The sequence below is a fragment of the Rattus norvegicus genome, chromosome 5 (assembly GCF_021556685.1).
Source record: "Rattus norvegicus strain SHRSP/BbbUtx chromosome 5, alternate assembly SHRSP_T2T, whole genome shotgun sequence".
NCBI lineage: Eukaryota > Metazoa > Chordata > Mammalia > Rodentia > Muridae > Rattus > Rattus norvegicus.
The window spans coordinates 26,940,377-27,052,904 of record NC_141538.1 but is presented as its reverse complement, the minus strand read 5'-3'; the positions used below and the strand labels follow the sequence as shown (position 1 = coordinate 27,052,904).

At 41.9% G+C, this 112,528-nt stretch overlaps 1 protein-coding gene and 1 long non-coding RNA gene across 2 annotated transcripts; one reads left to right on the top strand and one right to left on the bottom strand.

Annotated features, from left to right (window-relative positions):
* Window positions 1–9,836: 9,836 nt before the first annotated feature.
* On the bottom strand, window positions 9,837–73,855 carry Rab2a (RAB2A, member RAS oncogene family). The gene is made up of 8 exons (NM_031718.2): window positions 73,608–73,855; window positions 53,218–53,289; window positions 42,552–42,619; window positions 35,634–35,716; window positions 35,039–35,131; window positions 33,530–33,641; window positions 13,146–13,214; window positions 9,837–11,134 (listed from the first exon to the last, which is right to left on the bottom strand). Exons 1-8 carry the CDS (start codon window positions 73,651–73,653, stop codon window positions 11,039–11,041), a joined length of 639 nt encoding a protein of 212 aa, NP_113906.2. The 5' UTR covers window positions 73,654–73,855; the 3' UTR covers window positions 9,837–11,038.
* Window positions 73,856–84,292: 10,437 nt separating this feature from the next.
* On the top strand, window positions 84,293–104,228 carry LOC148005664 (uncharacterized). The gene is made up of 3 exons (XR_015620642.1): window positions 84,293–84,433; window positions 85,005–85,133; window positions 103,185–104,228. It is a non-coding gene; the product is annotated as an uncharacterized LOC148005664 (long non-coding RNA).
* The last annotated feature ends 8,300 nt before the right edge of the window (window positions 104,229–112,528 follow it).

Here is a 112,528-nt window from a genome sequence, read left to right as displayed (position 1 = left end):
GCCCATGTTGGCCAGAAGAAGCAGAGATCACTCCTCCGTCCTTGGGCATGCCCCTCCTCCTCCCATCATCCCTCAAACACTTCCTAATTTGTCCTTCACATCAGATTCCTCACGGTGGAGCCCTACACAGCTGGAGCACCTGATCTCTAGGAACCAGTGGGACTCAAGGAAATACAAATATACCCACTCCTCTGTGCAAAAAAAGGAGTAAGATATTCCAGTGTATTTTGAAAATTTCTCTGCCCAATCCAGGAATCCAGTTTTTTGCTTTGTTTTGTTTTTCCAGACAGGGTTTCTCTGGGTATCCCTGGCTGTCCTGGAACTCTGTAGACCACCAGGCTGCCCTCAAACTCACAGAGATCCACCTGCCTCTGCCTCCCAACTGGGGGAGGCAGCCATATATAAATTCTAATGAGTTCTCTTTACGGGAGGATAATATTTAGAAATTGGCATCCGGACAGGGATGTTACTGGGATGTTTCAGGGGCGTCTTGGTGGACAGAGATGGGAAATGCATATTATTTGCACTTTCGTGGTGTGTGCTCACTCGGTATAACAAAGCTGACGAGTTTGACTAGAAAACTGTGAGAGCCTTCTACCTTCTTCACACTGATACCGCAGGCTCAATTCTGCCCCCGAGTATTTCCCACTCTTCCTGAGAAATCACTCACTACCTGTAATGTTTAATTGATCAGCTATAGGATGATGTCATTATACAGGTGAAGACAGGTAGGACGAGGCCTGTCATTGGACGAAAAGGAAGGATGGGCGGGAGAAAAGTTTTAGTGGGGGAGGAGACTGGAGCAAGGGGAGAGAAGCAGCCCGGAGAACATGGAGGTGGATGTTAAGATTCCAGTCTGTGCATTTACAGGTTGTTATGAATGTTCTTAAGGGATGGGTGTGTACAGGGCTTTGTATGTCTAGGTGGGCAATTACATCTTATCAATTGGATCAGAGGTTACTGTGTTGTGTGTTCTTTCATGTGGCGATTTAAGTTCAAGAGAGTATGTGGTGGCTGGGGACACTGGGCCACCACGAAATTGGGGATGTGTATGTCTGGCATGGTGGCAACCTGCCTTGGGAACTAAGGGGTAGAGAGACTGTTGCCAGGCTCAGAGAGAAGCCATCGGTGTGGTATGGGATGGAGCAGAGCAGGTGAGAGGCTTTGCTGACTGAGATGAAGACGTCCTGGGGCACTGCGGTGCCAGATCTAGTGTGGGGTAAAAGAGTTTTTTTTAAAATGATTTTACAGTAACAGGTGTCGAACCAATGTGGTGGGCAAGAATCCACTAGTAACCCTAAAAGTTGAAAGTTTTATTTTCTAAGTAAGAGGGGGCCAGCGCCATGTTGAATCACATGATGGCCCAAGCTCCGGAACCTTAAACAAAGCAGCCGAGGCTTGCTTGGCTGTGGGTCCCCTGCTGTGTGATAAGTAGTGGCAGCTCAGAGAGTTAGAGATTAAAAATTGCTTTTTTAGAAAGTTGTTTAGAAAGTCTTTCAGGATACTTATATTCCTTCTAACATGGGCTCCACAGGAATTTTGGGTTAAAATCCTAATTAGACAAGCTGCTTCTTAATGGCAGGTATTATTAGAAGGTGATTAAGTTTGTTTTTAAGAAAGAGAGAGTACAGAGATTACCCAAATCACGTGGGGATTTTCACCCATGGTTCAGAATTTAGGGAAAATTAGTCACTGACTCCAAGTAGAGAATTGTGATATTTACAAGTTATTGAAGTTAAATAATAATCTGAGAGACACGCCTGGGAAGCCAGAGGAGACTACTCTCTGCCCACATTTCTGACTCTAGAGGAAAACGCCTAGCGCCATCTGGGCCCCCTGTGCACAGGGACCCAAGAGAAGATGGGGCAGGCCCTTCTGGTTGAAACACAAGGAGAGCTGAAACACAGCTCCCGAGGAGCAACTTCAGGCCCAAGACCAGAGGTAAGACCAACTTTTCTGCTTCAAGTGACCTGCCTGGTGGACTCAGGACACAGGCCCACAGGAACAGCTGAAGACCAGTAGACAGGAACGACTACACGCCTGAAAGCAGAACACTCTGTTCCCATAACTGGCTGAAAGAAAACAGGAAAACAGGTCTACAACACTCCTGACACACAGGCCTATAGGACAGTCTAGTCACTGTCAGAAATAGCAGAATAAGGTAACACCAGAGACAACCTGATGGCAAGAGGCAAGCGCAGGAACCCAAGCAACAGAAATCAAGACTACATGGTATCATCAGAGGCCAATTCTCCCACCAAAGCAAACACTGAATATCCAAACACACCAGAAAAGAAAGATCTAGATTTAAAATCATATTTGATCATGATGATGGAGGACTTCAAGAAAGACATAAAGAACTCCCTTAGAGAAACTCAGGAAAACATAAATAAACAAGTAGAAGTCTATAGAGAGGAATCACAAAAATCCCTGAAAGAATTCCAGGAAAACACAATCAAATAGGTGAAGGAATTAAAAATGGAAATAGAAGCAATAAAGAAAGCACAAAGGGAGACAACCCTGGATATAGAAAGCCAAAGGAAGAGACAAGGAGCCGTAGATACAAGCATCACCAACAGAATACAAGAGATAGAAGAGAGAATCTCAGGAGCAGAAGATTCCATAGAAATCATTGACACAACTGTCAAAGATAATGTAAAATGGAAAAAGCTACTGGTCCAAAACATACAGGATATCCAGGACTCAATGAGAAGATCAAACATAAGGATAATAGGTATAGAAGAGAGCTAAGACTCCCAACTTAAAGGGCCAAAAATATCTTCAACAAAATCATAGAAGAAAACTTCCCTAACCTAAAGAAAGAGATGCCCATAAACATACAAGAAGCCTACAGAACTCCAAATAGATTGGATCAGAAAAGAAACACCTCCCATCACATAATAGTCAAAACACCAAATGCACAAAACTAAGAAAGAATATTAAAAGCAGAAAGGGAAAAAGGTCAAGTAACATACAAAGGCAGACCTATCAGAATCACACCAGACTTCTCGCCAGAAACTATGAAGGCCAGAAGATCCTGGACTGATGTCATACAGACCCTAAGAGAACACAAATGCCAGCCCAGGTTACTGTATCCAGCAAAACTCTCAATTAACATAGATGGAGAAACCAAGATATTCCATGACAAAACCAAATTTACACAGTATCTTTCTACAAATCCAGCGCTACAAAGGATAACAAATGGTAAAGCCCAACACAAGGAGGCATGCTACACCCTAGAAAAAGCAAGAAACTAATCATTTTGCAACAAAACAAAGAGAAGACAAGCACACAAACATAATGTCACATCCAAATTGATCTCTCAACATCAATGGGCTTAATTCCCCAATAAAAAGACACAGATTAACAAACTGGATATGCAATGAGGACCCACCAGTGGAAGGGGAAGCCCTTGGTCCTGACAAGACTGAACCTCCAGTGAACAGGATTGTTGGGGGGAGGGCAGTAGTGGGAGGAGGATGGGGAGGGGAACATCCCCCTAGCCCCTCCCCCTCCCCTTTTGCCTGGAATGTTTGCCTGGAAACCGGGAAAGGTAATAACAATTGAAATGTAAATAAGAAATACCCAAGTTAATAAAGATGGAGAAAAAAAACTACCATGAAATTAATGATTAGTTACTGGATAAAGATAAATAAATCATCTTTTCACTGATACATATGATTATATGTATAAAAATCCTAACACCTGTCACAAAAGAATTTTATGGATGAATAGAAGACATAAAACTTAAAATGAGAATGAAGGATATCTGTTGGGACATCAATATTGGCAGATAATTCTTGTAACTGCCCTGTGTAAAAATGTTAGACCCACTCATGAGCTCATGAGCCCAGAACTTGGTCTTCACTCTCAATATCTATGCCTGCACTGAACCTTCACACTCCTGCTTGGAAGACAACTTTCATTTTTTAAATAAAGATTTGTTTTATTTAAAAAAAAATCTGAGGCTCTGGGTAGAGAGTTTAACAGATGGGATATTTTGGGCTAAAGTCCTGGTTTGATAAGTTGCTTTTTGATATTGGAATTGATAGAAGGTGCTTAGTTTGTTTTATGAATTACCTCACTAAAGGCCATATGGCTCGATGATGCTGGCTAGTGAGGGTTTGTGGTTATTTTTGGTATTTACCACAACAGGAAGCTCCGATTCCCTTAACCTGGGCTCCACAGGAATTTTGGGTTAATTTCCTGATATGACAGGTTAGAACAGCCTAACAGGCTCATGCACTACTGTTTACCTTACTTCCTTCTTTAAACTTGTTAAGTCTTCATAATGGGTGTGACTTTGAGTTTTATGGTTATATTCTTCCTCTGGGAAAGACTGCAAGGTACAAGCTTTTCTGGTTACAGACTGAGGAACACAGTGTTTTGTGAGAAAGGTTTTGTCTTTGTGTTTTTAAAAGGGTGATTAGGCTCTGGACACCTTCCAGAGTTATATTGATCAGATTTGATAGAGGGAGACGGCCTGAAAAACTAGACTCAAGAGAATCAAACAAAAAGACATCTCTATTCTAAACTTTGCCTTGAGAATTATATTTGCAGAGTGTGCCTACTTGGATTGCTGATCTCAAGGACTTTCAGCTGGGTCCAGTCAAGACAGGCACATTAAGCTACAACATGTGCTCCATTTTCCCTACTCCCTACCCCCAAGGGTATCCCAATGCCCACTACAGCTTGAAGAAGTTATGAAAGAGTCGTTGCCCCAATTCCCTGGACTGTTGGGTGGCCGAAAGTGGTTATTCTAAAGCTGTTCTTATGAGGAATTTAGAAATGGTCATAATTTAACATGGAGGAATTCGCTAGATTGAATTGTACAGCTATACTCTCATTTGGTAACTAAACTAAAATCTTACCTTTACTTTGGGATAGAATTTACTTGTTAAAAAATTTTAAAAGTACAAGATTTAGAGCCAGTCCTTCTATTGATGCCATGACAAACTTCTGAGTTGATTACACATGTGAGTTAAGGGCCAAATAGCAAATCCATGGCTCTAAGTTTGTTAGAGTGATTTCAAGATAATATTAAGATAGTTAACAGACAACAGTCCAGATTACCTTATATAGATAGATGGTTTTCAAAAATGTCAGAAATCCACAAAATGTGAGATTTAAAGTTATTTATCTTTGGTTGAGACATATCTGCTCCTAACAGTTCCCCTTTGGTGGATTTAATGAAGAATGTGAACATCTCTATGATCAGGTGAGGCAATACTTTGTGACTAGGCAGTCACTAGACAAAACTGCCTGTTTCATCTGCAGACTAATACTGTCCAAAAAGGGACACCTTATGCAAAATAGTTGATCGATAATCTCTACCGAGCCAGAATTATCAGCTCTTCAGTTTCTGCATTTCAAGAGTCTGCCGGTTGCTTTTGGACCAGGTTGAAGACTTGCACTCACATGTTGCTAACAGAGGACTGTGCTACTGGAGATTTATTTCTACAACCTCAGTTCTGGAAGCCATGTTAGGCTTCCTATGTGTATAGATATTTGGTCATTCTCAGATTTCTGATGGGGTTGAAGACTGATTATAGTCTCATAGCCTATCAGGCTGTTTAACTTTGAAAATACATATTTTATTAGATAGTTATCAGATAGTATACAAGCTAGCCAGAATATAACAGATTTTAAAGCCTTTCTTAAGCTGTAATGAATAACTAAATGTTCTGTTTAACTGATAGTGTTGGACTGGGTGTTAGGTGTATTTTATGCTTTTAATTACAAAATGATAATAGTTGTGCTCAGCTTATATTTGAGAGAAAAAATTTTTTAATTAGACAAAAAGGGCGAAATGTGGGATGATGTCATTATACAGGTGAGGCAGGTACAAGACAGAATGAGGCCTATCATTGGACGAGAAGGAAGGATGGGTGGGAGAAAAGCTTTAGAGAGGGGAGGAGACTGGAGTGAGGGGAGAGAAGCAGCTGAGAGAACATGGAGGCGGATGTTAAGATTCCTCTCTGCATCTTTACAGGTTATGTATATTCTTAACGGATGGATGTGTACAGGGCTTTGTATGTTTAGATGAGCAAATTATATTATCAGTTGGATCAGAGGGTATTGTGTTGTGTGTTCTTTCATGTGGTGATTTAAGTTCAAGAGTGTGTGGTGCTGGAGACCTGTATGTCTGGCACGGTGGCAACCTGCCTTGGGAACTAGATGGGTAGAGAGATTGTCGCCAGGCTCAGAAAGTAGCCATCGGCAGTGTGATATGGGATGGAGCAGAGCCGGTGAGAGGCTTTGCTGACTGAGATGATGATATCTATTGGATATCTTGAGGCACTGTGGTGCTGGATCTGGTGCGGGATAAAAGACAGCATTTTTTATAATTTTACAGTAACAACCAACTCTAGAATTGCCAGCCTACAACTCCTCTGTAAAGTGTTGTCACTGTTCTTAACCTTGTGTGCTAGTTTACTTTCCTACCCTTTCAGTGTGCTAATTCATGCTCCTTTGGACAGTAGCCAGGCTCATACACCTTTCACTTTGCATTCCTGGTGTTAACGTTGGTTTTAGTTATGTTTGGGGGTATCAGAAACATGACCACATTTGAAGTCTGCACTATAGAAAACTGTGAACTGAGATTAGTGCTATTTCCTCTCATCTCCTTTGCCCAGTTCCCAACTCTGACTCTGCACTCTACATGAATCCATCACGTAGGGAACCAGCCTCCGCTTTGTCGTGCTTTTTGCAGAGGAGTGGGTACATTTGTACTTCCTTGAATTGCCTTACTGTAAGGATGGTTCTCACTTTAACAGCGCACACCTGAAGTCACTCTGCTCCCTGGCGATCAGGTGCTCCAGTTGTGGGATGTACTGAGAGAATGCACCTTGCTCAGTTTCCCACTCTTCGAAGCTATTCCCAGTGCCTCAGGGTAGCCTTGTGCATGTGATCTTCTGTGTTGCTAGCACCGTTAAGGTGGGTCTCAGAAGAGATCTGGATTGTGAAGACGACAGCAGTAGACAGTAGCTTTATTACGATTCTCTCCAGAATGGCATAATTTGTTCAGTTTCATGGGAGAAATTGGTAACATGACTTGTCTTTAACATTTTAGGTAAAGGGGCTGGGGATTTAGCTCAGTGGTAGAGCGCTTGCTAGGCAAGCGCAAGGCCCTGGGTTCGGTCCCCAGCTCTGAAAAAAAGAAAAAAAAAAACCATTTTAGGTAAAAATTAAGGCTTAAAGTATATTCTTATTTGTGTGTGCATGTGTGTGCATACACAAATGTGGTGAGAGGGAAAGTTGTAGGAATTCTCTCCTTCGACCATGTGCCACCCGGGGAATGAACTTAAAGTAGCAGGCTTTGTGGTTGGTGCCTTTTTTTTCCTTTTTTCTTTTTCTTTCTTTTTTTTTTCCCGGAGCTGGGGACCGAACCTAGGGCCTTACCACTGAGCTATATCCCCAACCCCAGTGGTCGGTGCCTTTACAAGATGAACCATTTTACTGGTTCTTTTTATTTTAAATAATCATGTGTATACAAGGTATCCAATGTTAGTAGGGTAAAAATGTTGGGGAAGCAAATCAACATATCCATCAACTCATTTTATGCTTAAAAACATTTTCTCTTTTGGGTCCAGGGATGAAAGTCAGGCCTCTGAGCTCCAGCCCTAAGCTCCATTTTGGATTTAATTTTTTTTAAAGGAGTTATTAACGTGTACAGTGTCTCGCTTGCATGTGTGTTTGCAGGCCAGAGGAGGGTATCAGATCCCATTACTGATGGTTGGGAGTCACCATGTTGCTTCATGATGGACTCAGGCAGGACCGCTGGAAGAGCGCCAGTGCTCTTAACCTCGGAGCCACCTCTCCAGCCCTGTTGGCATGCATTTTATGTGCACCAACCTAACGGAGGTCTAGAGAGTATCAGACTCCCTGGGAATGAAGTTCCAGTGGTTGTTAGGGGCCATATAGGTGCTGGAAACTGAATCCAGGTCCTTTGCAGAGCAGTAAATGCTCTTAACTGGTGAGTCATCTCTCCCAACCTCGATGATCACTTTTTAAAAACTAGACTTAATTTCCTTTATGAATTATCTCCTCATTGCTCTCATTTTTCTATCACACTTTTGTTCTTTGCCCTTTTAATATTTAAGAGCAGTTCTCATGACTCCGAAGCTAATGAATACTAAAATGTAGCCGGCATTTCAAATAGTTTCCTATCACAACTTCAAACAAGTAATGTTATCTGCAGCACGGCAAGAGCAGGAGCCCTGCTGGGCTGGCTCTACTAATACCAAATCACATCTAAACTGTGGTCTGTGTGTCTGTCCCGTGTGGTACCGTTTACTCCATTACCTGTTTTAATTTTTAAAGGCTCGTGTGTGAGATGCCGGGGAGCGCTTGTAACCCACAGTCCGTGTGTGAGAGGAGACAGCTTTGGGGGAGGGTGTTCTTCCCTTCCCCTTGTCGAGGCAGCACCAGTGAGCTATCCATGCTAGACGGTCCGTACACTCCCCGGCAATTCTCGGGGACTGAACACAAGTGGTTCCATCTACCGTCTTGTGGACCCTGCTCTTGTGTCTACGGGTTGTTTTAGAATATCCTTAACGACAAACTGAGAACTCCAGGTGAGTGTGTTTACCCGGCTGTAATTCTAGCCAGGCAGGAGGCAGAGTACGAATTCACAGCCAGCCTGAGATATAGTGTAGTGTCTCAAGCAGAACAATGGAAACACTACAGATTCAGTCCAGTTCCGTGCACCACTTGGCTGTCTAAACAGCCAATCTACTGTCTGCTCCTCCTTCATCCGTTCGTCTTTTTTTATTTTTTTTTTATTTATTAACTTGAGTATTTCTTATATACATTTCGAGTGTTATTCCCTTTCCTGGTATCCGGGCAAACATCCCCCTCCCCCAACAAATGAAACTCATCCGTTCGTCTTAAAGTTAGAAGACAAATGGCAACAAGTCTTCATTGAACACTGCCATGTTAGACAGCTACATTTTGATCACTGGAGTTGGATTTGTTTCTATGACTGATTGTTATTCAAATATGACCACATATGCTACAAAAATTGATCCAAGATCAATAAAGCCAGCGTTACAGTCTGATTCAACAGGGTGCCGACACTATATTATCTGCAACAGGACAATAAACGAGCGCTTTCTGTTGAGCCACAGAGTGCTCCTTGGCTCCGAGTTCTGTAGGGAAAATGGCAGCGGATGTTGGCCGGCAGCCCACTGGTGCGCCTGCTGCCATGGCTGAGCCACTCTTAGGCTGTCTCTGGTGGGATTAGATTGCATGCCACACTGGTTCTTGTTCTTAGCCATCACTTCTCTTGTGTCTGATTCAGGAAAGTATTAGGGTTAGAGGAGAAGGGATGCAGAAAAGTATTTCAAGTTGTGATAGTTACCAAAGTTGTTACATATTTGAGGTCCCACTGTCTCCTGGACTACAGCAGAACCCAGGCTGTCTGGACGTTTGCTATACAACAGTAATGGGAAAACAGCACCGTCCATGGGCTGCCCACTTTGAAGGGGAAAGCGCTCAGAAAAAAAAAAAAAATGCTCAGAAAACTACATGTCCTTGCTCCCTTCTCTGTGCCACAAGCAGCCTTATGACAGCATTTGACGATTCCCTGCTACAGCACTGACTGAGCTGTGACAGCAGGCAGCGGGAGTGCAGGGTCTAAGTCAGCTCACATCCTCCTGGCACACACATCTTTTCTGCAAGGTGAACAGCAAGGAGGAGTCCACTGGTGAGTCCTTCCACACTTTCGCAAGGGAGCTCGGTAAGCACTCCGACACTTAGGACAGCACGCCGGAACACACGTAAAAGGGTTAATGTACTTACAAACGATATTTAAAATGTGCTCACCATGAAGAGGACACTTTTATACATAGGATTTTATTTTGCACTGCTGGAACAATTTCATTCTAGACCAAGGGAGAAAAAGAAAGGATAAAACCACCACAGTGAGTAAACAACTAAAACTTTTCTACTTTGAACAGGATTTTCCATCTGGTAGATTTATTTTCGTATCCCCCTCAAACAGACAGTAAGCTTACCATATTTTAAAGATTATAGATAGGTTGCCACTGAAAGAAAAAATTTTACACAGTCACTGTACATCAAGGTTGACAAACTGCCCTGCATGAAAATATACTTAGAAACTGTGTGAATAAAAGGGAACATTATTGTATCTAAGGGAAGGTTAAGTGGCATGGCGTGCCCTCTCCGTGGTCCTCGCTCTAGGGAGTTGCGTAGTGTTGGAGTTTGTGTCTGCCCTTCCCACTCATTACACCGTGTTTTACCCAACAGCACTCATTAAGGCAAACAAATCCTTTTATGAAGTGGTCTCAAGAAACTGTGGACAAAGAGCAAACTTTTGGCATTAACACAGGTTAACACACACAGCCTTAGTAGTACACAGGAAGCGCAGTTTCTTGGACTAGTGACAAGAAAAGATGAACATGCTCGTTAACGATGTCAAAAAGTTTAAAAGTCAGTGTCCAAGCAATTCCTAACAATGCTTCTGTAGCTTTAAGCTCCGAACAGTGGTAGAATTTATGCAAATGCATTAGAGTTCAAGCTTGGCAAATCACACCCAAGCAGGTTATTAAACTATATATACAGAAAGCAAATGATAAATACAGAATTCAAAGAGTTCTGCTTTTCCTTACATCCTTGAAAGTTGACAAACCTTTTGAGGACAGTCCTATAATATTAAACATTAGGTAACCACGGGTGTCGGGAGACCTAACTACACAAACTGATTTAAAATACTCACCATGACTTTGTAGTGTTTTAATACAATTCAGCTCGTAGTTAAGGGCACAAGACAACATTTAACAAAAATAATCACATCAATTGACCTAGAAATCAAATGCAAATAGATATGAATACAATCTCCAAAATCTGTCTTTTTAAGTGAACATTAACCATTTATTCAAAGTTATACAAGAATCTGAAGGATTAAAGTCTCCTGTGACACAAAGCCATTTCAATAGTTTCATGTCTCAGCTGAGCATGAGGAGAGAGGGTGACAGAGTGCGTGGCTCCACTGGGCAGCTAGCCGGCAACAGCAGACTCAGCAGCAGCCTCCCCCTGCCTGCTGCCCTCCTTGGTTGCCTCCGTGAGATGCATTGGTAGCAGCATGCTGAGGGCCAATTTTGATGCCGTTTGCCTGAAGGAGAAGACAGGACGGTAAACAGAAGTGGGCCTGAGCAGGCAGCAGACCAACTAGATTACTCTTTTTTACATTCATGTAATTCTTAGTGACTTAATTGTGCCAACCAACAGTAAAACATATTTTGAGTAGACTTTTGAAACGAGGTGGTTTCTTCTTTAAAAACAACACAGAGGGAATGTTTTGGAAAGAGTTTGCTAGGGAACTGGTCAGCAGAAATCAGATAATGCTGCTTGTCAGGGCTCCATAGTGAGGAGATTACTTGTAACAATTAGTACATGGAGCGATTATTAAAGAATAAAACTACCCAAAGCCTTCACTGCTCTAGCGGATGTAAAATCTTTCTTTTAGACAGCACTTCTGTTCCATGTTGAATCAGCTGTGCAGGCTGAGGGACATAAGTGTTCTGTGTCATCAATAATTTCTGTGATCCCCAAAGACGTGGCAGGTTGCCAAGAACCCACACACAGAGTGGTTCTTTCATTCGTCAAATTCACACTTGTGTCTTAACCCTCACTCCCTCAAGTGGATTTTACCTAAAAATACAACACTTTGAGAAAAGTAATACAGTAGCTCCAGAAATTAAGCTCTTAAGGAAACTTTGCGTCACAGTAAATCTCAGATTTATGGTGCTTGGCAGTTACTCTGTAGCAGTAGGAGCCTTGGGGCTTCTGGCAATAGCACACTATTGACAGTGGCTGATGTGGTTTCTTCTCGCTCTTTTGACTCCTCTTTAATAAAAAGCATGCCCTATGGCTCATTGGTTCTGCCCCCTCTGGGCTGGTAGCAACTTCTTGAGGAATCAAGGAGTCAGGCCTGGCATCAGGCCAAATAAACAGCACGGCCTGCTGGCTTCTGACAGCCATCAGAGCTGCAGAAGGCACGGCAAGGCAGTTAGCTACCGCACGAAACCAGCCAGAAACAGCACACGTGCCCTTTAACCAGAGGGCCAATTACTGTTCAATTTATAGGGTATTAGTCTCCGAATGGTGTCACCTTTAAATTAACTCAAGAAGTGTTGCCATGAAAGTCTAAAGGTAAGATTTAAAGCCACGCTATTCCAAATTTTAAAAATCGAGTGCTTTTTGGAAAGCGAAGGCAAACTGCTGACAGCCTCATGTTGGTACTAGCCAAGAGCATCTCTTAGATGTCTTTAATACAAAGTAACAGAAATGCTTATGTGAAAGTAAATAACATATTCTATTTACTTAAATATTTTGAAATAAGGATAAACACAGAGAGGGGAATTTAGGTCAAAATGACAACTAGCGGACATTTACTATCATCTAAAATGTCACACTTGGTCCTAATCGTGTAGACCAAGTTGGGCTCAAAATAACATTAGAGAAAGCTAGGCCAGCTGTTAGCTATATGTATTTATTTGGCCTTCTGAAAGCTGTGCTTTGCTCTAATGAGACATTTGTGAGTTGGGAATCGCCTTCTCTCTTATATATTTGGTTGTGAGCCTAGCCTTTAACGGCTGAGCCATCTCTCCAGCCCCCCCCCCTTTTTTTCTTTTTTTTCAGAGTGGGGGACCGAACCCAGGGCCTTTCGCTTGCTAGGCAAGCGCTCTACCACTGAGCTAAATCCCCAACCCTGGGAATTGCCTTCTCTCATAACAGAAGAGCGTGCACTGCAGAAGTCCATGGGCCATACATTTACACGCTAGGATATTAACCCCAAAGAATGAGTCCATGTGAAGAAATGCAGGTCTTCTTTGCAACTGAGGGAATTTATATTATTCTCATTGTTAGAGTGAATGCACAGGCCATTCATCCTAACCCCATTTCATAGTGATCCTCTACTGGAATCTGAGCAAACACCAAGCGACATAAGCACCTGCCATGGTGCCATGGACCAGGCTTTCAGACAGATGACTGTTAACTAATGTGGCAATGGATGATCAATTGAACCATGTTAGAAATAAATAACAAAATCATGACTCCAAATCCTAAGTAGATATCAATTCAAAATTAGTGCTTAGTGAACAATATTTGCATATACATACCTCATTATTAATGTCAAAGACCCCTTCTTGGATTTTTTCATAAATTTCTTTTGCTGTGTTAATAAATGCCTGAAATATAAAGTAGAAAAACTGGTTTGTATTATTCGAAATCACAACAGTAAAGGAATATCATATACAAGGTCTATGAGACTGGAGAGATGGCTCAACGGCTAAAAGAACTTACTGCTCTTCCAAAGGACTTGAGTTTGATTCCCACCACTTACACTGGTGGTTCACAACGACCTCAGCTAACCCTAAACCCCAGCTCTAGGGAATGTGATGCCTTCCTCTGGCCTCTGTGGGCACTACTGTCCCACCACGACGCTGATGAAGAGCTCTTGAGGGTTAGATAAGCTGACTCAGACTTAGGGTAAAAGTACTTGCCATAAAACCATGATCTTGGGGGTTGGGGATTTAGCTCAGTGGTAGAGCGCTTGCCTAGCAAGCGCAAGGCCCTGGGTTCGGTCCCCAGCTCCGAAAAAAAAAAAAAAAAAAGAAAAAAAAAACAAAAAAAAAAAACCCTTGATGATCTGAATTTGATCCCCCAAAAAAGAAGACCCCAGAAAGTACCCTCCATATATGTGCCACACGCTAATATAAAAAAATGTTCTTGACAATATCGGAACACTTGGTATATTGGAACACTTTTTGTATATCCTTATTAATGACAAAACCTTGATCATCTCAATAGATGCAGAAAAAGCATTTGATTAAATTCAACAGCCTTTCACCATGAAAACATCCAATGAAGTAGGAATACAATGGAATGCTCTTGAGTAATAAACTATCGAAAGCAGTGGTTCTCAACCTCCCCAATGCTGTAACGACCCTTAGTACAGCTCCTCAGGTTGTGACATTCCACTGCTACTTCAGAACTGCAATTTTGCTACTGTTATGAATCGTAATGTAAATCTCTTATATGCAGCTCTGATATGGGACTCACATAGGGGTTGAGACCCCAAGTAGAGAACTGCTGATCTAGGACAAGGCACACCTGATGACATCTTCATTGCTGGAGACCAAACACTGTCCCTCTAACCCGAGGAAGCAAGTGTGCACACCAAACTCCATTTGAATCATAAATACTGTTTACTCATAATGGCCAAAATACAAAACAACACGAAGGTTTACCCACTAGTGAGTGAAACTCTACGAGCTGCTGATGTAACAATCAGATATGTAAAGGACTGACTGGCAACTAGGATTTCTTTGTGTGGTCTTAAAATATTCTTGAATTATCAGACTGTGGTGATAGCTTTGCAATTCTGTAAGTAATTAAAAGTTAACTAAATGCACATTGGAAAGTGTGGACTTTGTGGAAAGTGAATGTTAACCCCAAAGCAATCATTGCCAAGGAGGGGAAGATGTTTTATAAGTGTGTGCAGGAGAACCCACATCAACTAGGTCCTTCACACACGCCGACATGTTTGCACCAGCTAATTTTAGAGGACAATGTTCCACATGAAACTGCTTTTGCCATATGTAGTCTAAAAGACAGAGTCAGAGTCAGGCCAGGAGATGGCTCAGGAGGTCAAAGTGTTTAATCATAAAATTCTAAAGACTCAAATTCAATCCTAGGAACACATTCCAAAAACCAGATATAGTGGCCCACATGCCAGCATTCCTACAGTAAGGCAGAAGGGAAAGGTACCAACTGGGATCTGTGTGCAGCACAGTGGCACAAAGTGGGACACACATATACATATTGCATGTGCGCTCTCTGTCTTACAATAAATCTTTATCAATGAGAATCAGGGTTTGGACAATAAAGGGACGGACACGGTTCATGTTGAAGAGTTTTGCCGTTTGCTTCACGGTGCACTACTGTACTGCAGAAAATTGGGATGAGTGCGAGAAACCACTCACCAAATTAAGCCTGTAAATTATTCACAAGTACCCCCTATGTTTATGTAGCCTTTTATGTGAATCTCATCAGTGCTACAGAGGGTGCACAAACTGACTGGGTCTAAACTATCAGATTTTGTTAACCAGTATGATGAGGAAAGGCATCTTCAAGTAATCTCTTAGGAAAATTCACAGGAGGTCTTCTGAACCACCGCCAGCACAGATCTAATGGAAATTAAAAAGTAAAGGATCACGGAGAGGTAGAAATCCTAGCACTCCTCTCTCAGACACTGGAAACATTTGACTGCTGACGTTCCTATCATAGCTTTTGCTTCCAATTAACAGGACTGTTACGTTTTCACCTTTAAAGGCCTTACAGCTCCCCAGAGTAATCAATCTACAGCAGCTCAATTACTGTACCAAGCACAGCCCAGTCAGCAAAGGAGACCTGAACGACTGAGCAGGAACACAGAGGTATGAATATGCATACAATCTAAGTGGCCGATCGAATCATCACAGAGGGTCATGAGAATCTGCTGCAAAATAATGAGAAGAATTAACCACTGATGACTCGTAAGGCACTTAGCATGCAAGCATGGTTTTCATGTGTGTCGGCATTAAAGTAAAGGGGAAATGAGTTTTCACCTAAGAACTGATTCAGTCTTCAAAACTGTGGTTATCCTATAGATAAGTAAAAGTTTAACTATTACTAATAACAAGTCGATTACAATAATGGCCTCTGAAACTTGGCTAACTGAATTAAAGACACAGACTTTGTGAGGCTGCAACTCTTCCTGTAGGAGCACCACGTGTGTGCTGACACAAGGCTGGAGTGACTGCGAGGTCCCATATGTAGGCACCATGTGTGACAGTGCTAACATTGCTAGACTTCACAGTAACAAATAGCTCTGACCCTAACCTAGCAACCCTAACACTTACACAAACTGTTGTTCTGCTAACTCGAGAAATCATTTAAAACCTGGCGTAAGAAAGCTATGCTATGTAAAAATTCCATTACTAATTTTATTCCCTAAACAGTATTTACTAATTTATTACACACTTTTAAAAGCATAGTTGTACCACATTCGAGAGGTATTTTATATCTGGAAGGTATGAAATTAATTTTCTTTGAACTGAACTATATAAACGGTTATAAATTTTTCATTGTAATTTGGTCTCTCAATGGAGTAGTTGTTGAATGATGCCACCTCTAACTGTAATTCTCTGATAAAACACTAAAGACATTGAATTTTTTCTCTTTCTGAGTACAATATAGAAAACACTACATAAATGCACTATTTAGATACTTCAAAATTAACATTTACTAGATATTATTAGTCAACTAATGACCGTTTTAATGATTCTTTAGAATGTGAAATCCAGCATGCCTAATGTAGACATCAGTATACCTATTTTAAACTGTAGAACTATTGGCTAGAATGGAAGATTTTCCAAATATAGTGAATATATAATCAACATTATTAAGGGTCAATGGTGGTCAAACTTCCAAGTTAGTACTGGGATCACACACGAATTCTCTCTTCTCAACATTTAAAAATTTCAGTCATGAGAAATATTCAAGGATATAATAATAAACTGGTTGGGATTAAAAACAATAATTTTAATGTGCATGGCTCAATGGTTAAGAGCACTTGGTACCCTTGCAGGGAACCCAGCTTTAATTCCCAGCACATACATGGAAGCTCAGAACTATCTATAATTCTTGATTTCAGGGGATCCAATCTCCTCTTCTGACCTCCACAGGTATCAGCAGCACACATGGTGAACTTACATACATTAATGTAAAATACTCCTACACATAAAATAAGAATATACAGGTCTTTAAAAAATGCTAACTTGACTCTTCATTTCTTACCAATCTTCACAGATATTTTTCAAGTGCTAGTTCATACTGTCAGTTGACAAGATTTAGGGATAACCCAGGAGGCAGGCCTCTGAGCATGCCAGTTAGGGCTCATCCCGATTGGGTTAGACTCTGGAACTGCCTGTGAGGACTGTGTAGGTTAACTGAGGCGGGGAAGTACCATTTTACGGACTATCGTTCTGAATGAAAAGAGAAAGGGGCATAACACATAGCCCTGGTCCGACTCTCCGAGTACCAGCACTGTTCTTTCAGCCTCCTCGTGAGCACAATGTGCCAGGTGCCTCAAGCCTCTGTCACCTAACATCCTCACTATACTGCATTCTTCAACTGTGAACCCAGAAGGTTCCAGGAGGAACCTTCCTCCTTTAAGTTGCTTTTGTTAGGTATTTATTTCCTAGCAGCATGTAAAGTAGCCAATGGTTTTCTTTTCTTTCTTTCTTTATTTTTTTTGAGACAGGGTCTCACTACACAAGCCCAGCAGGCTTCATTCATTCGCTTGCTTCAGCCCCCCTGGGATTACAAGCATATGCCATAGTATCTGGCTGAAATGTTGGTTTCAGTTTATGTAGATCTCTTTGAGGGAAGATTCTTTTAGGACTTTACTAAGAGGAAGGGAGCAAGCAACAAGGCAAAATTGATATTACCATTGGGCAAAACCTTCCTGAGAAACTGATGTCAAGCTGGTTCACCGTAAGTGCTGTAAATCAATGCCCAGGCAGACATGTCTATGAAGCAGAGATAGTTCCTCACAGCCACAGTGGGAATGCAGCTCCTGCGCACTGCTGTCTGAGCACTGTGATCCTGCATCCATCGACACTTGAGCACCAGCCTCCCTTTACCGTCTGTGCTTTGGTAGTTCCTATAGCCGGTCCTTTACATTCATTTTCTTCATAACTCATGAATTTTCTTGCCCTCTACTTCAGGCACTAGGTGCATGGCAACATTTCAAGGCCTGTACAGCCAGCCTAAGTTAAGAGCCCAGCGGATGCAGGGTTGTGGGTGCAGTGACTAGGAGAGAGCATGCCTAGCGTGTACACGGCCCTCGGTTTGACCCTCAGCACCATATAAAGCACATATGCCTGTAGTTCCAGCACATGGGTGGTAGAGGCAGGGGGATCAGGAGTTGAAGGCCATCTTTGGCCTCGTAGTGGGTTTGAGGGCACCCTGGACTACATGAGACCTACAGACAAAACCAACTAACTAACCAACTGCCGCTACAAATGGGGTGTGATTCAAGAGCACGCTCATTGCATCCTATTGCGTGGGGATCACTGACAAGGGGATCTAGTAAGTGCTGAGTACAGGCGTAACAAGAAGGCATAGTTTCCACTGTTGCTGAACTAACACCAGTTGGTTGGGAGAATCTAAGCACAAGAGCTCACATTTTAGGCCAGGACAGAGAACAAGGCTTTCTGCATTAGCTGACAGGAGATGAGTGCTGGGCGGCACTGGGTCCTAACATACAATACACATGGCGCTCTGCGTGTGCACTGGAGAGACGAGGGGCAGGGATGCCGCAGCTCACTTTTTATTATGGCTTTATAGCTTTGATGTGCAAACACTGACAGCTTCAGCAGACTGCTCTGATTTCCTTATGTAACATACTGCCACCTGGTGGCAAGACAGATATGACATCAAGTATCTTGAACAATTTCACTTAAATGTATTAACAAATGCTGGAGAACAAGGTGTTATGCAAGACAAACGGCTTTGTAGTGTTCTCTTTGAGCTGGAAAACATGACATAGGCAGAAGTCTTTAATTTTCTTCTCAAATGCTGAAAGCAACTACAGGTTGCAATAATGTACGAAGTGCTCACTATTGGTACATCACTACACTAAGTATTTATATAGCTTACCCTGTTTCCTCAAAGACATTCAAATTATATTTAGAAAATCAAAAATTTGTTTCTTTCAAGAAAGCTTATAGGTATGGGATGATGTTATGCCTCTGAAACTTGCACACCAGTTACAGGGGAATGAGGTTCTTCTGGTTCAAACTCCGCTCCATGCCTTACTAGTGTGTGGCCTGAGACGCAGTGCTCTCCACAGGAGAAAGGGCGCAGGCAGGTGCGTAAGTCAGCAAACCCTGCAGACACTGCAGAGTAATGATCATGGTCAATGCTCATCAGAAAATTAAAATATCCTGATTTAAAAAAACATGAAAAAGAGCATTAGCCCACAAGCTATGCAGAGTGACACTAAAGAGTAATATATACTGAGAAAACAAGTATACATCCATGGAAAGTCCTATGAAAACACTAAGCAACTCTAGTACTAGGGAGATTAATTCAACACCTCCTTCAGACTCTGTAACTTTATTTGGATGCTATACACTTTACTTTAGTGCAAGAGGCCTCAGATCACAGTAGCTTTCATACCCTATCTCAAGGCAGAGTGCTGGTGGGGCTACTCTTTGGGATGAGGTAAAGCGTAACGGAGGCTAGTCAATCTACCTTAGCTTCTTCAGCTTCCTATGTCACAAGGAGAGGCCCTGCTGCTTGTTATCTGTATCAATAGAAGGGCAGCATGAAATCATGTAAATTAAATGGAAGAAAATCAGGTTGTGCATGGAATGAAAGATACCATGTGGAACTCTAAAGCTGCATGAAAGTCTGCGCAGTCGGTGTTTAGATATATGCATGCTTATAAATAAATGTCCATTTCGGGTGAATGTGAGACACATGAATGCTACCTTGGTTAGCAAAGTAGATGCAACTTCCAAGAGTAACAAGTAGGACCATCTGGGCTGGAGAGATGGCTCAGTGGTTAAGAGCCTTGACTGCTCTTCCAGAGGTCCTGAGTTCAATTCCCAGCAACTACATGGTGGCTCACAACCATCTGTAATGGGATCCGATGCCCTCTTCTGGTGTGTCTGAAGACAGCTACAGTGTGTGTGTGTGTGTGTGTGTGTGTGTGTGTGTGTGTGTGTATAAAATAAATAATTCTTTGGATATAAAAAGTAGGACCATCTTTGGCGTTTCCAAGACTGGTGGCCAAACCAGAGGTAGTGAAGCTGAGTCAGCCCTCCTTGATCTGCAAGGAGAGTGGTGGTTATGACAGTAAGCTTCCCTCCAGGGATAGATGATGCTCCAATTGTTTGTGAAGCCATCTTCTTGGGCTTCAGCACAGATCCGTGTGTAGAGGACAAAAACACCTCTAGCTTACAGTCACATGCCAGTTCCCTAAAGTACTTTTTCACTCCCTACGGCCATCACCGAGAAGCACAGCCTCTGATAATTTAAGCAAGGGGCCTCGAAGTGGTCCTCTTCCTACTTAGCACCATCTTCTCAAATCATGTGCTCTCCATGGTCATAGAAATCTGTCTGTCCTGTCTTTTGGTAGCTTGGCAAGTTAGCACCATCAGTCTTAGGAGTCCCCCGCTGTATTTTCAGGTACTTGCTTGGCTCTTTGGTGCCTGAGCAGATGAGCCAAAGATATTTAATCTTGACTTGTCAATAGGTTGAAATATTTTAAGTAATTAATATATTTTTTGTCACTTAATTTTTTCTATTATACTGCATTTTAAAAGTATTTGAAATTTAAAACTTTTAAATTAATTTAGATGAATATGTAAATCCATAAAAATTTCATACACACCACATGTATGGGCATGCTTGTATGTAACACAGTGTAGTGTGGGTTAAGTATGTCAATCTCCTTCTCCTTTCTTGTTTGAGCTGGTTTTAAAACCAGCATATGATGTGATAGGCTTCATGAAATGAACTGTGGAAACAAGCCAGGGAGTTCAGACATCTCCTTGACATGTTAATTTAATTGCCTTTGAATATAGATCAGCAGTAGGATCAATTGCCAGATGATACAGGAGTTCTGCCAAGTTTTTTGAAGACCCCCACCCCCAATATTGTTTGTTCTACAATGGCTACAGTGTCCTACATTCTAACCTGCAGTGTGTGAGGACGCCTTTTCTCCACATATTTACTAGTATCTGCTGTAATATGGTTATATCTATGTTATGAAGATCGAAAGAGATTATGGTAAGTTTGAGAGAGCATTCCTTCGCAGAACTCTAAGGACTTTTGTGCCTTAAGAGTTTTTTCTCCTGGTTTCACACACATCCATAATCTTTTAAGCAAATGAATATAGGGAGAAAAAGAACTATCAAATAGTTCTAAGAAGAAAATTGGGTGGCATATGCTTTTAAATCCAGCACTCAGGAGGTAGAAGCAAGTAATTTCTGAATTCCAGGCCAGCCTGGGTTACAGAGTGAGTTCTAGGACAGCTAGGGTTACATAGAAATACCCTGTCTCAGAGGGAAAAAAAAGTGCTCTTAATCATCCAGCCATCACCTGGCCTCCAAAGACCTCTCAAGTTCTATCAGAGAAGCCCATGTTTACTGGTACACTATTTACAGTAGCCAGGGAATGGACTAGCCTTGGTGTCAATCAACAAAAGAATGAATCACACACACACACACACACACACACACACACACACACAAAAATACAGAATTTTATTCAGCTATTAAGAAAAATAAAATTATGACATCTGTAGGATATAGTTTCTAGATTCAGAAAGACAAATTTTGTGGGTATGTATTTAAATATGCATGGATATGTGGATATAGGTCATGAGGTCAGAAAGGAGACCGAGAGTAGAAAAGTGGTCTTAAGTATGGGGAAAGAGGTTAATAGAATACCTGTGGCACAGAAACCATGGAAAACCTAAAGCCAAATGCTGACTGTGTATGAACTGGCTGATAGTGTGGGGAGACACAGTAAGTATCACAGAGGGCACCCCAAAGAAGGCTGATTGTCTCTGAAGGGTATTTCCAATGAGAGGACACTTCTGTGGAGGAGAGGATACACTTCACAGCTGACTAATTCCTACTTTAATACAGAGAATACATTGTGGGTTGCTGGCAACCAAAGGGCTTTGGCTGTCAAATTATGGAATCCGATGCTCTGACTAGTGGGGTCCACTACACAGTTTTAAAGAAATTGGAGAGCAACAATCATTTTTCACTTTTTGGAAGCTCTCAAACAACAGTGGAAGAGTGAAAAATGAAGACAGGATGTCTTATTAGGAAGCAATTAGGGTCAATAAAGCAACAGGAAGGCAATACAGATTAATGGACGAGTGACTGAAGGGCTAAGCAGACACATAGGCTATTTATAGGAGTAGTCAAAACTATGCAAGAGACTGTTTATGGTAGGTGGAAACCCACTTGTTCGCTATGGCAATCATAACTAGGATGAACTTACCAATGGGGAAAGAATGCAGATGAGAAACTCAGTACAAACAAGGACTAGGAAACTCTCATTGGAAACTGGAAGAGAGCACACACTGAGAACTGGAGGGCAGGTTTTTATTCTGAAGACAGCTGAACCCTGATTATATAATTACATGCTCTTGCCAGGAGTGAATAAAGAAAGGGATGAGGATCACGAGAGGGTGGGAACCCTGTGCTTTGGAAGGGTGGGGGTGCTGTCGGCCTTTCCTGTGAGGTAGCCGAGTACAGCCTGCACTGCAGCAGGAGTCTGTGCAATGTGTGCACAGGATCACGGAGAGCACTCATCTGACAGCCCATTGGAAGAAAAGCCTTCTGCCACATGTCAGGTCAGAAAAAACCTGGAGATACTGGGTGGGCTGTGCTAACAGATGAGCAATTTCTCCAAAATACAGGGGTGGGGGTTGCTTAGAAAATTAGAAGTTAAATAAAACAGCAATTTACTCTGTGCCTAGACCAGCCTCAAACACACAGCAAGCCTCCTGCCCTCAGCCTACTGAGTGCTGACATCACAGGCAAAAGCCACCACACCAGCTTTTTCAGGAGATTTCTCTACAGTGGTTTCTCAAACATTAATATATTACTGTAATTTCTGGTTCTTGAAGAGGAAGCACATCTAATTTCTCCTATACTTGTTTGCCCTTGGAATCCCAAGCCAAACAATCACTATAGGCATTCTCAACTGTGTGGCAGTATAACAGAGAATAAGAACCTGCCCCGCCTTGGTCTGAGCCCTGTGAACAATGACTCTTACACATGAAAGCACTTAGGAGAACACTCTGGATCTGCCTGCAGTATTACTGTAAGCATGTACACTACTTGGGACTTATGTTTAAAAAGACTAGTGACATTTACCAAACTCATCAAAGGTGACTTATTAGGGGCAACAGAACAAGAATATTCTGGTCGAAACTGGTTGTCTTAGGTTTCTTCTGTTGTGATAAATGCCATGAACCTGGGAAAGAACAGGAATCATTTTTTCTCACACTTTCAGACATCAAGCAGCCCATCACTGGGAAGGAGTCAGGGCAGGAGAATCTGGAGCATAGGCCACAGAAGAGTGCTGCTTACTGGCTTTCTCCCCACAGATGACTCAGCTTGCTTGTTTCTGCAACTCAAGTCCACAAGCCCAGGGGCAGCATAGTCCCTTGTGGGCCTAAGGCCCACCTGCATCAATCAGTAAACAAGAATATAGACATGAAAATTTGCCTACCCGCAATCTGATAGATTTTCTCAACTGAGGTTCATTTTCTCAGATAACTTTAACTTGTGTCAAATTGACAGAAAACCAACCAGGACACCGGTCCTTAGATTACACTGCCATATAGGGAAATGAATATGGGTGTATTCCTTCAGTGTTCAGAGTCACCACCACAACCTGTATAGAATCTACTTAATAAAAGCAATGTACTCTCACTATAACCTGCTATATAGAAGTTATAATGTATCATTTGGAAATAAATCCAGAAAACTAGTAGCTTGCTAACAAATACATGTTTATAATAGAAAAGGCTTTCCATGTTTGTGTAATTAATGTTTATGTGTACAAATTATGTGTATGTTAATGTTAATATGTGATTTCTCTACTTGCCTTTTCATATCCATAGATATGTCTGAGAAATTCTTACCTTCATTAGTAATAACTAATTTAGGCAATGGGGTTTCACTTGGTTTCATATTCTTTATAAATTAACTTCAAGTATTTGAATTGTTTTGGCACTGTTTTAAATTTAAGATCCTAGTTCAAGAAAGATGGCCTTAATTCTGGCAAGAGCAAAATGGCTCATCAGAGGCTGTTACTAAAGAAAATACGTAAGAGTAGGGAGGTGCTGAGGAATGACGCTGACGGCTCCTGCACCGGAAAGGGTGAGTGCAGGAGGGCGGGGAACACCAGGGTGTCAGAATACTGAGGTTCCTCACTGTAGCATTTGTCAGAAGCAGCACTGAACACAAGGGATGCTGTCTTTACTTCTTCTTTCAGGCAACAGATGAAAGAGAGCATTTTTAATATCAAAATTATAGTACCACACCTCCTGTTCACTAAGAAGAGTTGCTGCTAATTCAGTTCTTGGAGTTTATGTTCTATTATTCTAACTCAGTAGTTGTCAACCAGGACTAATGACTCTATGGACCAGATTCCCTAATCCTGTTTTGTCCCTAAATACATCTTTTATGAATGAAATCATTAAGCTGACTAATAGTAAACAGTAAATGTACAGATTATATAAGCTTATTTCCAGCTAATCCTGAGACAACAGTGGTATGCTGTTTTAAATAGTCTACTCCCTTCGAGGGAGATATAACCCACATCTCTTGGTTCCTACTTTTATTACAAAAAACACATCTTTGTTAAAATATATAAAAGGAAACAACAGGCCTATTCTAAAGACCAACGGCATTCCACTGGGACTTAGCCAATGCAAAATCATGTAGCCTTAATTTTCTAAAAAGAACTCATAATTAGATGGTCCATTAATCAAAAAATAGGCACATTTATGAATCACTTATCTTTTATCACACATATCTTTAATATACACCATACATGTTAAGGGATGATTCATACGTGAGATATTTACTCATCTGGCTGTTTTTACAGCTGGGACTTTGAGCACAGGGTCTCACAAAGCTAGGACAATGTTCTAAGCACGAGACATACCCTGAGCTTGATGGTGTTACTCTTCCTGTAACACATGAGACTGCTTAGATGGCTGCAGTGGGAATCTACCAAACTGAGCCAATGGGTGAATGTGTTTGGCTTTAAACTGCCTTTTACTGAATGATACAAATAACTGTGCTTAAAAAATCTTATACGTATGGGGGTCGGGGACTGGAGAGATGGCTCAGCAGTTAAAAGCACTTGTTTTTATAGAGGACCTGGGTTTGGATCCAAGCACCCACAAGGCACCTCGAACCATCGAACTCCAGCACCAGGGACACATGTGGGAAATATACATATATGCAGGCAAAATATCACACATAAAAATGTAAAACTGACAATAAAAAAAGTCTGCCATGTAGACAATGAATAAACAGTTGGTTGTTTTACCTTCAAATTAGGTCTCTCTTAGCCATACATACTAGTCCTCTTTTTGTTTTTACGAATTAGTCGTCAAACTTCTTTAATTACTTTGGAGACAGTCTCTCTCTGTCTCTTTCTGTCTCTCTGTCTCTTTCTCTCTGTCTCTCTCCCTCCATAGACATATGTGTGTGTGTGTGTGTGTGTGTATACATATATAAAACAGAAGCCTGAATATTAACTCCATTATGTTTGATACATGGTAAACACAACAATTAAGAGACTGAACTACAGAAAAAGGTACTCTTTTTGCAGAAAGGATACATGAAAACTCTTTTTTTTTTTTTTTTTGGTTCTTTTTTTCGGAGCTGGGGACCGAACCCAGGGGCCTTGCGCTTCCTAGGCAAGCGCTCTACCACTGAGCTAAATCCCCAACTCCATGAAAACTCTTAAGTGTCACACTTAATATAATTTTATTAACTTAGTAATGTGAAAAATAAATTTAGTATTCAAGAATCAAAGTATAATTTAATCTTCAGAGTCTACTAATAAAACTTTATAAAGGATTAAATTTAAAGTTGTTAGTACTTTTTAAAAAGATTTATTTCTATTTTATGTGTTTGTGTGTTTTGCCTGGACGTACATACGTGTACCACATGTGTAGCTGCTCACTGAGGCCAGAATATGCCATCAGTTCCCCTATAACTGGATTGATAGAGGACTGTGAACCATCCTGGGTGTAGGAACTGAACCTGAGTCCTCTGGCAGTGCAGCAAGTGCTTTTAACTATTAAGTGACTTCTCCGGTCACAAAGTTATTTACTTATTTTTTTGAACAACCTTTTTATTTTGAAACAACTGTCATTTGGTATGCAATGTATGAAGTCATACAATCACCCAGTATGGCTTTTCTTTAGTTTTCCCAATGGCGACTTCCTAGAAAACTATAGTACACTGTTACAAAGTATCAAAAGTAAAGTAAAACAAAGATCATCACTGCAGCACACTGTGCGGGCTGAACAGGAGCAGTCCCTCAGGCTCACATATTTGAAGGCTTAGTCTCCAGGAGTGGAACTGTTTGGTAGGATTAGAAGGATTAGATGTGGCCTTCTTGGCGGAAGTGTATCACTGGGAGTTTGAGGTTTGGAAAGCCCACACCAGGCCTAGAGTCAGTGGCTCTCTTCCTGTAGCCTGTGGATCAGGCTTCTCAGGCAGTAGAACTCATGCACTCTCCAGCACCATGTCTACCTGCATGCTGCCGTGCTCCACCATGATGAGACAGACTGAGTCTCTGAAACCATAGCAAACTTCCAATCAACTCCTTTCTTCATGAGCTGCCTCGGTCATAGTATCTCTTCACAGCAATAGAACAGTGACTAAGATAGACTTTTAAGTGTTGTCTTTTTATAGTCTTAACACTTCCTCCCATGCGACACCTTCCTGGGCCCTGGCAGTGATTCATCTGTCCTGTGGACTCTGAGTTCATCACCTCAAGGAAAGGGGGCAGGAGGAAGCACACAGTGGACAGAGCGTGGTGTCTGACTAAGCTCAGTTACCTGGAGCTTCATCCACTATTGTCCATATAACAACATTTTATTTTTTAGTAAGGAAGCGTCCTTAGACTCAAAGGGTGCTAGGTTATTTCTAGCTTGAGACTATTATGAATAAAGGTGTTATGATTATCGGTCTACAGAGTGCTGTGCAGACACTTATTTCTCTTAAGTGCCCACAGGTATAATTGCTAGCTTCTGGTAGCTGCGTTTTAGTGTAGATTGCTGAGCTGTTTTCTAGAGAGGCTGTGTTACTCAGTCCTACCATCCATGTGTGAGTGATGACTCCCCACCAGCATGTGCTGCATGCTGGGCTTTTGTCTGGGCTACTTTGATAGGTATGCAGTGTTATTTCCTTGAGGCCTTATTTGTTTGAGACAAGGTCTCGCTGTGGAGCACGGGCAGGCCTGGAACTCACAATATAGACGAGTCTCGAGAAAGGACCTGCCTGCCTCTGCTTCCTGAGTGTGAGGATGAAGGTGAGCACCAGTACCACATGGCTGAGCTTTTGGTTTTAAGGTCTAGATTTTAGTCTTTTATTGGCCTGGCTTACAGAATGTTTTCTCTTGGTGTGTAGAGCTGTCTTTTATTTTTTTTTTTAAATCTACATAAGAATGCTTTACAGAGCACAAGTTCTGAAAGGTCAATTTATTAATTTTCCTTTTAAGAGTTATTCCTTCGGAGGCAAGTATGCCTATGCCCCTAGTGTCCTTTTTTTTAATCTGCTAAGAGATGAAACAGTTGAAGCTTTTATACTTGCTTTCACAGACCACTTGGAGTTGATTTTCTCATCTAACACGTGAGAATCCTGGGGTTTGCCTTCAGTTGCAGTAGCACTCTTTGTTATTAGGTGGTCTCATCGCTGACGTGCCCTGCGCCTTTGTTAAGTCAGCTGCAGCATCCGTGAACAGATTTCTATGCTACTCATTACTGCTCTCTCCAAATGCAGAGCTAGCCTGCAGGAGCTTAGTGGTCATGGCTATGTGAAACCTGAAGCCAAGTACGAGACACACCCTGTTTTTCCTTCCAGGTTGTTTTAGCTACTGCTGTCCTTCTGCATGTCTGTATGTATTTTATATTTTCTACATTTATTAAAAATGGAATTTGTTTTGATAGAAATACTGTTAAACCTTTGTGCTTTATGTCAATCTGTAAGTGTCATTGTTTTAGTCAGTGTCCTATCGAGAGACTAAGACAAGTCTGTCCTTTTTTCTTTTTGAGGCAGGATTTCTCTATGTAGCCATGTAGTACTAGTTGTCCTGGAACTTGCTCTGTAGACCAGGCTGGCCTTGAACTCCTCTGGGCCTAGTGTAGGCTTTTGAAATCTCAAAGCCCATCCCCCAGTGACAAGGCCATACCTACTCCAACAGGACCAGACCTCCTAATACCGCTCCCTATAAACCTATGGGAGCCATTTTCATTCAAACCACCATAGTCACCACTAAGAAGCTGAACACTTCACACAAGGAACACCCTGTTTCTCCATCTCCTTCTGCCTTTTCCTTCTTTCATTAGCTTTAGTAGTTTTCACTGTATGTTTTACATGTACACAAACTATGGCACATTTAAGTTTGTGTGTTTGGTAATTTACATGTATGGTTACATGTGAGTGTGGAAAGCAGAGGTCAACATTGGCTGTCACCCTTAGTTGCTTTCCCATCTCAGTTTTCAAGTCTTTGTTGAGATGAGGTCTCTATGTAGACCTGGTTGTCCTGGCCTTGCTGTGTAGACCAGACTGGCCTGAAACTGAGATCCTCCTGTCTCTACCTCTCAAGTGCTGAGACTAAAGGTGTCTGTCACCATGCCCAGCTCTACCTTAAATTTGAGACAGTATCTCTCAGTGAACCTGGTACTCACTGATACAACTAGACTGGGTGGCTCCTGGGACCTGATAGTTTTTTGCCTTCCCCAACTCCCAACACTGGGGAAAGCATTTGTGATGTGTCTGGCGTTTTCAGTGGGTGTAGTAATTCCAATGCAGGTTCTTTTGTTTGCAAATCAAGCACACTACACACTGAGCCATATCGCTAGCTCACTATACAGATTTTTAGATTTACATCTAAGTGTTTAATTTTTGTGATTATAGATGGTCTGAAATGTATTCATGTTTTCACTGTTAGAATTTAACAGAAATATAATTGAATTTTGTGTTCATCATGGGTCTAACAACCTTGCTGAAGTACGTTTAATGATTGTAGATGTTTACCTTGTAAATTCCTAGAGATTTTCCTACTAATGTAAAAAGTTTTAATTTTTCTGTCCTGAGCTGTACAGCTTTTTCTTTTTTACATTAGTGCTTTAGTGTGCACACTAGCTTATCATCTATCAACATATTCAATAATGCAATTATGACCAAACACATCTTTTCCTTGTTCCTGAACGAAGGGGCAAGGCATTCAGCTTTTCATTAACTTTAGTTGTAGGGTGTGTGTGTGTGTGTGTGTGTGTGTGTGTGTCCGCGCGCGTACACACATACATACTCTTTACCAAGGTGAGGAAGTTCTCTTCAATTTTATTTTCTGAGAATAAAATGAAAAAGAGCATAGGCAAGTAATGCATTTTTCAAATGCTTTCCATGCATCAACTGCAATGACCAGGTTATAGTGATTCAATTTTGGATACCGAGCAAGCACTGGTTACTTTGCAGAAATTCATTTGGTTGTGATGTATATATCTCATATTTATACGAGTATATGTATGCATACTGAAATTTTACTTGCTAGGATTTTGTTACCCAGATTGATTGTGATCCTCCTGCCTCACTCAGCCTCCCAAGTAGCTGGGATCACAGAAATGAACCACCATGCCCAGTGTTACTGCTTTCTTGTAATTTAAATATTTTTAGACTTATGATTTATAGATAGTTTCTTGTGTATCTCTATAACATCTTTCAAGTACAGCACAGGTACTATATTATACGTACATAAGTAACCACCATCTACTAGTGACCTTGTTTTACCAAACTGAGTGACATTTAGAGACTTTCCTTCCCATGACATTCCTGTGTAATCTTTGGTCCCTCTGACTACACAAGGTCACTTCAACCATCAGACACACTTTACAACATACTCAACAGAGCATCACATTCATCTTTATATTCATCATGATTTTCTTTCTTTTTTTTTAATCATTTTATTTCATATAGATATTCTTCTATGGTAGATCTGCAATTGATAAATTTATTTATCTGACAATGCTTTCATTCCTGAAAGACATTTGTTGTAGCTATAGGATTCTAGGTTAATAATTGTTTGCTTTGAACTCTTGAAAAATGTGTCATTTTCTTCTGGTTCCCATGGTTTCTTGTAAAAAATTCTTATGTGTTTTGCCTGTATGTATGTATGTGTACCACATGTGTGCAATCCTCATGGAGGCCAGATAAGGGCGTGGGAACCCCTGGAACTGGAGCTACAGATATTTGTGAGCTGCCACATAAATGTCAGGAACGGAACCTCAGCCCTCTGCAGGGGCAGCAAGTGCTTTTAGCCACACAGCCATTTCCATCCTGCCGGTCTGATGGTTTTTGATGAGAGAGCGGTCACCCGAATTGCTGTGTCCCAAACTCCAACCCAACTGGGCTTTAAGGTTTCTTTTTCTTTCACTTGCAGAAATTTGACCATATGCAGCTTTCTTTGCTATGGATTTATCTGGTATTATTCTGTTTGGACTGGTTTGACTTGTGTCTGTACCTACCTTTCCCCCATCCTTATAATCAGTCATTTTTCATTTGTTTGTTTTAAATATTTCACATAACTACCTTTGATATGATCCCACAAATCTGTTTGGTACTATTCATTCTTCCTCCCAGGCTATTTTTCCCTGCAGTTCAGAAGCTGCTTTAAAATTTACCTTTTGGGATGCTAGGGGTCAAATCCAGGGTTTAATGTATGCAAGGGAAATGCTATACCATAAGCCACACCCCTAGTCTATCACTGTACTTTAAACTGGGTAGTTTCTATTGTTTTAAAACCTAAAAAAACGGGCTGAAGAGCACTGACTGTTCTTTCAGAGGTCCTGAGTTCAAATTCCAGCAACCACATGGTGGCTCACAACTATCTGTAATGAGATCTGATGCCCTCTTCTGGTGTGTGTGAAGAGAGTGGCAGTGTACTTACGTATAAATAAATTAGTCTTAAAAAAAAAAAAGGAAAAAAAAAAAAAAGAAAACCCAAGAAAAGCCTATGTTCCATTATGTAGAGACGCGTTGCCTCCTTCTATGCATGCACATGTGCACACACTGTCTACAAAGGCCAGAGAGGGTAGCACATTTCCCGGAACGGTAGTTAAAAGGTTAGCTGTCTGTCATGTAGGGGCTGGGAATTGAATCCAGGTCTGCTGGAGGAGCAGCCAGTGCTTGTAAGGCCTGAGCTGTCTCCCCTGATCCAGCTTCTATCATACTATCGCACCATTTGCTATTTCTTTTCTCAGTCCTGCCTCTTTTGGATTTACTAATTTCAATTATTATAGTTTTAAGTTCTAAAAATTATTTTTATAATTTCTAGTAGTCATGCTTCAGGTTTATTTATATAAAAAGCACAGGATTACAAGTGTTCGCCAACAAACCCAGTCTATCCTACTTACTCAACGTGGATCTTCCTGGTGTAGGTATGCTGGGAATCTTCCACTTGGTGCTAGGGATTCTGAGGACTAAGTTCTAAGACTCTGGATTGCATTTAGGCCATTTCTCTACTGGTAAGTAACACTGGGAAATATAGTCTGGTAGTGGATATGGTTCATCTTTTTTCTGTAATGTCTGGTATAGTTTTAGATGGTTGTGGTCTGCTAGCTGGGTGCTGGGAACTGAACTCAGGATCTCTCAAAGAGCAGCCAGTGCTTTTAACCATTGAGCCATCTCTCTAGCCCTGTGTAGCCAGACTGGCTTGAATCTTACCAAGAGCTTCTGTCCCTCCCTTTCCCTTTTCTTTCTTGGTGGTACTGGGGATCTAGCCCAGGCCTTATGTAGGTCAGATAAGCCCTTTATCATACCCCAGCCTAGAACAGCAACTAAGGACTCTCCAGGGTCTGCTGCATCTAAGGGCCCCTCCCCCGACACTTTGGGCTTTTTCTTAGTTGTACATGACAGCAGGAAAAGTTAAGCTAGTCTATCCTCTCAGTAGCAAAAGTTAGCTACTAAGTTAGTATCAAACTCATGGCAATTCTATTTGAAGCAGCGTCCTGAGAGCTGGGATTGCAGTATCAATCCCTGCACCCCTCGATTCCACCTGTTTTTATGTTACAATCATCGTCGTTCATCTTACAATACTTCATCATGACATAGTTAGCTTTTGGGAGGCAAATTAGTTTTCACCATTGTGTAAAAGTGCTATTTTCTTTAAGGCAAATTCCTGCTCAGATGAAATTTAAACATAATTTTAGTCTATAAATCATAAATATAGATTTATAGTCCTGTTCATCTACTTCAGGGACACAGCATTCCTTCAAATACTCAAGCATAAGGACAACAGCAATTTACTGCTTACAAATAAACACTGTATTCGTTAAGACAAAAAGCATGCAAAGGCATTAGAGGCAGAATCAGAAGTTAAAGTGTTTCCATGAATCGATGCCCTGTGTCTGACCTCACAGTGTGATTCTTCATTAATCAGCTACGCCTTAGATGTCTTGAAACCCTTCCTCACCAAAGACTGGCCTTATGATTTCAAGTACACCTCCAATAGAGGAGAAGCTCTCTGAAACAGACAGTTTCTCCTTGAAGACAGACAAAAGTGTGGAAGAGGTTTCTCACTTGGTGTTCTGTGTGAAGAGAGATGTATGTTATCAAGCTGTAAGAAGCACTAGTTAGTGCCTGTAGGAAATGCATTTAGGATCATCACAGGGTTCCTCATCAAGTACAGATCAGCCTATCTCACTAAGGAAGACGTCTTCATTGAATAAACCAGCATCACAGAATCACTACAGTTCATTTTTGCATTCAAGGGTTGTGATGGTTTTATATATTCTTGGCCCAGGGAGTGGCACTATTAGGAGTGTCCTGATTGGATTAGGTGTGTCACTGTGGCCGTGGGCTTTAAGACCCTAGTCCTAGCTGCCTGGAAGTCAGTCAGTCTTCTCCTGTTTGCCTTGGGAACAAGCTGCAGAACTCCCAGCTCCTCCCTATACTCCCACCTTGATGATAATAATAATAATAATGGACTGAACCTCTGAACCTGTAAGCCAGCGCGCATTAAATGCTGTTCTTTATAAGAGCTGCCTTGATCATAGTGTTTGTTCACAGCAGTAAAACCCATACTAAGTAAGGGTTAATTAAAAAACTTAATATTTAATAATAAAATACTTTGTCTAAAGCACTATGCTAGCTGGTGCACAGGGCCTGTCCTCAACTATACTTAATAAGCTTTGCCAGCCACTATTTTCTAGGGCCCCGTTCAGTCATTTTTATAAGCTGTTCTCATCCATGACGAAGAAATTCAAATTCAGCATTATTTCAAGTAAACTTTCTTAGCCTCATTTCCTCTTTTGATAAAATACAAAAATAGAGTAATTCTAAAAACTTCTAGTGCAGTGCATCCAAATAATATAGCATAAAAATGTACTCAGAAAACTAACAGTTCAGGATGATTAGAGCAACAAAAATGAGATAATTTAATTTTCATTCATTAAAGACAGCAGGAGTCTCATGAAGTGACAACTGAACCCAGATATACTGACACATGCAGGCCACGGGCTTCAGAAGACCATGCAAGAAGTCAGATGGCAACTGTTCTATTTTAATATTCAACAACTACTACAACTTAATCTTACAAAACAAAGACCAGTGAATACAGTGTTAAGGTCTGTGGAACAGACTTACAAGCCAATGATGGGCCCTCGCTAACTTACCTCCTCTACATTAGAAGCAGTCTTGGCAGAAGTTTCCATGAAGATAAGTCCATGCTCTCGTGCAAAAGCTTCACCTTCTTCCTTTTTCACTTCTCTCCTAGATTCTAAGTCACTGAGCACAGAAGAGAAAGAGCTGTGTTAGTAACAACACAGTAGAGATAGGAGTCAGGCAGTGGGAAATGTGCCATGGAACTCAACATCATACAGACCGTTTTTATCAACAGTTTCATACATAATAATTAGCTCCATTATTCAGGGTGCTATGAAGGTCAAAATGTTTGAAATACATCGCCTACTTTCAAGTGACTAGAATTCCAGCAGAAAAATATTCCAACTCTGAGCTCCAGACTGTTAAGATGCTTATAGGAGTAGTGGGAAGACAGCTCGGTCTGGAACCCCATCTTCAAACATAGTGGGTTACCAAAGCAGAAAGTTCCTTGGCTAAAAATAATGGTTTAAAAGAGGAGGACTAGCCCATCTCCTCACCCACTGTCCACAGTGCCTGCGCTTCTGAAAAGGAGATAAATAATATCTGCTATCCAACTCCCCAAAGTTGTAGGAAACTGTAAAACCCAAGGTGTTAAAGAAACACAGATTAGATTATTTATCTTGGTTTAATCCTGTTTGTTTTTAAAGCCAAACCAATAGGAAATGGGTAGGGACAAACAGAAGTCTAAGCTACGAGCCTGGGTGGTCTCCTTGCAGTTTCTTTCATAGAGAACTGGATTAGTGCAGGACAGAGCAGGCAGTTCCTGGGAATCCACAGGTCAGGCCAGACAGGGAAGCAGATAGGCTAACAGCAGATCTTCACCTCTCCCTCAGCTCCTCTAAATCCAATCCCTGAGGCATATCCAGACCTCTGTAGCACATCACCTGCTGCAGCCTCTCCTCATTCTCTGACCCCTTCCCCAGAGGATCACACAGATCTTCCCCTCCAAACTGCCCTCTCTTCACTCATTGCTTTATGCCAGCCTCCAACTCCAGGAGGCACTCCTTGGGACCCCAAAGTCCATTCCAGCATGAGAAGCAGAGCTTCACCTCTCCCTCCATTCCTCAAAATCCAATCCACAGCTCCTTAGCAGTCTACCTGTTGTGGTGTCTCCTCACTCTCTGCTCCCATCCCCAAGGAACTAAGTAAACCCTGGCAGAACACCACGTTCCTCCCTTCTATGGACTCCCTCAGCCCTCCACTAGCCCATCCCCATTCCTAAGGGTCAGTTCCCAATACCTAGAAACACATTCTACCTGGAGCCTACAGTGCCATGCCTAAAAAAAGTCCTAAAATTTCCTACCAGGCACCATAAAGCTGCCACTCTTCTAAGAACCAGAGGGCAATAAAAACCAAGGAATAAACACTCAATAACAGTAAGATCTAAATGACATTCAGGATTTAAATAAAACTTTAAATTTAAGAAGCCAGGAATGTTCACACAGACGAATCTACAGGAAAAGTAGTCACAGAGACTAACCACACCGCTCACCATTAATGCAAGTGAAGCTCTCAGTTACCTTTTATTTCCAATAAGCATGATGACCATGTTGGAATTGGAATGCTGACGGGCGTCTTCTAACCAGGTTGTCAAGTGGTTGAACGTGTCTCTCCTAAACATGATGGTATGTGGTTACAGTTTCACCATCTCTCTGCATAGTACACAGTAAAGCAGTCTACACTCCCCAGCATTAGCCATGTTAGCCACAGCCACCCACACCATGAGAACCAGATTTAAAGCACAGTATTTGGGTTTAATGCTCACTGATTACATTTCAGTTAGAATAAGCACAACTGCTAGCAGAGTTTAGAAAATTTATATTATATATTATAATATAATATTACAATTGTAAATATACAATATTATATATTTAAAATATTATATTATACTTATTGTATTATATATAAAATATATAATATTGATCGATCTGGGGTGCTTATTTAAATAAGAAAGAATTGAGATGCAGACTTTGAGAATACATTTACATTTGACTCAAGACACAGTTTTAAGGGTGAGTAGCTAAAGTGTAAAGGTAATACAGTTTTATTATTGGTAGCCACACTTATTTAGAAATAGTCTCCTTGTAGTGAGCTGAAAAACTAGCATATACTTACCTTGTAATATCATACACTAGTAAAGCCCCCGCTGCACCTCTGTAATATGACCTTGTGATAGAACGAAAGGACTCCTGCCCTGCCTGTGAAGGAACAAAAGGTTGAAAAGTTTCCTTTAAAATGATATTCTTCTTACATTTCCATATTACGTGCTAACATATTACATATTAAATATAAAGGAAAGACAGTCATAAGCAGAGGGGAAACTTCACTGGTCTTAGGAGAAATCATACAACAGCACTATTGCTCCACTCACCAGGATGCACAGACGGCAATTCCCACTACCCTCCCTCTCCCAAACAAGACCCCTAACCCTTTTTGGCAATCCCTGACAACCCAATTTACTGAATGGCTTCACAATACATGAATCATTATTAGAGCACAGAATGGACTCCTAGCAACTAAGCCCTGAAGACAAATTTGAAAGGAAGCAAATAACCCAGAGCCTCACATTTGAATTCAATAACCCACTCCCTGGGGCAGCTGTTGACACTAGAATAAATAAAGCCCATTGTAAATAAATGATGAATGACATCTTTACGCCCACCATCTGCTGGTGGAAAGGTTGTCAGAAGGCCAAGGATGCAGATTTTATCAGTTATACCATAAACTGCAGTGGGCTCTCAACAGCCACAAGATGGAATTCTCTGAGCAATCATTTTATTATGAAAAACAGAAAAAGGTTCTGAATTGAATTTATATAATTTTTCTTCACACAATCAATTTCCTCTGCATCTGACATATAATGCTTGTCAAGAGGCAACCGGATGTAAATGTCATCTTTATATCCTGTGAAACAGGCTCCAGAGATTAAGTCCAGTTCAATAATTTTTCTATCTCATAGTATTAACATTCTGCTAAGCAAGGCTGAGGAAGGTTATAACTATAAAATAATTTTTGCACTTAAAATATATGAACGTGAAAATATTTAGGTTTTCATGCTCTGAGTCTTGAGTTTCTGATGCAAATATAAAGTCTTTTTTATCATGTTCTGATTTGTTCCAATAACTTCTCTTGTTGATTCTTCAAGAATATTCCCTGCCTAGAATGTCACTTACTCTCAGTGCCTAGAACTGGGACTGGTCCTCATATGGCACTCAGAGAAAGCATGCTGAAGGGAACTGTGTAATCAAGTGTCTTAGCACATCAATAAAATAGTCAGTATTCCACTGCACACAAGTAGACTCATTCAACAACAATAACGACCAGATCTAAGTTAACAAGCCCTCTCCCAGAAACCAGTTCTAATATTTAAAATGTCTTAAGCTGAATGGGAGCATGGAAAAACAAACAAAACCCAACCAGTTCCTTTCACATAGTATGAGGGTAAACAAACCAACGGAACCAACCAACCCCTAGAAAGTACGACAGCCACGCAACTCATGCCTGCTATTCGAATACCTAGAAGGTTGAGGTAGGAAGATGGCTGTTGAGCTTAGGCTATCCTAGGACAAAAAGTAAGTTCTAGGTTACCCTGGGCTACCCCAGACCATGTCTCAAACACAACAAGAACAAGCAACACACAGCACAACACACACACACACACACACACACACACACACACACACACACACACACTCAGAGCTAATTTTTTCCTACTGGTATCACCAATATTCTATATCTCTCTAACGTTGTTTCTCTTATTCCTTTCCTAAAAACCTATTCTTTGCCTTCCACCTATCCATCCACTTTCTATTCCTTAGAGGATCAGTTCAAACCCTCCAGGGTTTCAAAAAGTGCAAGGGCTTGGCTACTACACTCCACATTCAACCCTTTTGTCCTCACAGATCCAAAAGCACTTCCAAGTGGTTTTGTCTTAACACTATTGATTAAATGAAATGAATCCAATGCTCAAATGCACTTCTTCTTTAGTCCCAGCAGGGCTAACCTAAGTGTGTTTATAGAAGGCACTTTAATGTGTTATCTTGATTGTTCCCAAAGAGCTAGCCATTCAATACTTTAGACTTGTGAGAGTCAGTATTACAGTAATACTTATTTCTGATTGTTAGCCAGTCATTCACCTAACAATAAAACTCTAGCTATGTAAATAAGAACAACATTTTAAAAGGAAGATGAAAATTTTGTAAGAAAAAGTGATTTAGAAGCTGTATGTGTGACCCAGCTGTCACACGACAGGAGAATGGATACAGAAAATGTGGTTTATTTACACAATTGAATACTACTCAGCTATTAAGAATGATGACATCATGAGTTTTGCAGGAAAATGGATGGAACTAGAAAATATCCTGAGTGAGTAACTCAGAGCCAAAAGGACATGCATGGTGTGTACTCACTAATAAGTGGATATTAGCCAAAAAAGTCAGAATGCCCAGGATAAAATCCACAGAACTCAAGAGGTTAACAAGTCGAAGGGCCCACGTGAGGCTACCTCAATCCCATTTGGAAGGGAGAAGAAAGCAATCATGGGGTGGCAGTGGGAGGGGAGAGACCTGGGTGGGAAAGGGGACAGGGAGGGGAAGAGGGGAACATGATCAGGTACTGGAGGTGGTGGTGAGTGAAGCTCTGAGGGCCAGCAGAAAGGATGGAAACAGGCAACCTCAGGAGGTAAGAGGTGGGGGGACCCTCTAGAATATACCAGAGACCTGGGAGGTCAGAGACACTAAGGACTCAAAGGTAGGAACCTTAGATGAAAGGCCCTACAGTGGGGAGAGGGAACTTGTAGAGTACACCTCCAGTAGAAAGATAGGGCATCAAGTGACCCAGAATTGTTCCTGTCTAAAAGAACTGCAGGGACAAAAATGTAGAAGAGCCTGAGGAAAGGAGGTCCAGTGACAGGCCAAGAATAGGATCCAGCTAAAGGAGAGGCCCCAACACAATTAATGATGTCACGGCGTGCTTACAAACAGGAGCCTAGCATGACTCCAAAAGGCCCAACAAGCAGCTGAGTCAGATGCAGATATTTACACCCAATCCATGGACAGAAGCTTCTGGCCCCTGCGGTTGAACTAGGGAAAAGCTGGAAGAAGCTGAAGAGGAGAGCGGCTCCACTGGAGGACCAGCAACCTCAACTAACCTGGACCCCCAAGATTGTTCAGACACTGAGCTACCAACCAGGCAGCATACGCCAGCTGATATGAGGCCCCCAACAATATACAGCGGAGGACTGCCTGGTTCAGCCTCAGTGAGAAGAGATGCGCTTAACACGCAAGAGACTTGGGGTTGGGGATTTAGCTCAGTGGTAGAGCGCTGGCCTAGCAAGCGCAAGGCCCTGGGTTCGGTCCCCAGCTCTGGAAAAAAAGAAAAAAAAAAAAACAAAAAAACAAAAACACTCAAGAGACTTGAGGCCCCAGGGAGTGGGGAGGTTTGGTGGGGTGGGAACGTCCTCTTGGGAGACGGGGGTGGGGGGTGTTGAGGGGGAAGAGGTATGAAATGTGAACAGTCAGAGGGTATACTAAATAACAACATCCTAACACATGGTGACTTAAACACAGGGTGTAGGCAGAAAAAAATTTCTTTTGATTATGAGTCAGTCACCCATAGCCCAGGCTGGCCTTGAACTTCTGATCTTCCTGTCTCAGCTTTCTGCATGCTATGATTATTTTCCTTTCTTCTTTAAGGTATGAAGGCATGCTTAGGAAACACAGCAAGTAGTCTTGATCACATTAAACAATGCCTAATGATGTATGTTGTATAAGGATATCAGTTAAGAAAGCAACCTATTTTATGTAACTCTTTTAGTGAAGCAGAAAATACTTCCTTTTAGTTGGTGTGGTGGTTTGCATATGCTTGGCCCATGGGAAATGGCACTGTTAGGAGGTGTGGCCTTGTTGGAAGAAGTGTGTCACTGTGTAGGTGAGCCCTGAGGTTTCCCAGTGCTCAAGCTCTACCCAATGCAGAAAAGAGACTCTTGGCTATAGGCGGTGTCCCTTCTGCTTCCTGCAGATCAAGATGTAGAACTCTTAGCTCCTCCAGCACTATGCCTGCCTGCATGCTGCCATGCTTCTGACCATGATGATAATGAACTGAACCTCTGAAACTGAAAGCCAGCCCCAATTAAATGTTTGCCTTTATATGAGTTGCCTTGGTCATGGTGTCTGTTCACAGCAATGAAATCCTAACTAAGACAACAGGAGATCATACTCTTAAATGTCTAAGAGAGAAAGACTTTACATATATTATTTTCCTCTTAACATGCTTTTTCTTTCCTGCCTTCTGCCTTTTAAGATGTGAGAGGAAGATTCGAGACTTTTATGCATGCTAGGCAAGCACTTGATCTATGAGATACATACTTTCAAGCCCTTCCATGTAGGGTTTTTTCCTTTCCATTTGTTTCTCTGAGACAAAGTCTAATGTAGTCTATATTGGCCTCTAATTCATATGTAGCCGAGGATGATCTTCAATTCCTGATCTTCCTGCTTCTACCCTCCCAAATGCAAGGTGTAGAGGCATGGGCCACTGCGCCCAGATTATCCATGTAGTTTTGATTTGAAGTCAGGTTACTTGAGAAAAATCTAAGTCAAAAAATGTGTTGGGCCAGGGACACAACTGGTACAGTACCTGTCTCACAAGTATGAGGACCTACACTCAAACACCCGGTCTTCGGGTCAAAGGCTTGGCATGGTGGTGTGCTTATAACCCCAAGGCTTTGGAGGTAAAGTGGGAACTCCCTGGAACTCACTGCCAGCCTAGTACAACTGATGAGCTGAAGACTCTGACACAAACAAAAGGATACCAAGGTGGACCATGATCAAGGAAAATACCTGACATTGACTGCTGGCATCTCCAAACAGTCATATGTACACCAACACATACATGTATCATAGGCAGTGTTAACACATTTTAGGCCGACTCTTTTAGGCTGGCTGTAGAAACCCTTATGAAATAGACACATGCTGGGTGTGTTGGTGCACACCATTAATCCCAGAACTCAAGAGGCACAGGCAGGAAGACCTCTGAGTTCGAGGCTAGCCTAGTCTACAGAGCAGTTCTACAGTTTAGCTCCAGGACAGTCAGGGAGACTCTATCTCAAAACAAAGCACAAATCCAACCGACCAGACAGACAAAAAGGACACGGGTAAGTCAGCTTTCCACTGAGAGGAGGTCAGAAGGCAGAAGAATGCAGTGCAATGGACAACTCCAAGGCAGAGCAGAGCAGAGAGATCTAGTCACCGTGTACCATCTGAAATACAACTGTGGCACACTTGGGAAATAACAGGTAATCCATATACGGCAAACAACCCCCAGCAACCTGCTTGTCCTCAGCAATGCAGTCTGAGAGTGGGTAACTCTCTTTGATTATTTTCTCAAGAGCTTCTGCATGCATTGTCAAGGGAGAAAGTAAAATGAGTGAATGGAGGAAAGGAGAACAGGGCCATATGGAGACTACATCCCCTTGTACTGCGTACGGGGATGCGATCCTCAACTAGCTACTTGCAGGACTTTGTACCCTTTAGCTAAACACATGTGGGACTTGATGTAGGAGGAAACTAGGGATTCCAGTATCTTGTGCTAAGCAGACAGGAGAGATTTTCAAAACCATAACACTACATCAATCTTCTTCCTACAAAAATATAGCTGATTATTTTTGCTTTGGAAAAGTAGAATTAATTTTCATTTATATTGTATTGTTTATGTGCCTTAAAACACTTATTAATATTACTTTAAAATGAATTAGAAACCGAGGATATAGCTCAGTGCTTATCACTTCTACTAATATACTGATGCCTAATATACATCAAGTCTTGTTAGATCCCCTAATACCAGATATGAAAGCAAAAGACCCAAGTATCTAATAAGTTTCCCAATTTTAACTTTTAATATAGTATACTACTTATACTAATAACCCATAAAAGCTGAAGCTCTTCATGGTTTTTTAAATACGTAGGATTTGAAAACTGCTGCCTTATGGTAGCTACTGTAGTTTCACTTTATGCATCTAAAAAATATTCACTCAGAAACAATTTTTTAAAAAGGAAAAATAAGGGCTGGAGTGATGGCTCAGTGGTTAAGAGCACTGACTGCTCTTCCAGAGGTCCTGAGTTCAATTCCCAGCAACCACATGGTGGCTCACAACCATCTGTAATGGGATCCAGTGCCGCCTTCTGGTGTGTCTGAAGACAGCCACAGTGTGCTTATATATAATAAATAAATAAATCTTAAAAAAAAAGGAAAAATAAGTTTCTGAGTATAGTGTAAGATGGTTCACAAAGGTGGGCAGTAATTGGAATAGTGTTTGCAAGTTCAAATCATTTTCTTATTCTGGATTCATATGAGAAAACAACATTTAAAACCATATAGCTTACATGTAGCATTAGTTCATCGAATGGGAAGTGATGGAAATAGGACGGGTTTGTTAAGAGGCTTACAGTAATAAGGACTGAATCAAACAAACTTATAAGTGCTCAGGATCAATATCTACATAATAGTATTTTTATTTTACATCACATTTATTCCTTCTTAAAAATCGAGACTTGGTGATTCTTTTTCTTAAAAATACAGTTGTTAGGAGCTGGAGACATGGCTCCATGGCTGAGAGAAGTTGCTGATTTTACATATGACCCTGAGGTTGGTTCCCAGCACCCATGTGACAGTTCACAACCACCTGTAACTCTAGTGCTAGGGCATCGATGCCCTATTCTGCCTCCATGCGCCCTGCACCTGTGTGGGGTACATAAATACTCATGCAAATACACAGAGACACATAAAAGTAAACATTTAAAAAACTATACATATATACAGTTCCTGGAGTGTTTCTATTCAGATCACAAGGCCTAAGGATTCCCACAGATTTGTCTACCAATACTCAGTTCCTGCAGGCACATTTACCTGTTGAAATCACTAAATATTAAGAAAAATCTTTTCTAGGTCCATTTCATTTCAGGGTTATAGAAATTTGGTGACTGACACATTTAATCTTAACCACAAATGCAAAGGTACTCTCATAAATGCTATACTTACTGTATCCCAGATCTGGAGTTTTATCTGTTTCCCATCAATGGTTATCATTCGAGCACCAAACTCTACACCTGAATAGAACAGAAAACAATGTTAAAAGAACCAAGTAAATACCTCACACCTGACTATTGAACACGGAATGCTTGGTTTGGAGATATCTGATATACATATCTGCTAACCCTGGAAAATATGTAAGTTAAGTCACAGGTACCCTGGAAGTTATCACTGAAACCAAATTGTTATCACCTAGACTCTAGATAACCAAGGCAAGCACATGCCTTCAATCATCCATGGGAGGCAGAAGCAGCTCGACTTTCCTGAGTTCAAAGCTAGCCTGGACTACGAAGTGAGTTCTAGGATAGCTAAGGATATACAGAAAGACCCTGACTCAAAAAAGAAAAGAAAAACAATTCACAATTACAGTTAGGCATGATAGCATATGCTTGTAAAGCCAATATTGAGAGGCTGGAGAATCAAGAGTTCAAGGCCGGGGTTGGGGATTTAGCTCAGCGGTAGAGCGCTTGCCTAAGAAGCGCAAGGCCCTGGGTTCAGTCCCCAGCTCCGAAAAAAAGAACCAAAAAAAAAAAAAAAAAAAAAAAAAAAGAGTTCAAGGCCATCCTCAGTTACAAAGTGAGCCTGGAACAGCCTGCGTTAGAAGAGACCGTTTTCCAAAAAGCAAAGCCAACAAGAAAATATATACAGTTTACCACCTTACAATCCTTTATCTGTGATCAGGAGGTAGACAGAAGGAGAATTGATATACAGCGTGCTACGGTTTTCACTTGGCATTTTAATACTTATTCTATTCTTGGGGATACATAACCTAGAAACTAATGGTTATGCTCATGATTTTCAGGTCAGAAATAGTGGAAATCTAGAGAAAAGAGACACAGGAGTCATGAGGTACTAGAATAAAAAATGTAAAACTAAAAATTACGCTACAGAAAACATAGTGTTTTCACATCTGTTCATCTACACACAGATGTACATTCATAGCACGAATACTTTTAAAAATATCTCTTCTGACTAGAGATACACATATACCACCCACCACCCAATGGCATAAAAGCCCTTCAAACAAGTGAACAGATAAGCCAACATCTTTATTCACGTATGTATGTATATATGTATGTATGTATGTATGTATGTATGTATGTATTTATGCATGCATGCACGTGTGTGTGTGTGTGTGTGTGTCTGGATCTCACACAGTGCATGGAGAGGACCAGAGACAACTTCCAGAAGATACTTCTTTCCTTTCACCATGAGTCTTTGGGATCAAACTTGGATCGCTAGGCTTGGCAGCAAGAACCCTTAATTACTGAAACATCTTACAGGTCTACGGAGTATATTCATATTCACAATAGTTATTTAAAAATTGGCAACAACCACTTTTTGTTATTTTGATTGATAAAATTGGAAGAGAGCAAGCTGAATAAAAGCGAGGGTGAAAAGAAAAGGGTTCTTTTACCACACTGATATGGAAGCCATTTGGGATGTGTTAGCTATCTATTCAACATCTAAGAAAGGGACATATTTAGATGTACAGCTTAATAGGCACAGTGGGAGGGGTTAATGAGAGAGTTCAGGAAGGAAAGTGGAAAACTGGATGTAGTGGTACAAACCTATGATTCTTTCACTTGGGAAGTGGAGACAAGACCAAGAGTTCAAGGCCATCCTCAGCTACACATTGAATCTAAGACCACATTGGGCTATATGAGACCTTGTCTCAGAAAAACCAACACTAATACCAAATAAGAGAGGGAAGTAGGAGAGAGGAGGAGGGAAGAGGAGACAGACAGAGACATTAAGGGTAGAAAATACGGATAATTTTTTTGTGAGAAATTTTGTTAAAATGAAGGCAAATTATTGAAAGAAAAAGAGTCATAAAAAGCAATCACTTAAAATGGAAAAGTTAATGATAACTGGAAAGAAAATGAGCCACTAAGGTGGGCAGACATCTGTGAGCATGCTAATCTGCAGAGTTCCTCTACGATGGGCGCGGGGTGAGGGAGGGTAGGCAGTTCCTGGGCACAGGCTTCTCAAGGCGGAGCTGCTGGGAACCTATGAAAAAGTTTCTTGACTTGCCCATTTTTTTTCTGAATGAAATACAAATCAAGGTAATCAAATTAGAGTATTGCATGGCTAAATATATAAAAAAAAATGGTACAGTTTTACAAACGAGGAAATAAGGTACAACTATCAGGCAATACAGCAAGTTCCCTTGAGTTGGGGTCTAAGAAATTAAAAATGAGACTTGCAGCATGTTTGTCTCCAGCCATGTCTAATGGTACGGGAAGATGGAGCAGAGAGTCAGATTTAATCCACAGTTTGCTCAGGGAGGGACGTGAGAGGGAAGAGAAGTGCACGCAGGAGTGGTAATGAGCATGCTGAGCCTGGCAAACAGGACGTGAGCAGACCAGTGACAAGGTAGTGTCACTGTGTCACTGGATTACAGGTGGCACTGGAATCCGAGAAGCTGACTTAGAAGACAGGAGATGTGTGAAACTGAAACTGTTGAGTGGTTTTAAGCACCGGGACGAGCAAGGTCCTGGCTGTGCTTTGGACACTGGGCAGCTGATGTAGAGTATCCGGGTCAACTGCAGTGGAGGAAAAGAGGAGCCGAGAGTGGCAGACCTGATGAAGTCTGTAGTCAGTATTTAACTTATGTTTAAGTTTCTACGTCACATCCACGATGATGGTCCATGCTGGCCTCTAGATTTTATAATGCAATTACATTCATGAAGCTATTTATAAATCGCTGTTTGGGTTTATCTTAACAACTCCCCGAGACAAAGGATAAACAACATATGAGAGTATTCCCTATCTGTGATAGCCATTTTGGTTGTCAATTTAACAACATTTGGAATCAACTAAAATCCCAAAATGGCTGGGCACACCTGTGAGGAAGGAAGGAAGCCTTGCTCTCTCCTACTTGCTCTTGCCCTCACTAACAAGGCCATTCCTTCACTGGCAGTAGAGCCTACCTCTTTGAGATTCCAGCACAGTCTTAAGACCAGCTAAGACACCCAGCCTTGTGGACTGAACAACTACTGGATTCTTGGGCCCATTTGTTGGGTTAGCTGGATCACAGCCTGTAAGTCATTTTATATGTATATATGTGTGTAACCTAATCTTTTATTTCTTTTCTTCTATCACTTAATATTTAACGAAAGACTTGTGTGTGAATGAGTCTGTGAGTGTATTTTGAATAAAACAGATGCACATTCCTGTGTGGGCATGGAGGTCCAAAGAGGCTGTCAGATTCCTCAGAGCTGGGGTTTATGGGTACTGGGATAGAACTCTGGTCCTCATGATTGTACAGCACGCACTCTTCACTATGGAAACACCTCTCAAGCCCTCTACCATTTGACACTTTCTTGGTCACTGTCTTTGTTACTGTTTTATTGCTGTGAGGAAACAGCATGACCAAAGCATCTCTTGTAAGAGAAAGCATTTAACTGGAGGCTTGCTTAATTTAGAAGGTTGGTCCACTATCATCATGGTGGGAAGGAGACACGCATGACATTGGTCAGTAACTGAGAATGTTACATCCTGATCGACAGGCAACCAGCAGGGAGAGGAAGACTTGGCCTGCCATAGGCTTTTGAAACCTCAAAGTCTATCCCCAGACCCACTCTAACGAGGCCACGCCCTCTAGTCTTTATAGTCCTTCTCAAACAATTGTACTCTATGGTGACTAAGTATTCAAATATATAAGCATATGGGGGACATTCTAATTCAAACCACTATAGTGACAGCCTAAACTTAAGTATGTCATATCCAAAGGGCAAACCCACCTGTGCGACAGGATGAAGATACTTAGCAAATATTCCAATCCACTGAATGCAGTTTCCCTGAACAAAGCTCAAAAGCTGAAATGACCACATCCTTCTTCCATAAGGCTTGTTAGCTTTTTAGGAAAAACAATCCTAATCATAAAGTTTTAAAGCAAGACTTACTCATTCACTACCTAAATTGATACTGGGTATCACACCAAAATTCATTTACTCTGGCTGTTTTCTAGCATTTCTGTGTCTTTTCTGAATAAAAATACTTACAGAAATAGATATACAATTTCATTTCCTATAACTGGAAGCTACAGTGTGAGATATGAACAATTTGGAAACAGCAGCAGTGGCAAGCCAATTCCTACTGAGAAGAGGAGCTGTGAGGAATACAAGCTGCTGGGTATTCAGTGGAGAGCAAACAGCTAAGCTTCAACAGTGTACACTGCCTCCATGGCTCAGAAAAAAGCAAGAGACAAGGTTGAGAAAGCAAACTGATAGAAACCATATGCTCAGGAGACAGGGTGTATGAAGAGAATAGAACTGCTTGTCATAAAACTAAGTTAAAAAAAAAGATAGCTAGTGTGGTGGTTTGAATGAGAATGGTCCCCTAAGCCTCATAATTTGAATGCTTGGTTCTAAGGTGGAGGAACTATTTTCAGAAGAATTAAGTGTGGCTTTGTTGAAGGAGGTGTCACTGGGGATGGACTCTGAGGTTTTAAAAGCTACTCCAGGTCTAGTCTCTCTCTCCCCACAACTTGAAAATCAGAATGTAAATGTTTAGCTACTGATCCAATATCATGCCTTCCTGTCTGTCACCATACTCCCCTCAATGATCGTCACAGACTCATCCTCTGACATTCTAAGCAAGCCTACAATTAAATGCTTTCTTTTGTTGTTTTGTTTCTTTTGTTTTTAAGGGTCTATGTAGACCAGGCTGGTCTTGAACTCACAGAGATCCACCTCCCTCTACTTCTCAACTGTTGGGATTAAAGTTATTTGCCATTAGATCCAGCTAAATATTTCATAAGTTGCTTTGGTCATGGTGTCTCTTCACAGCAACAGAAGAGTAAGTAAGGTAAGCAGCTAACATTTAAGGGCTAGGAATTATGTGACTAAGCATCTAAACCCTACTACCAGGACAGTTGGTAAGACGAGCAAGCTGACCCTGGGCCTCTTACCTGAGCTGACCCACATCTGTAGCTCCCAGATATAAGTGGGTCTGTACCAATTGAACCAGTGAACTTTCTTTTGCAAAGAACTTGGATTTACATTTACAAAACTCTTTAATCTTCTGAATGATACAACTTTGGAACTGATTATAGTAACTATTTCTTGTCATAGAGATAGGAAAAAAAACCCCAAAAAACCCCCAAACCAACAACAACAAAAATCCTCCTCCTCCTCTTCCTCCTCCTCCTCCTCTTCCTCCTCCTCCACCACCACCACCACCACCACCACCACCACCACCACCACCACCACCACCACCACCACCACCACCACCACTGCTGCCGCCACCAAAACCCCGAAAATCAACCAACCAACCAACCAACCAACCAATCAACCAACCAACCAACCAACCAACCCATACTCCACTGGGAACAGGCGGAGAAAAATAAAGCCTAGGGGAATGGGTGGCAGAGGCAGACGTTCCATCTCCTTACAGGCTTAAGCTCCTCTTCTGGTGAGACCCAGGTTCTCCCTTCTTCAGTTTTTATGGGACACAAAGAAGTACTTAAAACAATAAAGTTTTGATCTGCTTAATCTGTTAGGTGCATTTTGTTACTTAAGAGGCAACATGAAAACACCCAGTGCCAACAACTCTACTTTCCTAAAGTTGTTGGTAAGGGAGGTGCCAGACCCTTAAAACAGTACAAGCTATTGCCACTGCTCTAGGTACTAGATACTTTGGTCACAGGACATGAATCAATCCAGCTAGAATTGACCTGGAAGCTTTCTTCCCACTGGTTAGCTTACATTGTGCCAAAAGGTGCTACAGAGACCCAGCTGTGACTACTGTCAACTATAAAAATCAACTTGCCTGCCAAGATATGTCTATTGGTAGTGCCATGAAAATTATGTAGATAACTAATTGCTTTTTTGATTGGATTTAAGGCTCACTGCACAGGAGAACACTCACGGCAGGTTCTGTAAACCTGGCCAAGCATACATGACAAAGGAGGCCTAAGGCTGTAAAGGGGAATCTACTCTTATTTAACTGAACGGACAAAACACTTACACTTCTACCTACAGGACAGTGTAGCTTCCAGCCAGCCCTGAACAGATATGCTTCTTTTTGCAGTGCAAAGGGTTAATACAGAGGCTCACGACTGGTCAGAGTACAGAGAATAAATGACTATGGAGTCCCTGATCATAAGTGAGACATATATATCACACCTACCTTCAAGCCTTAGGGAACACTGGCAGAGTGTTGGACAGACAGAAGACAGCTGAGAGACTCACGGACTCACTGCAGCTGTGCTCACTATACATCTATCAAATTTCATCATGGAAGAAGGAAGGGTTCAGGAGGCTCTGCTCCTCCTTGAAGGATAGTTAATGGTGCCTGGAGGCAGGGGTCGCTTTCTTCAGTTTTATCCTAGCAAGTTGCCCATGCTCCAGTAAGTAGCTTCCCACCCATGCTTATGCAGGGAACCTTATTATAACATTAAAAAAGAGATGTGAAAGGAAGAGAGGGGCTTGCTGAGAAGAGTTTCAACGAAAGAAGAGGAATTAACAGTGTTATGGGCAACTGGTGCTAAAATCATACATACATACATACATACATACATACATACATACATACATACATACATCTGACAAAGAATAAAAACAAATTCTAAAATGAAATAAAAATTCTGAGAGTAGGATGTGAAGCAGGAAGGTATACTAAGCAGGGTCTTGGTCAGAAAGGCGGAGACCACACTTAAATACTTAAATGTCTGATATAAAGAATTTGTTATAACACAGAAAGAGGCAAGAGACTCAAAGAAAGGTAGGAACTCCGCTCAGAGATGAACCATAAGAAGAAACTGCTGCTGTTTCTTGACCAGAGGACATGGGGAACATAAGTCAACCCAGGCTAAGAGTGAAATAGAAAAGACCTCTAACTTCTCTTTTCCTTTAGCCTCCAGTCTTCAGTGTCTGCTATCAGCCAACAACCTAGCGTGAAGTCAGCTGGCAGCGTGTGAATTTCCAACAACTTTCTTAGTCTCTCTTCACAGGACAGGGTATGCCATTTTGTGATGGGTTCAGGTCTGTTTACTCTACTGGGTGCACTGCACCAATTTATGTATCTATGCACAGGAGTCAGGCAAGAGGAAGAACAAGTTTTAGAAATACTCTATATTGAAAACAACTGTTTGGCTAGTCATTTTAGGACATACTCTCTCCTACAACTAGTTACCAGGATTCCAAAGCCATTGAGGAAAGAATTTCTTTTTTAAAGCCATGGAACTAGATTTAAACAATATTGCCCATTCCACCCATCATCACTGTATATACTAGAGATTATCCAAACAAGTAGATTATGGGTATATCTGTTGATACAGTCTTTCTGTTGTGATGGTTTGAATGAGAAGAGCCTTCACAGGCTCATATCTGAACACTTGGTCCCTGGTTGGTGTAACTGTTTAGGAAGGATTAGGAAGTAAGGCTTTGAGGTTTATAAAGCTTGTGCCACTCCTAGTGTATTCTCTGCCTCCTGCTTATGATTCAAGAAATGAGCTTCCTGCTGTTCTTGCTATCATGCCTTCACTCCACCATCCGCGACTAACCCTTTGGAACCATAAGCCCAATCAAATGCTTTCTAAGTTCCTTAGTCATGATATTTTATCACAGCAATAAAAAAAGGCAACTACTACATCTTTTTAAAAGTATCTTTTACTCTTTGACAGTTTCATAAATGTAAACTGCTAGTATTTCCTCAATGCTCCGTTAGCTAGCCGCAGCCAGGTGGCTATGCCGTGCCTGGCTCACATTAAAAGGACTGTTTGGCCTGCCTGTCCCCCACCCACCCCCAAGCTTTCCTCTCTCCATCTATTCTCTTTCTTCCCTTGTATCCTCAGCCGGCCTCTTCTCCTCTTTCTCTGTTTTTGTCCTTCTCTGTCCCCTTCCTTTCTCTGCCTCTACTCCCTTCTCCAGACCCCCTTTCCAGGTCCCAAATAAACTTCCTTTTACACTAGTCCTGTCATATGGCTGATACCTCAGGGAGAGGCCTCAGCCAGGGCCTGCTAAGGCACCCTCTCCCGGGGTCTCATATCATGTTTTATAAAACACAACATAAACAATGTATCTTGATCATATACACCTCCAATTCTGTTCCCACTGCCAAACGCATCCCCATTTCAGACGCATGTCCTCTTTATTCTTTAATCTCTAGTCCTAGTTTTAGTGCTGCCTACTGGAATGCTGACATCTTGTTTCTTGCTCTTGTGTAAGTCACCATAGCTGCAGTGAGTTCATGAGTGAATTGGTCATATGGTATCCAGAAGATACCGCTTCCTAGCAATCTTCTCCATCTTCCAATTTTTACCTTCTTTGTACTACCTCTTTTATCGGAGCTTGGGGGTGGATGCCTGATATAGATGTCCTACTAAGGACTGGAAGCTGATAGTCACTTACTTATTCTCAGCACTTGGACCAGTCGTGAAGCTCTGCATTAACTGTTAAGGACAATACTATCTGTACAACTATTTGGAAGGCAGCTTAACATTATGTTCATCTAATAAGACAACAGTAATATATCCAAGGCCTAAGGCGCCTAGGGCCTATGACCTCCCTAGCCATGGGCTTTTGATCAAATTTACAGTTTCAGATATGTGGAGCAGGCCTCACATCTAATCAAAAGGCATTTAGTTGCTGACATAACATTTGTGCCACCGTTGCACAAGTGGGCACACATTGCCTGAAAGGATATTGTAACATGCAGGGTTTGATGCCCAGTAAGAGCCTTGATAGCTTGTCTCCCCCACACAAGCTGCAGCATCTTCCCGCATTACAAACATTAGCCAACACATAAGAAATTTCCAGATCAGTTCTATTTGATTTCTTTGTGTCCTGTAATAATACTGGGTTGTATTTTTAGCATCAGGGTTGGTCTTGTTATTAAGTTCTTGTGGGTAACCAAGAGCAATGGTAACAACCTGAGTTATTGTAGGTACTTCTGGAACTTCCTTGACGAATAAAGACACACAGTGAGAAATCCTATGCCTAGTACTAAGATTTACATTTAATCGCCATGTTGTCTGGGGAAAGCACTATCCATGTAGAACAACTCCAAAAACAAAACCAACCAAACAACAACAACAAAAAAAAAACCCCACAACCACTAAAACAAACAAAAACCAAACCCACACACAAACAAAAGACTTTACAAAGTAGAAGGTTTTAAGAGGTTTTCACACATCCTTATTTTTTTGTTAACCCTCCTCTCACCAGTCCTTTGGTTTTGGTTTTTTGAGATAGGGTTTCATGCTGTCTAGACTAGACTTAAACTCACTACATAGCTGAGGTTGGTTAGCCTTGAACGCCTAGATCCTCCTGTATTCACTGTTAGTAAAGTGTGATGAGTAAATAAAATAATAAAATGAAGAGACTGAGTGTGGTAGGACACAACTGTGACCCAGAATTCAGGAGGTGAAAGCAGAGGACTGCAAAGGACTGTCTGTTTATAATACCTGGAGATCTGTCTTAAACACAACTCACCAGCAGGACCAGGCATCCAGTGAGAGAATGTCACTAAACAAAAGAACTACAACTGCCAAGTACTCCCCCTTTCTCTATTTAATTCAATTCCAGTTGTTAGCAGGTTGCAGAAGAATCATCCAGCTAGATTACTTACCTGTCAGATCCCCCACATCTCCCATGGGTCTCAACCTTCCTAATGCAATGACTCTTAAACCAGTTCCTCAAGTTGTGGGCTGGTAACCTCCAACCATAAAATCATTTTATTCTATTTCATAATTGTATTTTTGTGTGAGAATCCTAATGTAAATGTCTGATATGCAGGATGTCTAATGTTTGAATCCTGTGAAAGGATAGTTCAATCCCCAAAGGGGATTCAAACCACAGGGTGAGAACCACTGCTCTAGATTATCCATCCATCCATCCAACACCCACTCACCCACCCATCCATCTAGTGATAGATAAATTTAATTAATTTTTTAAAGAGACATTTTGCTACATAGCTCTGAACTTGTGGTGAAGCTCCTGTCTCTGTTTCCCAAGTACTGGGTTTGCAAGATCATGCCACCATGCCTGACCAACAATAGAATTTTCAAACAAACTGTGTCTATCTAAAACGTTTAGTTTTTCACTCATTTTAACTTCGAAGCTTTGTGTATTGATAAAAAGTAGTATTTTACACTATGTAAAGTAGTAACTAACACCGATTGACTATTTGTTATTAGTACCTGTCTCATTTACACTTCATAGTGGGCAGTGACTACAGGCCACATGCAGTATGGCCACACTGAGGGCACTGCTCTAGTGCCTTCCATTACAGCTCATTTACTGCTATGGTAACGTGGAGAGGTACTGTTGTTTTCACTGTAGACAAAGAAAAGGTGAAATGGGAAGTGGAGAAATAATTTGACTTGTTTCAGTTTCCAGTAAGCATCCATTGTGGTGCAATTTTGTCTCTTAAAAATATAATTCATAATTAAATAGAACTGAAATTTTAATATTAATGTCCCTCATACTCTAATCCTGTATGAAAAGTTAGTTAATATTTATTTTTATTATGTATTTATTTGTAAAAGGAATAGAGACTACATTTTGCACAACAACAAATCTAGTTTCACTGCTTGTTCAATGGACCCCTAGTATATTATACATAAGTTATTCAAAACATTTAATGTGTTTTCTTTCAGAAAACTTACCAATTGTGAGGTCATGCACCGGCTGAAACCTCTTGTCTGTAAACTGTAGCAATAAGCACGATTTACCAACACCTGGAAATTAAAACATGAATAAACAATCAGAAAAAATATCTCACAGAAATTAAGACTGACTTTAGAAAAGTGGCAGCAAGGGCTTTTGCTGCTGTGAACAGCCAGTCATAATTTGCAGTTCTCAATTTCTTAAAATAACCCTTTGCTCTTACTCACTAGCTTTCTATGCAAAGGAGGCATGGCGGCTGAAGTTCTAGAACAGCAACTAGGTCTTAGCAATCCTTCCACAGCACCCCCCCCCCCCCTGGGAAGATGGATAAGACGTGTGTTGTCCTCTGTGTCATTTATAAAATGGGGATAAGAATGCATGTTTATCACAGAGTTGGGCAAATTAAATCAGTTAACACATAACACACTTAGAACACAGAGTGACTCTAGAACTCATTATCTAATTTAATTAAAAAGTCTAAATCTAAGAGTTTTTTTTACCAAATGTTTCACTTCTTTATGCCAAGCTTCCTTCATGCATCTGCGCTGTCCGAGTCCCTTCAGTCCTAGAGCACCCAGCATCCCTTTTCTTCACAGGTAGGCCCAGGCTTTTCTGTAGGTTCTGAGCAGTAGCCAACCCCGATTACCCCCACGGTTACGCTTCTCTCTGTACTGAATCCTTTCTTCGGTGCACAACCGTCAAGAACCTCACATCTTTCAAGGAGGGTGACTTAGTTTTGTTCAGCAACCTCGCAGTTATCACACAGCAGTTAGTAAGCCAGACTTCCACACTGCCTTTGCTTGAAATGGCTTCAGAAAAAGGAGAAGACCAAGGCAGCGGTATTTTGAGAATGTGGAAACGACAGATGTGTTTAGAAGGCAAAGACTCCTTTCCTCAGCAAACAATTAACGACCATCGTCTCCTACCTCTCCCTGAGCTTGGTGAGGCTGATCACCTCCATTTGTGAAGGCCTTTTTTCCATTAGCTAGATGTGATCTTTAATGGACTTCTATTTCTGAAAAGGCATTTATTACTAATTTTAATTTATACTATCAGTTATTTAAATGGCTATTTCATCTCTTTTATAAACAAAGTTCCTTGGGGAAAGATCTAAAATTTAGTCATCATTTCTTCTTCCAAAACATCTGATGTGGAAAATACTCTTCGTGGTGTGTATGTGTATGTATGTAAAAGTGTGTGCTATGATGCATGGGTGGTGGTCAAAGGACAACTGCAGCAATTAACCAATTCCACCAGAGGGGCTCAGGGCTCAGGGCTCAGAGTCAGGCTAGCAGGCTTCCTGGCAGGGATTCCCACTGCTCCAACTTGACAAGCTGATAAGAAATACTACACTTTAAGGCCTTCATTAGGCTTATGACTTCTCTGTGAACACACATGATGCATGTAATAGTGCTGCGGCCATCTCGTCTGCTTCTCTTCTTTTTTTCCTGTCCTGGTTTATGTAGCAGAGGCTGTCCTTGAACTCAAAACAAAGCAATCCTTCTACCTCAGCCTTTTATTTTAATTTATTTTTTATTTAACTTAGGGTCCAAGTCACTGATTGTTCCCTTTGTAGGACAAAGCACTGTGAGAATCAAGTCCCTAAAGACCGTGTCTGTGGCAAACAATTAACATCAAGGTACATTAAAATTCAAATTCCTGAAGCTCCATCCCAGAGAATCTATAAGGTCGGTCTTAAAGCTTGACGTTTCATCTACTTAGTCCTCAAGAGATTTGGGGCAAGAAACACTTTGCAAGAAACTCGGATTCCTAAGAAATCAATGGGTCGTTTTAGAATTTCTGGTAATTTCAAGAGTCTTAAAAATTGGTGATGATCCTATTTTTCCCAAGCCAAACAATTTACATTCAAAACATGACAGGGGGAAAAGTCACCGGTCTGGAAAGCGCCAGGGCTACTGCTAACTAGTACAGAACAGCATGGAATACTGCTAACTAGTACAAAACAGCATGGAATACTGCTAACTAGTACAAAACAGCATGATATACTGCTAACTAGTTCAGAACAGCGTGGTATACTGCTAACTAGTACAGAACAGTGTTGTACAATGGTCCTACAGGGGAAGAGGAAGAGGGGGAAGGGGTAGGGGTGGGAAACAAAACTCCAGTAAATGAACAGTCTAGGTTTAAGTTTGCTTAATTTTGGTTTTCTAAGACAGTGTCTTGCTATGTCCTTGAACTTACACCAATCTTCCAGTCTCAGTCTTCTGAGAATCTGTGATTAGAACTCTAAATGCTGATACAATTCAAATACAGATCCTATAGTAGAAATTCAAGTATAACTTAAATATTAAAAGTTTATTTTGCAACCAGACAAAAGCTTTTTAGAAACCATTTTGCTATAAACAACTTCATTATAATATTCACTAGTCTTTCCTTTTAACTTTAATTAAAATCTCTTTTAGCTTTTAACTCATAAATCTTGAACAAAAAAGTTATAAAAATTCAGCTCAATTTTTCTGTTTGTAAAATGAGAAAAAGAAAATCCTACAGGACTGTGACTTGAGTGGCTCAGTGGTAGAGCGTTGCCTAACATGCACAAAGCCCTGGTCTGGTACTCCATAATACTAACATACACATACACGGACACACACATGCACAGATTATGCAAAAGAAAAAACGAAAACTAAACAGATAAAGAGAGAACACTATTCCTCCCTCAAAGGAATATCACAGGTTCAAATAACAAAATTTAAAAGTATTCTGAAAATTCAAAACCTTAATACAAGCATTAATAATTCTTCAAGATGAATACAGAAATATAGAAAATAGAAAATGTCTATCAAAATTTATCTGGCCTAGTCAAAAGTTTTAAAGGTATATTTTAAGAATATCTTTAAGCATATCAGCTTCTGGCTAAGGAAAGTGACTTCAGAACTGTTTGCATGCTGTTGGCAGGCCAATATTGTCCAGAAAAGCAATCTTCATTTTTTAAATTAATCTTTTTATTTATTTACTTTACACCCCATTCACTGTCCCCTTCCTGGTCATCCTCTCCCACAATCTTTCCCCCATTCCTCCTTCCCTGGCACTTCAAGTCTCTGTGAGGCTAGGCGCTTCTTCTCCCAGTGGGGCTAGACAAAGCAGCCCAGCTAGAAGAACATGTCCCACATATCAGCAACAGCTTTGGGACAGCCCCCATTCCAGTTGGTCAGAACCCACACGAAGACCAAGCTGCACATCAGCTACATATGTGTGGGAGGCCTAGGTCCAGCCTGTGCATGTTCTTTGATTGGTGGTTCATACTGAGAGCCCCAGCTGTTTTTAAAATTTAACATTATTATTGATTTTGTGTGTCTTTCCATTGTCCCACTGCACACTTCTCTGGTCGCTGATGACAGCAAGCTGAGCAGACAGGGACCCTAAAGACATATGACAGTTTCAATCCACAATCTCATTTGGAAAGAAGGCACTGCAGATGTGTCTTAAGAATTTCAAGATAAACTAATCGGGAACTGAGATGTGGACTAAATCTAAGGGCAGGTGGCCTCATAAAGAACTAAGGCAAATGCAGGATGTATATACATAATGGAGTATTAGTAAAGATTAAGAGGATGACATAACTGGAAAGGACCGTGTTAGACAGAATAAAGCAGACTTAGAAAGAAAAGCTTCACTTCTTTTCTGGAATGCCCTATCTATGGAAAAGAGGGGTGGGGAAGAGGAGGGGGAGGGAGGAGGGAAGGATTATTAGAGAAGAGGAAGAGGGGAACAAGGTAATAGAGGGTGAATATAATCAATGTGTGTTCTATACATATGTGAAAATGCAACAAAATCTGATATTTTATACATTTCTCTGTGTTAATAAAAAGGACAAGGCATGGTGACATACATCAGAAATATCAGCACTAGAGGCAGAAGCAAAAGGATCATGAGTTTAGTTCACTCTTGGTTACAGAGTTTGAGGCCAGCTTGGGTTATAAGAGGCTTTGTCTTAAGGTTAAAGAAACAAAGACATAGGGAAGAAAGTCAGGAAGACAGCCATGCTGCTATAAACAAAACAAAAAACCAACCAGCAACCTAACACCCTGAAAAGGCAATAACCCCACAAAAGGAAGATGGCAGCTGTTTATTGAATGTTCACCTGCTTATGTTCTGAATACTACTACTTGGGCACAGAAATAAAGAAATTAATGCCACATTACCAAAAAACCATAGTTTGAACAATGCAAGACACTCCCCTGAAAAACGGAAAGCAGTAAAAACAAGCACTTTGACAAAGCTGAAAGACTGCTACACAATCAATAAAAAACTGTGCTGGTGATGCCTGTAATTTCATTTTTGTCATGACTAGGTTCAGGTCATGAGTGCTTGAGAGGAAGGCCACAGAGAAGATTTCTATTTTCTAGAAGTAACTTCTATTTCTATGAAGTAACTGTTCATCTTGGTTGAAGCAATTTGTCAGGTTTGTCCACTGCAGAGAAAGTCCCCCACCTACTCCATGCTGTACTCAGTAAAGACTACCATGTGGGCACATGCACTTCGGGAGCTCTATACCTCTCCTGTACAGCGCCATTTTTCATCTCCACAGACAGTTTTCAGACCTTTAATATTTTTGTACTAGTATACACATAACTTTTATTTAAAAATAAAGAGCATACATTTGAAGTGTCCATTCTTTAGAAATTTATTAGCTTACGCAAACAAGGTATTTTCTAACTTTTATCAGTAGTATCCATTTTTTTTATCCAATCTCTACTAGATACAACTGTGCCAGAAATATGGGAGTAAAGAAGTAGAAGGGGAAGGTTATTTTAACATCTGATACTCCTGCTATGCCATTACAAGTATATATTCACTCATAAGCTGGTGTTTCAGAAGATAGTCTATATCCAGTTCCTTGACCAGAGACCTTATCATGGCTCTGTTGACTCTCCTCCACCCCCATCCCCATGTTAAGTACTAAATCCAGAGCCTAATGCTTGCTAGAAAGGCGTATCCTCCACTAAGGTAACTCCCAGTTTCCAGCTCTGTGGATGTTAACTCTGTAGAGCAGGGGGCGTATCTAATTCTTCAAAGTAGTGTCTCTTGTTACTTTTTAAGCATTTGGTGAACCTTCTGTATTTCAGTGATTACTACCATCCAACAAATGTGAGAGGTGCCTACTATTTACTGGACTAGACTTGAATCCTGTACAGCACTGACAAGAAAGACTGCTTTAGGTTTTCAAGCCTTGTTTGCTCATATTACAGTGACCACACTACTGACCTAATGACATCTACTGAGACACATGAAGAAGACACAAAGTGGCAGCAAGCTGGTACTTTTCCTAGAACCTAAAGACAAGCCTGACATTTTGCCCATTCAGGCCTACTTTATCAACCTTTAGCAAACTGTACCTTTACTGTCTGAGTGCAATCGTGCTTCCTTCTTCAGGTGCAGTTAAGATGTACTCTTTGGTCATTTGAAAATTATTCTAATAGTCAACAGCCTCAGAAAGCAGATGCTCAGGGAACGCTGAGTTAATGTTGTGTTTGCATAAAGAGAACAGAGACTACTCATTCCTCTATGATAAATCTAGTCTACACTTCAAGAAAAATGACTACTTTTTCAACTTTTTTCTATGTATATGAGTACACTGTAGCTGTCTTCAGACACACTAGAAGAGGGCATCAGATCTCCTTACAAATGGTTGTGAGCCACTGTGTGGTTGCTGGGAACTGACCTTAGGACCTCTAGAAGAACAGTCAGTGCTCTTAACCACTGAGCCATCTCTCCAGCCTCCCAACATTATTATTATTATTATTATTATTATTTTTTTTTTGGTTCTTTTTTTTCGGAGCTGGGGACCGAACCCAGGGCCTTGCGCTTCCTAGGTAAGCGCTCTACCACTGAGCTAAATCCCCAGCCCCTAACATTATTTTTTAAATGGGACGTTTTCAGACAGGATAGTATTCTAGGGAATAAAGTGTGACTGTGCTACATTAGAATCTCATGTCTGCCATGATCTATCCTGAATTTACATGTGATTTTCCTTTGAAAAGGTAAACTCACAGGAGTATACTAGGATGATAGTCAACTGATAATTGTCTGCTAGTGAGATCAGAGGATCTGCAGCAGGGCACAGCCTAGCTTCCGGACAGCAACAGCATTTGTGCCTCTCTATGGCCAACTCCCCCATTATTGCTTCAGCTGCCTCTGGAGTTCCAGCAGGATCCTACCTATCTAAGCTCCTCAGTAAACTGCTATGGGCTGACCTGAGCCGCAATCCCTCCAAAGACACCTAGGTGCCAGATCTGTTCCATTATGCCCTGCCTCACTACAATGGCAGAGGGAGGGCCTTCTCTCAGTTTTCCCCCACCAGTGTTCTTTCTTTCTGTATTTTTATTGAGGCTGAGTCCAATGTAGTCCAGGCTGGTCTCAAATTTGGTATGTAGATGGGAATGACTTTAAACATTTGGTTTCCTGCTTCTATCTCCTACATGCTGAGATTACAGGTGTGCTGAGATTACACCATGCCTAGCCAGCTTTTATGTGGTGCTGGGGAGTAAACCCAAGGCTTTGTGCATACTAGGCAGCTTTAGTCACCCTCAGTCCTTTCATTGTGTTCCTTAATTTTTTTTCTCTATCCCTTAGCCAGTCTTCTCCCCATCTTGACTCTAATTTCATTACAGTTTAGGATTGCTGATTTTGTTTCTGCTTTGTTCAAATTTTGGGTGATTTCCTGTCAGCCAGGTAAACTCTGGCTAATATACTTGGCATAATTAACAACATCCTCCAGTAAGATAAGCCAAATTCAATTGCTGAAATAGGAAGATCTAGAATATAGGTTAAGTGTAGAAAAGCTTAGCTTAAGTGTAATGTATTCACAAATACAAAGCTAGATATGTTAATTCAAAATCAGAAAATAGGACTAAGAAGGATGGCTCAGTGGTCAGGAGCACTTGTTGCTCTTGTAGAGGACCCAGGCTTAGTTCCCAGCACCCACACAGCAGCTCAGAGCTGTAACTCTGATTCCAGAGGCTCCAATACCTCTTCTGACCATCACAGCCCCTTAGCACGAATGTGATGCAGACAATATACTCAGGCACACACATACACATCTATATGAAATAAAAACAAATGAATAAAAAATGGAAAACAAAAGAAAACATTTAGTACTTTTCTTAGGGAGTAACTTATGTGTTAATCTAATAGCAAGTAGGGCAAATAAGTATTTTCAAAATAATACTATGCCTGTTCCTTTCTTCCTCGCAGCTCATTCTGCTTTCCCCTCTGGTTTGCTTCAATCATAGAAAGTGACCAGTGCTGGGGTAAAATCCGGACAAAGCACACCCTACTTCTCAACACATATGTCTGTCGCTGGAACCAGAGAGTCACTCAGGATAACTGTGGTGGTTTGAATAGGAATGATCCCCCAGAAACTCATGTGTTTGAATATGCTTGGCCTATAGGGAATAGCATTATTAGGAAGAAAGTGTGGTCTTGTTGGAGGAAGTAGTAGGAACAAGGAGACTTTGAAGTCTCCTATGTTCAAGCTACACTGTGTGGCACACAGTCTCTTTCTGGTGAATGCAGATCAAGATATAGAGCTCTCAGCTCCATTTTCTGCACCACAACTGCCTGTACACTGCCATGCTTCTTGACATGATGATAATGGACTAAATCTTTGAAACTATAAGCAAGCTCCAATTAAATTTTAATTAAGCCTCAATTAAATTTCTTTATAAGAGTTACTGTGGTCATAGTATCTCTTCACAGCAATAAAACCCCAAGATAATAACTTTTAAAAATATTTTTTATTATTTTAAATTGTGTTTGCTGTGTATCTGTGTGCAGGTGCTTGAAGATGCCAGAGTTATGAGCTAACTCCTGGAGCTGGAGTTACAGGGAGTTGCAAGCGACCTGATGTGAGCACTGGGAATTACACTTGGGTCCTCTGGAAGAGCAGTATGTGCGCTAACTACTGAACCATCTCTCCAGCCCCAGGATAATGGTCTTAAATTCTGAGTATAGCTAGCTAGGTCATGGGCTCAACTCAGTGAGTCATAGCTAACACAAAATGAACTAGACCAAAACACAGAATGTTAAACCTGACTGCACAAGGTTAGAATATGCTTGCACATACTTCTGAGCCTGAGGCTACTATGTAAAATGTAGCACACCCTGTGCCTTGTCTAAAAGAAACCTTGGAGGGGCTGGGGAGATGGTTCAGTAGGCAAAGTACTTGCAATGGAAACAGGAGAATCTGAGTTCAATCCCAAGCACATACGTAAAAAGTCCAAGTATAGTGGCCTGTGCTTGTAAACCCAGCACTGGAGAGCTAAGGCCAGGAAGCGCTCTGGAGCTGGCTCACTGGATCACTCGCCTAATCAACAAGTTCCAGGTTAGTGAGATCCTTTTTCAAAGGATTCAAAACAAGGGAAGCTCCTGGGGAAGAACACCCAACATTATCCTGACCTTAAACACACACACCATCACAAAGCACAATGGAAATACTTGGATCTAACCCAACTCAGGTACTGGAAGATCTCAGCTACACTACTTTTGCTATGGTTCATGATAAAATGAATCCATCATGAGAAATTCAAACACTTTTCTCTTGCTTATCTGAAACATAGCTGGAGGGCAAAGTACCTGTGAGTCCAGTACCTGGGAGGCAAGGTGGCAAAATTGCAAGTTTGAAGTCTGCCAGGTTACACAGAAAAACCCCATCTCAAAAATAATATGGGGCCAATTAGACAAGATGGATGAAGCAAAGAAAAAAATAATAATATGGGGGCTGGAGAGATGGCTCAGTGGTTAAGAGCACTGACTGCTCTTCCAGAGGTCCTGAGTTCAATTCCCAGCAACCACATGGTGGCTCACAACCATCTGTAAAGAGATCCGATGTCCTCTTCTGCTGTGTGTGAAGACAGCTACAGTGTACTTATATATAATAAATGAATAAATCTTTAAAAAAAATAAAATGGAAAAAAGTGAGGCCAACTGCACTCTACTATAAACCTATTAAATAAAGGCTTCCAGAGTTGGGAAATAAAGCAAAAGTAGACATGGTGCTGCGTTCCTGTAACTTTAGACTACAAGGGACTGGGGTTGAAGGGCCACTGAGGACTTATGGTCAGCCTGGACTAAAGTAAAACACTGTCTCAAAATCAAGTAGTTTAAAAAGAAAACATCCTTTCACAATGCTATGGAAAGAAGGTAGATCATATATTATAACTATGGAATAAAATCTATTATACATAACCTATAAGAAGTATGTTAGGACATAAATGCTTTATTGTAAAGTTTAAAAGCTGTAAGCAAAATAAACTATTTTATGTAACTTACAGATTAAGCTAAGAACCAAAGAAGTAACATTAACAAAAACAAACTGCTAAATTAGGAAAATATAGAGTAGTTAATTAATCCACAGAATTAATGTTAAAATTAGCTTGTTAAATTTAAGACCATAAAATATACAGGGAGTTTAGATTAAACACCCTCAGACTTATGCAGGTCTTCTGGCAACATCTATAAAACTTCAAGTACAAATAGCAGCTGATCCAGAAATGACTTTTGACACAAATGTACAAATTACCATAACAACATTGAAGACAAAAGGTAAAGTGGCTGTGTGTGCTGGCACAGACCTTTGATCCCAGTGCTCTGGAGGCTGAGCATCACTGAGCGCCTTGGAAGCTAAGGTAGAAAACTGACAGAGACCGGGCCAATCAGATACTGCTGCTCAGAACTTGGAATCTTGAGAGGGTGCTACAACCCCAAGGGTCACCGGGAGAACCATCCACAGTTGCCACAGCACAGATGGAAGAGCCGGACAGAGTCGCTGGCACGAGCCCACCATCTTCTTAAGCAGGCTGTATGACAGACCCCACTGTGTCCTACTGTCCTCCATCATGTCCATTTTGAACCTTGGTTCTACTACCTTCCTCCAAATTCTGTGAACTAGCCAAGGTTTTTGCTAAAATCTTGTTTAAGGGGTTGGGGATTTAGCTCAGTGGTAGAGCGCTTGCCTAGCAAGCACAGGGCCCTGGGTTCGGTCCCCAGCTCCGAAAAAAGAAAAAAGAAAAAAGAAAAAGGAAAAAGAAAAAAAAATCTTGTTTAAGTAGAGCTGGTTTCTAATAGAACAGCACAGGGGTAGACTAAGAGCATCAGAAACAGATTTAATTATGATTTAACTATGCAGAGATTTTAAAAACTAAGACTTATACATGGTGTTACAAAGGATTCTGAAAAAAGTATAATAGTAATTACTGTACAATTCCATTGATGAAATTAGGATACAAGGATCAGACATAAAATTATTTGTTCTAATGTCTAACTGGTGGTGAGTCATTCTGTTATTTTAATCTACCGACTGAGGTAAAGTTTTAAGTAGCAGTGATTAGGGCCATGCACACTTTTACTTCCCCCTTTGAAACTGAGGGAATATTACTTTATCTAAACAGATGTGATAGCTCTACCAACAGATTCATTTTTACAAAACAGGTCTGTAAAATTAGCTACAAACCTCCTTCTTTAAAAAAAGGGGTTTAAAAAAAGGGAGAAATCCCTCATGTGATGTCTCATGGTTTCTATTGCTTTAATAAAACCACAAGCAAAAGCAACTAGAGGAGGAAAAGGGATTACTTCATGTTCTAGATTGTTGACACCCAATCTTACTTAAGGTGTTGTCACGTAATCCAGGGAAGGAAGGGCATGAACACAGGTAGGAACCTGGAGACAGGAAGTCATGCAGAGGCCATGGGGGAGCGCTGCCTATTAAAAGGCTTTGCTCCCTCATGGCTTGCTCTGTCTGCTTTCTTACAGTACCCAGTACCACCAGCCTAGAAGTGGCACCATGTAAAATGGGCTGGGCTTGCCCACATCAATTGCTAAGAAAATGCACTATAAACTTCCCTATAAACCAACTGTGTAGAGACCTTTTTCTCAATTGAAAGTTCTGCTTCCTGAGTGATTTTAGCTTGTGCTAAATTGATACAAAAGTAGCCAGCACATCATTAAAATAAGTACAGAAGTCCAGGGAGAAAGTTACTACTGCCCTACCACTGGTTTCCAAAGACTGGTAAAAACTGGGATATCTTCCTCTGATACTCTTTCCAGTCTTGGTAGTTCAGGGAGACACTTGAGACAGAAAAGAACCTTTTCAAGTTTATTAAATACAAAGGACATCAAGATCAAAATAATTTGTGATCATCTTGTTTTCAACTCAAGGAGTTAGACTGCAATCAGTAAACTAGTCTTTTTAAATAGGCAAGGCCTATCCCACTAATTTAATTTTAGGAAGTTCAATGAAGGGAACAATTAACTTTAAGTACTATTATTAGTAAGCCACTTTGTGGTTTATAAAGTACATGTATAGTTTTATATCAAGCTCAAAAGACAAAAAAACCCAGAGACGTATGTAAGTTTGGCATTACATAAGATGCAGAGATCTGAGCTTAAACAAGATCATACAGTGAAGATACCACACCAATCAAAATCTTCTAATTATAAATACTAACTCTTGAAAAGTGTCCAAGAGTGTGGTGTAGGCCAAAATAACCAGAGGGGCTTGTGATACCATTTGACTTCTAGATGCATAGCAGTTAATGCTAAAAATGGACAAATGCCTGTCTTCAACAAAGTTTATTTAATTAACAGTAGCTAATTAATTTTGAGTAAGACCTTGATATAGTCAGGCTTGCCTGACTTTTACTATACACCCTAAACTGGCTTCTAACTCAGAATGTTCCTGTATCAGCTTCTTAGATGTTGGAATTACAGGCATCTGTCAGCATACCAAGCATGAACACACTACTTAGAACAGCATACCAGCAGTATATAAATAAGAGACACATAATTGACACTTGAATTTCAAATACCGCTATGAAGTTAGAGGAAAAAAATGGGACTTATATCAGTTTTACAAACAGAAAATTCAGAAATTTATATTTTAGTCCCACAGAACAATAGCCTTTATAATGTTCTATAATATACAGGTGAAATATCTTGGCAAATGTGATATTCCTATTATTGCTTCCTGTGTGAGATATGTGAAAAAAGCCATATGCTTGTCATCTATGTCTTAATCCCTGTCTATCTAACAGTGTCACCTAGCAGCAGAAATAAATTTAAAATCTTCATTGATTACTATGTATACAAAACATTTCATTTTTCAAATTATAGGCTCAAAATACATTTTAAAATATTGTAATGGGTTATATAAATTACAGGAATCCTTGCAACTTGTCAAAATGAAGACAGCAACTGACCATGAAGTACTCAGTCCCAGCTGATAATATCCACAACATAATCCCTATACCTGAGGCTCAGGGAACATCAAGGAAGAAGGGAGTAGAAAGACTGGCAAGAGCTAGAGGACCAAGAACTAAACCTCCTGGTATGGTGAGAATATATGCAAGGCTGGGGTTGGGGAGAGAGAGACAGCAGAGACGGAGGATTCCTGGAACTTTCTGGCTAACCAGTCTAGCCAATCTGGTGAGCTCCAGCTTCATCAAGAGATCCTGTGTCCAAAAAGACAAACCTAGAAAAACCTAGGTGGACAGAAATGAAGACATCCAATGTTAACCTCTGAATTCCATGTGCATGCGTGCATGAATCTACACATATGTACCCACAGGAATAAATGCACACATACATTGAAAAAAATCACCAGTGGAGTTGTAGATGGATGGATGGACAAAAAGACTATTAACCATCTTAATATAAGGAGATTTATTAAACCATGTAGATACAAAAAAGGAAAAATGCCAAGTACAAGAAAATACACCAGAGGCTGGGAACACTAAAGACGAGCCGCAGCAAACCACTTAAAAAGTGGTCACAAAGAAGGTAAGCAGCAATGTCCTGGGGGCTGGAAAAGGAAATCAATATATCAGGACACACAGAGAGTAAACAATGAACTTGTTTGGTTTTTTAATCTGTATTACTTGGACACTAGGCAGCATGGTCAAATCTGGGTTGGTTTTAAAAACAAATGTAAGATAATTACGGAAATCATTCAAGGAAACAAGACAGAATCATAGTCACACACTGTGGTGGTCTGAATGAGAATGGCACCCATAAGCTTGTATGTTTGAACACTTGGCACCCAGTTGGTGGAACTGTCTGGAAAGGTTTAGGAGGTCTGGCCTTGTTCTTGTTGGAAGGTGGTGGGTGGGGGTGGGGTGGGGGTAGGAGCTGGGGGTGTGTAGGCTCTGAGGTCACAAAAGAAAGACATTCTCAGTGTTCTCTCAGTCTTTGTCTCATAGTTGTGGATCAAAATGTAACTTCCCGGCTGCTCCTGTGGCGATGCCTTTGCTCTGTCATCATGAACTCTAACACTAACTCTCTTAGACAGTAAGCCCAATTAAACGTATTTTTTTCTTCTTTTTTTAAAATTGGTTTTTCAAGACAAGATTTCTCTGTGTAGTCCTGGCCGTCCTGGAAGTCTGTAGACCAGGCCGGCCTTGGCCTCACAGAGATCTGCCTGCCTTGGCCTCCTGAGTGCTTGGATTAGAGGTCACTCCTGGTTTGTATGAGTGCAGATACTGTTTCTTTAAATAAAGGAACTAAAGGACTATGCTGCACCAAACAGCAACTCAACAAACCAAGAGATCAGCAAACTCACGAAAGACTTTGATAAGGAGCTTGGGAGACGCAAAGGAATCTTCACAATACAGGGGAAATGAGAGATTCTGGAGTCAGAAGGCCGGAGTCTAAAATCCAACTTAGTTCTGGGCAGTGTTGTACTATGACACTTCCTAACCCTCAACTAATGAAAACAGAGTGTCTCCATGGACACTTATGTTCAGATACCGTGAGTTACAAAAGCAGAGACACTGCCCTATACAACAGCACAGCAGCTAGATCTGGTGATGAGTGTTAAGGTCAGCACTTGAGCAGCTGAGAAGGCTGAACTGCTACAAGCTCCAGACCAGCATTGACTACATAATGAGACCTAGAAAGTAACATCCAACGACCAAAAGCAAAAACAAAACTCAAGACTGGGAGAAGGAAAGGTTATTTTGGTTATCCAGGTGGACTCATGTAATTATATGCATCTTTAAAAGTCTAGATTAATCAGACATGGAAGACAGAAGAAGATTTAGAAAGGCAGTGCATGGCCTGGCAATGGTGGTGCATAGCTTTAATCCCAGCCATCAGGAGTTAGAGGCAGGTGGATCTCTGTGAGTTTGGGGCCAAGTTCCAGGACAGCCAGAGCTGTTACATAGAGAAACTCTGTCTCAAAACAAAACAAAACAACACCAAAAAAAAAAAAGACCAAAACAAAACCAACCAACCAAAACAACAACAAAACCAAACCAAACAAAAAACCGACCTTCCCCAAACCAAACCAACACACAAAAAAGAAAGACAGGACAGAAGAAAAATGTGGACAACTGTCTGTTACTGCCTTTGAAGATAAGAGAAAAAAACAGTGCATGTACTCTCTCTATCCTATGAATATAGGTATGGTATATCCTATGAATATATGCTTATGGTTATGGATATGAAAAGTTGGGGAAAGCCCTCAAATGACAGCCATCAAAGAGCCCTCCAGCTACCGCTATTGGAACTAAGTTCTGCTGACAACCTATATGAGAAAGGACTTTCCAGAACAAAACCCAGCTTTGCCAAAGGCTTGACTTTTGCCAAGACTTTTGCCATACACCTGAACTGTTGAATGCTAAGATAAATTTATTTTATTTGAGCTGCTAATTTTCTGGTAGCATGTTATAGTAACAACAGGAAATTAATATATCCTATATTCCCCATTTACACAAAACTCACCAGTCTCTGTACCCTTTACAATTTCTAGAAATGAAGAATGGTGAATGCCATGCTGCGTGCCCAGCAAAACCTACATATCACACATTTACCATTCCTGGAAGCTCTGCCCTTGTCAGGCACATCCTGCCTTCAAGGAGTTGGCTGCAACAGCACAGCTATCAATGTTCATCTTCGCTTCCTCTCCCAATTTGCTCACAGACAAAGTCACTAATCAGCTGTCCCCCTGAAGATGAGAGTATTTAAGATAATTGGGAGAATCCTAACTTTATCACAGCTATAAAAAGCAAAATTGAGGGGGCCTAGCATGGTGGTGCACCCCTTTAATTCCAATACTCGGGAAGCAGAGGCAGGCAATCTCTATGAGTTTGAGGTTAGCCTGATCTGTACATCAAGTCCCAGATTATCCAAGATGTATAGTGAGGTAAAGGTAAAACTGAGGTAGGTGGGGATAGATGCCAAATGGGAAGGAAGCAGGCCACCAGTATTGAACAGCCCAAGGTCTTTGTACCACGATTACTAAAAATAAGTCTTTCTAAACATAGCTTACCTTTTTTCATCTGTAAAATGAAACCAAATGAATGTGTTGAAATATTCAAAGCTAACAGACCCAGTGGTACAAGCCAGTAAACCCAGCATTGAGGAAACAGAGACAGGAGAATCTTATGTTACAAAAGGGAGACCTTAACTAAAGATAAATAAATAAATAAATAAATAAATAAATAAATAAGATAAAAAATTGGGCTGTGCAAACTGGTACATGCCTGCTTTGTAATCCCAGCACTTGAGAAGACTAAGCAAGAAGATCATTTCAACATCATCCTTCCCCGTACCAAGAAACTGAGGCCTGCCCGGACTATATAAAATCTGTCTATAAAAACAAATGGCAAAAACAAAATTAACACAGGACACCCTCCCAAAAAAACAGACAGACAAACAAAAAAATAAGGACTAGATAAGTCTGTAATCCCAGCACTGAAGAACCAGGAGCAGAAGAATCATTTCAGAAATGAGAATCTATCTATCTATCTATCTATCTATCTATCTATCTATCTATCTATCTATCTATCTATCTATCTATGCAAGCGAGCAGGCAAGCAAGCAAAAGTGAATAGCCCTGGGGCAGACAACGGGGCACTGATTATACAGAAACCACAAAAAGCCTTAAGAATTCTTTATGGCAATCTACCACCCAGACAGTGCTAAGGTTGATGTGATAGAAAAGTCCATACAAACCAAGTCTTAGTATTCCTCAGGGATTACTTAAACAAAGAAAATAGTAAGAAAAGTGTCAATTTAGAAAAACTAGCATGGGGAGATGGCTCAGCAGTTAAGAGCACTGACTGCTCTTCCAGAGGTCCTGAGTTCAATTCCCAGCACCACATGGTGGCTCACAACCATCTGTAATGGGATCCGATGCCCTCTTCCGGTGTGTCTGAAGACAACGACAGTGTACTCACACACATGAAATAAATAAATCTTTAGAAAAATTAGCATTAAGGACCACCACTGAGCAAGTGAAAGAATAAAAAGTCACCATGGAACTAATAAAATACCATCTCAAGAGATGAAAGGACTCAAGTGCTCTGAATTAAAAAACAAGAAGTAAAAGAAGGTGACCTCCTGGAGTGGCAGCCCAGGGAAACCAGCATCTTTTACTAAGCAAAGAACAGCAGCTAAAATGTAGAGTATTTTAAAGCTTGGAAATAAGCAAAGTGAATGAAATCAAGTAGGTATGTTTAACAGAAAACTGGTAGTTAGAGGTGAGATGAAGAGGCTCTATGTGGCTCTGTCTTCTGCAGTACAGGACACAGCCTCCAAGCCTGAGGAGGAGCAGCCAAATGAAATTGCAGGAACTTTCCTGTGGTAGTAGGTCGTAGCCCATGAGATTTACACAAGGAGTCATTATTGCTAATTGAAAACTTCCCCAAACACTCCAAAACATGAAATACAGTTGACAGCCACTATGGAAACCTGGCTGGGCCATGCACACAGGAAGTAACATGAAGACCAATATTACCGTATTAAAACTTAAGAAAGAAAAGGGGATGCAGGTATAGATTACACTTGTATAACTTGCTTTTTGCATCCATTCATCTCCTAATCCAGCACTCAAACCATTCCACTCCACCAACAGTCCAATTTCTACTGAGTTTAACAGTGGAGACACCTCTGTGGAATCAAGACACCTTACTGCTAGGTGGCTCTTCCTCTCTGCAGGAAGAAGACCTCAGTGTGCTTTCCTCTTGGCTAAAGAAAGAAAGGTCACCACCCACTTCATTCCAGAAGGGCAACTGTCAGATCCCCAGGTGTCAATAGTTTTACATGTGAACCAGTGCACCAGAATAATTTTCACCAAATAAATAAGACCTTGCATTTTGGGGTGCATGATCTGTAATTCTGCACTGCAACTGTCTGACCCATGGTACAGCCATCAAACCTTGATATCAAAGCAGGAGTGTGGAGACAAATGAGAAACTCTGAGGAGTTTCTCACACTAGGAGCTTATTTATAAATGTATTAAGATTTAAATGTATTTGAGACTTTTTTTTTTCTTCCCTACGAGATTTCTTAATTTGGGGACTTAAGAGAGGGCCCAATTGTTGAGGGCACTTGCTGCCCTTTCAGAGATCATGGATTAGCTCCCAAAAACCATATATGGTAGCTCAACTCCAGTTCCAGGTGATTTGATATGACACCTTCTTCTGGCCTCTACAGACATCAGGCAAGTACATGGTATAAACACACACACACACACCCATACACACCCCCAACACACATGCATATACAGTATATGCAGTTACTCATGCACATACATAAAATTTCAAAAAATTAAGACTTCACAATTTTAACAGTTCAAATAATAAAATCTTGGACAAAGAGGACTGCATTCGTGATTAGTTCTCAAATCTCTAACCTAGGTCACCTAACCTGTGCTCATTATTTAACTTCAGCTCAAATGTTACCTCTGCAGTAAGAAGTTCCTCACAAGGTACACAAACTTTTTCACACAATAGTGAGAAGAAAAGCCTTCTAATAAAAAGGATCATTTAAAATCTAGTAGAGTGGGGAAGAAGGGTGGAGGACCAGAGAACGGGGCAGGCGAGGACAAGACCACTGTAATCCAACAGGGAAGGAAGAGAGTTGGTCAGGAAAGGCAGTTTTACCACAATCTAGGCAAAAGAAAAGGGGGCATTTTTAGCTGTGAGTAAACACAAGTGGCTTGTGGACTTTTGTATCTGGATGAGGGACAGAAGGATTGATGATGAGGTTAAAAACTCACAGATGTGTTCGGTTCCTGAAATTGGCTTTTTCTGATAATTATTATGTACTTACATTACTCAGCTAGGCTTGCTCAAAGCAAAAACACTTTACACTTTATAAATCGCATTATACTTGTTAGTACACTCTATGAAATAAAATGGTAGAAATTTTCAAGCAAAAGCACTAAGCAAAAAGGTAGCAGAATTGGAGTTAAAAATTGAAATTATTAATGTATAGTAGTCGAAGTATAGTCCATTTGGCTCCTGATTAACGTAGTTAACTATATAAGGTCTACCTTTGACTAGGTTCATCCTAACGCACAGAACCATACAGCAAACCTTTTCTACCCTCAAGAAGTACATAAGCAAATGCAGATGCCCACACAAACACCTATAAAATAAGTCTGGAATAAACATCAGGAAAATGATATAAATTGAGAACTATAATCCAGAAAATAAGCACTCACTTCTAACCAAGGTACCAGGAGAATACTGGTGTATATAAGAGGTCAAGAGATGTTGATTCTGCAGGCATTATGGAAGGCCTGGGCAAGGCTTTAATTAAAAGACTAACAAAATTTCATAGGGAAAGATAATGGCAGAAGGCAGGCCAACAGAGGGAGAAGGACCGACAAGACAAGCCTCAGAAGGCAACAGCAAGGTGATGCGGTAGGAAAGAATGCTAGAGAAGCAGGAGGTACTTCAGTTCACTGAGGATCAAACTAAAAAGGCAAAGGCATATGAAAGCAAGAGCTTGCCTCTTGACAAGGTAGTTCAGGGTAAACTGATGTTAAACTACACTAGATAAACTGGAGTGTGGACGAAGTGTTACCCTACAGCCCAGTGTCAAGCAGTCAAATGCCAGAACTAGGTCAGACCAGAATGCCAAGAAAGTGTCTTCCCTTCTAAGGCACGCACAGGGACTGTATTTGGATGGGGACGCATTTCCTGAGAACACAGCACCAGCTTGGTAGTATCTGTCCTCCCATTACTCCCTGCACATTACTTTGTCAATCCACAATAGATCCCTCATCAAAACAGGATACCTTGCAAATTCTCAATCTAAATTGTGCTGCTGCTCAGACAACCAAGTGCTTAGTTACTCCCGTTTCACAAACCCAGGCATATTGCAGTTAATCTGACATCTCCAATTTTGCTTTTTTATAACTCAGTGCTTTTATTTTAGATACCACTTTCCCAGTTTACAAAATATGGCTTTACCCAGTACCTTGCATAGAAAACTATCCAGTTTCCTTACACACACACACACACACTCACATCCCTTGCTGAAAAACTGTATTTACAGCAGGAAGTTTTTATTGGGCAGCAATCAACATACTTCCAGAGTTACTTATAGAACCTGCTACATCATAGGGCAACCTCAAACCTGCTTCTACATTTACAAAGTTGTGTAAGGGGTCTAGGTTGTGCAACAGTCAGCACTGAAATCAGACTCTGATGTATTAATAGTTTTAACACCTAAACAAGCTTTACGTTTATTATTAGATTCGAAATGAGGCCCAAATCGCAGGTATTCAAAGTATTTCATGAACAGCTTGCTTATTTGCTTGAGAAACTTATTAGGATGCTATTTTTAAGTGGGGACTGATTTTTTTTTCTTTTTGCTACAAATGTACACGAGGTCACTTGAAAATTAGCAGTTGTGATCTTGGACTTGACACAACTGAAAAAAAGAAAAAAATCAGTAGTCAGTCAGCATACCCACTGTATGCTCACACCCAGAGCACTGACCTGCCTTGCATTACTATCCAATCAAATAATCCCAGCATACACGTGGCAAAAGTCGCCGGAGTCTACAGTGCTTTAATGACCCCGAGAAGAATTGCCCTGCCACTGAATCATGTGACCTGACTTATTAGGACTTGGAGGTTGAGGATGTTTCAAAAAAAAAAAGATTTTTTTTTTCCTTTTTCAATTTTTTTTTCTCCTCAACAGGCTGTCCCACTTCAGGGTGCGCCTTGCCAGGGCCTAGACGGAAGCGTGCAGGTCGGGGAGGTGGGACCAGGGAGAAAAATCCGGACTGGGGCCTGTCACGCTCTAATTCGCTCGGCTTTTCTCTCACTCCCCGGGCCGCAAAGACAGTCGAGGCGGGGCCCCGGGGACAGCCATCCTGCTGTCACACTCTCCGGGAGTGGCAAACGGCTGCCGCTGGCTGGGCTGCAGCGGGCCCGGGCGAAGCGGGGAAGGCCCAGCCAGGCCGCGGCCGCTCGCAGCGCCCACGTCACCAGCGCCAGCACTGCGGAAATGGAGCGGCGGCCAGGGGACCGAGGGAGGAAGGGAGGCGCCGCGCCGCCCGACCCGTGCCTACCGGCGCCACCGCCGTTTGCCCCTCCTGCCCGCTCTGGGTCTCCCAAGCCCGCCGCCGGCCTCACCTGTGTCGCCGATGATGATGTACTTGAAGAGATAGGCGTACGCCATGGCCGCGGCCGCTCCGTGCCAGGCTCACGGCTCCTCCTCCCGCTGTGCGCCTCCTCCGCGCCCTCACCGGCGCCGCTCGGCCGCGAACCCGGGCCCCGCCCGCCGTCGGTCGCCGTCAGAGCCAGCAGCAAGGGCCGAGGGGCAGCGGGACGAACTGACAGCGCCGAGCGCGGATCGCAGCGGCCCAGCCCTTCGGAACAATAACAGCCGCGGCGCCTCCGCCCCGCCTCCGCGCCGACCCGGAAGTGCTGCCGCCGCCGGCGCCGCCGGAGGAGAGGGGAGGAGCCGCGGCCGCGCCCTCCGGTCGGAGTCCCGCCTACCCCGGAGCCCCGCCCACCAGGCTGGGTGTCCGGGAGTCGCGAGGAGCCCAAGCAGGCTAGGTTCAGCTCCGCTCTTTGTGTGTGTGTGTGTGTGTGTGTGTGTGTGTGCGCGTGTGCGTGTGTGTGTGTGTGTGTGTGTGTGTGTGTCTGTCTGTCTGTCTGTCTGTCTGTCTGTCTGTCTGTGTGTCTGTCTGTGTGTCTGTCTGTGTGCGTGCGTGCGTGCGTGCGTGTGTGTGTGTGTGTGTGTGTAGTGTTTGGGGAAACTAAATCGGGAGCTAGTAATTGTGGTATGCCCCTATAATGGAATACTATGCTGTTATGCTGTTCCTTAAAATATGTAAAACAAAAAAATCTGTATAAATATTGAAGTAGATATACCTTTGCATGCCATTTATCAGACCATAATTCTAAGTGCCGTGTTGTATATTCATGTAATGTATACGATATGTAGCTTAATCGTGTTCTGTATATGTATTGTATGAAACACTGAAATAAATACCTGATATTAAGTTACACGATGGAATTGATAAGAAGTGTATGTGTGTGTGCAGTTCAAAGTTTTTGCCTTTGACTCTATCCTGTATATATTGTTAGTGGTACCAGCAAGAAGCAGACTTAGTTCTTTAAAAGCCCAGGTTTTGAAGAAGGTGGAGGACAGAGTTTAACTATCTAAACAGTTTTCTGGAGAGATTGCATCTGAACCAGTTACCGGAAAGCCTGTATCAAAAGGACAAAGGTTATTACAAGCCTGCCATGCATTTATAATCTCAGCCCTCGGGAGATAGATAGAGGAAGGAGGGTCAGGAGTTCTAGATCATTCTTTACAACACTGAGGGGTCAAACAAGGGACCCTGTCTCAAAAAAATGTGTCCTGAAAATGAACAGATAAAGCACCTGCCAGGCAAGCCTGTCTTGAGTTCATTCTCTAGAAACCACAATGGAAGGACACACACACACACACACACACACACACACACCACACATCACACCACACACACCACACACACACACACCACACACATACCACACACACAAAACACACACACTACACACCACACACACACCACACACCACACACACAAAACACACACCACACACCACACACATACCACACACCACACACACACATCACACACCACACACACAAAACACACACACTACACACCACACACACAGACACACACACACACAACACATACACACATACACACCACACACCACACACACACCACACACACACACCACACACACACACACACACAAAACACACACACCACACACCGCACACACACACACACCACACACACACACACACACAAAACACACACACCACACACCGCACACACACACACACACACACCACACACACACACACCGCACACACACCACACACCACACACATACCACACACCACACACACACATCACACACCACACACACAAAACACACACACAAAACACACACACCACACACCGCACACACACACACACACACACCACACACACACACACCGCACACACACCACACACCACACACATACCACACACCACACACACACATCACACACCACACACACACTACACACCACACACACAGACACACACAACACATACACACATACACACCACATACCACACACACACCACACACCATACACCACACACACACACAAAACACACACACCACACACACACACACCACAACACACACACACAGCACACGTGTGCTCGGAATAAAGCGGAATGGTGCTCATGGATCTGTTCAGGGAATTTAAGAGTTGTGTAAGGAAGCTAATTTAGTGCTTCAAACCCTCTTCTGTTGGCAACAGAAAGAAACACTGCTGGAGGAGGAATGAGTGGGCTTTGCGGCCAGCCTCCTGCTGACTGTCATTGCTTTCCTTTAGGAATCTGCCATTCTGTGATTATAGATCATGGCATCATGCTAGGACGAGTGAAGTTGGTTGCTACTTCATTTGCATCACTGACAAGCAGAAACCCACTAGGCTTTTCTTCATTACGTGGGACGTGGTTTGCTAAAGGTTCAGGAATTTGATGTGAAAATCTGAAAATCTGGTCCACTGGTCTTTAGGGCCTTCCCCGGGTCCTTCAGGTTTCAGGCTGTTTTGCCCTTCCTATCTAATTGACTTCACCCAAGTCATCTTTTCTGAGACTGTTCAGAAACTCAGGTCCTTACTCTTAGAGTGTGGTCTTGACTATCTCAGTCCCTGAATGACAGTTCTCTAGAATGTCTGTAAGAGTGTATCCTCCTTTGGAATCAAGAACATTCCCTAGAGCAGACAGCTAAGGGAAGACAAGTTGCCTGAGTCAGGCCATGTAAAGCTATACACATATGAAGTTTATATAGGAGTCCCAAGGGAAATTATGAAGGGAAAGAATTAGGTATGCAGGAAAAAAAACCCAGAAATATATACACAGTGCTAGAGGCAATGTGGTATAAAGAGCTTAGATTCACTTTTTCTTTTTTTTTCTTTTTTTCCCGGAGCTGAGGACCGAACCCAGGGTCTTGAACTTGCTAGGCAAGCGCTCTACCACTGAGCTAAATCCCCAACCCCATAAAGAGCTTAGAAAACCTGGCTTCTGGTCTTGGCTCTCTCCTGATTGGATGACTGTGACAAATTGTTTTTGCCTCTCAGTGTATGGATCTGTACAAGGCTGAAGTTGGTCATTTAGGAGGCCTACTTTACCTTGGAATTTGCTCGGCTGGGTGTCTGTCCATTCTCCAGATGTAAACGTACCAGTTAAGGCATAACCCTCCCCCTCCCCGCGAGGATACCAGGGCCACAGGCGTCCCCGGTATAGTGTTCATGTACAGGGCCGTTGTTTTTTTTATGCACAGAGATCGCAGTGGCCAGCTTCAGCACAGGAGTATGATCAAATCAGAGTGGGGACACGGTTTTCTTTGTTTTTGAGTGTTTTGCTAGATTATTGTGGACCTCTTCTGGTGTGTCTAAGACAGCTACAGTCTACTCATATACATTAAATAGATAAATAAATCTTTAAAAGGAAAGATCAAGCAAGTTTTGGAGCTGCTCATTGTGCTACCCACCTGTAATTCTAGCACATCAAAGACTGAGGAGGAAGCGTGGATTGGAGGCCAGTCTGACCCCGGTCTCAAAAAGAGGGCGGCGTTCTTCCCTCTATGTTTTTCTGTCCCTTATAATAGTATGTTTTATTTTCTCCAATCATATACATTGCCTTGAATTTTCTTGTAAGGAGGGATACAAACACATGCCATTTAAGACATTTTAGTTAGCTTATAAAACCCAAATGTACTTTTCAATAAAAATTCCCCAAACTAAGTGTTAATAGACTTCCTGGGATTTTCCACTTGAATTTGATTTTCAGCTACTTTTGTTCTCATAGGAATGAGCTCCAGTCACCTCAGCTCTCAGTCTTACATCATATCTGGTGGCTTGAGGGTTGAAACTGTGGGATTTAAAGATATTCTGACTATGTGTTTAAATAACTCCTTGTTCAAGTTTCTTTAACATTTAGAAGTATACTGTTTTTGAATTTTGTAGTCAGTGTCCCAACACAAATTTTCGGCCTCCATTTTCTCTGGTTTTTGAATCGAGAGATTCTGAGAGAGGAGGAAGGAGTGTAGGAAGGAATATGAAAGACTGTAATTTTTTCTTCCTAACTGGTCTTCTGAAATGCTATGAAAGAGATAATGTATATATTTCCATTTGTACCATTTTATGGGAGGCATTCTTTGGAGGACTACGACCCAGAAATAACCAAGAACCACGTGAAATAGCCTCTTCCAGCCATTTCTAAGCAACCTATAGAAATGATTTTCTAGCAAATACTTAATAAGCTCAGCAACAATTCTGGAGGAAGAATGAGCTTCAAAGTACTTTACCACTGTATCTAGTGAAAAGCTTGGGTATATGTTGCTAAAAACTATGTCTTAGTCTCAATCTAAACTGTCCAGTGAGGCGCACATGCACACAGCAGCCAGTAGTCAACATTGAAGGCAAACCCACACACCTATGTTCCTTCTCACTTTTCTCAAAGAACTGCAGGTGTGAAATGAGCCCACTAAGGGGTTTCTTGGAGGACATCAGGGTCTCACTGCACTGAGCGTGAGTAGAATTGGCTAGTAAAGGCTCCAGGAGAGGGGCTGTGTTATCTTAGAGGCCTGCACTTTCTCCTGGGAGATGGGAGTGGGTTGTACAGACAGAGCATCTTCAGGGCATTAGTTTCTACAGTGGCTGCCAGACCTAGTCCTCCAAGTGCATCAACCCCTTCAACTCTGCTTGGCTGCTTTGTTCATTTGCCTTTTCCAGGATAATGGAGGCGACATTCTTAGCATTCTCTGACTCATTTAGAATCGTAGTTACTTTTCTACTGCTGTGAGAAGACACCATGACCAAGGCAACCTAGTAATAGTTTGCTGTGGGCTCGATTTCTGTTTCCAAGGGTTTCATTCATGACCATCATGACAAGGAGGGTGGCAGCGGGCAGGCATGGCACTGGAGCAGTAACTGAAAGCTTTTCTCTTGGAACAGTACTTACAAGGTAAAGAAAGGGAGCTAACTGGATTTTATGTTTTAACCTCAAAACCTGCTCGCAGTGACACACCTTCTCCAACAAGCCTGTACTTCCTAACCCTTCCCAAACTGTTCTAGCCACTGGGTACCATGTATTCAAATATAGGAGCCTAAGGGGGCCATTCTCATTCAAAGCCCCACTTCTCTTTGCATGACCCATTGAAACCACTTTTCTATCTACTGTCCCATTCTGTTCATTCTTTAAAATATATATGAACTGGGGTTTGAACTGGGGACTGAACCCAAGACTTTGAACATAAAAGCAAGGCTCTACCACTGAGCTACAACCCCAGGTTCCAAAATTTGAAATGGTAAGTTCATATCCTTAGTTAGTGTGTAAGAAACTTACTTTTATTTGTAAGCTAGAAGTTCTGGGGAATGATCTAAGTGAATGGGTCGGAGGAACAATTAATTACTGAAATGACAACAATCTCATTTCCATAAGACAGCACTTCGTACATATTTGAAATAATAATTAGTAAAAACTTAAAAGCAAGTCAGAAACCAGAATAGTGTTAGCTCCCCCAGCCCCCACAACTCAAAGAAGTTGTCAGGAGGTGGTCCACTGTTGGATTCTGGGAGACCTGAAATGAAGTCTGTTTTTTTTCCCAAATGACTAATTGACCTTGAAAACCTCCTCTTCAAATCTTCCATCTGTTCAGCAGAGATAGTCTAGCTGCGAACCTACTAGAGTTCCTGCAGATAGCACATTACTGAAAAGCACATTACTGCTTGGAGAAAGCATGCATGCTCTATTTCACATGTATGGTTCTCTACAGTGTATCTGACAACATTAAGAGACCCAGTCCTTCCAGGGATCTCAGCTGAGGTAGGGGACTTGATTTTCAAGCTGGATTATACAGTGAAGTCTTTAAAACAACCACAGCAACACTGACTGCTACAGAACCTTTATTTTTGATTGATTGATTGATTGATTGTAGTGTGTGTGTGCATGTGTGCGTGCATGCCCATGTGCACACGGAGGCCAGAAGTCAACTTCAGATGACTTCAGGTGCCATCCACCTCATTTCTGTAAGACAGGGTCTCTCACCGGGACCTTGAGTTCACTGTTTTGGGTAGACTAGCTGGCGGGAAGCTACAGAAATCATCCTGTCTGCCTCCCTAGTGCTGGGATTCCAGTCACACCACTTCTTACATAGGTGGTAAAGATTGATACGGGTCCTCATGATTGTGTGGCAAGCACTTAACGAAATAAACTCTCACCCCAGCCCATTCTACAGAACTTTGTAACATCAAAAAAAAAAAAAAAAAGAGTTTACTTTATGCCTTGTAAGTTGGTGTCAGCAGATATAAGACTTCACCTCCTATTTGCCTTCTAAAACTGTTGTCATTTTTAGGATTTGGTGCCAAGGATGCCCACTGCCCATCCATGTTAAGCACATGCTCCATTGTTGAGCTGGCCTCCCTCATTTAGCCACCCCTACTTTGTCTTGAGGACGTCCTGTGTTTTGTGTTAAACTGTACATATTCCTTGATTTGGAAAGTTAGGGTTTATGATGCAGCACATAAGGGACATACCTCATATGTGTTCCAATGTGTTTTCTTTTCTCTCTATAGAGAGTCAAATGTTGTAAGGAGGGAGCCTTTCCTGTTTCTATTCTCAGGGCACATGAGAAGCTAGCTCTGTCCCTGGGAGAAGTGAGCCCAGAGAGACCCGTCCTTGGTGTCTTCTGTATGAGACAAAATAAATGTTACAGAGGACTGTGGCGTCACAGGTTAGCACTCTTCTATATCCTCCCTTTGCTGTATAATCTCTCTGCTTCAAACAATCTCTTCCTGATTCTCGACATAGGGAATGAGAGGAAAATGGCGATGGCAGAGGCAAAAATCCTTGTAGCTTGGTCAAAACCAGGCATGTCTTCAACTTGTCCTCTGACCTCCATATGTGAAATGTGGAATGGCATATATAAGCACATAATCTCTCTCTCTCTCTCTCTCCTCTCTCTCTCTCTCTCTCTCTCTCTCTCTCTCTCTCTCTCTCTCTCTCTCCACCTCCCCCTCTCCTTCTCCCTCTCTCCCTCTCTCGTTTCCACTCTCTCACTGTCACGCTTGTCTAGCTATAGTAGGCCAGGCTAACCTCAAACTTGTAGCCCACCCGCTTCTGTTCTGAATTCTAGGACCATGGACATTTGGCACCATGCTTGTCTTTGATCTTCACTTGTTTCTTAATTTAGAGAACCTAGAAGTCATTTCTTGAGAACCTAGATAGGACGAGATATGCCTTTGATCCCAACATCTGTGAGGTTAAGACCGGTCATTGTGAATTCAAGGCAAACCCGAGGCTTCATAGTATTAGGCCAGCGACAGCAATGTAGCCAGACCCTGCCCCATCCCCAAAAGGAATCACAGATGAATAGATTATGAAAAAGTAAAGCATAGCTCTAGACAACAAGAGCATTTTTGTGCATCAGGAGTGCAGGCTGGTGGTGTGCCTTCATATTCCTACATCTTGGGTGGTAAAGACGCAAGGATTGAGAGTTTGTGGCCATCCCCAGCTCAGGGCGAGTTGCAGGGTGCTCTGGGTTACAAGACACCCCATCTCATAAAGAACAACAAGCAAAATAAAATCTAAAACAGAAATCTAAGAGTAGTTTTGGTGGGAGTTCTTGTTTAAGGCACCACTGGGCGACATTTCTTTCCTCAGCAAAGGTCTCAGTTCTTAGCCAGGTGACTCTCTCCTTGGGACCGACTGAGTGTCCTCATGGCGAGGCATCAGATTCTTCCAAAGTGCGCATTCTAAATAAACCCTTTAAACATGCTTAAAAATGGCTTTAAAACATGCTATTAAATCTGTGTCCAGTTGTTCTCATAGATCGGCCACTTGACAATGCAGGTGGTGGCGTTAACACCAGAGGCACAGGTCGAGTCGTCTTGGTACCTGGCCATTATAAGCCCAAAGACATAGAAGAAGTGGCAGGTGGTTCCAAGCTGCCCAGTGTGGGTGCTGGAAACTGAAGTCAGGTCCTCTACAAGAGCAGTACACGCTTTTAACTGCTGAGGTCCTCTCAAGCACCTCACTGTCAATATTTTAAATAAAAACTGGAAACTAAAAACCCGAGATACTTCACTCAGTCCTATCTGCCTCTTCTTTCTAACGTATTTAATTTTTTAGTCTTCTACTGATGGGTTATATGTGAGTTATGCACATGCCACAGGCTCTAGAACTTGGACTCAGATCAGAGGACTTGGCAGCAAGTGCCTTTATCTGATGAGCCATCTTGCCAGCCCCATTCTAACATCTGTCACTCCTCATGTGATTATGTGTACGGGTTTTTACCGATACTGAGGAAAGGCTGAGTTGGGGATACATTTAGATCCGTAGACTATATTTCCCCGGCCATTGTATGTAGAGTTGAACTATTCTGACTTAGTCAGTATATGAATGATTTTCAGACACTCTGACCCCATGTGCTGGTTCACATGACACATTAGGGGGGGACCTATCACCATATGCACATGCCGTAACATTTTATTTCTTACCTTTGTTCTTTCCTTTCTTCCTTCCTTCCTTTTTTCCTTCCTTCCTTCCTTCCATCCATCCTCCCTCTGTCTCTTCTCTCATCTTCTTCTTTCTCTCCCTTGTGGTTTCCTTTGAGATATGGTATCTCAAGTTGCCCAGATTTGCCTTGTGCTAAGGCTTGAGCTAGGGCCTAGCTTAGCTGTGACCTTAAATTCATTTTCCTTTTCCCTCCATCTCTCAAATGTTTGGGTCACAGGCACTTGCCACCTTGCCCAGTGAAGGATGCAGACTTTTTTTAAGGACGCAACTGATTAGGTTTGGCTCACTTAAGATAATTTCTTTACAATGAATATCCTAGTAAGAGCACCAGTGGAAGGGGAAGCCCTGGGTCCTGCTAAGACTGAACCCCCAGTGAACTAGACTGGTGGGGGGAGGGTGGCAATGGGGGGAGGGTTGGGAGGGGAACACCTATAAGGAAGGGGAGGGGGGAGGGGGATGTTTGCCCGGATACCGGGAAAGGGAATAACACTCGAAATGTATATAAGAAATACTCAAGTTAATAAAAAAAATAAAAGAAGCAACTTCCCTGTTAAAAAAAAAGATAATTTCTTTAATTTAAGGTTAATTGATTAGGAAATACTTGCAGTTTACAACGGCACCTTATTTGATGTTTGAACAGTGAGAATAGCAGGAGATGGAACCCATCACATACAAAGATGTGGTCATATCCTGGTATAGATGGTATGGATGGCAATTTGGTCCCAGGACCCTCAGGGATACCCAATCATACAGGCACTCAAGTCTTGTTTATAAAACAGCACAGACTTTACATATAGCCCATGTACATCTTTGAAGTGGGAAGTGCTGGTTTGATTGTCGACTCAGTTGTGTCACGTGATGTTTTTCTGGAAGCTGTCTTATGAGAGGATTTTTGCTGAGAGTAGACACATGGTGTTTTTCTGGAACCTCCCTAGTGAAAGGGCGTGTGATGTTTTGTTAGAGTGGATACTTGAGAGAACATGTGAGGTTTGGAAAGAGCATAAGTGTAACTCAACAGACAGAGATGACACTCTGGCATCGGTTTGCCTTGCTTTATTCCCTGATCCTCACTTGTAGCCAGAAATTCACCAAAGAGGTTTTGGTGGCGTTCCGACTGCTTATTGCTGCTTCAGTGGACTTCTGCGTATTGTCAGGGCCTCGCAGTTTCTTCTTGCCACTGCTGCTGGTTCATGTTTGCTGTTTTGCTAGTGGACTGGACGTCTGACAGTGAAGATTGGAATTGCCCCAAAGATCTACTTCTAAACAGGTTCACATCCCCCTTGTTCTATTAGCCATCTTTCTCCCTTACCTCTGGTGGATTGTGAGCTGTGAAGTGTTAAGAACCCTTATTAAAGTAGCTGTTGAAAAATCTAAGCCTACATACCATCTTGTCTACTTTATATCATTTTTAATTATATATTATATTATATTATTTTACTTATCATTTGTTCTATATAAATAGTTGCCATGTGCAGTGGTTTGAATATGAATGACCCCCATAAGCTTATATATTTGGATAGGGAGTGGAACTCTGATATAAGGATTAGAAGGATGGCCTTGTTAGAATAAGTGTGTCACTAGAGGTGGGCTTTGAGGTTTTAAAAGCCCATGCCAGGCCTAATCTGTCTGTCTGTCAGTCAGTCTGTCTGTGTCTCTTTCTCCCTTTCTTTGTCTTCAGATCAGGATGTAGCTCGTAGCTACTGTACCTGCATCTTACATACCATCATGCTCCCTGCTGTGATGATAGTAGACCAAACCTCTAAAAGTGTAAGCAAAGCTCCCAATTAAAAGCCTTCTTTTATGAGTTGCCTTGGTTATGGTCTCTCTTCCCAGCAATAGAGCAGTGATTAAGACACCATGTAATATTATTTACAGAATAAAGACAAGAAAAACGTCTATTCATTTGATACAGATATAGCTTTTTTTTTTTTTTTTTTTTTTTTTTTTTTTTTTTACTTCCCCCAAATACTTTTGGTTCACAGATACTGAGCCCAGGGATATGAAAGGCCAACTGTGTTGACCTTTCCAGTCACAGGAGGCTGACTGAGAGCAGGAAACACAGCTTAAAACTCAGTTGGCGAGTCGTTATCCATCTCCCAGGAAAGCCACAGCAGGAACTTGAGCAGAATCTTGAAGCCCAAACCAACCCACCTGCCTAGGGATGGTACCGCCCACAGTGGGTAGGGCCTTCCCCATCAGTTACCAATTAAAACGTGCTTCATAGCCAATCCGATGGTGGCGGTTCTTCAACTGAGGTTCCTTCTTCCCGTGTGCGTCAAGATGAGAAAAACTACGACATAATTAAACAATATTTTATAGAGGAAGAAGCTTAAAGAAACTAAATCACTCCTCGTGTTGTCACAGCCGGTGAGTAACAGCATGGGTTGCTGAATCTGTGGGTCTCGTGGCAGCTCCAACCTCCACAGACAAATTTAGAAGTTACCAGCACATAACAAATAGCAAAAGCCATACTTGTCCACCACAAGGAAACGATGTGTGCTTTATGTTCACAAAATAGGGATATATTGAGGCTTTGGGTGTTCAGGCTACATGTGGTAACTCGGTCTCAGAAAGCTGACCTCTCTGCACATCGAGAGTAGCTTTAGCCATCAGGAACAGACTCATATTAACCGGAGTTCTGAGTCAAGCGACAGTGGGAAGTCACCGATCTAGACCTCCAGATCTGTAAAACCTAGGTGAAATATATGAGGTATTTAAAGACTGACCGAACAGAGCATGAACGTGCCCCTCTCCCGCCTTTCCTCTCCTCCCTCCTCTCCCCCATCTATCCCCTCCTTTCCTTCCCTCTCTCTCCTTCCTTTTCCATTACCTCCCTTAGTTGTTACTGTTCCATTGCCGCGAAGCAACACCATACATAACCAAGGTAGATTCCAGATTTAAAAAAACACGTTTAACTGGGGCTTGTTTATGTCTCCAGAGGTTTAGAACCTTCTCATCATCGTGGTGGGGAGCAGGGCAGCAAGCAGACAGGCGTGGTGCTGGAGAAGCAGCCGGGAGCTTTACATCCTGAACTACAGGCAGCAGTCAGAGTGAGAAGCTGAGCTTGGTGAGAACCTTTGAAACCTCAGAATCCACCATCCCCCCCCCCCCCCCCCCCCCGTGACACGGTTCCTCCAAGGTCACACTTCCTAATTCTCAACTGGTTCACCAACTGGGGAGGACGCATGCCGCTATATGAGCCCATGGAATGCATTCTCCTTCAAAGCAGGGCGCCCTCCTTCTTCTCCGTCCTTCTCCTTTGCATGCAATCCATGTGGGCATTGAAATCACACTTGTAGCCTAGGTTAGCCTTGAGCTTTGATCCTCACATTTCCACCTTGTGAATGCTGGCCTGCTCCAACCATACTCAGCAAAACTGCTTTACTTTGGCAGCGGCATTTCCGTGGTAGAAAGTCTAGGAAGCTCACTGCCTGGACCTGGTTTACTCGATCTCTTGCTTCGTCCATCCTGACCACACCCTATTCGTTCTCTTTCGGCCTTTGAAAACACTCGTTCTTTTGGCACAGTGGTTTCACACAACACTGAAGAGCTAGTAGGTGAAAAAGTCTCCTGAATTGAGTTTAGTAATTAATGCAAATTATTTATTATTTATTTGCCACCCTAGGGCTGGAAACCAGGGCTTTTTCGTTCATGTAAATCCACGCCACTGAGATATGCCCCAAGTCTGTCCATATCAATTGCAAAAATAATTTGATAGGTTCATTTTTTTTAAGGTCTTGAGGGACAGAGAGCCTCTGAAGGAAGGATAGTCCCATCAGGCTCTGGCAGGGGCTCCAGTCTGAATCTTCAGTGTTACAGTCTGTAAAGCACCCAGTTTCAATTACTGACTTAGCCACACAATGGAGCCCATCTGCACCTCAGTTTCTCAACCTGAAAACTAGAGATGGCATCATAGTCACGAGATTAATGTTCAAGGCCTCTGTGGTGGGACCTCTCAGTCATGTATGTTTAGAATTTCCCTCTGCTGGCTTTTGAGACTGATGGGCAGAGGACAAACTTACTGCCAAATTAGTAGATAAGCCCTTATATAAAATCCAACGACCAGGGATGGGAGCTAGCGCAGCAGGGACAGGGCACGCGGCTAAGTCTGACATCTTAATTCAACCACCCAAATTCACTGGGTGAGGAAAGCTGATTCCAGTAAGTTGCTTTCTGACTTCCACTATGTTCTGTGGCACCTGTTGCATTTGAACATGGCCCCTCCCCCCACACACACCAAAAAAAAAATTGAAATGAAATCCGAAGGCTATATTGCTAGTTATAGATTTTCTTGGAGCCCCAAATAGGAGATCAGTGGTTCAAAATTGGACTGTGGCGATAGGGTGGTGATACAAGTGGCTAACTGCATCGCTCACCAGGCTGGGCAGGGGGATGGAGAAGTCAAGGGTAGTAGCCTGGGCCATCTAGCAAGATGTTTCCCAAAGCAAATAACTAGACTGAGAAACAGTATAAGGTTTTTTTTTCTTTGAAAATTTAAAAAGACGTATTGATTTTGGGTATGAGTATTTTGTTTGAATGCATGTATGCTTATCACATGTGTGCCTCAGGGACACGGAGGTCAGAAAAAGGCACTGGATTCTTGGCAACTGGAGTTACTATACATGATGGGAATCATCAATCATGTGAGAGCTAGGAAGTGATCCTGAGTCTTCTGAAAGAGCAATAAATGCCCTTCTGAGCTATCTCTTCAGCCCGGGTTTCTTTAACCGTGGGATTTGGTGTAGATTAATGGCAGAACATATGCCAGGTGCTCTCCCAGCTCTGGGTTCAAATCACCAGAAAGAAACAGCAAGCAATATCTTGTTTATTTTCTCTCATGCTCTCTTCCTTCCTTTTTCTTTCTTCTCTCCTTTCTTCCTCCCTCTTTCCCCCCATCTTCCCTGTTATAGTGTGTTTTCTGTATGGTGTGCTTTTCCTCCTGGCCCCAGGAAAATGACTTTGAGATGCATATACCTAGGTCGTATAGCTAGGCACGTTCCTTGACTAGCTCATAAGCAATAATCCATTTATCCTATGCTATGTAAGCCACATGGTCAGTTACCTCTGCTCAGGTCTCATGCATCTCATCCTTAGGGTCCTCCTATGCTTGACTCTATCCCAGAATTCCTCTCTCTGTGCCAAAACTCCCACCTCCCTATTTCCTGCCTAAGCTAATAGGATAACAGAATTTTATTAATAGGTAATGCTTCCATACGATACAAGAAATTCTCTTTACATTCTCCTCCCTCTCTCCCTCCCCCTCCCCTCCCATTATATGTAGTCTGCGCTGGCCTTGAATTCCTGATCCTCCTGCTTCTACCACCCAAGTGAATACTGTTTTCCTTTGTAACAACAGACTCTTTAGCAACTTGATAAAGCTTCTGGCTGCCTTATCAAAGCAACTGATATGCAAAATAAGACATGAGGAATCCGATGCGGATTATATTGAAATTACCAAGACGTTCCAGATGCAAATGTTATCTAACGTATGTGTTGCTTCTTAGACTCCCTATCCTTCCCTGTCCTTCCACATCTACAGATCCACCCCTGGGCCTTATATATACTAGGCAAGTGCTGTACCACTTCCAAGGGAGGCCTTTAAAGATACATTTGAGGAAGGATACATCAGATATTTTGAAACAGTAATCTTTGCTCATGTGATTAGTAACAGGGTTGGTATTGGTTGGAGGTTGAACAGACAGTTGCTAGGCAGATGTATTTTTTTCAGAACTCCTTTTCCTACAAGGTTTCTGTGGCCTCCCTGTAAGCCTGTGACTTTTGTTTGTTTGTTTATTGTTGTTGTTTTTTAATACTCTTGTGAGTCACTATAAACAACTGGGGTAAGCAGCCTTACTGCATAACCCTCCCAGCTTCACCACCTCTTTTGTTTTGGTTTGGTTTTTTGAGGTGAGTTTCATGTTGCCCAAACTTGTCTCAAACAGAGGAGCTGAGGCTGACCTTGAACTCCATCCACACAGCTTCCCTCTGAGGTTATAGGAAGGTACCACCAAACCAGGCTTTACTTTTTATTAAAATTTACCAAAAAAATTTACATAAGTGACTCTGATGGCTTCCATGTTAACTTCCACAGTTAAGCTTCAGTTAGAGCTAAAGAAAGGTTAAATTACCCCCATCCCATCCATGTGGTCCCAGACTTTGATTAGGCAGAACCTATTGTTAAGGGACAAAGTTCTATCGGGTTGGCTAAAAGATACCGATTGGCTTGATTTTTGATTCCAGAATGAATAACATGTTATTCCCTGTTGTTGGTATCAGATGCCAGCTTTATGGTTGTTTGCAGATAGCCTCCGACCCCAGCGATGACGTGACCCATAGGCGACCAGGACTGGCGTTTGTTGCCATGGCAATCGCCATACATTCCCAGTGTCCATTTAGTTTACTTCCCACTTTTACGTCACAGCCTAAATAAGAGGCAGACCCTTCCTGATCTTTGCCCCTTCCGTTCTCTCTTTCTCCCTTTGTCTCTGTTGTCCCTCTTTTGTCCCCTTCCCCCACAATAAACCTCTCTCACGAGGAACTGCATCGGCTTGGTGTGGGCTGTCCAGACAGGAGTCAAGATTCTCTCACAGCACATTTTACATGTAATAAGCCTTTTCTCGAGGAAGCAGAAAGGGGTGGTTTTACAGTGCTTAATCTGGGCACCGTGGTCCGTGGTCCAGCACTTGGGAGGTAGTGGCAGGAGAGTCTAAGTTCAAAGCCACCCTTAGCTAGGAGACAAACAAGTAAAAACAGTAGCCTATTCCTGCCAGAGCCAAGTGTCCATTTTAGCTAGTTCTTTACAGAGTTTAAAAAAAGAAAAAAGAAAAAAGAAAAAGAAAAGCAACTGGCCACCATTTCAGGTTACTTTTTGTATCAGGATTACAGTAGTGAGAATTTCCTTGCAACTATTGTAGAAACGGGGTTGTTTGGAAGATCTGGCTGCTCTTTCTCTAATCAGGATATCTTAGAAGTTTAGATAAGCAACTTAGTTTCAAGTTGGTTCTGTCTATGGTTAGAAGGAGGGACTCCGTTTTGATTTTCAGTTTGTTCTGTTGAGAATCACGGGCCACATTCTATACTTTATATTTAGCCTCATGTAAAATGTGATAGAATGTTTGTTTGTTTTTTAGTGATGCATATCAGTCTGGAACTCACTATGTAGCCCAGGTCATAGTGAGAGGACAGAAAAGAGCATTAGGTCCTCTAGAACTGGAGTTACAGACTTTGTGAACTGCCATGTGGGTGTTGGGAATTGAACCTGGGTCTTTAGGAAGAGCAGCCGGTGCATCTCACTAGCCTTGAAAAAAAAATAGTTTTGGAAGAGGCACTGGTTAAAACATTTAGTATAGAGAAGACACGTGCACTGTGGTGGTCGAAATCCAGACAGGTTTATCATTTAGAGAAAACTCGTCAACACTGCTATGCACTTCATTAGCGAGCTCAGGGGTGGCGATGTTGAAGGGTGGATTGGAAGAGCTGCAAACAATGAAAAGGCAGAGGAGCAGGCCCAGGTGTTGTTGAAGAAAGTCCGCTGTGGAGGACAACAGGGACCGTCTTAGAGAAAGACATGTCGTGTCAGCCTAGAACAGGGCAGCCTATGTTGCAGACAGGTTTGACCAAAGGGAGAGGCTGGAGGAGGCAGGACCCAGACAGCATGCATAGAAGTCCACCTGGACTAGAAGGGAACGTCTTCTGTGGAGAAAACGGACTAAGACAGAAAGCCCATGCATGCGCATACCCCCTCCCCCCAACAAAGAAACAAAACCACAAAACAATGACTTTATTCATTTTCCCTGAACAAACGCAGTTCAAGGGAGAAAAGGCTTGTTTCACGTTCCTGTTTCAGGCTGCGGTTCACCCTTATCCAGGAGTCACAGAAGCAGACACGCGAGACTGCTTCTCCAGTTTAGAGGCCGAGTACTGCGGATGTCAGGGCTGTTCCATTTAGTCAAGGCTAAGCCCATAAGGTGGCGCTGCTCCTGTTGTGGGCGGGTCTTCCCACCTTCTTAGAAGCCACAGAGTGACCCAGCCAATTAAAAAACGTCCCTCACAGGCGTGTCTAAGGGCCAACCTAATCCAGTCTGTCTCTCATGAGACTCTCTTACCGATTGATTCTACCAAGTTGATAGCAACTGCCAAAGCAAACGAAGGCTCACACAAACCCTCCAAACAGCCACAATTGAGTATTTGAACAGAAAGTTGTGAAAGTTATGAGATTTTGGAAGTATAAACATTTTTATTTATAGATCCCAGGCTGGGGGCACCCCGAGCTGGGAAGAGAGACTGGGGAATTGCAGCACTCAGAAGGCAGAGACAGGAAAACAGAGTTTGAGGCTAGCCTACTCACAAAGTGCAGAAGGGGCTAGAGTAATGGAGCGTTTGTTAAGAGCACTGGTTGCTCCTTCAGAGGACCAGGTTCGGTTCCCAGCACTCAACTCAGGTTGCTCTTAACCACTTTGTAACACAAGTTCCAGGGGATCTGACACCCTGTTCTGGACTCGGCAGGAACTGCATGCATAGGGTACACATACAGGCAAACAAAGCAGACCCACATACGTGGGACGATTTCATTATGCAGGTGAAGGCAGGTACAGGATAGAACAAGGCCTGTCATTGGACGAGAAGGAAGGATGGGCGGGAGAAAAGTTTGAGGGAAGGGGAGGAAACTGGAGAGAGAAGCCTCCGAGAGAACATGGAGGCTGACGTTAAGATTCCACGCTGTACCTTTAAGGTTGTTATGAATATTCTTAAGGGATGGATGTGTATAGGGCTTTGTATGTATAGGTGGGCAATTATATCCTATCAGTTAGATCAGAGGTTATTGTGTTGTGTGTTCTTTCATGTAGCGATTGAAGTTTAAGAGAGTGTGTGTGTGTGTGTGTGTGGGGGGGGGCTAGAGACACTAAGCCGCCACGGAATTGGGATGTGTGTTTCTGGCAAGATATCAACCAGATATCTTGGGGCACTGTGGTGCTGGATCTAGTGTGTGTGTGTGTGTGTGTGTGTGTGTGTGTGTGTGAAAGACAGCAATTTTCTGTAATTTTATAACAACACACATATACATAAGTAAAAATGAATTTTAAAAGGTTTTAAGCCAAAGCAAGCAGACGCAAATCCCATAGAGTCACACTGTGACTAGGTGTGGTTACTACATCACTCTGTGTGTGTGTGTGTGTGTGTGTGTGTGTGTGTGTGTGTGTATGTATGTGTGTGTCAGAGTGGCAGAGCCAGTTAAGCATGTATGTATAGCTTTCCCTTTGTGGGGTAGTCACCAGAAACAGCTTGGTGGAACACGTGAGAGAAGTTTTACACAGAAATCCCTGGCTACTTTCTGCGCCATGAAGTTGGTGACTCAAATGAGCGTGGTGATCCCTTGGCAGAAAGACTTTAGGGCTTGAACCACACACACCTCAGTCTCATAGCACAGCCTAGCATCCAACTAGCTATGTAGCAAAGAATGACCTTGAACTGATCCTTCTTCCTCGGCCATGCCTGGTTTTCTGTGGTTTTGGGGGCTGAGACCAGGAATTCATGTATGCTAGGCAAGTGACTTAACCAATTGAGCTACATCCCCAGGGCAGGCTTAAGGGCCATAAAGGAGATGGTATCAGGTAAGATATTTACCTTGTTAACAACCGAAGGGGAGGGAGGATGGGGGAAGGGTCATGGGAGGGGAAGACCAGGAGAAGGGCAGTGAGGGGGAAATGTAAAGTGAAGTAAAAAGTAAATAAATAAAAATTGAAAGTCAGCACTGGGAATATACTATTCATTTTCATTGCTTCAACAATAGTGATCAATTGCTCTGTCTTCCACCTAAACATGGATGTGTGAGTGATGGCTGCATCTGAGCTGCCTTTCTGAAAGGCTCTGCTTGCTTCTAGTATTTCATTTGCAGGTTAATGATGGCCTCTCAGAGGAATTGTGTGTTTCTTACCACATAGAACCTCCCAGGGCTGAAGAGGTGTTTCTTTCAGGCATACTCTGCCAGAGTGCTCAGCTTCCTGCAGAGACCCTCCCAGCATACTTTCCCTGTGCATCTCATTGGTCCAAACTTCTTGCTTACCCTGAACCGTTCTTTCCAATGGTTGCCTTACCAACCATCAGGTAAACCACTGATCTCATCTCTCACAGGAAGCACACAAGACGTCCTGGGATCCAGGCATCCTAAAGCAAAACACTGGTGTGCAGGAATGACTGGGTGTCTGGGGCTGGTTCCAGCAGAGTTCAGGATGCTAAATATATCAAGGAGCATGGGGCGTGCCTGCAGAGGGAAGAACTGACCAGCCTCAAGTGTCAATTGAACACGTTGCTAAGAAACAACCCTGTAGATAAGACCTATTCTAGAAGGTAGCCCACTGGCTGCATGGAGAAGCTGAACACAGAGCAAAGAACAGAAGAAGCCTTCAGGGAAGGCAGCCAGCAGCACCTACCACAGAGATTTCAGGGTTTGGAAGAAGGGAGCCTGGAGTTTAAATCGTGGTTCTGCCTTATTTTTATTTTTATTTATTTATTTTTTAGCTGTGCAATCTTGGGGAAGTTAATAAACTTTGAAAGTCTTATTTCTTGACTAATAGAAATGGAATAATATACCTGCTCATGAGATTACCAAGAGGATGAATAGATAAGAAACAGTAAAACAGTAATAGATAAGACCCAGGTCTGTAGAAGGGGCTGAGGGCCTGCTGTTTCATTTCTTCCTGCCCTTAAGGAGATTCATTTATACTGAGCTGTTTTATGCAATGTAGAGTGATCAGTATCTTGCCATTTGCAACAAATGTTTCTTTTTGAGATGTTGACATCTTCTAATGAGGGCATGAGCCATCATTTAAATCATTAGATCAGGAACATTACAGATGGTCTGAACACAATGAGTTCATGGCACAGATGGCTCATAACAGCAAGTCTATATTAGGACGCAAAAATAGACATAGCAGTTCTAGCTCTGGGCTTTCCATTCCTCCTTAAATATACTATTACTACAGGGAATAAATGCATGTGTGCAAGCATTTGTCTGTTTGCCTTTCTATACGTTTCATTTAGGTCATATGACTTTTCTTGCTTCCCGTGAGAAGGCTTCTTACCTCTCCCAACAAGCAGCTCCCGTAATGTTCCTTAGGCTTCTGCTCTCACAGTCTTGTGTCTGGGTTATTCATTGGTGTTTTATACCACTAGAAATACCGTTTCTTATGATTCTCATGGTTGGTCATGTGGTCCTTGTCTTTTGCTGTTGGCTGGTGTGCTGAAGTAGTTGATTAGAAGACTGGTAGATGGTGTTGGCTACCTGCTGGGAGCTCTTGGGGTTGCTGGCCATTGCTGTCAGGTTATTCTACACAGGGACCTGCACATGGTTGTTGGGCTTCCTCACAGCATGAAAGCTGACTGTAAAAACAGCATTCCAAAAGCCCAAACACACAAGCTCATCAAATTTCTGCTTATATTTGTTTATATAAGTGGTAAGAGTTGGCTATATGGCCAAACTCTCTGGATTGCCGAAAGGTAAAATGCTAGGAGGTGTGGGTCATCAGGGGACATTAAAACTGATCACGACTTTATACCTTCCTTTCTACCTACCTTCCTTCCTTCCTTCCTTCCTTCCTTCCTTCCTTCCTTCCTTCCTTCCTCTGTCCTCTCTTTCCTTCTCTCTCTTTTCTTCATTCCTCCCTTCTTTGGTCATTGTAGGATAGAATCTTGTCCTGGCTAGTTTTATGTCAACTTGACACAAGGTAGGAGTTATCTGATTGGAGGGAACCTCATTTGAGAAAATGCCTCCATTAAGACCAATCTGTAAGCAAGGCTGTAGGGCATTTTCTTAATTGATGATCGATAGGAAGAGGGCCAAGTGCATTGTGGGTGGTTCCCTCCCTGAGTTGGTGGTGGTTCTGGGGTCTATAAAAAGGTTGCAAGGTTGAGCAAGCAACCTTCAAGAGGAAGGGGAAGAAGTCAGTAAATAGCACCCTCTGTGGCTTCTGCACCAATTCCTGCCTCCAGGTTTCTGATCTGTTTGAGTTCCTGTCCTGACTTTCTTTGATGATGAACAGTGCAGTGAAAGTGCAAGCCACTATTGAACCTAAGATGAAAAGAAAATATAAAATATAAAGTATATATATTTTATTTGTATTTATATCGTATTTTTTTTTCAGAGCTGGGGACCGAACCCAGGGCCTTGCGCTTGCTAGGCAAGCGCTCTACCGCTGAGCTAAATCCCCAACCCCCCTATATCTGTATTTTATCACACACACACATACACACAAACACACACGCATGCACACATGCATGCATGCATGCTGGAGAGATGGCTCAGCAATTAAGCATACTGGCTGTTCTTCCAGAAGACCCTGGTTCAATTCCCAGCACCTACACGACACCCTCACACAGGCAGACATGCAGGCAAAATAACCAATAAGCATAAAATACAAATAAATTATATATGTATATACTTCATGTGTATTTAAATATGTATATATTTCATATATATATATCATATATATGAAAGCATAAACCAAATAAGTCCTTTCCTCCCCAACTTGTTTTTGTCATGGTGTTTCATCTTACCAATAGTAACCCTAACTAGAACAAACTTCAAATGCAATCTGCATGCTTTGAAGGTGTCTGTGTGGCTGAGAAAGTCATAAGGTGCCACTCTTTATTGTGCTTGACAGGGATTAGCCCAAAGCTACTCTAGTCGGTATGTACTGACACCTACCTCTTCACTGTTTTGGGAAAGTTGCAGATGTAAGGAGACTGGGGTGCTTCATTGTCACGTGGAGACACCAATGTCCCTCTGGATATTGGTGCACCTTGACTGCAGAGAGGAAGTCAGAGGTAGGAATCCGTATGTGGTTATTGATGTAATCAGCCATGAGTTTCATAATCTAACCACAGCAATGTGCTGAAAGGGTGCTGTTTCATGTTCTCTGGGTTTCAGTTGCTCTGAGCATGTTCCTTTCTCTTTTAAAAATTGTATTAAGTGTATGTACACATATGTGGGCACACATGCCTTGGTGGTACAAGGCGGAGGGTCAGAGGACAATTTCTAGGAGTTAGTTCTTTCCTTCCACCACTGACTGAGGTCAGGCTTGGCAACGAGTGTCTTTACTGTGCCATCTCATTGCTCTTACAAGGCTGGGGGAGCGGGGAGAGGGAGAGTAGGGAGAGAGACGGGAGAGGAGAGGGGGGGAAGGGGAGAGGGGAAAAGGAGGGAGGAAGGGAGAGGAGAGAGAGAGAGAGAGAGAGAGAGAGAGAGAGAGAGAGAGAGCCTGGCTGTGTAACACAAGTTGGCCTTGAATTCCTCTTCCTCAATCTTCCTGTGGATTTATAATTAAGCATCTCATGCAGCCACATGCACTCTTCATAATAAAATGTTACTACAAATACCATGTTCTAGCAAATGATCAGATCTGAGGTGAGGATGTTACAGAGCCTCTGTATTTACTAAGTCAGTGAGAAGTGAGGATGTCCTGGGGAAACCTGACTGTTTGAAGTGAGGGCTGTCCTGTAGAGGACTTTGTCTTTAACCTGTAAGGGCTCTCTGCTCTGCACAATTAGTGTCAGAAATGGATTATACACCCAGATCATATACTTCAGTTGGAGTAGAAATGAAATGGAGTATAATTCACCATCCAAAGATGGCTGTTTAAAATAGTTTGAAAATAAGATTCTCAACTGAGTGTGGTTGTTTGAGCCGCCTAGTTGGGTCCCCCAAACTATGACCTCATGTGTGGATTAGAGAAGAGCTCTTCTGTGTAAGGAACGCTTGCTGGGTTGGTTCATTGTCCTTTGTTGTGTGGTGAGTGAAGAGCTTGCCCTTTGCCTGCCTCTTCACCCTGTAAGGACGCAGCAACAAGACACTCGGGAGTTGCAAGCATTGGCTGTTGGACTGTTGAGAAATACATTTCTGTTCCTTGTCATTTGCCCGTTCTGTGATATGTACTTATAGTCACTCAAAATGGGCCGAGACAGACGGGCTCTTCTTTTCCCTGCTACGTACATACCTCCTGCACTTGCCTTTCCTTACTCATTGCAATAAAGATCGTCCCCATTCCCACGACATCAGTCACCACCATAAAGCTGGATCCCCTGACTCTGTAAGGTTATTCTACCCTTCTGACTCACAAAGCCAAGGACCCTTCACAGAGCCTGTGGGAGGTGGACAGACAGGCTTTGTGCTTCTTTGTGCTCCCTCTCGCCATGCTCAGAGCTGTAAATTCTGTAGTAAAGTTGATCAGTTCTTCTTTAGGTTGATGTTCTAGGAGTCTCCTGTTTCCACCCAACCAGTATCAACATGTCACAGAACACAAAAGGATCCGAAATTATGAGAAAGCAGATTGGGTATGGGAGCAAGCTACCCTCAAACACTTAAACATTTACCAGCTTTTGATTTCTAGGTCTTTCAGCTGTGTGAAGCACGGTTCTTTATCATAATGATCTGACCAGATCCTCCCTCACAGTGAACTCACATGACAGTCAAGCTGACGGTTATCCCTGTAGACTGAAAAACAGACATTGATTACAAAGACCTGCTGACATGAAAACCGAAAAAAAAAAGCAGTTTGAATATTGTTTAAATACATCTACCTCTGTTATATTTAAACTGGAGTTGGGTGGTGTTGGTAGGAGGACTTATGTATTAGGAAGAACGAATGTGCTTCCTCTTCCGTCATTGGTTTGTATCTGGGGCTAATCTAGAAACGGCACATTGTATAGTCACCAAGTGCACCAATGTATCTTGATTTGGCTTTTCTCAGGCTGTTGCCAAGGTCAGCCAGGTTCCGTACTCAGTGCTCGGGAGATGTGAAGAACCCTAAGTAGCTAAATTGAGCCCTAGAGTCGGAGCAGTGCAGTGGGTGTGTCAAAGGGCTCCCGACAGACTGGTAGAATACTGGGAGGTGAGGGAGGGGCAGGAGAACATTCCAGAGGGCCAGGAAGGAGCAGGGCTGTCCAGGAAGTGGTTGCGATGAGTAAGCCCTGAATGCGTGGGCGAGTGCCAAGGAAAAAGTGAGCAAAAGCGTGGGGTGGGATCACCAGGCTTGGAGAGCATCAGCTTGGATGAAAAGAGGCCCTGTATACCCGGCCCCGTGCAGTCCCAGTGCTGCTCTCAGCAAGCGCTGTGTCAGCACAATCATGCAAGGCCATGGGCCTTATTTTTTCTTAAAGGAAAAGGCTCTAAAACCACAAACAATCCTCTGCCCTGCCCTTGATTCTCCTCCTTCTTGTACCTTTTAAAGTAGCTGAGCTCCGAAGTACACACTCACAGTGGGTCCTCCTATCACAGTTAACCTGACCTCGGAACTCCTTCACAGACATGCCCAGAGTTTTGTATCTTAAGAGACCCTGATCTTATGAGGATGGCAATCCATCCATCATAATTCTCTCACATGCATGGTTTTATACTATCAAGCGTTTGCTTTTTTCTTCCTATTTTCTTTCTGTTATAGTTGTTGTTTTATAGTAAAGAACAAATTCCAGGTTGTGGGTGCTAGGGTCTGGGCTACATTCTCAGTTGTGGGATATATGCTTCAAATATCCTGCCCTTGGGGCTGGATCATAATATTTAACCATCAGACATTATATTGGATATACTCTAAGTGTTTGGGTTTTTTTTCGTCTACTTCTTGTACTCTTTTTTTTTTTAAAGATTTATTTATTTTATTTATATGAGTACACTGTAGCTGTTTTCAGACACACCAGAAGAGGGCATCAGAGCCCATTACAGATGGTTGTGAGCCACCATGTGGTTGCTTGGAATTGAACTCAGGACCTCTGGAAGAGCAGTCAGTGCTCTTAACCGCTGAGCCATCTCTCCAGCCTCCTTGTATTCTGTTTTTAATCTCTATGCATTCTCTCTGTCTCTATCTGTTTCTGTCTTTGTGTCTGTCTGTCTGTCTGTCCCCTTCTCCCTCCTCTCTGTCTCTGTCTCTGTCTCTGTCTCTGTCTGTGTGTGTGTGTGTGTGTGTGTGTGTGTGTGTGTGTGTGTGTGTGTAATGCTGTACCTCAAACTCAGGACTTCAGGTACACTAGGATCTGGACTATATTCTGAGTGACTGATATGCCCTTTAAACGCCCCCCCCCCCCAAATTTGGGGCTAAAGCAAAGCTGAAAAGTAGAGGATGTGCTAAGCATGCTTAAAGCCCTATAGTTAATCTCTAGCATCCAAACAAAGTGAACTACACGCCAAAGGACTTTCAACCCTTTGATTGATAGGGTTGAAATCAAAATAAAAATCCACTTTAAATTTTTATAACATAGATACTTATTAAAACAAATGTATCTGGGCGTGGTGGCACACACCTCGTTTTAGCACTTGAGAAGTACAAGGAGAAATATGAAACATTTACATGATGACTTCAAGGCTGGTCTGACATATCTGAGACCCTGTCTTAAAATGAACAAAAAAAAAAAAAAGAAAAAGAAAAAGAAAAAGAAAGAAAGAAAGAAAAAATTAGAAAATACTAATGATTAAAAGGATGTTAGAATTCACGGTCTTATTTACTTTTCTATTACTATGAAGAGATACGAAGCAACTTAATAAAAAGAAAGCATTTCACTGGGGGCCTGCTTACTGTTTCAAAGTCGAGTCCATGACCAACATACTTGGCAGCATGGTACCAGGCAGGCACGGCACTGGAGCAGTAGCTGAGAGTTTACACCCTGATCTACAGTGGGAGGCAGAGAGAGATTAGGCCTGGAGTGGGTTTTTAAACTTCAAAGCCCATCGCAAATGACATACGTCCTCCCACAAGGCTACACCACCGAATCCTTCCCAAACAGTTCCACCTAGGGATTAAGAATGCAAACGTATGAGCCTGTTGGGGGCCGGTCTCATTCAAACCACCATGCTCACCCATCACCTAATACTTCAAAAATTATTCAGCTAACATGTTGGTGTATGTTTTTTATTTCTGTGTTAATGCAGTCATTTCTTATCGCTGTGCAGAAAAGGCTTGGTCTGTGTGCTGGCTAGTTTTATGCCAAGTTGACACCAACTAAAGTCACCTGACAAGGAGGGAACCTCAAGGGAGAAAATGCTTTCATAGGGTCAGGCTGCAGGCAAGTCTGTAGAATATTTTCTTAATTAGTGATAAACGTGGGAGGGCCAAGTCATTGTTGATGGAGCTACCCCTGAGCTGGTGGAACTGGGTTCTGTAAGAAAGCAGGCTGAGCAAGCCAATAAACAGTGCTCCTCCATGGCGTCTGCAGAAGCTCCGGTCTCCAGGTTCCTGCCCTGACTCCCTCCAATAGTGAACAGCGCTATGGCAGTGTAAGCCAAATACATTCTTCCCTTCTCAATTTCTTTTAGTCACAGAGCAATAGTAACTCTAAGGCGGCTTGTAAAAACAACTATAGATGATTTTATACCTTGCACTATGGTTCGAGGGGAAGTGTTTCCCACACGCTCTTGTGTTTGAACACTTGGATCCCCGGCTGAGAGCGCTGCTTTGAAAAGTTGTGGAACTTTAAGGACTTGGTCCAGGCAGAGCTGGGCACTGATACTGATTCTGTTCTCGGATCCCATCTGGTGTGAAGAATTCCATCGCACTCTTCCACGGCCAGGGAGCCGTTCTGTCATCTTTTCACCATGAAGCTGAACCAAAGAAACCATAAATTGGTCCTCTCGGGGGTTGGGGATTTAGCTCAGCGGTAGAGCGCTTGCCTAGCGAGCGCAAGGCCCTGGGTTCGGTCCCCAGCTCCGAAAAAAAGAAAAAAGAAAAAAAATTGGTCCTCTCATGTATTTTGTAACAATAGTGAGAAAAGTAATAAAACTTGCTCTGTTTATTAATCTATCTACACTATGTAGTTCAGGGCAACTTTAGACTTACTGAAGTCCTCCTGCCTCATTCCCCCTCGTGCTGGAATTCTCGTTGATGGCCTTGAGTCTGGCTCCGTCACTTTTAAATCTGTGTCTGTCAGGATGATTAACTCTGATTGTCAATTTGGTTGAAGTGGGATATGTCTCTTAAAGCAGGTGCACTTCTGCCTTTGTCTGTCAGGGTGTTTCTAGGTTGCTGACGTATGAGAGACAGCATCTGTAGGTGAAGGATCCGCCCTGTACAGGAGCAGTGCCACCCGCCCACGAGCTGCAGGCCCAGGGGGAGCAAATAGCAGCAACGGGAAGCCAGATGTGCAAGCCCCACTCTTGCTGAGTGAGCACATCTGGAGCTGTCCTGTCTGCCTGGGGGCAGTGGATGCTTTGGATGCCTTTAGACACATTGCATACCACTTCCTCATGAGAGAACTTCCTCGATTTTCTCCATGGCTTGAAACATAATCGTGAGTCCTCTTGTTCTGAGGCTTTCTGCCTTTCGGACCGAGGAGCTATCAGGATTTCTGGCTCTCTATTGATCACAGGGTCAAAGGTCACATGGTGAGTCAGTGAGCTAAATGCTCATACATGTGTGTGCATGTACATATACAAACTCATACATGTACCTCATACTGGTGTTGTTCCTATAGAGAAAGCGGGATAGTATAGCCACTGTTTAATGCCATTCAGTATTTTTCTACTCTTCGATTTCATTCTTTGAGACGAAAGCTCACATTGTAGCCCAGGCTGGCCTGGGACTATTGAGGCCATGGTAGCCTCAAAGTCTTGGCAACTGTCTTATATCTCGGCCTCCTGTCATAGTGTGTGTGTGTCCCATTAGCAATGCTCTTGGGTGTATTGGTAGCTCCTTTTTACTTATCACAGTGTAGTATTCCTTTGTGTGGACATGCCTTATACTATTTATTCATCAACATAACAGTTGTTTCCAGTGTGAGGAGATCATAAAGTGGCTATAAATATTTATGCAGAGGCTTTTGTACCAACCTACTTCTCATAAGAAGTTGCTAACTCTTTTTTTCCAAAGCATGCCAATATTTTGCATCCCCTCCAGTAATAGAGAGCAGCTTAATTGCTCTACATTTCCATCAGTGTTAAAAAATATTAAAAATATCAACTAGCCAAGAGTGCTCGCCTTTAATCCTGGCATTTGAGAGAAGAGGAAGGTTGATGTCTATGAGTTCAAGGCCAGCCTGGTCTACACAACAAGTTCCAGGCCAACCAGGACTACACAGAGAAACCTTGTCTTAAAAAAGGGAAGAACGATTTTAAGGACTACCTGGTTAGGGAAGCCCTCAAGGTCCTCCAAGCAATACAGGCCACTGCTGTTGGTTGTCCACCAGAACCAGATGCTAAGAACTCTTGGTGGAGATGTCACATGCTTTGGGTGTGGAGTACAGAATCAAGCTAGGATTGAACCAGAAGCTTCCTTCCTGCTGGCTGTCTTTGACAGCGCAAAAAGGGGCTGTGCAGGCTTCTGGGAGAGAATTGTCATCAACCACTTGGCTCAGCTGTGGTTTCTGCGTGTCACACTAACCACCTTCCAGGCGAAATGTGCCCACTGGTACAATAGCTACATGGCTGTCATTTGCGGGAATAGCCCAACTGCTTTTGCACCGAGTTTGAGGCTCACTCCACAGGAGTGAATTCCTAGCTGGTACTATAAACCCAGTGAAAGGCCTGTGGTTGGACGTTATAGACCCTGATTGGGATGCTACTGCTGTTATTGGGACATAATATGCCATCAAATTGCCTTCTAAATATCTGTTTGTATACACAGGACAGAGCTGTCAGCAGTGGTTGGAGAAGCTTTTGGTAGTGAGTGGCAGTTACTGCGTAGAGACTTGCTGGTTAGTGTGCTCAGAATAAGGGACTGTGGGGTGCCCAGCTCTAGACAGGATGTATATACCACCCCTCCAAGGCTCGGTGAGCACCCTAGCAGAGGGAGGAGTGTTGGGAAATGCTACTTTCTGGTCATGAGACAGCCACTATACCCTTGAACTTTCAAAAGCTATGATTACTTGCTAAGACCTGCACAAGATCGGGCTCATTCAGTTACAGATGGGAAAAGGACTCACAGAGGCCTGTCCCTTCCTGAAGACTTTTAGGCAGTCAAAGGTTGCTAGCAGGAAGGGTTTCATAGGGACCTTAGGCAGTTAATGGCTGCTGGGAAAGGAAGGGCCACTGAAAAGTTGTACATGCTCCTTCCTGTACATAACCCTAATTAAACTTCCTTGGTCACCAAAACATTACATTAAATTAAAAAAGAACATGAGAATTCTTGCCATGCAAGCATGAAGACCTGGGTTTGATCTTCAGCACACATGTCAGAGGCAAGGCATTCAGTTTCTAGCACCCTTGTTAAAAGCAAGGAGTGAGAATGGGCACTTGTAATGCCAGGGCCAGGGAGAGGGAGACAGGAAGATACCTGGGGCTTGTTGGCCTACCTACTCAGTAGGTCTCAGGTCCTAGTAGGAGACCTTTTCTCCAAAACTAATGTGGACAGCTCATGAAGAACAATAACAAAGGCTGACCTCTGGCTTGTACACATGCTTTCATGTATGTGTACCCTCATACATACAGACATGCATAGTAACACATACTTGCACACATAAACACAGATGTAAAATACATTATATACATGCATAAACTATCAGTATAAAACAAACTATTACATACATTTAATAGATATTAATAAAGGAACAGAAGGCTAACCTATGGTAGGTGGATATGGCATCACATGGTGCTTTGATGTAAAATACATTATATACATGCATAAAATACCAATATAAAACAGATTATTACATACATTTTTTTAAAAAGATTTATTTGTTTTATTTATATGAGTATACTGTAGCTGTTTTCAGACACACCTGAAGAGGGCATCGGATTCTATTACAGATGGTTGTGAGCCACCATGTGGTTGCTGGGATTTGAACTCAGGACCTCTGGAAGAGCAGTCAGTGCTCTTAACCACTGAGCCATCTCTCCAGCCTCCTATTACATACATTTAATATATATTAAGAAAGCACAAAAGGCTAACAATTATATCCTCCCAATTTTATACCCTCTTTTTCCCCTCTTCATAACTCACTGAGCCCAGCTAGTATGCACGTGGTATAGGACCAGCCATGAGAGCATGAGTACCCATGAGAAGTCACACTCCTGAAGAAAACTTCCTCTTCCTCCTCCAGCAGCTATACAATGCCAATAGCTATCAGTTAGGGGTGGGGTCTTGTGGGCATCCTTCCATTCATGTTGAGTACCTGTCTTAATATAATTTATTTGTTTTTAAAACAGGGTTTCTCAGGTGATCCCACAGGGAGAGTTGGTCTCCCAGGAGTCCTGACACCCCTGAGAACACAGGTGTGACCATCACTTCTGCTTCAGGGTGCCCACCTACAGCCCTCAGGACACAGGAACCGAGGAGCAGTCTGGGACAGGATCCTTTTGGTTTCCGTCTGTGCCTGGACCTGACCCTGTGCCACAATTCTTTGTACCCAGATTCCTTTGGGAGAGAGCTAATCTCCTAAGAGTGCTGACACACCTGAGAGCACAGGAGAATCAGGCCACTGTCAGAGACAGCAAGACAAGCTAACACCAGAGATGACCAGATGTCAAGGGGCAAGAACCTAAGCAACAGAAACCAAGGCCACCTGGCATCATCTGAACCCAGTTCTCCCACCACAGCAAGTCCTGGATAACCGAACATACCAGAAAAGCAAGATTCTGATTTAAAAAAAAAATCTCATGATGATGTTAGAGGACTTTAAGAAGGACATAAATAATTCCCTTAAAGAAATAAGGGACAACGCAGGTAAACAGGTTTTAAAGCCTTAAAGAGGAAACACAGAATCCCTTAAATATTTACAGGAAAGCACAACCAAACAAAACCATTCAGGATCTAAAAATAGAAATATAAACAATAAATAAATCATAAAGGGAGACAACCCTGGAGATAGACAACCTAGGAAAGAGATCAGGAGTCATGGACATAAGCATTACCAACAGAATACAAGAGATAGAAGAGTGAATCTCAGGGGCAGAAGATATCATAGAAAACATTGACCCAACAAAGAAAATGCAAAATGCAAAAAGCTCCTAGCCCAAAACATCCAGGAAATCCAGGACACAATGAGAAGATCAAATCTAAGGATAATAGGTATAGAAGAGAGTGAAAATTCCCAAACTTAAACAACCAGTAAATATCTTCAACAAAACTATAGAAGAATATTTCCCTAACCTAAAGAAAGAGATGCCCATAAGCATACAAGAAGCCTACAGAACTCCAAATAAATTGGATCAGAAAAGAAATTCCTCCTGACATATAATAGTCAAAACACCAAATTCACTAAACAAAGAAAGAATATTAAAAGCACTAAGGGATAAAGGTCAAGTAATATATAAAGGCAGACCTATCAGAATCACACCAGACTTTGCAACAGAAACTATGAAAGCTAGAAGAACCTGGCAGATATCATACACACCCTAAGAGAACACAAATGCCAGCCTAGGCTACTGTATCTAGCAAAACTCTCAATTATCATGTATAAAGTAACCAAGATATTCCATGAAACCACCAAATTAACACACTATCTTTCCACAAATCCAGCCCTACAAAGGATAATAGCAGGAAAACTCCAACACAAGGAGGGAAACTACACCCTAGAAAAAGCAAGAAAGTAATTTTTTAACACATCCAAAGGAAGATAGTCACACAAATATAATTCCACCTCTAACAACAAAAATAATAGGAAACAACAAATATTGGTCCCTAATATTCTCAACATCAATGGACTCAATTTCCCAATAAAAAGACATAGACTAACAGACTAAACATGTAAACAGGACCCAGCATGTTGCCGCATATAGGAAACACACCTCAGTGACAAAGACAGAGACTTTCTCAGAGTAAAAATTTTCCAGCAAAAAATCCCAAGAAACAAACTGGAGTAGCCATGTTAATATTGAATAAAATCGACTTTCAACAAAAGTTATCAAAAAGATAAGGCAGGACACTTCATATTTGTCAAAGGAAAAATCCACAAAATTGAGCTCTCAATTCTGAATATCTATGCTTCAAATGCAAGGGCACCTACATTCATAAAAGAAACCTTACTAAAGCTCAAAGCACACATTGTACCTCACACAATAATAGGGGGTGGCTTCAACACCTCACTCTCATCAATGGACAGATCATGGAAGCAGAAACTAAACAGAGACACAGTGAAATTAACAGAAGTTATGAACCAAATGGATTTAACAGATAACTAAAGAATATTTCATCCTAAAACAAAAGAATGTACCTTCTTCTCATACCTCATGGTACCTTCTGCAAAATTGACCATATAATCAGTCATAAAACATGCCTCAACAGATACAAGAAGATAGAAATAATCCTATGCATCCTATCAGATCACCATAGACTAAGGCTGGTCTTCAATAACAACAACAATGGCAAAAGCCCACAACCACACGGAAGCTGAACAATGCTCTACTCAATGATAACTTGGTCAAGGAAGAAATAAAGAAAGAAGACTTTTTAGAAATTAGTGAAAATGAAGGTACAACACACCCAAATTTAAAGAACTCAACTCTGAGTGCCTCCAAAAAGAAGCTGGAGAGAGCATACACTAGCAGTTTGATAGCACACCTAAAAGCTCTAGAACAAAAACAAGGAAACACACCCAAGAGTAGATGGCAGGAAATGTTCAAACTCAGGGTTGAAATTAACCAAGTAGAAACAAAAGAACTATCTATACAAAGGATCAACAAAACCAGGATCTGTTTTTTTGAGAAAATCAACAAGATAGATAAACCCTTAGCCAGACTAAACAGAAGGCAGAGAGACAATATCGAAATGAACAAAATTAGAAAAGAACAGGGAGACATAACAACAGAAACTAAGGAAATTTGAAAAGTCATCAGACCTACTACAAAAGCCTATATTCAACGTAACTGGAAAATCTGGAGGAAATGGACAATTTTCTACCCAGATACCAAGTACTAAAGTTAAATCAGATAAACCATCTAAACAGTCCCACAACTCCTAAAGAATTAGAAGCAGTCATTAAAAGTCCCTCAACTAAAAAAAGCCCAGGACCAGATGGGTTTAGTGCAGAATTCTATCAGCCCTTCATAGAGACCTCATACCAATATTCTCCAAACTATCCCACAAAGTAGAAACAGAAGGAACACTATCCAATTTTTTCTATGAAGCCACAATTACTCTTATACCTAAATGTCACAAGAATCAACAGAAAAAGAGAACTTCAGAACAATTTCATTTAAGAAATTCGATGTCAAAATAATAAGATTCTTGCAAACCTAATCCAAGAACACACCAAAACGATCATTCATTATGATCAGTTAGGCTACATCCCAGGGATGCAGGGATGGTTCAGTATTTGGAAATCCATTAACATAATCAACTGTATCAAAGAAAAGAAACCACATGATCATCTTATTAGATGCTGAGAAAGCATTTGGACACTTCATGATAAAAGTCTTGGAAAGATCAGGAATTCAAAGCCAATACCTAAAAACAGTAAAAACAATATACAGAAAACCAGTAGCCAACATCAAGTTAAGTGGAGAGAAACTTGAAGCAATCCTACTAAAATCAGGGACTAGACAAGGCTGGCCACTCTTTTTCTACCTATTCAATATATTACTTCAAGTTCTAGCCAGAGGAATTAGACAACAAAAAGAGGTCAAATTGATACAAATTGGAAAGAAGAAATCAAAATATCACTATTTGCAAATGATATGATAGTATACTTAAGTGACCCCAAAAATTTCACTAGAGAACTCCTACAGCTGTTAAACAACTTCAGCAAAGTGGCTGGATATAAAATTAACTCAAATCAATAGCCTTCCTCCACCCAAAGGATAAACAGGCTGAGAAAGAAATTAGGGAAAGGATATCCTTCACAATAGTCACAACAATATAAAATACCTTGGTGTGACTCTAACCAAGCAAGTGAAATATCTGTATAACAAGAATTTCAAGTCTCTGAAGAAAGAAATTGAAGATCTCAGAAGATGGAAAGATCTCCCATGCTCATGAATTGGCAGGATTAATATTGTAAAAATGGTCATCTTGCCAAAGTCAATCTACAGATCAATATAATCCCCATCAAAATCCCAGCTCAGTTCTTCATAGAGTTAGAAAGAGCAATTTGCAAGTTCATTTGGAATAACAAAAAACCCAGGATAGAAAAACTATTCTCCACAATAAAAGAACTTCTTGGGGAATCACCATTCCTGACTTCAAGCTGTATTACAGAGCAGTCATGATAAAAACTGTATGGTATTGGTACAGAGATAGGCAGGTAAATCAATGGAATAGAATTGAAGACCCAGAAATGAACCCACACACCTATGGTCACTTGATCTTTGACAAAGGAGCTAAAACCATCCAATGGAAAAAAAGGACATTTTCAACAAATGGTCCTGGTTCAACTGGAGGTCACTATGTAGACTGCAGATCAATTCTTTCTTATCTCCTTGTACAAAGCTCAAGGACCTCCACATAAAACCAAATACACTGTAACTAATAGAAGAGAAAGTAGGGGAAGAGCCTTGAACACATAGACACAGGGGAAAATTTCCTGAACAGAATACCAATGATCTTCTTTAAGATCAAGAATTGACAAATGTGACTTCATAAAATTGCAAAGCTTCTGTAAGGCAAAAGACATTGTCATTAGGACAAAACGGCAACCAACAGATTGGGAAAAGATCTTTACCTATCTTACATTCAATAGATGGCTAATATCAAATGTATACAAAGAACTCAAGAAGTTAGACTCTAGAGAATCAAATAACCCTATTAAAAATGGGGTACAGAGCTAAACAAAGAATTCTCAAAGACTATAGTATGGCTGAGAAGCACCTTAAGAAACATTCAACATCCTTAGTCATCAGGGAAATGTAAATTGAAACAACTCTGAGATTTTCCCTCACACCAGTCAGAATGGCTAAGATCAAAATTCAGGCGACAATAGACGATTGCAAGGATGTGGAGAAAGAGGAACACTCCTCCACTGTTGGGATTGCAAGATTGTACAACCACTCTGGAAATCAGCCTGGCGTTTCCCCAGAAAATTGAACATAGTACTACCTGAGGACCCAGCTATACCACTCCTGGGCATATACTCAGTAGATGCTCCAACTTCATGAAATTCTTAGTCAAATGGATGAAACTAGAAATTATCATCTTTAGTGACATAACCCAATCATAAAAGAAAACACATGCTATGTACTCACTGCTAAGCGGATATTAGCCCCAAAACTCGAGATACCCAAAATTCAATTCATAAACCACATGAAGCTCAAGAAGACGGAAGACCAAATTGTGGATGCTTCAGATCTTCTTAGAAGTGGGAACAAAGATACTCACAGGAAGCAATATGGAGACAAATTTGTGGAACAAATTTGTGGAGCAAATTTGTGGAGATTGCCCCACCTGGGGGATCCATTCCATATACAGATATCAAACCTAGATATTATTGCAGATGCCAAGAAGTGCATGCTGACAGGATCCTGATATAGCTGTTTTCTGAGAGGTTCTGCCACAGCCTGAAAAATATAGAGGTGGATGCTCACAGCCAACCATTGAATTGAGAACAATGTCCCTAATGGAGGAGTTAGAGAAAGGACTGAAGGAGCTGAAAAGGTTTGCAATCCCATAAGAACAATAATACCAACCAACCAGATCTCCCCCCTCCCCGTTCCCAGGGACTAAACAACCATCCCAAGAGTACACAGGGATGGACCTATGGCTCCATCTGCATATGTAGCAGAGGATGGCCTTTTCGGGCATCGATGGGAGGAGAGGCCCTTGCTCCTGTCATGACTTGATTCCCCAGTGTAGGGGAATATCAGGGTGGATAGGTGGGAAGGAGTGGGTGGGTGGGTGAGGGAGCACCCTCACAGAAGCAGGGGGAGGGAAGATGGGATAATGGGTTTCCTGAGGAAAACTGGGAAAGGGGATAACATTTGAAATGTAAATAAATGAGATATCCAATAAAAGAAGAAAGGAAGGAAGGAAGGAAGGAGGGAAGGGGGGAAGGAAGGAAGGAAGAAAGAAAAAAGACAGGGTTTCTCTGTGTAATGATGCCAGCTGTCCTGAAGCTCACTCTGTAGACCAGACTGGCTTTGAACTCACAGAGATCCTCCTGCCTTTGCCTCCTGGGTGTTCAGATTAAGAGCATGTACCACCACCACCTGGCAATAGTGAATAATTTAAAATATACATTTAATGCTAGATAGACTTTGGGGAAAAGGGCTGGCATTTGTGAAGTCATAAAGATATGTAGTCTCTGGTGGAATTCTCTTTAAGAACAGAGTATAAAATTATTTATATGAACTTGGAAGGGCCCCTCCCAGTATATTGAAAGAATTCAGGTAAACGAGAGACCCGGAGCTTAGCTTTCCTCATCTTGATGGAGAATTTCCCAGGATAGAACATACTTGGTAGCCTGATAACCTGTGATTGTACATCTGTTTTCTCTTTTAATTTTTTTTGAATGGGGTCAAGCTGACCTAAAACTGTCACCCAATCTAGTCTCACACTTGTAGCCATCTTCCTACCTCAGCCTCCAGGTGCTGGCATTAGAGCCATGAGCCACCACACACCGAATAAGGAATAAGGCAGGGTCTTGCTATCTGTGGCACAGATTTCTATTTCTCCTGCCTCGGCCTCCCATATCTTGCATTTCCTAGGATGTACCACTTCATTTATTTTAAGCCCTTTCTTTTTCTTATTTATTTTAAATCTTGTTTTATTTATCCACTAAAACTCATATTCAGATGGACAGCTTATAACCTCATCATATGTGTGTATGTTATGTATGCATAACATACATGCGTGTATGTATGTTTTTATTTTCTTGGGATTACCTTCTAGAAGTCGGCTTAGTTGGTCAAATGGTATGATCATATTAAAAGCATTTATCACTACGTTGCTTACTGCTTTTGTGTAGGACATTGGCATCTTTTCCTCCAGTCTGTCACCTTGCATCTGCTTTATGACTTTTTTTTTTCCATTTGACTCCCATCAAGTCAGAGCTTGAGGTTCCCCTCCCCCTCACTCACTCTCCCCCAAACTGCCTGGCACAGTACTAAGGACCTGCTCTTGTGTACTGAGTGTGGTGTTCATCATCCTCTCCCTAAATATTCATCACTCACTTGTCTTTTTAAAAGGCATTGATTTTATTTTATGTGAGGAGGAGGAGTGTTTGTCTGCTTGTGCGTATGTGCACCATGTGTGTACCTAGTACTTGAGACCAGAAGAGGGCTTTACAACCCCGGAACACAAACAGATATTTGTGAGCTGCAATGTCCCAAATCTAGAATCTCTTAACTGCTGAGTCATCCCTCTAGTCCCTTGCTTGTCTTTAAAGTCACCTCTGGTACCGAACCCGAACCTTTTCTGAAGTTTCCAGAGAGAACCAGCATTTCCCCATATGCTTTGATCCCAGCGTCTGAAACACCATATTGTACTTTTTTTTGTTGAGATAAAGGGTACGATTCTTTACAAGACTGGAAATAATTTTTCCAGCGCATAAAGGACATAGAATGTAGATGTACATTTGTGCAGGTCGAGTAAGTAAGCAAATTAATTACAGTGGGAAGACAATTGCTTAGAAATCCGGGTTACCTGTGCTGTGTTCTCGCTCAAACTCTCACTTATTAATTGAACTCCAGGTGGGTCACTAGTTTACCTCTTGCACTACAAGTGGTCTTGGGACTCACTGGAGATGATGTGTCAAAAGTTCCAGCAATTAATGACAGAATTGGCAGGCAGGGTGTGTTGTGGCTGTCCTGGCTGTCAAAGATTTCTTGTTGTCAGTATTAAATTTAGGACATTAGTTCGTCGTGCTGAGTTGATATCAAAAGGTTTGGGTATCCATGAGAGGTGGAGAGTGCTCATGCTGTGGCTTCTGTACAGATTCCCCTCCCCCACAAATCTGGGAGGTAGAAGACAAACCAGTGTAGAGAGAAGTCAGGGAGCTGTATCTAGCAAGGGATAGACCTGACCTTAGCTTCTGGTGACTGATACAGGTCCAAGAAACGTTGATTCCTTTATACCAGGGAAGGTGAAAGTTTTCTTTTGTGTAGATCCCCGACAATCCCCACATCCCCTCATCCATACCACCACCTACAGGAGTCCTGCTGATGAAGAGGATGCCTGGCATTGATAGATAAGAAGAAACCCTGCTGGTTCTTGGGTTCTGAATCTATGTTAGAATTATTTAGGGCCGATCTTTCATTTAACAAGAATTTTGGACTCAGTTTTCTTTAACTCTGCTCCTTCTCTTCCCCTCTTCTCCTCTTCAACTTCCCTCCCTCTTTGCTTCTGTGATGTCCATTCTTGGTTGTCAACTTGACTATATCTGGAATTAACCAAAAACCAAGTGGCTGGGTATATCTGTGAAAGTAATTTTCTTAATTATATTATTTGAAATAAAAAGGCTAACTTTTAACCTGGATCTTTTGAAGACCATCTCAGTTAGGGTTGACCAAGGCAACTCCTTTTTGTTTTTTACTTTTAATTTTTTATTGGATTTATTAAATTTACATTTCAAATGTTATCACATTTCCTTGTTTCCCGTCCATAACCCCCTATCCCATACCCCTTCCCCTGGTTCTATGAGGGTGTTCCCCCACCCACCCTGCCCTTCCCACCTCCCAACCCTGACATTCCCCTACACTGGGGCACCAAGCCTTGGCAGGACCAAGGGCTTCTCCTCCCATTGATGCCCAACAAGGCCATCCTTTGCTACATATGCAGCTGGAGCCATAGGTCTGTCCATGTATAGTCTCTGGGTAGTGATTTAATCCCTGGGAGCTCTGGTTGGTTGTCATTGCTGTTCTTATGGGGTTGCAGGCCCTTTCAGCTCCTTCAGTCATTGCTCTAATTCCTCCAATGGGGGTCCCATTCTCAATTCAGTGGTTGGCTGTGAGCATCTGCCTCTGTATTTGTCATGCTCTGGGAGAGCGTCTGAGGAGACAGCTATATCGGGCGCCTGTTAGCATGTGCTTCTTGGCATCAGAAATATTGTCTGGGTTTGGTGGCTGTATATGGGCTGGATCCCCAGGTGAGACAATCTCTGGATGGCCTTTCCTTCAGTCTGCTCCAAACTTTGTCTCTGTATTTCCTCCTGTGAATATTTTTGTTCCCCCTTCTAAGAAGGAGTAAGGCATCTACACTTTGGTCGTCCTTCTTCTTGTTCTTCATGTGGTCTGTGGATTGTATCAGATTGGATAATCTGAGCTTTTGGGCTAATATCAACTTATCAGTGATTGCACACCATTGTGGTTTTTTTTTTTTTTTTTTTTTTTTTGGTGATTGGGTTACCTCACTCAGGATGATTTTTTTAGTTCTATCCATTTGCCTATGAATTTCATAAAGTCAATGTTTTTAACAGCAGAATAATACTTCATTGTGTAAATGTACCACATTTTATGTAGCCATTCCTCTGTTGAGGGACACTGGGGTCCTTTCCAGCTTCTGACTATTATAAATAAGGTTGCTATGAACATAGTGGAGCATGTGTCTTTGTTGTATGTTGAAGCATTCTTTGGGTATATGCCCAGGAGAGGTATAGATGGGTCCTCAGGTAGTGCAATGTCCA

What these genes read in the sequence shown, in the direction of transcription:
- Rab2a (NM_031718.2), bottom strand. Translation starts at nt 73,653, where the DNA reads ATGGCGTACGCCTATCTCTTCAAGTACATCATCATCGGCGACACAG. An exon ending in GGTGCATGACCTCACAATTG is followed by an intron (nt 42,620 to 53,217) that starts GTAAGTTTTCTG and finishes TGTTCTATTCAG; the next exon opens with GTGTAGAGTTTGGTGCTCGA. An exon ending in ATGCTTATTGGAAATAAAAG is followed by an intron (nt 33,642 to 35,038) that starts GTAACTGAGAGC and finishes TTCTGTGCTCAG; the next exon opens with TGACTTAGAATCTAGGAGAG.